Raw genomic sequence first — 107,122 nt, forward strand, 5'->3', positions numbered from 1 at the left:
CCCTGGAGGAATTCTTGGGCAAATTCCTGCAGGAATTGCTGTAGGAATTTCCGACGAAATCCTGAAAGAATTCCTGGAGGCATTTCTAAAGGAATTTCTGGGCTAATTCTGAAAAAAAACCTCTTGAGGAATTCCTGGAGGAAATCTTAGAGAAATTTCTTGAGAAACTCTTGGAAAATCCCTGGAGGAATCCCTGGAGCAATTTCTAGAGAACCCTCAGGAGGAATGCCTGGAGGAACTTCTGGACAAAATCCTGTCGGAAACCTAGAAAGAATTCCTGGAGAAATCCCTAGAGGAATCATTGGATGAACATCTGTGTAATAATTTCTAGAGGAATCCCTTTGGTAGAAATCCTTAGATTAATTCCTGGACGAAACCATGGAAGAATTTCCGCAGAAATCCCTGGAAAAAATCCTGAAGAAATTCCCGCAGAAATTCCTGAAACAAATTCTGAAGGAATCCTTGAAAGATTTCCTGCAGAAATTCGTGGATGAATTGCTGTTGGAATTTCTGAAAAAAAATCGCAGAGGAGTTTCTGGACCAATTCCTGAAGAAATTCCTGGATGAATTCCTCAAGAAATACCTGGGATAATTCCTGATGGAGTTCTTGGTGGAATTTCTGGAGAAGTTCCTCGAGAAATGCCTGGAGGAATATCTGAAATAATTCCAGGATAAATTCCAGGAGAAATTTCTGGGGTTATTCCAGACGGAATCCCTGGAGGATTTCCTGGAGGATTCCTGAAGAAATTCTTGAAGGAATTCCTAGAGGAATCTCAGGAGGAGTTCATGCAGGAATCCCTGGAGGATTTCTTGGAGTGATTCCTGGAATCCGGGAAGAATTACTGGGGGAATTTCTGAAGGAAATTGTGGTAGTAATTTCTGTAGAAATTTCAGAAGGAACTCCAGGATCAATGTCTGGAGGATTTTTTAAAGGAATTCCTGGGGTACTGATGAAGAAACCTCTTGATGAGTTCTGGAGGAATCTTCAGAGAAATTTCTAGAGAAATTCTTGAAGAATCCCCGTGAGAATTCTTGAAAAAAAAACCTGGAGGAATCCCTTAACCCTTTGGAGCCGGACTGTTTCGCCACTGCTGCCGCAACCTCGCTGGCCTCGAACACGTTTGTTAGGGTCGGTTTTATCACCGGGGTCATATATGACCCCTCCGGCTCCAAAGGGTTAAGCAATTTTTGGAGAAACCTCAGGAGGAATGCCTGGAGGAACTTCTGGACAAATTCCTGTCGAAAACCTAGGAAGATTTCCTGGAGAAATCCCTAGAGGAATCATTGGAGAAACATCTGTGTAATAATTTCTGGAGGAATCCCTTTGGTAGAAATCCTTGGATTAATTCCTGGAGGAAACCATGGAAGAATTTCCGGAGGAATCCCTGGAAAAAATCCTGGAGGAATTCCCGCAGAATTTTCTGACACAATTTCTGAAGGAATCCTTGGAGGATTTCCTGCAGAAATTTGTGGATGAATTGCTGTACTAATTTCTGAAACAAATCGCAGAAGAATTCCTGGACCAATTTCTGAAGAAATTCCTGGATGAATTCCTGAAGAAATACCTGGGGTAATTCCTGATGCAATTCTTGGTGGAATTTCTGGAGAAGTTCCTCGAGAAATGCCTGTAGGAATATCTGAAATAATTCCAGGATAAATTCCAGGAGAAATTTCTGGGGTAATTCCAGAAGGAATCCCTGGAGGATTTCCTGGAGGGTTCCTGAAGAAATTCCTAAAGGAATTCCTAGAGGAATCTCAGGAGGAGTTCATGCAGGGATCCATGGAGGAATTCTTGGAGTAATTCCTGGAATCCGGAAGGAATTTCTGGGGGAATTTCTGAAGGAAATTGTGGTAGTAATTTCTGTAGAAATTCCAGGAGGAGCTCCAGGATCAATGTCTGGAGGAATTTTTAAAAGAATTCCTGGGGTAATGCTGGAGAAACCACTTGATGAATCTTCAGAGAAATTTCTAGAGAAATTCTTGAAGTATCCCTGTGGGAATTCTTGAGAAAAAAAACCTGGAGGAATCCCTTAAGCATTTTTTGGAGAAACCTCAGGAGGAATGCCTGGACCAACTTCTGGACAGATTCCTGTCGGAAACCCAGGAGGAATTCCTGAAGGAACTTATGGACAAAATCATGGCGGAATCTTAGGAGGAATTTTGAATAAATTCCTGGAGGAATCTCTAAAGGAGTTTGGAAGGAATCCCTGGAGAAATTTCTGAAAAAAATCTTAGAGGAATTTCTAGATGAATATCTGGAGAAATTCCAGGAGGAATTGCTAGAGCAATTTCTGGAGGAAATACTAGAGGAATAATCGGAGGAATTCCTTGAGGAATCTCTGGAAGAATCCTCAGAGGAATCCCTGAAGAATTCCTGGTGTATTCCAGGGACAATTTTTGGAGGATTCCCTGCATAAATTCCACTGGCAATCCTTGCTGGAATTCCTGGAGAATTTCCTTAAAGACTCACTGGAACAATTGCAGGAGGAATACCTGGTGGAATTCCTGGAGGAATCCCTAGAGGAATCTCTAGAGGAATTCCTGGACGAATCCCTGCAGAAATTTTGAAAAATTTTTAGAGGAATATTAGGAGAAATGCCTTGAGCAGGTCCCGGAGGAATCCCAGGAAGAATTCCAGAAGAAATACAAAGTTCAATTTCTGAGGGAATTCCAGAAGGAGTTTCTGAGGAAATCTCAGTACTGAACAAATTGCTGAAATTCCTGAGGAAATCCTGAAATTCTGGATTAATTCCTGGAGGAGTTTCTGTAGAAATCCCAAGAAGAGTTCTTGCAGGCATTTTTAAAATAATTCCAGAAGTTGTTCGTGAAAGAATTTTAGAAGGAATTCGCGGGTGATTCCCTGCAGGAATTCTTGGAGAAATTTCTGATTAAACGCCATGAGGAATTCCTTAGGGAATCTCAGGAAAGGTTTCTTAGCGAATTCCTGGAAGAATTTTTGTAGGAATCTCTGAAAAAAATCTGAAGAAAACCGTGTCTGTAGTAATTTCTGGACGAATTATTGAAGGAATACTTGTATGGACCCTTAGAGAATTTTTTGTACAAAGGTTTTGAGCAACTCCTGGACTATTTTTAAATAATCGCTGGTATAATTTCTTGGCAGAATTTTTTAAATAAATTCCTGCAAAAATACTTCGAATCATTCCAGATGGAATTATAGGAGCAATCTCTAGCGGAATTCTGGAAGGAATAAATGGAGAAATCCCTGTAGATATCTCTGAAGAAATACCTTGAAGGATCTCTGGAGAAATTCCTGAAGGAAACCTCAAAGAGGAGGAACCACTAAAGATATCCCAGGACAAATCCTCGAAGATATGTCTGGGTGAATTCTTGAAGGAATCCATGATGGAATCGCTGCAACAAGCTATGGAAAAAAATCCTGGAGGAATTATTGACACTCATATAGTTTACGAAACTATGAACAAATCTAATTTTGATTCCTCTAAACTGCAATGTCGATTTGCATAATCACATATCGAGCGCCAATCCCGCTTAAAAGTCACTACAAGTCAGGCCCCCCCTGGGCCCCCTCCAGAAAAAAATCCTAGCTACGCCAATGCCTAGGCTAGTTCATCTCGGGACCCACGCTTTACTTCCCTTCCGAAGGAAGAACTTACATTTTGCGAGTTTGTCGGGAGTGTCAAATTTTTAAGCTCACAAGTAATTGGAAGACAAGAAGGCATTGTGACATATTCAACCCAGACCCAATTCAGTGATTTTTGTGAGTTCTAGTAGGAGCGTTTTAGTCCCATAAATAATCTCGATACTGAGAACTGAAGTCTGCACCGAAGACAATTGAACTTTCGTCGAAATCCATAGCGTTAGGTGCACGTGTACTGCAGCACTGCCAGCACAACTGCAGAGAGCTAATTGCATGTTGTTGATTACAACTCGTAGTTCGAACTGGATTCCACGTAGAGATACCGAAGAAATCTCACCTAACGAGTATCCACTGCACTGCCGACGGTGGAAGACTGACCTTACAGCAGGCATCATAACCGCAGTCATTCAGCTGACCAGCACCTTATGACTGGTATCTCGCTCTCTGTATCCACTATTTACCTACACCGTGTCGTCGATATTTAGTTATGGCGCGTCAAGCAATTTTGCTTGCGTAATTTCCATCCGCGCGCGAGAGTGTAGTTATCGTTGGACAAGTGTCTCAGCAGTTTTGAAGATTGGGAATTGATAGGAACTGGAAACTTATTTGGCTTTATCATAAATGATCAGAAGCTATTCGTCATTTTGTCAGATGAAATTAAACGATGATGATCCACGGGGAATTTCACCGACGTCAGAACGTGGTGGTGAAAACACACTCGTCACACAGCCCTGTCTTTCCACACCCAACGGTCCACGAAGTAGTGGCACTCGATGCAAAACAAAGAACGGAGATTACATCTTGATCGAAGTACCGTAAAACGGGGTAACTTTGATTGTGGAAAAGACTGCATATTTCGATTTGACTAAAGTTTAGTCTAAAGTAATTTGCCAATTGTTGCACACTTCATGTTTTTCTAATGGGGTGTGCAACAATTGGCGAATTTTTAGCCGTGCACCAATTGGCGATTTACCCTAAATGGTTTATGGGCCGTTCATATTCAATTCAAATATTCAATTTCTTATCATACGTTTCGCCGTCAATGATTTAATACATTAATAACAGTCAAAGCTCCCCCCTTTTACAATACTTGTAAAGTCAACGCAAACTGGGTTCGTCGTCTATGCTAGAGTGTAACTTTTCCGGTTACTGATTGCAGACAGGCAGTCAAGCAGCCGCGCTACAAGCAGGCGAGCGAGCGTCACTCTCAGAAACAGCAGGCGACAGCAGCAGGGTAGTTTAATGGACAATTGCATTGCAGCAGCAGAGCAGCGTGTTAAAACACACACGGATTAATATCATTTAAATTTTCCACTACGCGCCAGAATCCAGAGTGACGAACACTAGACGAACGACGCCCAACCCTGTAGGTTGGCTTATCGGACGACAGTGGCATTCAGTGAGGAATGTATTCTAACTTACGATTAATTAACCAACGATCGTTATTCCAAGTTGTCGTCTCGATGCGTTGGTGGAGCAATACGTATCGCGATGAGTAATGATGTGATAGGCAAAAATAATGCAATTATAATAGAACATGCCATCAGAGGGCGACATCCCGTGCATCTTAATTGGAGAAGTTTAGATCTATTTCACTTCGATAATGTTTGTTTGCGTGCAATTCCTCCCTCATATAGGGTAGATTCACAAGAGAGGGGTGAGGGGTCCATAAACCACGTGGCAATTGAGGGGGGTGGATTTTGAGCAAAAGCTTCTGCAAACCTAAGCGTCTGAGAGTGGCTCACAACAGCGTCTGATCCCCATGTTAGGGGCGGCTCATCAACGTCCGAGTGCCAAGTTTGCCTAGTGGTTAAGGCTATGGATCGCCAATCCTGGTTCCCGTTCCGGTCGAGAAAATTTTCTCGACTCCCTGGACATAGTGTATCATTGTCCTTGCCTCACAATGTACCGTAAACCGGGGTCAAATGGATCTCCGGGTCGAAATTGATCAGACGATTTTCTGTTAGATATAACATTCTTCAAATAGTTTCCAAGCAAATATCGTTTAGTATCGGTTCCCACCTGTACGATAGTTGAAAGGAAATTACTTAAAATATGCTAAACCTAACCGAAAAACGTGTGATCAATTTCGACCCGAAGATCAATTTGACCCCGGTTTACGGTACAAATTAATGCAATGGCAGGCAAAGAAAGCCCTTCGATTAATAACTGTGGAAGTGTTCAAATAACACTAAATTGAAACGAGGCAGGCCAAGTCCTATTGGGGACGTAGTGCCATAAAGGAGAAGAAGAAGAGGGATTGGCTTTTCGTGCCCGTATGAAGTTGATCATCAATATTAACTTCTTTCTCGATCTGCCCAGATAGCTGTGTAGTGTCGGTAGCGGTTGTCTCAATTGGTTAAGAATAACACTATGGACCACCTGTTTCGGTAGTAAGAGTTCAGTAATAAATGACCCTTAATTCATGGTGTGATGCGGCTATATGCTTACCGTGCCTAGGAATGATTGGTTAGGGGGGTTTAATAAAACCCTAACTGCTAACGGAGCCTGTGGAGTACCAGGGCGCCCTCCACAGTATTTTTCCCTTACTGCGCTAGTAAAGTATCCATGAAATTTGGCTGCAACCAAATTGGTAATGAGATCCCAGTTGGTTGACCGGGGGTTCCTGAAACGCAAAGTTTGCGATGTAACATACACATGTTCAAACAAGATGTAGCGATGGTCAGATAAAGATTCTTCATCTGACACATGCCAATTAATCAGCTCGTGACTAATTCTGCTAGAGTAAAGCGTTATGTCTAATACTTCCTTTCTAGTAGATACCATGAAGGTTGGGCGGTTGCCTATGTTAAGTAATCCAAGATCTGTACTACTTAAGTATTCCATCAAATTGGAGCCTCTCAAATTGATGTCTGAGCTGCCCCAGATTATATGGTGAGCATTAGCATCACTACCAACAATTAGCGGAAGGCCTTTTGAAGTGCAGTAGGCAATGACTTGCTTGAAAGCATCCGTAGGGGATGGTTCAGCATGCGGTAAATAAACCGAACAATAAACGTATTTCCTGTTGAGATTTCCAACAGATACATCGATTGTGATAGCACATACATCTCTGGTAGTTAGTTCAGAGATGAGTGTAGCAACGATTGCGTTGTTGACAAGCACACATGCTCGAGGCATGACACGTGAGTTTGCCATTTCATTTTTACTGGAAGTAGCAAACACCGGATTCACAAGGTTTCCTAGATAGAAACTCCCCTTACGAAAGTAAGGTTCTTGGACTAACGCCCCTTGGGCTGTACCATTTTGCATAAGTCTACAAAGATTGATCGTTGCTGTTCTTTTGTGCTGGAGATTGATCTGAGCTATCCTAACCGTAGCCACTACCCAAACTAGGCAAGATTAAACTCTTAACAATCACATCACAAAAAAGAACAGCAACAATAAAGCCAGATCGGTATCGATTTGAGTGCGCCAAAGGCGAGGATGCACAGAATACACTGTGTAAAACGCATAATGCGAAACCATATAGGTGAAAATTTAAACTAATTAACAACATCTTCATAATCCCGCCCTTATTCAGCCTCAAGTATGAGATTGAAGAAGGGCAGCTGATTGTCTCGGAGAAACACAAGGTCCACCGCACTATTGCTCCGGTTAGCGCAGTAAGGGCAAATACTGTGGAGGGTGCCCTGGTTCTCCACAGGCTCCGTTTGCGATTATGTTTTTTATAAGACCCCCCTAACCATTCATTCCTAGGCACGGTAAGCGTAAAGCCGCATAACACCTTGAATTAGGGGTCACCTGATTAGTGGACTCCTACCACTGGAACAGGCGGTCCGTAGTGCTATTCTTAGCCAGTTGCAAAAACGCGACCTAACGACCGGTATAATATGGATTCGGACGTTGTGAGCCGGCCCCAATAAGGCCGATGGTCCTCTAGGAACACGAGACATGGGCCATGCACGATGAGGACCTGCAAGCACTAGGAGTTTTCAAGCGACGCGTGCTAAAGATGATCTTTGGCGGTGTGCAGAATAATAGCGTGTTGCGGAGAAGGATGAACCACGAGCTCGCTGCACTTTACAGTGAACCCAGCATCCAGAAGGTGGCCAAAGCCGGAAGGATACGGTGGGCAGGCCATTTTGCAAGAATGCCGAAAAACGACACCGAAAAGTTGGACAGAGCAGAGAGCATGATGGGCGAACCAGGAGAAGCGTGACTTGGCGAGCATTGGTTGTGACCGAGGATGGAGAGCGGCAGCCACAAACCGAGTATTGTTGGTGGCTGTACGGGCTCGTTTGGAAGTTGATCATCAATCTTTTTCTGATCGGCCAAGATAGCTGTGTAGTGTCGGTTGTCCTAATTGGCTAAGAATAACACTACGGATCGCCTATTACTGTGGTAAGATTCCACAAACAGGTGCCCCCTAATTCATGGTGTAATGCGGCTTAATGCTTACCGTGCCATAGAAAGAACGGTTTGGGGGTCTAATGAAACCTTTACCTTAGCTTAGCTTAGACTGGCTGTACATGTCAACTGGATAAGGTTCTGGGACTCTTCCCGTTATTCTCAAAGTGCAATTTAAGCATCTCATAGATTTTTTTGATCAATAGGCCAAGTCTTTAGAGTCAGTTGGGAATGGAAAGGAATGTAAGAGTATGGTGGTTGTTGCTACTAGAGACCGCGAGCACTCTGCTTCCCCACAAGCAGCACGGATGGGGTATTTGTTTGTAGGGTAGGATCTTGGAGTCAACTTTGGTATGAGATGCGATCCATGAATAGAAGCGGAAGGAGAAGCGGAACAGTTCTAGCGATGGCTAAGAATTTATGAATATAAATGAGTTATATAATAGAAAAGAAAGAGATGTTATTATTGTTTTAATCGCCGCGATTTGATGTGCTGGTAGTTCATCGATTGGTTTTCGCCGAAAACCAATCGATGAACTACCAGCACACAATAGAAAAGAAAGTATATTCGAAGTAGGAGGAAAGGGACGGGCCGAGGATTGAACCCTGGACCTTCTGCATAGGCATCAGAAGCGGTAGTCACTAGACCACCAAGCAACTAGAGGTTGACAGATTCTAACATTTACAATGATGTATGCTGATGCTGGTTGTATTAGCATTAGCATTAAGCAAGTCGCACAAATTCGTAGGTGGTACAGCCCTGGATCGCTGTTATGAGGGTTGCATCCTTCCTGTCCGTTACCAAAGCACAAAGAATTGGGACTAATCTCTGACTCTTAGACAAGATTGACGCAATCCTCCAACGGTCGAGTGCTGTCCTGGCCACGTCCTGGCGACAGCTGAGGGATGAGAAAGGATGTTTAGTTGAACACCTATGAAAGTACATAGAGACCTCTACATTCTTTCAGGCCTAGGCGTCACGGGAATTTGGGTGTTAGTGGAAGGGTAAAGTTCAAAGGAAACGTTTGGTTCAGGTGCAGAACTATTTTTGGTTGATGGATCCTTTCCCAACACGATCCTTGTTGGGTGTTCGATTGCAAATCTGAAATAGAAAAGGAAAATTATAGAATTACCTGAATCCTCCTATATGGAATGGTATATTTACCTTAATCTTCCTGAAGTAAAACGTTTCTAAGTAGTAAACAAAAACAAAAAAAAAACAGAAAGCAAAAATAGAGCAAATTATATCAAACATTGATCCTGCTATAATCGAATATTTCTTTCTGGAAACATCTAGATCAAAAATTATTTTTGAAATGTATTTTTGTTGACGGTGACACTAATAAATCAAAGCATCCGCGGAACCACATGCATCACTCTTCAATCAACCATTCCTCACCCTACCCTCCATCTTTCAATGCTATGCTGCGTCCCAATAGAAATGGAAAATGCTTCCAGTATACTGGGTCAAATATTTGACAAAACTGACCAAAGACAAAGCATCTGTTTGACACTAATGAACTTTTGATCGAGTCAAACCAGATGTTTGAGCAATGGTTAACAAAAATTACATAAGGGATGATACGGCACACATCTAAACCTGCCGGTTTCCTTGAAATGTGTTTGTTCCGCACAGTTCCACACGATGGACCCCTCCATTGACGAACAGCACTCACCTGACCCGAGAACTCCGACACCAGATCGGAACCACCTCGATTCAGTATTGGAAGATTCTGATTGAAAACGGCCCCGCTCCGGTGTCAGAGCTCCGGGTCGGGTGAATGCTAGTGAATGCTGTTCGTCGATGCACAAGTCAGGACAAGTTCATACCGTCTGCACGTAAAGAAAGAAAAAAAGGGACGCCAGAACGCACTCCAATCGAAAGTAGTTCCCCCGAACTGCTGTTATCAATTCCATCAACCCACGCACCAACCCCAAATAAAAAAGAAAAACAGCACATCTTTAACACAAAATATTTAAGCCTTTAAATGGAATTCGCTCACCCGGGAAATGTATCAATGGAATCGTCTGCCTTCTCAATGTCAGTCATCCAATTCGACTACATGTCGAAGCGGTCGGCGCTGCTGCTTGCTCCATCGAAGCTTTCCCCATCTTCACCAACTGTCACTCATGCAGCACTGTCATCTCCCCACTTCATGATGGGGAACAACTTTTTTGGTAACACATTTTCCAATAACAACGCTAGACACAATTCAAGAACTCATTTTCTATTCACATGTATGCTGATGTTGGTTGTATGTACATATATACAAAAATTGGGTCCTTTAGGTGGGGTTCACGTCCGTGGAAAAACGTGCTGATTCATGCCTGGATGGTGACATGGTGGTACCCTTTTCAGGAGCCGAGCCAACACGAAATCGTACATCATGTAGAATAGGATGCTAAAGAGGAGGCCATATATGCGTACATTCTTCTATTTAACCGCGTGTACGCATATATCCTCCACTTTAGCATCCTATTCGACAACATATGTAATCGTATGTTGACTGGGAGGTCCTTAGGGATTTCACAGGAATTCCATCTGAGATTTCTCCAAGAAACCCTTCTCTATTTCCCTACAAATTTATTTCACGGGTCCACCAGGAGTTTCTTATGGGATACCCAGGGAATTCTTTCAGGAATTTCTTTTGAGGTCCTATTTTTCTGGAAATTGTTAAAAAAAATACCTTCTGAGACTACCTCGGGATTTCCTAAATTCTTTATCCGAGATACCTGCAGCAATTCCTTCTAGGATTAGCAATATTTCCTGAGATTACTCCGGAAATTTCTTCCATGGTTCCTCCATTTATTCTAAGACTCTTAAAGGATTTCCTTCAGTGATTCCTCAAGGAGCTCCATCTGTGATCGTTTTTGGGGTTACTTCAGAAGTAACCTAAAAGGTTCTTCCAGGAACTACGTTCAGAATTCCTTCAGATGTTCCTTCTGGGACTTCAAGGGATTTCTTCAATTTAGAATCTCGATCAGTGCGCAAAATTTTCGAGCAGACGCGCTGAAGTTTTGCACCCTGCTCAGAATTTTTTTTATGACTTCCAGAAAGTATTCATGGAAAATATACCTGTGATTTCCAGCAATTTCACCCGGGATTTCTTCCGGGATTCCTCCAGGATATCTTTCGGGGGTTGCTTCTGGAATTCATACAGAAACCCCTGTCAGGGATTCCCTCCAGAAATTTCATGCGAGATTCCTTCCGGAGTTCCATTTGGGATTTCATTTTTTTTTGTGAGATCTTTCAGGAATGTTACAAGAACTTTCTCCAGTATTCCGGAGTTCTTCCAGGAGCTCCTTTCGGGATTCTATCAGTACCTGCTTCTATAAATGTTTCAAGAATTCCGGGAATTTCTTCTGGGATGTTGTTAGTAATTGCTTCTGGATTCCTTCAGGAACTCCTTCGTAGATTCCTTCTAAAACTCTTGCCGGGATTTTTTCGAGTAATCCCTTTTTTAATTTTTTTTTTTACCAAATTTAAAGCCCTATCAAGAAGAGCTTACTTATTTTCGGCAGTTTTGTTCTCTTCGTCATGAGTGGCATTTAGAAACATGTAGAAGTCAAAGTTGGCGTCCAATTTTTTCCAACAAGCTGAATTATACGACCAAGTTTTAGGCAATTAGGCCCACAAAAACTTTCTATGACGAAGAGAACACACCTGCCGATAATACCCAAAGATACCCTTTGAAATAAGCATGTGGTTTTCTGCATATTTTGACTTTGGTAAATTACATCTTTTCAAACCCATTGTAACGAATATGGTTGCATAACACTATCAATAATTTTTATTTGCTTATATTTCTTCTCGGGCTAACTCGGGGTATGAGGAAACGTCTTTAGATAGTAGAGTAAACATAGATACGCGGACATCACTGAGCGAAATGTTTCAAGCGTGCGATAGTATTTTTCAAGAGCGAGACTTTTGAATATGACGTCATGCGGTCCATTGTTGTTGTTGTAATCGAGACGTCATGCTCGCAGATTCATCTTCACGGATCTATGTTTACTCTACTATCTACTATCTACGCATGTATGCGAGTGTCTTCCCGAATAAAAAGAATAAAAAATACAATAGAAAAACCGAACATTGTATTGTAACAGTACTATTTAGAACGATATTTTTACTATAGACACCATTGGCAAAATAAAAATACAAAAACAATAAGATGTAATGTGGTCAACCATACAGTGAATTGTAAATAAGGTTATTAAGTATCGTAACAATTCAAATATAAACAAAATCTACATTTACAAACATACATTTTAACTGGCAGAGGGGGTGTTTTCGGCCTTGGCAGTCTTTTAACGGCAGCAAAAATGGCTATTGCATTGTAACCCGACGGTTTCGGTTATGTTGTGGTCAAAGGCAATTTCAAAAGAGGGAAGGGGAGAAAACTCCCCTAAATGCAAAAGCAAAAAGGTTCGTGTTGAACCTTATCCATTGATTCACGGTAAGCACACTCTATGTACCTTTCCCGCCTTATCTGTTGGAGCTGTTGTTTCCTTAGAACACCTGATTTGTTAATTATTAATTCATTTTATTAAATTTATTACAAATACAAATTTATTAACTTCAAAAAGTCACGAACATCAACAAAACAAAGCATGGAAAAAACTTCAATTGAAAAAATAACCAAATGCACGGATAAATAATATTTTAGAAAGGTGAATGATTCAAACGTAAGACAAACAGTATAATATATTGTTACATAAAATCTGATGGAAATGCATAATGTGAAAAGCTTTTAGTGAACCATTTCAAGGCAATATTTTTTTTTTTGCAGCTAGTTCTCTGTATGGTGCAGAAATGATTTTCACCAAACACCCTATGGTAAGCTTTTGTGCGTCGCGCTGGTCTCTTATTATTTATTCTATTTCTGAAGACTGGTCTTGATGGATAGAAGATCCTAAATGGGGGACAACGTGCCTCTGGAGCTGGCCTTCTGGGACCTGATAATGAAGAAGAATTCAGTATCCAGAAGAAGGCCAAAGCCGGAATGATACGGTGGGCAGGGCTTGAACTTGAATTTATTACTTAGGTTCTGTACTATTATACACTGGAACCTCTTTTTATGCACATGGCTGGGACTACATAAATAAAAAATGTGCATAAATAAAAAGAGGCATAAAAAGATGGAAAATTTATGCGTAAATTAAGTTTGGGCTTAAATTAGGTAATCTAGTTCGCGAGAACAGCTCTTGCTCCTGGGCAGTTGAGGTGGGGCTAAGGGGGTTTCCGTAAAGTTCCCACAGAACCCGAAAAGGGGGTTCCAAGGGGCATCAGGGGCGTTTTAAGGGGTTATTTCGGGGATTTGAAGAGACTTTCAAGGGCGTTCTGTCAAGATTTTTTGATGTTCCCATGGGATTACGGGGAATTTAGCGGTATTTCAATAGTATGAAGTGGGTTTCAGGGGCGTTCCAAGGGGCTTTAGGGGTAATTCAAGGGATCTCAAGAACCTTTGAAAGACGTTGCAAGAGGTTTGAGGGGCGTTTAGGTATTTCAGAGTCATTTCAGAGAGTTTCAGGGTGTTTCAGGAACATTTTAAGGGCATTTTAAGGGCGTTTTAATGGTGTTTTAAGGGTGTTTTAAGGGCGTTTGATGGCATTTCAGGGGCGTTTCAAGGGGTTTTCAGGTTCGTTTCAAGGAGTTTTTGGCCCCTATTAAAGGCGTCCAAAGGGGTTTCTGAACGCGCGCGGACGGTTAAAAATTTTCGGCTGTCATTTTTTGTTCCTTTATTTTAGTTCATTTTTGTTCGGTCGATGCTTTGCAAACATTTATTCCAAGTAATTGAATAGTGATTGAATGATTAGTTAGTGAAACATCAGGTGAAATATACAACCTTCGCATGTAAGGTTCCCGCAAAGCTCGGTCTCGCTAGGTTGAGAAAAAGTGTTCAAATTTTGTGCGGAATCAGTTCCGGCGAGTGCCAATATTTGTTATTAACAATTCCCCCGGAGTCAGGATAATAATTCGGAAGATTTAAAGCTCCATTTGGGTGAAAGATAGGAAGAAGAAGTAATGAAGTGACGCAATAGTGTAACCGTAAAGAGATTAATTCCGCCGAAGGTGTTATTTTTTCGTATCAGTTTCATCAGCTACGGCCTTCGGATTACTCTTTTGTTGACGCGGGTAACCAACCTTGTAGGCTAGCAGTGTGTTTTGTCGATCTGATTGCGTGTAATTGACAGGTAAAACTTATGGAAGAATTTGCCAGCGATGTGCTGTATATCGGGAAAATTATGTCTTGTGTTGCAAAAATGCAATGTTTTGGTTCAAGCATTAAATAATCGATCGCGTCCGTCAATGTAAAGACGAAAACAATTGATGCGCGGGTGCTTAGTATTTAGTTTTGTGTTGATTCTTGCTGTAATCAACAGACGAAGGTATTGCGTGAAGATTTTAAAAAAGTTTGGCTGATCAAAAGAAAAAGGCATCCGTTTCAATTTCGAATTGATGAATTTGGTGAGTTCGTTCTGATTTATATTGTGTAGTTGTCTATATCACAATCATGATTGTTATGTCAAGCTGTTTTGGTAGATTTTATACACTTTTATCATATGTATGTACTTGGGGAAGGGATCACACTACTTTTTGTCTCGTTTCAGAGAGCGAGTAATGGCGCTTAAGCCTAGGCTTTCGAGCCTGGACATTAGGGTGAAATTCCTTTGTCCCATCCCAGGAAGAAGAGCCTCGACGGAGTGACATTAACTTTCTTAGCAAAATCACTCCCAACGTATTTACTGTACATTTTATACATACTGTACTGAGCGGTTGGTACGAGATGTCCCCGTCCTTTAGCTTTATTGTACTAATGACGCTGCACAGTAGGCCTGGCCGCTTCAATCCTTGTATTACATCTCCGATGTGCTGCAAGCATTGATAATGACAAGAAAAATGGTAGAAGTAGTCGATTCTATCATTTTCCAGGATTCTTTCAATGAATGGCTGTGTATGTGTAGACTAGACTAGACTAGACTAAAAGCGTCCAAAGGGGTTTCAGAGGCGTTTCATGGCATTTTAGGTCAGGGTCGTACCAGGGGGTTTCAAGACAATCTTGAAATTAAAGGGTTCTTCAGGGGTGTTTTAAAATATATTGTGTCTTTAAAAATCCTTTGAAACTTCCTGAAATGCCTACACGATCTCCCTGAAACTCCCACGACCCTATGTAACGCACCTAAGTCGGTCCGAAACCCGCGAAAACTCATCGTAACGCTTCCGTAACGCCTCTGAATCCCACCGAAAATCGTCCGAAACATCCTGAAATGCCTCGAAAATCCCCCTTAGGCCCCCTCGAACCCCATGTAACGCACCTGAGAAGCTCCGAACCCCCCGAAAACTCACCCGTAACGCCTCTGAATCTCGCCAAAATTGTCTGAAACGTCCGGAAATGCCTCCAAAATCCCCCATAGACCCCCTCGGACCCCATGTAACGCACCTGAGAGGCTCCGAACACCCCGAAAACTCATCGTAACGCTTAAGTAACGCCTCTGAATTCCGTCGAAAATGCTCTGAACGTTCGGAAATGCCTCAAAAATCCCCTTTACAGCTCCAAACCCCCCGAAAATTCCTCCGTAACGCTTCCGTAACGCATCTGAATCCTGCCGAAAATGGTTTGAAACATCCTGAATTGCCTCCAAAATCCCCCTTAGACCCCCTCGGACCCTATGTAACACACCTGAGAAGCTCCGAACCCCCCGAAAACTCCTTCGTAACGCTTCCGTAACGCCTCTGAATCCCGTCGAAAATGGTCTGAAACGTCCGGAAAAGCCTCCAAAATCCCCCTTAGATCCCCTCTTACCCCATGTAACGCACCTGAGAGGTTCCTAACCCACCGAAAACTCATAGTAACGCTTAAGAAACGTCTCTGAATTCCGTCGAAAATGCTCTGAAACGTCCGGAAATGCCTCAAAAATTCCCCTTAAACCCCTTCGGACCCCATGTAACTCACCTGATAAGCTCCGAACCCCCCGAAAACTCCTCCGTAACGCTTCCGTAACGCCTCTGAATCCCGTCGAAAATGGTTTGAAACATCCTGAATTGACTCCAAAAATCTCCCTAAATCAAACCCCTACAAACGCCTCCGCAACGCTTCTGATAAAATGCTCTGTGGCCTCCTGGAATGACTCCGAAAGTCCCTTAAGACCCACTAGGACCCCATGTAACGCACATGAAGATGAGACTTTCGAAAAAACCCAAAAACATACCTGTAACCTTTCTTTGCTCTCCCCTGTAAGCACTCCTTGGTCAACGTTGCAATAGTTCCCGTCACTGTTAATTATTCTTAGGCACAATATTGGTTCTGTGTAGCTTTCCCTCATTTTATGCAGGGCATAAAAAAAGGTGCATAAATTAAAAATGCATAAAAATAACATGCATAAAAAGAGGTTTTAATGTACCTTACTAGTTAAGCTATACATCAAGCTAGGAAAGGACAACATTTTATTATTGATGCATTTCGATCGTCAAATCATATTTCCTAAGCAGTACTGAAAATTAAACTGCATTAGTAGAGTTCAACAATTGTCATCACCCCGGTCCTAACCCTAGCATGAGGGCATGCTGCTACTATCTTCCTACAGCATGACATATGATTTTCGCAGGCACATACACGCTAACGTCGCTCAGCACTAAAGTGCATAATTTCCAGACTACACCAAAAATGTGTAACCCTTGCACATTTACAAAATCAGCTCCAGTGTCCGCAAAATCGTTAAATTCGCAAAAATTTTTGTACGCCAATCTAGCTAGGTTTACTAGTGACCTTGGAAAACAAAAAAAAATCAACATTTCGCATCTAGACGAGTGTACGAGCTGTTTTTTGAGAATGTGTAACTGCCACACATTTTTGTGTAGTCTGGAAATTATGCACTTATGAGTAGGTCTTACACATTTTAGTGCTGAGCAGTTTTAGCGTGTAGTTCGGCAGACGACGACGACGGTTACCATTCGAAGCTTGCCCATCGCTAGCACCAACGCAGAAAAAAGAGCTATTACCTATTCACTACCAACTACCTCGCGCATACATTGCTGCAAACAGCTTGGCTACCACCGATCGCAGAGTTCGTCCAGGTCCGGTCCGGTCTAATGTAAGGCATACCTACGCCTGCGGTACGCGCAAGTATCAAGCAATATTGGTTCACTAGGTAATAAGCGGATCGATGGCTATTGGCTTGCTGGTGGTAATGGACCGGGGGGAGGTCGCGGGCGGCGGGCGGTGGTCGCATGTGTGAGTTACTTACTGGCGGTGCGGCGGTCGGTCGGACGACTGTCGGTGAGTGACGACGCGGGTTTGCGGCTTGCGCGCCAGCCGCAAGTGCTTGACAATGAAAATAGAATTACTCGCGTTGCTTAGTTTCGTCAATCAGCTCGAACAGTTCGCACGCACATCGGAGTTACGGTCCTGTTTCCGTCCCTCTTAGTTGACTAGGTAATTCGCGAGATTCGAGAGATCATCTGTATCGGAAGAGACGTGCTGCTAGGACGTGAAGGTGCGCGAGTTGTGAATCTTCAAGGCGTGGAAGAGTTGGTTTCCTGTGGGATGGAATTTATGGAAGGATCCTAGAAGTGACTTACCGGAGGATGTTTTGGGGGTGGTTTTGGTGTGAGCTATAAAATTCTGGAGGAAAATTGCGGATCGAAAAGTGATTGAGTTCGAGAGTTACGTGAAGTATCGGATATTTGCAGAAGTGAGACTTCCTGTAGGGAGAGTGAAACCGTGTTTGAAGAATGAAGCGATTTTCCTCTTTGGAAGCTTGGGCTTTCAAATGTTCCCGCTTGGTGTGGCACTAGAGTGGTTCAAAAAAGGTCACAATTTAGATTTCATGCCATACACTCTGAAATGAGAGCTCTAGTGGGGATTATTATCTTCTACAAATTTTAGATTATTTGGTGTACGGGAAGTTGAATTGCCAGCATCGACCGAATACATGGAGAAAAATGGAAGCTTAACATTTTTGGTCTTCAGTAGGGCAGCAGTTGGTATATTTTCCTCAATCGTACTATGAAAAACTTTCAAGTAATTTAGAAGCAACCTAGGAAAACTTATAAGTCATAAATGGTTAAAATTTCAATGCATTCGGTTTATTGAGTCCGGAGATATAACATTATTATTATTAGCTTTATTAGGGAGATTATCATCCCGAGGCTAGTTTATCTCCAGGAGATAAAACAGCTCAAAGTTGGCTATCGGATAATTATACCTTTTTCAAGAATCTTCATAACTTCATAGAATAGCTCGATATTTTCCAAATTTGGGCCACTGATACACAACTAGTTGATGAACTTACAGTGATAATTTGAGAATATTTGACGCACTTTTCGAAAAGTTATAGCTAGTTGAACATTTCTGGAAATGTGAAATCTTTACCTGTCCCGATCATTTTTTTAATATCCCTTGTAAGCTTGTTTCATCATATGCAGTGTAAGTAAATTTCACATATTTTCGTACACCGATCGAGATGAAATTTTAAGAATTTCCTTAATTGAAAATAATCACTGCATAGACCTTCTATTTCGGAGAGTAAGTATTCTATTTCCATATTTTTCCTCATGACCATAAGCCACTCTAGTGCAGACACACAAGGCTCTGAAGATCCAACCCGAAGGCGAAAGCAAATAGTTTTTAATTGTTGAAAGTGTTTGATTTAAATAAACAAATCGCGCCGCCGCGACCAACACGGAGGGGACCGACCAAGTGGGTAACATAACGTTTCATGCGCGCGACAATCGCTGGATCGACCGACCCCGTCGAGTAACAACAGTCAGTCCGAGTGTGAGGCAACATTAGGTGACTCTATTTACCGAGCAAATCATCAGCGGTGTGGTTTCTTCAGTTGTCGTCGACCAGTGCATGCATTTCTTCTTCGGTTGTGGCCGGGCCAGGCTAGGGCAGGGATGCCAGGTAGTGTGATGGCAAAATGAAGAGTTGTTTTCAAAGAGTGACTATCGTTTACGACTGAAACTTTCGATGAGCTAGATAATTTTTCGGCAATAGCAGTTTCGGTTTCTTTATTCGGTTCTTTATTGAGCCTTCTTCAAACTCCTATCCCCTGAAGAAGGTTCAATAAAGAACCGAAACGTCGGACGTAGGAGCAAAAACTGTGTTTGCTAGCCACTCAGACTGTTATTGCCGAAACGTTTTTAAAGAGTTTTCTTAGACTTTAATTCAGATGCATTGAATTCCAATGAAGGAAGGACTAAATTGATAAGACTGTAACAATACTATGCACATAAGATTTTAAAAAGACGACAGAATTTTTGAGTTAATGTCATGACACAACATAGCAAAGGGACAAATGACCATCAGGTTAAAGTCCCTTTTCATAAACAAATACACAGACGATATTAAATGAAAATTTATAGTTATGTCCCTGGAAAATGATTGCTCAAATTTAAAGATAAGATTAGAAATACAACCTGCGTAAAGTGGAGAACAAAACCCGAGTAGGTGTAAAAATCTATAGAATAGCATTCCCAGTTATTACTGATTGAATTACTGAAACGACCAAAAACTGATATTGATTTGATTGATAAAAAACCCAGATTAATCCACCTAGTGGTGATAGTGCCTTTCTCGTCGAACATGTAAGCATAATCTTTCCTTAGTTGGGATACGACTGGGATGATTTTGCTTCAGAATGTTGGCTTTGCAGTCTTTTGGGGGAATCGAAAACACTAGTTTATGTTTTTTTCCAACGTTTCGAACCGTATGGGGCATTTTCAAGGGTTCAATCGGTCAAAATTTCTTAGTCAAGATGGCTTTGCTAAACTCAAAAATGTCATACGGAAGTTTTAGTGCATATTGAGTCCGTTCGTCGTGATGCAGACAATATCCTTCCTATCGGGCGGTCTAGAATTCGGTCCCTGTTTTTGGAATCTTCCATTATTGCTTTGTTTAGCAAGTTTCTGTCTATGGGCCATCATTCCGAAGCATGGTCTTTCCGTCGACGTAATTCGCACTGTTCCTGAATCCTGAGAATACTTCATTTAGAAAAGCAATAATTTTAATAAAATTGGGAAACTTATTAATCGAACATATTCCATAACGTCGGAAACAGAGCTGAAAAATATCAGAATTTTCAGTTGACTGTTTGAGCACCTTAAGCATCACTGAAGGCCGATCATCATCAAGACGATAATTACAAGCTAGGATGTAACTTCTTTCACAATCACAGATGATTTTACGGTCTTCGGCTATATTTTATTATCATAGGTTACAAGATTCATGTAAAATTTGACAAAAATTGCAAGCATGTGAAATTGCCCATAACAAATTTTCGCAGTAGTTTTAGACGCAAAAGAGGATTGAAAAAACTTTGTCCGGGGTTGATGCGATAATTTTCATTTTCCCATATAACGTTAACCCATACTACTGAATATTTTTACACCTCAGAAATCTGATATGATACAGACAAACAGACAGATCATTTGGAACATATTGCTATTATATTCATCGTCACGAAAAAAATATCGCCAAATGCTTATCAGGTTGCGTTTCACAAGTCGCTGCTGGCTTGATGGTGGTAGTGAGTAAACATCAAACGAGCAAAAATGATTAATATTTGATTCAACCGCTGAAAACAAGCACGATGGGTAGTGAGTAGCGTGAGACGTCCGTATGTATGTGGCCTTAGTTCAGTCAAGATTTTCCTTTGTTCTTACACAAATTTATCGTTTGTATTGACTTTGTCCACTTTTGTAGTTCCTGCGAAGCACCCAATGTTGGTTTTGCATCACTATCGGTAACATCATATGTGGTCTTAGCCTATTTTCTTGCTAATCGTTCCTCAGGTCATTAAAAAAGCCGCGGTTTGATGTGTCGCATGCATGGGTTTCTTTCATTTTTTCATTAGGCCACATTCGGTAGGATACCCGAGAAACCGAATCCGGAACACTACCGCATTTAAGTCTGAGCCAATTTTCTTGCTAACCGTTTTTCGCATTATCAAAACAGTCAAGATAAAGCATGCATGGGTTAGGATCACATTTACATTTGGCCACTTCCGGCGGGACACCCGGAACAAATTCCGGAACAGTACCGATTATCCCTTATATGGTTTGATACTAGTTTCTTGCTAACTGTTCATCAGATTTCTTAAAAAGCCATGAACTCATGCGTCTAATGGATGGGTTTGGTTCATTTTTGCATTCGACCACTTCCGACGTAACAACCGAAACGGTTCTGGAATACTATCGATATTGTCTACTCTTGCTAGCCGTTCATCAAGCTATCGGAAAAGCCGCTATCTGATATGTCGCATGCATGGGTTTGGTTCCTTTTGGCATTTGACCACTTTCAGCGGGACACCTTAGATCGGGTCCAGAACACTATCGGTAGTCTTTAAAAAGATCTTAGATGTGGTCTGAGCCAATTTTATTGCTAATCGTTCATCACGTTAATTATAAAGCCGCTGTTCAATGTGCCGCAGGCATTGGTTTGGTTCTCTGCTGCATTTGACCACTTCCTCCAGGACTCCCGGTACCAGTTCCGGAACACTATCTGTTGTTCCAAATATGGTCTGAAACTATTTTCTTGCTAACCGTTGATCAGGTTGACTAAAGACCCGCGATTTGATGCATCACATGTAAGGGGTTGATAAATTTTTATACCTGGCTACTTTCGGCGGGTCACCTGGAACCGGTTCCGGAACACTACCGGTTCAGATATGATCTGAGAATGTTTTCCTGCCCACTGTTCATCAAGTTATCGGAAAAGCCGCTATTTGATGTGTCGCATGCATGGGTTAGGTTCATTTTCATTTTTGGTCACTTCCGGCGGAACACCCGGAACCGGTTCCGGAACACTACCGGTTAAGGCATGGACTGAGAATGTTTTCCTGCCTACTGTTCATCAGGTTATCTAAAAAGCCGCTGTTTGATGTGCCGCATGCATGGGTTTGGTTCACTTTCATATTTGGCCACTTCCGATGGGACACCCGGAACCGATTCCGGAACACTACCGGTTCAGATTTGGTCTTAGACTATTTTCCTGGTTACCATTCATCAGGGTATCAAAAATGCCGTGGTTTGATGTGTCGCATGCATGGGTTTGTAGCGTTTTCATATCAGGCCCGTTCCTGGGGTACCGATCCGGAACACCTAAATGGCCATAACTCCGGAACAGCTGGACCGATCCGAACCGTTTTCAATAGGAAACAATGGGACAAAATGCTCCGTCGAATGAACCATCCGTCGTTGAAATCGGTTGATATTTACTATCAAAAAGTGAGGTGACCTTTTTGTACACATACACACACACACACACACACGCACATACGCACACACATACATACACACACACACACATACACACACAGACATAATCTCAACTCGTCGAGCTGAGTCGATTGGTATATAAGACTTGACCCTCCGAGGGCTCCATCAAATTTTCGTCTTTGGAGTGAACATATAGCCTTTCGGTACACCTTGGTGTACGAGAAAGGCAAAAAGATAAAAGAGCACGAATAATATCAAAATCTAGTATGAAGAATTGCTCAATAAAAGCTCGTTACGATATTACAAGACCAAAACAATAACAGACAAGATCCGCGACCTTATTCTTGGAAATTTAACAAAAAAATACCAACATCAATGAACTTACGACCTTAAGATTCACAAGCGGCGATGCTTACCCAAATGTGGCTCACTGTTGTGAATATCATGGGAATAAGAGCATAAGGTTCTTTGTTTCCACAGCTCAGAAAGCGGCACATGGCATTTCACTAACAGCCATCCCCGGGCACACGATGTGTTATGTGATACTGAAGAGTTATTAAAAAATAATTGCATATCATAATCATAACTGGATGTGATATGATATCAATTTTAGCTCTCAGTATGGTATTGGGATGGAATAACGAGTAGCACTTTAAAACTAACGTATATGATTGCAAATTAATATGCAAAGTGCATGTTATGCGGCCATGGATAATGCTTCAAAAATGTTTGAAATGTTAATAATAAAAACTATCAGTAACTAGGTCAATTCTTGCGATTTCTAGAACAGTTTAGAATGCTTCCGTACGGGGACAAACAACCCAAAAAAGGAATTTAGTGACATAATTACATTGTAAAAAGTACATACTTTTTTTTTTCAAATAAATTCATCACCAATACACCATTCGATCAAGGCTAGTCCTGCTGTTGAAACTCCGTTGACAGCGCATATTAGGCAGCATCCATTTATTACTTAACGCCAAAATCGGAATTTTTCGACCCCACCAATACTGGTTAATGTTACTTCTTTCTTATTGTCTTTTTTATGCCTGTCAGATCACATTTTGATATTGATTTGGTGTTCGGTCGGCAACTTTTGGCTACCCAAGCAGAAGAAAATAACAACTCCATAATAAAATGCGTTATTTTGGCAAAATAACTGAGCAATGGAATCAGTTTTTTTTTCATGTTATTAACATAATATATTACGTTATAAACTTGTCTGTCATAAGCGGCAAAATAACAAAAATCATAACAAAAAAATGTCCCTCGAAGATCAATTTGATAACATGTTTTGTTGGTTTCAATAACAACTTAATAATAATTAATATAAAAATATTTCAATAACAAATTTTGAACTTTCGAAGTTATTGATAATAATTTAAAAACAAAATTAGTTATGATTACAATTATGATAATCATGTATTCATTATTAATCATTAATTAAATAAAATTTCTTTAATATGCCTGAAAAATAATAATGTACCTTATGTTTAATATTAGGTATGACAAATGCCAAGAGGGAGATAGAGTAATCGACCCAATTTTTTGAATTTCCCCACAAGACTTGTCTGATGTTTATGGTACCTTTCTAAGAAACCTTTTAATAAGTTCCTCTTGGAATTTTACTACTGATCGAAAACATCTTGTAACATGGCTCGTTGGCGTTGTTGCAATCGTGAAATCATGTTCTTTTGGATACAGGTCGCTCATCTCCGCTGATCAATGTTGACTCTAGTATCTATAACTCTAAAACATGAGGCTGAGAAGCTGGCATGCTACCAGTTAGGTTGTAAGGCCAAAGAGAAGACGATGGTGAACAGATGAGAGATTATGCATAAGCTCTCTATCACGGAATGCTGAAAACAACGTAAATCTAATGATGTAGTTTTGATTTCAAAACTTATTATCATTGTGGTATTGATGATTGATTCAATATTTATGCACACTCTATAGTTCAATAACTAAATTTGTTTTACAACAAAACATTTTATTTAAATGTTATTTAATGAATGTATACCAATACTGTGCGCATAACAAAATAAGATTCCCCTACAAAAGATGTTATAAAGAAGTAATGCCTTGATAAGATAATGATAACAAACCAAGATATAAAAACAGGTTATGTTATTTCGTAGTTATTAATTTGATATTCTCCTCTGCTCGGGTGATTTTATTTTAATCAGTAATTCAATTTTAAATAGCTAAAACTGATATTCGTCAGATGTTGCGATTTACTCGGGTCTCTATGGGTGCATGTGTTCCATTTCGTGCAGAAGAGCTACATTTATTCTGATGTAGAAATTCTAAGAAATTTCGACAAGAACAAAAATTTATATCATATCACTTTGAGATATTCGTGCGAGATTCATTAAATGTTTGAATAACACACCAAAATCACATCGAGCTATGGCATCAAAAAAATAAGTTGTTCGATTTGAGATATGATTTAGATATTTTCGTATACCTTGGAATAACATGCCCTGTTACCTGTTTATCATTCACTTGACAATTGAGTTTGTTATCATATAGGTTGAATTAAGAGCCAACATAACAAAAATGATAACTCAAATTCATTCCTCGAATACTAAAATGATAAGATGTTAATTTATCATTGCACAATGGTCGACGAACCAGATTTACGAGGAAAGATGCATTCAGCGCCTTCAAATGATTTTTTAGACAAATATGGTCTTCTTTAAAATTGTCCCTAATAATATAGTCCTCTTTTCAATGTGTATGAAAATAATTGTGGTCCATATTTTCAAAGAAATTGGAAACCAAACTTTTTTATTTGCAAGAATAACTATATACATTCTTTGGGAAAGTTGTAGATCTATCAATTTTGAGCATGATGGCTAAAGACAGTTTTTATGTAGCTTTAAAATTTACCGATCTAGAGATATTTTTCTGAATTAGCTTAGGGTGGTTCAAGAAAAACCGGTTTTCTGGCATCAACTTTTTCAGTTTCGATTTTTCATCAAAGTCGTCCAAGAAACACTTGTGGATTATTTAAAAACGCGTCGTTTCGTGCGCTGAGATGGTGAATACCTTTTTTAGTTCAATATTTACCGATTTTTTTCTTAAAAAAAATCAGTTTTTTGAAAAGGTTTTATGACGGGTTGTGGCAAACATAAAAAATATCTTTTGTCCGCATTCAAAAGAAGAAATGTTGGTACAAAACATATAAAAAAGAAGGGTGTTATTTCTGTAACTCAAGTAAAAAAAACTTGAAAAGTACGTATATTTTCAAAAACAGTTATTTAGAAAAAAAACTATTACCATCATCGACTAAAAGTTATGTAAACCCAATGTGTTCATATTTTGAAAAACCTAGAATAGTAATTTATTTATTTATTTAAAACTGAACATATGTCAAACTAGCTTTGCTAGCATACGTTTGATGGAAACCTGTTGAATTTTTATTTTCTTTCACGTTATAATGAACGATTAAGGGTCTCACTTTGGAAATTGCTGTCATCCTTGTTGCTGCCGCTTTAATATGCTCTTTTTATCTCTAAGTTTATCAAGTATGATAAGCTTGACAAGTCGAACGCAATGTTTGAATGGTTCCCATAACTTTAATAGGTTTAATAACCTTTTATTTTTGATTTTTAAGAAATACTATGTCTGGTATAAGGGAAGTCTAAGTATATCCATTTACTTTTTGGAACAGTGATGATAAAAAAAGGAAAAAAAATAGGAACAGTGTTGGACCGAACACATAGAAATCCTGATCCATGGTTGAGTCACGAATTAGAGTTTGCCAATCTATACAGCATACAGTTCAGTACAGTCACGACACGTTGCAGCGCGCTGGTTAGTGGTTTAACCCTCTAATACCAAACCCCGCCTTTAGACGGGATAGAGTTTGAGCATTTTGTTTTTTTTTCTTTCCTGAGCAATTAAATTTTTTATATTTTTGGCTGACATTAAGAACTGTTCTATACTGTTACTGTTACTGAAGACAACGACACCAGCAGAGAAATTCAGAGACGCATTGTGGCAGGAAATCGAGCTTACTTTGGACTCCGCAGAACTCTACGATCGAACTGTTACTGTTCTGTATTGTCACTTTTGTATTGAATCACAACAATTCAAAATATTCCCTTAACTATTCTATTATGGCAAAAGAGTTTATGAGATTGAGGTAATGTCAAATTTGAAATATTATTCTTAACATATTGGATAAGAAACAGCATCTTTAAGTTTACTAAAATGTCCCATAGTACTTTACTTAGAGTCTTGAAAATTTTTGTTTTGTATATCTATTTTTCCTCAACCGAAACTTCCGAAGTATTGCAACATGTTGTTTCGGGCTTTTGAAAGATTATAAGATATTAACAGACGGGCTTGGTGGTCTAGTGGCTACCGCTTCTGATTCAAATCCAGAAGGTCCAGGGTTCCTGGGTCGTCCCTTTCCTTCTACTTTGTATCTTTCTATATATATTGTTTCCCTCCACTAACCCCCACACCAAAAAGCTCACATGAAGCTTCCTTGGACTCAACTAACGAAGTACAAAAACGCGGAGGCTAAGAAACTAAGAATTATAAACTAATGTGAAATCCCAGTGGAGCTTCACGAATAAAAAAATAACAACTCTAGAATTTAATTGTATTGTGATACCGATTGTGGCTTAAGAATGAAGTAAAGCTCAAAATTTACTAAAATGCAGGCGAAAAAACTGACAGAAGCCAGATAAAAACCTACATTTACAAAATGTTGACACGCTTAAAGAATGTTTTGATTTACATTCCTCCGTATGTGATGCTTCAGCTTGCTTTTGGATATGATCAAATATGATATTTCTTTCAATTCATTGGGAAGTGCATTAAACTTTAATGGTCTGTAATTGATGAAAATAGGCCTAAATTTGTACTTGCACTAATTTCATACGTTCATTAGCATGCCTAGTGTTATGAAAAGTTGCTCTTGCAGAAAAAAAAAACAAGATGATGATGGAATTTTTCATTATTCAATGTATTATGCACAAAAGTAATTGCTTGAATGTCACGCAACCTTGTGGTTTAAAAACTAAGCAATAGATGTGAATAAATGTGTCAAATTGAAGGTTACTTTTAAACATTTTTTTTGCAATGATTGAAGTTTTTTTTTGGTTTGGATTTAGCAGCATGACTCCATACTGGTATTAGATATTGGAGCACGGAATACATTCAGGTAAAGTAAAAACGCAGCAATGCTTCATTTGGTACAATAGAGTGATACCTCTTTATTAGTCCACACAAGGTTGACACTTTATTCGATACTTGATGTATATCATTATTCCAAGATAGGCAAGAGTCTAAGTGAAGACCCTGGTATTTAAAAAAAGGAAACTTTTTCAATACGCAGATTTCCGACACAAAGATCGGGATAACTCAAGCTTCTTTTCGTGATGAATGGAAGACCATGAATTTTGTTTTATACAAGTTCAAGGAGAGAAAATTGCCGTTGAAACAATTCGTCAGACTCGCAAGGTCTGACATAATTTGTTGGTTTTAATTGGTTTTTCTCGGTGAAGTAGGTTGAAACGTTAAACGGTTTTTTAAAAGACATTCAACATCACCGAGAAAAACCAATTAAAACCAACAAATAAAGTAAACGGTGATCAAAACCAATGAAAGGTCTGACATAATGTCTTGTTCAATACTAGATATTCAGATGTGGATAAAACGAAGCCGTATCATCAGCAAATAGCCTTGGCACCCCGTGCAACTTTAGGTTCCTTGAAACGTTAATAAATATTAAGACCAATAAAGGACCGATGTTACTTTCTCCTCCTTACTACATATTCAACTCATTTATATTCATATGTTCATAGCCAACGCTAGAACAGAAACGGGTTAAAACAGCCGTTTCCCTTCCTTCCAACTTTCACTGTACAGTGTCAATCTATCGTATAACACCTATCGTATAACGAGCTATGCAATCAAGCGAACTGTGCTGCATTATCTTCAGAGTAATAAACACAAACACACTAATCTTTCATCTTACGTCTGGCATCCACGCACCAATGTGTGAACCCATTGCCAACCAAAATTTCATCATCCGCATGAATTTGTGCAGACGCAGAGATATGTTCGCTGTGTATATAAACGGTTGCAATCATCGCTTCCTTCCCCATACCCAACATTTACCTGCAACCTGATGTGGCAGGGGCGATTGTTGCCTAAAAATAGATGATCACCAACACTCACACACTGAAGATACCTGCTAGTCTCCGGCAGATATCTTATTGATTCCTTGTGTGAGTGTAGCTGCTCTGACGATACTGGAGTAGCATCCGGGCGGTCAATCAAGCTACCCAAGTAACCACGGTGCTGAAGCCTTATTGCATGCAGATATACGGTGTACTTAGAGCAATCATTACTTTACATGCAAACTTAAAGTTGATTTAAAGTGGAAATGGGCAATTATGCGACTGCTTCAAGATTATACCAGTATAATCTTAATTTGATTCTATAATTGCCCACTTCCACTTTAAATCAACCTTAAGTTTGCATGTAAAGTAATGATTGCACTAAATACACCGTATATCTGCATGCAATAAGGCTTCAGCACCGTGGTTACTTGGGTAATGCTCAAGCCCAAGCACTGAATCAGCAATTATGAACACTGATGATGAAGAAATAACAGTAATGCCATCAAACTTGAAACTTTTCGTACGCAAATTGTTTCGTCAAAACTTCAAAACTTTGCCCAATCTTAATGTCGTTGCTGCAAAAACCATTTCCCCAAATTTATATGAACATATAGAGATTTTTTTTATCTTATCTCTTTTTTGTCGCGTTTTGATTTGGCACTGCACATTTTGACTAGCAGTAAATGAGATTTGTGCAGTGCAAAATCAAAAAGCGACAATCAGCCGAAAGATGTACACAGGATCATTTCGAGCCCTGAACAATATCCCAACATCTGGATAAGAAAATCAACAATTTTCTTCGATTGAAATCCGAGATCCCACGAGAAACATATATTAATATTTGTCTGTTGTTTATTCAGTTTAGACATGATTGAATTCTTTATACGTGCTGGCTCAACATTACCACATCGGCTATATGGGATTAAAGACTATTCTTCTTAATTTCCCCTGGAACAGACCAAACAAACTTCTTTTTTCCGGCATCTCTGGTATTCCTTTAGGTGTACTTGTTGGGGGGTTACTCAAGAAATTTATGATGAGTTATGTGCTGTAAATTTGCTTGAATTTCTTCAGAAACTACTTTCGAGATTCGTCCATGGATTTATCCAATAGAACTACTTATTGAATTTTTGATGGGATTCCTCCAGAAATTCTTGCTGGTATTCCTGCAGGATTTTTTCCAACAATTTCTACATAAACAGCGATGTATCCAAGGGATTCTCTAAGGATTTCTCCAATAATTCCTCCTAGAATTACTCCTTGATTTTCCTAGAGATTATTTGAAGAAAACCTTGTGGGATTTCTCCATATATATTTGCTTTGATTATTCCAGGAGTTTCTGCTGGAGTTCCTCCAAGAATTTTTCTGGAAATTTAGGTATTGAAGGAGCCAACTTACTGAAGGAATTCATCAACCCAGTTTTGCTGTAATTCCTCCTGGAATTGCTCCCGATATTTCCCCAGTACTTTTTCAGGAATCCCTCTATGGATTTCTCAAGGAATTTCGTCTGATATCCTTACAGAAATTTTCTCTGAGGTTGCAATAAATAGGAATTCCTTCAATGATTTGTCAGGAATTGCTGCAGGAAATCCTCCAGGGATGCCTCTAGTGATTTCAACGGATGTCGCGGTAAGGATTCCTTTACAAATTACTTAAGGGATTTATCCGGAACTCCTGAGAGGGTTTTTGTAGAAACTGCTTACGGGATACCTTCAGGAATGCTTTGAAAGTTACGGGTAATTTCTGCAGAGATTAAGCTCTGGAAATTGAAGTGGAAAGGCAGCGGAAACGTAGCCAATTCAGGCAGTATGAGTTAAGACAGATGCTGGTTCATTTTCATTCGTTGACCTCTAAAGCTAACCAGTCCCACTTCCGCTGTCGTCAGCTGTCTTCTGCAGACTAAAATTACTATAAGGTGGGCGAAGACTGTGTTCCAGTAGGGATGTTATGATGATGATTTACCTGGGCTTGTTAGGGGAATATCTGTAAGTAAAAAGAAAATCGCGTTAAGTACTGTTCCTTTGAATTCCACTAAGAACTTGCATCCTTTGACAGATACGTATTTCGACCTCAACTGTAATGTCGTCTTCAGTGTCTTGTACTTGACTCGACTCGAGTATCAGGGTTGATGATGATGATATGATAGTATCAGGGTTTAACTCTTGAATACAGATAACTATACCATGAAAGGAAGGGATATCGAGATTTAGTTCGTCAAGGTATGCAGAGCTGACTGCACACAATAAAATTAATAGAATCTATCGAAAAGAGGTGCATAACTTGATTGAAAATTTACTACTGCTGATGATACGCTAACTGCACAATTCTTAAGATAGATTTTAAGAAACTGCTGTTACGAAATAAGGTTTACTGGCAAACCGACCACAATTACCAAAATCACACCATGAACTGGAAAGGTGCCCTTTACACTTAACCATTCTTAAAAATAACAGTTTTATTGTTACTTTGTTAAAAAAAAAACTATCATACTTTTCTCTTAATCCAATTGTTGAGCACTGGCAATGCCTAAACAGTTAGCATGACTGCCTGATTTTTTTTTCATTTTACCTAATCGTGCATTTCAAGGAGTTTCAGAGGCGTTCCAGAGGGCTTCATGAAACTTTCCAACGGGGTTTCAATGGCGTTCCGGGATTGTTCCAGAGGGTTATGGGGTATTTCAGAGCGTTTCATGATTTTCAAGGGAATTTAGAAGAGTTACAGGGGTGTTCTAGGAGATTAAGGGAGTCGTAAGTGTTTTCCAGGGGTTTCGATGAGTGTTTCAGTGGCTTTCTAAAGCAATCCAGAATATTTCATGGAGTTTCAGGAGTATTCTAGATGGTTACAAGGGGTTTCAGGGGCTTTCAGGATGTCCCAGGGGCATTTCATTATGTTTCAGAGGCACTCCAAAATAATACTAATGAATTTCAGGGGTGTTTCTGGAGTGTCTCAGGAAAATTTAGGTTGTTTCAGGGGAGTTCCAGAGTATTTATCCCCGATATCACATACAACCCTGAAACAGTTTGAAGCCTTTTTGAGTATTCTCCTGAAACATACTTCAAAGCCCCCTGAATCCCCCTGAAACTCTTTGAACAATGTTGCAAAAATTCATCTCCTTTATGTGAACATTATCTAACAAATCATTATTGCTTCTAGTCATATTTAGAAGGATTTCAGTTAACCAGAGCTCTCTTCAAAAGAGAAGTGATTCCTGGTCATTTGAATGAATTTTCACTCAAATGACTAACTGGGCATAAAACACGAAAAACCCCGAAAAAAAAATCCACCGAACTGAAACATTGTAGGATGTTGGGTCAATGGCGGGTCAAATTTTATCGAATGTTGAACCACTGTTGGACCCACTTTGGATTACTTTTGAGCTTATGTGTAATTTGAAATGCAAAATAAAAACAGGCCAATGATACGCTTATGTCAGGTTATTTGTCATCAATCATGAACAAAGCTTGAACAGTTCAACAATTAACCAGAATCGTCCAACATTAGAATGAGCTAGCATAAGAAAGCGTTCAACATTTGTGTTTTAGATTTCCGATACAAATGTTCTATTTTCTCTAAGAAAATAGAGTTTAAGCGAATTCAAATTCAATGGCGAGTACAATGATTGAGTGGCTCTAGACGTTATATGCATATTTTTCAACTACATTGGGTTATGCACGGAAGAACAAATTATAACAAAATTGTCAGTACTAGTCGTTCAACAATTGGCGAATTACTCTAGATGACTTAATCTTGAAATTCAAGTATTCTCAATCGAAAAAAAATGACTTAAAAGTTACTGAATAGGTAAAGACGCATATTGGCCACGTCGTTTTTGTTATGGATAATCAGTGCTGCATAAATCTAGTTCTTGCTCATTTCTCTCAAAGGCTATGTATTGTAAAATGGTTAAGACATTTAAAACGCCAAAACCACCTGGCATCCCTGCCCGCCACACCGAGCACCGGTGGCCGTTAGATTTACGATTCCGTCGTGCGCGCGCGCGTCCGTGTTTACCCCATGTGTGTGTTACGTTGGAGTGCCTTTTACAGAATTGGTGCTATTAACCGTGCAAGGAAACGCCAAGCAGCTCTCGGTCGCGGACGCGATCGCGTAACGCAATACTAAACGGTTCCAAATTCATTTAGTTCAAGCTTCGAACCCAATTACCATCCACCCACAAACACACCCCCACCCGCCCAGTCCAGTGCGCGCCGCTCTTTCGGTTACAGGCCCTACCTCTCTTCTGCTGGCCGGCGGTCCCACCCAGTGCCAACAGCCCAAAACAAACAATTTCTATACTTCTACAGCAAACGAACCCCCCCGTTTATCTTTCGGCACAGATTAACCGCGGAAGGAAACGCGAAAGACTTTAGCCTTCCCAGCTCCGTGAGAAACAGAAAAAAAGGCGCAGAGAAACTGTCAAGATGAGCACGGACGTGGCGCTCAACAATGACCTCGCTCTAACGGAGGAAAAGAAGATCACCACTACGCCGGTGATGGAGTTCTACCGAGGCAAGAACGTCCTGGTCACCGGTGGAACCGGCTTCATCGGTCGGCTGCTCATCGAGAAGCTACTCAGGTAAGTTTCTTAGTGGGTACAAATAAGACATTTCAAATCTCGATTACTATTTCAAATGGTTTCATGTTTTGAAGACTTTTGCGGGTTAAAATCAGCATTTCTCAGAATCACATTATTGTAGTAACATCGTCCATTCGAACAACTACTCAAGATATGTGTGTTTGTTTTCGCGCGCAAATCGGCGCACTACAAAATTTATTCCATCCAGCACCGCAATCCATCGGCAGATTTTATGAACCGTCTAAACCACGTATTATGGCCTAATGGCGCGCCTCCTCTACTGATCAGCCTTGATGGCGAGAGCAACTTGCTACTTACCCATATAAAAGTATAGCTACTACTACGCCCGGCAGGAGGCTTGTGCCTGGTGATAATTTACAATCCAGTCGCATCAGCAGCACCGAATCGTATAGTTGTCCGTGTGCCTCTTTCATCGGTTATTACTTTCGGATGAGGGCAATTAAAAAGCAGTGTTTTATGTTCGATCGCTTTTACAATCTGGGACTGGGTTCGAGATGATCCAATCTGTTTGGATTGTTGAATTTCATTATCTGCTGGACTGATCCATGAAGTGCGGATCAAGCTTCTAATATAGCGTACCGTAAACCGGGATCAACGTTTTTTCATTAGATTGAACATATTTTAAATAATTTCCTAATAATTGTCGTATTGTAAACGTCTGGTAACTGAATTTGTTTTCGCTTCCAATTAAGCTTGAAGATCAATGTCATCCTCCTCTCCTCTTCCTCTTCTTGGCGTAACGTCCTCACTGGGACAAAGCCTGCTTCTCAGCTTAGTGTTCTATGAGCACTTCCACAGTTAAATATTAACTGAGAGCTTCCTCTGCCAATGACCATTTTGCATGTGTATATCGTGTGGCAGGCACGAAGATACTCTATGCCCAAGGAAGTCAAGGAAATTTCCTTTACGAAAAGATCCTGGACCGACCGGGAATCGAACCCGTCACCCTCAGCATGGTCATGCTGAATACCCGTGCGTTTACCGCCTCGGCTATATGGGCCCTTTGAATGTCATATGATTTTTATATTTTCAAAACTATTATTGTACAATTATGCAGGTGGTCAGATCATCAATCTTCTTCTTCTTCTTCTTCTTCTTCTTCTTCTTCTTCTTCTTCTTCTTCTTCTTCTTCTTCTTCTTCTTCTTCTTCTTCTTCTTCTTCTTCTTCTTCTTCTTCTTCTTATTCTTCTTCTTCTTCTTCTTCTTCATATTCTTCATGGTTCTACGGCCTCACTGGGACTTCGCCTGCCTCGTTTCAACTTAGTGTTCTTCGAGCACTTCCACAATTATTAATTGAAGGGCTTTCTTTGCCTGACATCACATGAATTTGTACATTGTGTGGCAAGCACAATGATACACTATGCCCAGGGAGTCGAGAATATTTTTCCAACTGGAACGGGAATCGAACCCGCCGTATCTGGATTGGCGATCCATAGCCTTAACCACTAGGCTAGGCCAACTGGAGACCCATGGAGCAATCATCAATATTATAATGTAATATCACGGAGAACACTTGAGAAATAACCGTCCTGTGGACCTTTACCCGACCCTCGACAACTCATTTTCAAAATGCTGGCATTTCGTAAATTTTCATCCGATTTTTTTTTGAAGTCGACCACAATCGATCATATAAACTGGTGCTAGTTTATTATACTCAAGTGACCATGAAATATCCGGAACCATTCCAAGGATATTCCGGATTGTTCTGGGGTCAGGGGGTGAAGAAGGATTATGTTTTTCCACATGGTTAAAAGTGATTAATTCGTGTGTTATTGTGTTTAAGAGGCCCCCGCGGAACCTGTTCCTGGTGTTTCGGAGCATAAATATCAGTTATTACATTAAAGTCATTTTTTGTCTGCCCATTCTCTCGAAATCATGAAGATTGATACGTTGCACGGCATTTTATTATAATTTGATTTTTCATGGAGCATTTGTATTTTATTATGGAGCATTTTAGTATTATTTATTGGTACAAAAGTGTTCTTTTAATATGACAAATTTATGTTTTACCGATACATGTTCTTTAAAAAATGAAACGTTTTCAATTATTTATGGGTATCATTGTATATTTTCATGTAACACATGTTCATTCTTTAGGGAGCGTTTTTTGATTTCCTATGGAGCATTGGCAATGTGATATGGTCGCAATAACCTTTTGCCAGAAAAAATATTTTGCCTTTTTCTGGACAAATCAAGCCAGAAATGTTCTTTCCCCGTTTGCCAGGAAAGTGACGTAGATAATTTCTGTAGTGTTTTCACTTTCTGGCAGCAAAATGGCAAGTTGGAAAAGTCGGAAAAATTAATTAGGAAGTCCTTCAAAATTCTCAATAAAATGTTTCTGAAAGGGAATTACGTAAATTATATTCAGTGAAATTTTCTAGATGTAGTTTTTCTCCGTTCCTGAGTTATGTCCAATTTTGTGGAAATTTCCCAGATGTACTACATGAGCCGTTTTCTTTGAAAAATCACAACTTGAGAACAAACATCGTAGACACTATGTTTTATAAAATTCTGAGAACCTTCGTACCAATTGGTACGATAATAAAAAATTTCCATTTCTGTCCTGCGGAAACGTGGGGTGAGGCTTAAGATAGAAGAATTCGTCATTGATATCATCATCATCATCATTGAAATTTCGAAAGCAGATTTCTCGTTCAAAACACAAAAGTTCGTTATGAAAATGTATTCACTGTTTTCCAGATGAATAATGAAATGCAGTGAATACATTTTCCTTATACATATTTATTTTTTGAAAAAGAAAACTACTTCAAAATTTCAATGATGACGATGATGACAATGGCGAATCCTTCAACCTTAAATATAAACGACTCATAAAAATGATTATTGTAATAGCAACAATAGGCAACAAAACTTCTAGAAACAAAACAAAAAAGTGTATGAATAAACCAAATTGTTTCAATGTGGTTAAATTATTAACCCAAAGACACACAAAACAATGTATAACTTCTGATTGTAGTTAATTCCCTAAAAATTTAATCAAAATCGGTTTAGTATTGGCGCAGATATTATCGATACAATAAAAATGTAATTTTGGAAACATTGGGCATCCATATTAAAGACAATTCCACCTTTTTCGACCAGAGGCCGCTCAGACTGAACATTACTAACATTGGACAACGGACAACACATATAACACCCAGTGGCCCAGTGGAGAATTTTCCGTTTGACGAAAAGTTTCCCCCGACTGGAGCGGGAATCGAACCCACACTCCGAGGCTTACCTTACCTTGTACCTTGTTGGCTACAAAGTAACTTTACTCCAACGCCGAGCGTCGGTCTTGGGCGATGTTCCTCCAGTTTCCCCGAACGTGTAGGGATCGTAAATAGATCTTCTTCAACCGCGTGCAACCAGCGAGTTTGAGGCCGCCCACGAAGTCGCCTACCTCTACCGGGTTTTCAGCTGAATATTGTTATCGCTATTCTTTCTTCCGACATTCGCACTACGTGTCCAGCCCACTGAGGTCTGCCGTATTTTATACGTTTCACAATATTCGCATCTTCGTACACTTGGTACAACTCGTGATTCATGCGTCTGCGCCACACTCCATTTTCTTGTTTCCCACCAAGAATTATCCGCAGCACTTTGCGCTCAAAAACTTCAAAAGCTTTTCGGTCTACTTCCTTTAACGTCCACGCTTCGTGACCGTAGAGGGCAACCGGGAGAATCAGCGTCTTATACAGAGCGAATTTTGTTTGCGTTTGCAAGTTACGGGAGCAAAGCTGGCTACGCAATCCGTAAAAGGCCCTATTCGCAACTGCAATACGCCTTTTCACTTCATGAGAAACGGCATTGTCACATGTCACAAGTGTTCCAAGATAAACAAATTCTTCAACAATTTCAAACACTTCCCCATCACTTACATAGCGCTACGTGTTTTTGTCTCAAGAGCAAACTTATGTGTCTCTGACAGATTTTGGGCCGCTGAATCCGAATCCGGGCTAAGATTTGCTCTAGCACGTCACAATTTAGAGCTATACCTGAATTTATAGGGCAAAATATGCGATTTCGGGCTTTCTTGACTGCAAGCCATTAAGCATGGAAATATATTTTTTACGCATTCAAAGTGTAAATTGGTCAATTAACATCTAAATTAATGACTCATGCAAAATATTTCGATTTGCAAAATCAAATTTGATAGGTTTAAGCATTTTATATCAGTATGTAAACTTGCATGCAACTTTTGGAGGGTGACTTGTATGGGGAATATCGTACCTAACATAAATCACTTAAAACTATCAAATTCGATTAGGTAAAACGAAATATTTTGCATGAGTCGTTAGTTTAGATGTTAATTGACTAACTTATCCTTTGATTGCCTAAAAAAAATATTCCCATGCTTAATGGCTTGCAGTCAAAAATACCCGAAATCGCATATTTTGCCCTAAAAATTGATGTATAGCTCAAAATTGTGACGTGCTAGAGCAAATCTGAGCCCGGATTCGGATTCAGCGGCCCAAAATTTGTCAGAGACACTTAAGTTTGCTCTTGAGACAGACCAAAAGTAATTTTTTGTTACGCTGTGTTATTACCTCAGCACTAACACCACTAGGCCTGCTTCTGTCTCTACCCACTATCATGTACTTCGTCTCTTTCTTCAGAGTACTCGCTGTCTCTTTCTTCAGAGGAGCAAAAGGTTCTTCCACTGCCCTACGATCGATGCCGATGAGGTCAATATCGTCCGCAAACCCGAGGAACATGTGCGACCGTGTGGTGAGAGAGTCATTCCTCTGCACGCCTGACCTCCTAATCGCTCCTTCGAGTACAATGTTGAACAATGAATTTTCAAAGAGCATCCCCCTGCTTCAATCCATCCAAGGTCACAAACGACGGAGACACTTCGTCCTTGATCCGAATACTTGATTTTGACCCATCCAGCGTTGCGCGTATCAGCCTGATTAGTTTCGCCGGAAAACCGTGTTCTGACATTATCTGTCAAAGCTCATTTTTTTTCTCTGAATCGAACGCTGCTTAAAAATCAATGAACAGATGGTGAGTCTGCAACTTATATTCCCGAAATTTATCTAGGATCATCCGCAGGATAAACATTTGATTCATTGTTGATCGGTCCTCACGAAAACCACCCTGGTATTCGCCGAAGAAGGACTCCTCAAGAGGTCGCAGTCTGTTGAACAGGATACGCGACAATATCTTATACGCCGAATTTAAAAGGGTAATCCCTCTGTAATTGGCACACTCCAGTCTGTGCCCTTTCTTGTAGATTGGCCATATGAGGCCATCCAACCAGCTGGTGGGCAATTTTTAATCCTCCCAAATCTTTATAATTATCTGGTCGATTGATTGATGTAACTGCTCGCTTCCGTGCTTAAGAAGTTCGACCGGGATCTCGTCCTTCCCAGCAGCATTGCTGTTTTCAGCTCCTTAAGGGCCTTTTTAACCTCATCCAGTGTTGGTGGTTCCACTGCATGACCGTCATCCATTATGTTAATCCTGTACTTGGGTGCTCCTTCGCTGCTACCATTCAACAAATCTTCGAAGTGCTCCTTCCACCTGGCTGCCACCATTGTTTTGTTTGTTAGCAAATTCCCTTCCCGGTCATTGCACATGGCGGGCACTGGATTCTTTTCTCTTCTGCTCTTGCCACCCTGGTACCGCTCTCTGTTCTTCCGGGTACCGGCCACTAGCATTCGACTTCTGGCGGCATTATTTTCGTTCGTCACTCGTTGGCAGTCTTCGTCAAACCAACCATTACGTTGGCGTCGCTTAGCGGTACCCATCACCTCTTGCGCTGTTGTTGTCACATCTTCGTGGATAACTCCCCATAAACTGTTGACATCTCCAGATCCGTTGGTCTCTCCTATCCTCTCGTCTAGCCTCTGATGGTACTGTGCAGCAACCCCTTCGGCTGACAATCGCTGGATATTGAAACGCATCGTCCTGTTGTTTCTTGAACTCGTGACGCTAGATAATCGCGCCCGAATTTTAGCGGCTATAAGATAATGATCCGAGTCGATGTTCGCCCAGTAAACCACACATCGCATAAGAATGTGTATACGAAATCGTACTTTTTTTCAGCATAAATCATATTCGTAAACAATACTAAATTCTGCCGCAAACACGACAATTCAAATTGTATTTAAGTCATGACTGCGATCCATTTACGACGATTTATTTTGAAAACAAACCTGATCGTAACTAATGCGATTCAAAATTGCTCAAGTGATATAGATCTGATTGATCGTATATTCGGATACGATTGGACCGAACAGAATCACAGCCACTTAGTAAAAATAATCACACAAACTTCATTCCGTGGTGGAAAGCTAATGCTGGTTTAAATGTGGCTTCTGCTGCAAGATGTAATTTGTAGATGTTGAACACGGAGTAGTCATTCTCGAAGCAACTATTCGTCAGAAGTTAACCACTGTCTTACTTAGTACGAATAAAAAACGTCAATCCCGCGGTCATCCTAAATTTATGATAGAAATCTCGCATTTTGTAGGTTGGCATAGAATCGGTTAGCCTCTTTCATGCCGTTAAGAGCCGGCTCTTCTGCGGAAAATGCCACGGGAATGCCACTAAAACTGCTGTTCCACTAGGTTCCACTAACAAAATCGGTGAGACGGTAAGCGCCCTCCGCAATCCTCAATTATCACTTTGCGGAACTGTGCGGGCTGTGACTTACCTTTTCTTTCTAAAAGAGCTTCTGTGGGGCAGGTCGGAAACGGTTCTAGAATGCAGATGGCAACATCCGTTGGTTTTCCCCGTGCTGAACTAAACGCTGGGATTATAGCAGCAATCTAAATTCTGGATTACGATTTTAAAGGTATTAATTGGTAATGTTTACAGCGACGACGACGACGACGACGACGATTGCGGATGTAAACAAGACACGTTGTATTGAGCGTTATTCATACTCGCTATATTATCGTCGCACCACCAAATCGAAGTCGTCGCATGAAGCACATGCGAAGATGCAGCTGCGAAGTAAATTTGAATCTAGTTTTTCTGTTGCGCATCATTAAGCTAATTAAGAGCTACAATATGCACTAATCCAAATTGAGTTGCGACATTTCTAAGTAGGTAAAAAATCAATTTTCGCACGTTCGGTCACTTCGGATTTCGACCAAAAGCATAATACATCGTATAAACTGCCAAACCATTATGTGATAAACTATGTCAGAGAAGTAACGAACGGAATCACAGTGACTTAGACAGAATTGTCTAGGAGTCATCACGCTAGTGGTCTAGCTAGGTTGAGTTTATATTATCCAAGTTTTTCTCTTTTTCCATGTAGTAATGATTAGTACAGTGGTATAGCATCAGACTCTGGATCTCAAGGTTCTATGTTCGAGGCCAGGTGATAGCCTTGTTACTTTTTTTTTGTAGACAATTTGGTACATCGTAAATCTAGCCATAGAAAATCATATTCATTGATAATTTAGGGCATCGTATTACTGTTTCGGTGAGTTCGTGATTAATCGTCAGAAGTATGTATATGGCCTCCACTTTGGTACGTATATAGCAGTTTTGTGCATTTTAAACTATACAGACCAAAATGTTTACTGGGTACTGCGTCCACAAATAAACTAGTTGTAAATAGTAGCTCTATCTATCCTCTTTTCAACAACATTTTGTTTTGAGGTGGTTTTTGGAGAAACTTTCGAGTTATAATGGTTGAAATGAGTCACCATTTGACCAAAATCGAGGGGTCTGCAGAAATTGTTGTGGCTCTAACTAACAGGGGGTCCATCAATTTGAGTAACCAAATGCATTTTCCTTACTTTTTTAGTGAGGACTTTCAGAAAATCGGAACCTTATAAAGTTCTACTGAAGGTTTCTTTAGATTCCTTTAAGTTTTTTTTTATTGTTTGCTGGGATTCCTTCTGAAGTTTCTTTGAGAGAAATCAGGGATTGTTTTAGAAATTTCAGAGAGGAATTTCTAAAAAAGTTCTTCCATGGATTTTTCTTTCAGAAATTCTTCTAAAAGATTCTTTACAAATCCTACATTGTAAATTCTTCTGTAATATGAAGGTTCCCCAAGAATACTTTGTGAAATTATTTAAGTGATTTTTGGAGAAGTTCTTTGTTCAAATTGCTCTTGCCGTTCGATCAGAAGTAGGGCATTGGTTCCCTTCTTAAGCATGTGGCTCCCATTTTCATCCTACGAAAAACAACGGATTGAAGCGCTGTTTGTTTTGTTTCTTATTTTTGTATTTTTTGTTAGAAGTGAGCACCCATGAAAACAAAAAGAACGGAATCAATCGGTGCCGTAATCGCTTGTTTTCGAATACGATGAATATGGGAGTGTGAGATTAATGATGGAACACATACCCTATATCCTGGAACGTCTTTAGAGAACCTTGCAGTATTTGTTAAGATGCTCATGCGGGGATATTTCAGAATTTTCACCAGAAATTGCACAAAAATCACTGAATAATCCCCTCAAACCCTGCCGGAATGTTTAGGAAGTCCTTGGAGGACTGTTTAAAGAAATCCATTATAAAAATTCCTGCTTAAGATACCTTTGGAAACTCCTAGAAAAAAATCTAGATTTTTTTTTTTTTGAGAAATTGCCTGACAAACATACCTGAAGAAATATCTGAAGTTATCTTCTGAGCAATTCCCGGCTGAATGTCTACGATAATACCAAGGAGAATATTTGAAGGAACAGTTTTGTATACCCTCTTGAGGCTGACAAAAATTTTGATTTTCTTTTACAGGTGGTGGCCAAAATGTTTGGGATAGGCAATTTTTTTCTCTCATGAAAAATTTCAGCATCCTGTCACTTTTCATAAAGTGCATCAAAAATTCTCAAATTTTGACTGTTTGTCAACCTATTTGGTCATCTCCTGTATTTCCAAACGATATTCATCTGCAATTTTGAATTATTTTGTACGTGTACTAAGATTTTGCTTCTAGTGTCTACCTGAAACATGGTGCAAACTACTTGATCATTGTGCACCCCACGCCCTTGCCCTCTTATATAAATGGTACCGCATCTAATGCACCCTTTAATCCTTCCCGTAATCATTCGCACAATCTCCCTATCCCCGGCTCAGATCGGTCAGCTAAGGGTAGGATACTCTCCACCGAGAGAATTCATCACGCCAACGCCAACCCAGAAGTCATTAGCATCGACGAGTGACTGCCGTAGTGTGTACGTTACGTACACTGACCGTGTGCATTCTTGAACTTGAACCACACGCTAAGCTCTGTTGTACTGGCCTGCTGCTGGTGCCAATCGCGTACAGCTGCAAAAAATAGGAGGAAAAATGAAACATACGCGAACACAAATCCTCAACTAATAAACGATCAAATATTGAAGATAGCTGCTGCGGCCACCGGGGCATGGCGTAGTGGCTGCCGCCGGTCGGTGGTGATGCTGCGCGGCGCACCTCGCACGTCGCAATTATCGGTAATTGTCTGTTGTTGTACACTTGTTCGGGGATATTTCACGGTTCTTCGTTCGGAAAGTGGTCGAGGACCGGGTCGGGTTGACCGGTCGGTGGTGTGGAGTGCCACTTTTGGTTCAATGTGTGTAGAACGAAGATCTGAGTTGAGTTGAGTGCTGAAGACATGCGGGGACGTGGGTACGTGATCTTCCTTATAGCCGCAACGACGACGACGGATAAAGCGGGGTAGGGGGGCACAGACAACAAATTTTGGCTGTTCTTCGACTCCTCGCTCGCAGACAAACAAGTTCCCCACGCACGGATGCGGTGGGCTTAATCTGCCGAAGGTCAGCTGAAGATCGTTGAACGATCACCGCGAAGGCTTCTTCTGTATCTCTCCTCAGTAACTACATGGGTACCTGTTTCTTGCAGGTGGACGGCCAGTACTTTGGCCGTCTAATGATTTTTGGACGCGCAATGGATTTCGTGTTGGGGAGCCTATGTCAAGATGACGACAAGTGTGACAAACACGGCTGCTGACAAAGAACTTGGGGAGTGACGGTTTATTTGAACAACAATTGCGGAAGGGCACATAGTATTCGGTAATTTATTATTTTGTTAGATTCACGTTTTGAAGAAAACCTCTTTTCAATCGACGAGCTCGACGTGCTGAGAACTAAAAATGTATGAAACCTGTAGTGAGCTCGACTTTTTGCTTGTCTTTATACACTCAGCCATATAAACCTAAGATTATCATAAGGTCTAACTTATAAAATGGCCTTTAAACAATTTATAAAGATTAGAATGAATTTTATAAGATCGCTTCGAGACGCAGAATCGGCGATTTGAAGGGATATACCGTGAAGTCATCTAGCAATAATGCATAATTCTCTTCAGAATTTCCATGGAAATTTTAAAGGGGTTTTTCCGAAAATTTCTAAACAAGTTCCTCAGATATATTTCCACGAGTTCCACAAAAAAAAAAACGGGAATTTCTCCAAGAACTCCTTCGCGAACTCCTCGGAAATTCTCCCAGGAAGTCCTTGCGAATACCTTCAAAATTTCCCTAGGAATTCATCATGGAATTTCTCGGGAATTCCTCCAGATTATCTTCGGAAATTCCCCCAAGTGGTCCTCGAAAATTCCCCCAGGAGTTCCTCGGGAATTCCTGCAGAAGATCTTCAGCAAATCCTCCTGGAGATCCTCGGGAGTTCCTCGAAAAGACCCTCAGGAATTCCTCCAGGCGATCCTCAGGAATTCCTACAGAAGTTCTAGGAGTTCCTCTGGAATTCTATCATAAGTTTCCCGAGAATTTCTTGAGGAATTGAGTTTCCCAAGAATTCCCATGAATTTCTCTACAAGTTCCTCCATGAGTTCCTAGAAAAATTCTACAGGAGTTTCGCGACAATTCCTCCAGGACTTCCTCGGGAATTCCTCAAGGAGCTCTTAGGAAATTCCTCCAAAAGTTCTTCGGGATCTTCTCTGGGAGTTCATCGGGGATTCCTCTAGGAGTTCTTAAGATATTCCACCTGGAGATCTTCGGGAGCTCCTCCAGAAGATCCTCGAAAAATCATTCAGAAGATTGTCGAGAATTCATCCGGAAGATCCTTGGAGATCCTCCAGGAAGTACTCGGCAATTTTTACAGAAGTTCCTTGGGAATTACTGTCGGAGTTCCTCGGGATTTTTTTCCGGAAGTTTATCGGGAATTCCTCCAGAGTCTCGTCGGGAATCCCTTCATGCATTCTTTTAAAAGTTTGTCGGGAAATCCTCCTGTAGATCCTCGGGAATTATACCAGGAATTCATCGGAAATTCCCCCAGGCAATCTTCGGGAATTCCTACAGAATTCCTCCTGAAAATCCTTGGGAATTCCTCCAAAAGTTCCTCGGGATTTTCTCTATAGGTTTGGCGAGAATTCCTTTGGAAGTTTCCCGAGATTTTTTTCAGAAGCTCCTCGGCTTTTTTCCAGAAGTTCTCTGGAAATTCCTCCAGAAACTCGTACAGGAGTTTCTGGGGAATTCCTCTAGGATTTTATCGGGAATCCCTCTAGGAGATCGTCCAGAATTCCCGCAGGAGCCCTTAGGGAGTTCCTCCAGGAGATTCTCGTACATTCCTCCAGGAGTTGCTCGGGAATTACTCCAGGAGTTTTTCGGAAATTCCTCGCGGAGCTCCTCGGTAATTCTTCCAGGAGTTCCACGAGAATTTCTCCAGGAGATCCCCTAGATCTCCTTCAGATGATCATCGAAAAATACTCCATGAGCTTCTCGGAAATTCACCCAAGAGATCCATGGAGATCCTTCAGAAAACCGACGAGAATTTCTCCAAAAGATCCTCAACAATTCTTCCAGGAGTTCCTTTAGAATTCATCCAAGGATCCTCAGGAATTCCTTCAAGAGATCCTCCGGAATTTCTTAGGGAATTCTTGCAGGAGTTTCTCGGGAATTCTGGAAGTTCATCGAGAATTCCTTCAGGAATTCTCTAAAAAGTTTCTCGGGAAAACCTCCAGGAGTTCCTTGGGAATTCCTCTTGGGATTCCTCAGGAATTTCCTGAGGATTTACATGTTTCTCGGGAATCCCTACAAGAATTCCACGAGCGAATCTTCATAGTTTCTCGAGGTTCTTTTCCGGAAGTTCCACGGTAATTCCTCTTGATCCTCAGAAAACCTACTCAAGAAGTTTCCTGGGATATATCTAGATGAATTTCTGGTAAACTCCAAAAAAAATTCCGAGAATCTTTGGGAAGAATTCCAGAGAAAATGCTAGAGGGATTCTAGATGAACTTCTGGAAGAATTTCCAAGGAGTTCCTAGAAAAAACCTCCTTTGAGAATTATAATTATCAAAAAACTCCTGGAAGAATTTCCGAAACTCCTAGAGGCATACCCGAGAATATCTTGAAGAATTTCCGAGGAACTCAAGAAGAATTCCCGAGTAACTCCTAGAGGATTCCCAAAACACTGCTGGAAAAAATCTGATGAGCACCAGGAGGAATTCCCAAGGAACTCCTAGAAGAATTCCGAGGAATACATGGAGTAATTTTGCAAGGGATTTTCTAGGAACTCCTATGGAAATTCTAGAGGATCTCATAGAGTAATTCTCAAGGAATTCCTGAGGAACTCCTAAAACAGTAGTTGGCAAACTCCTGGAGGAATTCCCGAGGAACTTCTGGAGAAAATCCGACGAAATTCTGACGAATTCATGTGGAATTTCCCGAGGAACTCCTGGAAGAATTTTCGTGGAACTCCAGGAGGAATTTCCGAGGAACTCTTAAAAGAATTCTCTAGGAACACGTAAAGGAATTCTCGAGGAACTTCTGAAGTAATTTCCGAGGAACTGCCGGAGAAATTCCCTTTGAACTCCAGAATGAATTCCCGAGGAACTCCTAGATGAATTCTCTTAGTAGTATTCCTGAATTCTATAGTGAAATTCCAGAAAAACTTCTGGGAGAATTTCCAGGGAAGTTGGAGAAAAGGAATTCCCGAGGAACTTCTTGAAGGAATCCTCGAGGAACTTCTGGAGGAATTCCCAATGAACTCGTGAAGAAATTATCGATGAACTTTGAAAGAATTCCCGAGAAACTCCTGGAGGAATCCTAAAAACTCCAGGAGAAATTGCCGAGGCATACATGAAGGAATTTTCTGGGAACTGCTGGAGAGATTCTCGAGGAACTGCTGGAGAAACTTTCGAGAAATTTACGTAGGACTTCTTGAGAAACCCCTGGAATTTTTTTTTAGGAATTCCTGAGGAACCCGTAAAAGAATTCTCGAGGAACTTCAGTAGAAATTCCCGAGAAACTCCCGGAGAAATACCCTTGGAACTCCAGAATGAATTCCCGAGGAACTCCTGGATGAATTCTCTTAGTAGAATTCCTGAGGAACTTCTTAGTGGAATTCCAGAAGAACTTCTGGGAGAATTTCCGAGGAACTTGGAGAAAAGGAATTCCCGAGGAATTTCTAGAGGAATTCCCAAGGAGCTCCAGAGGAATTCCCGAGGAACTTCTTGAAAGAATTCTCGAGGAACTTCTGGAGGAATTCTCAATGAACTCGTGAAGAAATTATCGATGAACTGTGAAAGAATTCCGGAGTAACTCTCGGAGGAATCCTAAAAAACTCCAGGAGAAATTCCCGAGGCATACATGAAGGAATTTTCTGGAAACTGCTGGAGAAACTTTTGAGGAATTCATGTAGGACTTCTTGAGGAACTCCTGGAAATTTTTTTTGAGGAATTCCTGAGGAATCCATAAAAGAATTCTCGAGGAACTTCAGTAGAAATTCCCGAAGAACTCTCGGAGAAATTCCCTTGGAACTCCAGAATAAACTCCCGAGGAACTCCTGGAGGAATTCCCGAGGAACTTATGGGAGAATTTCCGAGGATCTCTTGCAGGATTAACTGGGGATCCCTTAAAGGAATTCCCAAGGAGCTCCAGAGGAATTCCCGTAGAACTCCTTGAAGAAATTCTCGATGAATTCTTAAAGGTGTTCTGTAGGAGCTTCTGGAGGAATTCCCGTGGAACTCCTGGAGAATATTCGAGGAACTGCTGGAGTAATTACTGAGGAACTCCTGGAGGAATTCCCGAGGAACTCTTAAAATAATTCTAATTTCCAAAGAGCTGCAGGATGAATTCCCGAGGAACTCTTACAGGAATTTCCGAGGCTGTCCTGAAAAAAAAAATCGACAAACTCCTAGAGGAATTCCCGAGGAACTGAAAGAATTCCTGAGGTACTCTAGGTGAAATATCCGAGGAACACCTAGAAGAATTCCTGAGAAGCTTTTGAAGGTATTTTTGATGAAATCCTGAAGAAATACCCGTGGAGATTCTGGAGAGACAACTGTGGAGATCTTAACAGGCTTGGCCAAATCTTTAGAAAAGTCTGCGGAAAATTATGGATGAAGCACTGTTTACAGTTCAAAAGAATTTCTGAAAAGAATTTCAGACAAAAAACCTATGTAATACTCTAGAAGCAGTCTGTTTTTGATTTTTTTTTTTTTGAAAAATTAGAGATTACCCAGCTGAATTCCCAGAGGAATTTCCTTGATGAAAATATTATTCTTTATAAATAATTGTTGATGAAAAAATAATTCAATAGTTCAGCATACTTCTTAAAAATTACATGAAATAGTGGTCGTCTGATTTGATTCGTAGTTTAACTAAAAACTGCTTCAAAATTTCTGCCAATTGACCAAAAAATTTTACATTTGTAAGTTTAAGTTTTTAAAAGTTTAAAATTTTATGTACAAAAATTGAAACGCATTTCATCTGAAATTGCTCCAAGATTTGATTTATTGGATTAGATTAACGACATAAATAAATATTATTTTTCAGCTTTCAAAAGTCTTCACGAAAATAAATATCTCTAGTTTCTGGAACTACTTACCAAATGTATGGGAATCAACTGTGATTGATAATGCTAACGGGGATTCTTGGCTATAAGTCTTTGTGAAACTATAATCGAATTTTGGTTTCATGGCTGACTATCAAATCTCACAAAATATTTTGAAACGAAGTAGTCACACAATTTAATTTTTTTTTGTCAATATTTGAATTTCAATCATCAACAATATGACACATAGGACTAGGGATGCCAGACGATTTTTTTAAACATCTGTACTTCATTTTGAAAAAAAAAAATGAATCCCATGCAAAATCCATATGGAAATGTGTAATCTCATCTTCTTCTGCTTCTTCTTTATGGCTCGACGTCCCAACTGGGACTTGGCCTGCCTCACTTCAACTTAGTGTTCCTTGAGCACTTCCACAGTTATTAATTGAAGGGCTTTCTATGCCTGCCATTGCATGAATTCGTATATTGTGAGGCAAGAACAATGATACACTATGCCCCAGGGAGTCGAGAAAATTTTCCCGACTGGAACGGGAATCGAACCTGCCGTCTCCGGATATGCGTTCCATAGCCTTAACCACTAGGCTAAATGGAGACCTCATACAAATACAAATTATCCATAAGCCCAGTAAACTATATCCTACATAATACGCAATATATACAAATGCTCTAAAATCTATATAATTGGATAAATTTGTATATATGGCTCTTCTTCTAAGGACAGAGAAAATTTCGGTTCATGAAACAAATCCATTTCATCTAACATGCAAGCATTTACCGGATGTACTATTCCAGTTCAGCAGATTAGTCATTGCAAAACATCTGGTACCCATCTGCCACGTGAAATTACAATCACCAATGGGATGTGAAAATTCGCACTTCAGTGCTATCCCAGCTCAGTCTCAAACGACCAGGAAATATCCCATAATCATAACCACTTGCCTGGCAATCACTGATTGCAAGTTTAATTTATTCCCACAAAAGTGCTCCAATAATCCACACGCTCTCCAGAACGCAAATGATCTCATCATCCGGTGATACTAAAAGCCGCAAATATTTACTCCTATCCACAGTTGATAATTGATTTTCCGTTTAATTGACAAATGAACGACGTCTCTCTGCTGGACTCCCCCTGCCTGCCAATACGGTATCTAGGGGAAGGTATAGGGAAATAACAACCCAGTACAAACCACGATCCAAGTTCATGATCACGATCAATTTCTATTGCGGTCGTCGGTCGTCATCGTCGTCACCGTCTGATGAAGAGGTAAAGTACACCGCCAAAGGATAACCAGTCCGCTTGGATGATCGCGCGCCTTATTGCTTCCGGCTAATTCTGGATAGAAACACCGAAAAGTTAAGAGATGTGCAACAACAATGAAGTCAAACTTTTTTGTCTGGGTTAGGTTCATACCACAGGATCATTAAATTAGTCGCGGTGGTCAAAAACCGGCACTTTGTTCGCATTTTTTTGTGCGAATATGATTGTCTTATTGCTGGATGGTGCACAATGAGAGAAAACCAGTTCGCCGCCGCAGTGAATGGGCTTTTGTTCATTGAACTTGTGACGACGATGGTGGTGCGGGGGTGTGGGAGATTCTGAGGTTACTTTTTTGAAGTGAGAACATGCAGATTTGTCAGCTTAATTTATTGATAATTAGGATTTCTTGAAAGGTTTTCGATTTTTATGACAGTCCGTTTTTTTTTACATTGTCAGATCATGTCAAACCTTGTATTTTGATAATCTTAGTGAAGAAAAAAAAATACAAAAACTATCTAGAGAAAACGAGCATTCTGACACTCTCGATCGGATTCTCGGATAAACTAATATGATTGTTCAAGACGACGATGGATCGAGTGATGTGCGTAGTTCGAGTATTAAGGGCATTCTCAAATCCCTTCGAATCTCCCAGAGGGTTACGGCAGGGTTATGGTCTTTCGTAGTTGCTGTTGGATGACTAAAGTATGAAGCCAGGCGAATCGGATTAGTAAATAATGTCGAAGACAAAGTACATGATGGCAAAGGGCTCTAGGGAGGAATAACCGCATCCGCCACTCCGAATTTCTATAGACGGTGATGAAATCGTGTACTTGGGCTCACTGGTGACCGCCAAAAATGACACCAGCAGAGAAATTCAGAAGCGAATTGTGGAAAGAAATCGAGGTTACTTTGGACTCCGCAGTACTCTACGATCGAACAAAGTTCGCCGTTACACGAAGATTAGACTGGTAGTCCTCTATGGGCATGAAGCATGGACCCTACGTGCAGAGGACCTTGGAGTTTTCGAACGGAAGGTGTTGCGTACCATCTACGGCGGAGTGCAGATGGAAGACGGGACTTGGAAAAGGCGAATGAACCACGACCCAAGAATATTCAAGCAAGTTTTGTTCATATATTCTTCCTAGGATTCCTCTGGCGATTATTCAGGGAATTCCGTCAAGAATTGCTACGTAATTGTGTGCCTGTATTCTTTCATGTAGTTCTTCAAACATTTCTGTAAGAATTTCCCAACAAATCTCGAGAATTCTAGAAAATTCTCCAACTTTTCTCAAGGAGTTCTGCCAAAGATTACTTCAAACGATGCCATTCCAGGAAAAAATCAGAGAATCGTATACTATTGAAGAGTCATTTTTTTTTTGCTTTAGAAATGCAGATTTTCTCCTGGATCTCTTTCAGGAATTATTGTTAAAATATCTCCAGAGTTTCCTTATGCATTTATTCAAAATTTTCACTAGAACAACACTGATTCTGAAAGTTCCTCCAGAGGCTTCTCCAGGTATTCCTCCAGGAATTGCTTAAGGTTTATTCAGACCTTACTTCAGGTATTTTTTTCATTTATCCGCTGGTGCTTTAGAAATTTCTCCAAAGATTGTCTCAACAATTTCTACAGAAATTATCAAAGAAATTGACATCCTTCTATGAATACCTGTAGAGGGTTCTCCTGTTCTTTCTGATATTTTTTCAAAGATTCTTTCAAGAAGTTCATTTCATAAAGAAGTTCTCTAAAACTTTTTTCCAGGATGTTTATTGTTTCTGCAGGATTTCCTTCAGGAAAAATTCTTTTATGTAATTATCTGTAAGAACTCCTTCAGAAATCCCTCAGAAATACCAGAGATCCCTCGGAAATTTATTGATGGGATTATAGGGTGATTCGCCAATTGTTGAACAATTAGTACTGGTATTTTTGTTTTCGTTTGTTTTTCCACTTTAGTTGAAAAATATCCATAACGCGTAGATCCACTTACTCCTTCAACTTCCCATTTAATTTGTATTCCCCTAAATTCCGTTTTCTAAGAGAAAATAGAACATTTCGACACTGATCACATCACATCTCGACCCTTGCTTTGTGTTATTACGAAAAGTGTATTAAATTTTCAAAAGATTTTTGGTTGAAATGCGAAGACGACGACTACATCTTGCTCTAGAAACAAAAAGAATAATGATTTTGTTTGTTTTGATCAAGTTATTAGCGAAAGAGAGAGTCGACGAAGAGAAATCGATCAAGTCAGTTAGGCCCTTAAGAAAAATCATTGTCGATTTATATGGGGAGTCTTACCCAAATGTTAAACGCTACCTTTAGCTAGCTCATCCTAATGTTGGACGATTCTCGCCAATTGTTGATTGATCCCAGTTTTGTTCGCAATTGATGACGTATAATCCGACATAAACTTATCATTGACCTATTTTTATTTTTGCCATCAAACCCAACATAGACCACGGTGTGCCAAAAAACGTTATTAACAAATAAAAATGTCCACCCAAATGGCACCCGGCATTCGAAAGATATACTATTCTAGTATCTCCTCTGAAAATTTGAAAATTTTTCATCGAGGGAAACTAAAGTTTTTGTGATTTGAAGATTTTGAGCCATTTCTATAGGATTTTCTTATATGAGTAAATTTAACACGCTTCGTGTGCCTGATATCACTATTAACAAATAAAAATGTACTCCAAACTAACACCCGGCATTCGAAAGATATACTATTCTAGTATCTCCTCCAAAAATTTGAAAATGTTTTATCGAGGGAATCCAAAGATTTTACTGTTTGAAGATTTTCTACTATTTTCATAGAATTAGCTCATATATGGCAATATTGCCATAAAATCTTTCATTGGCTCTCCAAACCATAAACAAATATTAATAAGTTGCACAAACACCATTCCAAAGATACAACATTCAAACAACTTCTCTGAAAATTTGACAACATTTCATTGAAACAATCGCAAATTACAGTGGTTTGAAAATATAAGATATGATAAAGTATATTGAAAATGTAGCAACTTCATAGAATATTATTCCAATTTCTCATGTTTATCATTCCTTGCAATGAATATATATTTTTTAACTTATCTAAAACTGTGATTATATACAGTGGTCGTTTGCTCTTTGCAAAATGTTTACTTTGCAACGAGCGAATGTCATTCGCTAATTGCAACGTCACTTTGACACTAAAGCACAGTCAAACAGACATATTACTTAGACGAAAATTGCTTCAAAAACATCGGTTGGCATCTCACTAGCACCCTCTATAATGCTGAATCCGAAACATTCATTTGCAGGTGTTGTTTCCCTCGGCTCGATGTAACAATTTTGCAGCTGACGACTCCCCCGTGGCTTCATCCATTCATAAAACATGAATGAAGGTTCATGATGGAGTCATTTTTTGTAAACATTGATCGGCGTCGCGTTCATTTCTCTCCAAAATTGAGAGGTGATGTAGGCACAGCAGCGCCACCATGACACATGCGAGCACAGTCCGAACCTCACGTTATTTTCAAAATGACCGTTAAATCATGCGATGATTTAGATTTGAGTAGTATGTATGTTTGTCTGTGACTAAAATACATAAAATACAAATGTCTGTGAATTTGACACTTGATTGCTTTTTGATTGCAAAAACTTGTCAAATTTTGCAATTAGCGGATTTGCAACTAAAAAGCGTTGCAACGAGTGAACGGCACATTTTTTGCGATACTGCTACAAAGCTCAGTAGGTGTTTTAACGTGTTTATAGATAAAGTGATAGTATTGATATCTCCAATGAAATTGAAATCAAAACTTAAAATTGTTGTTACTGATGATCATTCAAATGTAAAATTTCTAAATTCACGGAAAACACGTTAGTAACATGGCGTATAAAAGCTGGCAAGTAAAATGATTAGCATTTAGATTTACTTTCAAAGGTTCAATACCTTGAACATTATACCAACGATTTACAAAGTTTCCTAGGAATACTATAACCTTGGGCTGTTAATTCACTTTAACTCTCGTTTCACCATGAAACATTTTCAAATTCACCGACAAGATACCAACATATTTATAACGTGCTTGAAAACAAAATAAAAACCGGATGTCAAACTCTTAGAAAGTTTATGTAATCAACGCTCACGGCATGCCACATTTTTTATTTGTATTCGAGTAGCAGGTAGAACTATGAAACATTAATAGATTCTCAAACTACGATAATTGAAATTTTCAGAGAAGTTGCTTGAATATTTATTGTACTTTTAGAATATGTGAAACTCATGACACCGTTCAAAACTAGTTAACGTTTTGGGTTAAGAAAAAATAATAGGGGTTTGGGATCCTAGAAACTCTAATGCGTATATCAATTGAACACCCCAAGTTCTCAATTCAAACTCCGGTCTTGAACTGTTAAGTCCCATTCCAATATTTTTCGGAAATTCTTCCACTATGACACTTATAGGGTTACAAAACTCTGTTCTTCTTTTCTCATCTCATATTACGATGTTTTTTTTTAATATTGTTGAGCAGTGTTATTATTTGTGTATGATATGAAGAGCAATATTTCCATATATGAGCTAATTCTATGAAAATAGAGGAAAATCTTCAAACAGTAAAAACTTTGGTTTTCCTCGATAAAACATTTTCAAATTTTTGGAGGAGATACTAGAATAGTATATCTTTCGAATGCCGGGTGTTAGTTTGTAGTACATTTTCATTAGTAAATAGTGGTATCAGGCACACCGTGCGAGCATATTTACTCATATAAGAAAATCCTTTAGAAATAGCTCAAAATCTTCAAATCACAAAAACTTTAGTTTCCCTCGATGAAACATTTTCAAATTTTCAGAGGAGATACTAGAATAGTATATCTTTCGAATGCCGGGTGCCATTTGGGTGGACATTTTTATTTGTTAATAACGGTTTTTGGCACACCGTGAGACCCTACTGTTATCCGATTTGGGTCCAAAAGTGGTCCAACATTTGATAAAATTTGACCCGCCATCCGATTATTTTTTACGCGGGATTTTTCCAGGCTATTCGTGTTTTGTCGCCAGTTTGTCATTTGAATGACAATTCATTCAAATGACAAGGAATCGATTCTCATTTGAAGAGAGCTCTAGTGGATTGAAATCGTTTTAAACATGACTAGATGCAAAATAAATGATTGAAAACATTTGACTAGAAGACTAGAAAACATTTGTGGGCTTCGTGGTCGTGCGGTTAGTGGCGGCAGTCGTCTAGGCGTATAGTAAGCCTTGGAGTGTGGGTTCGATTCCCGCTCCAGTCGGTGGAAACTTTTCGTCAAACGAAAAATTCATCGCTGGGCCACTGGGTGTTCTGTGTGTTGTCCGTTGTGTAGTGTAAGTATAATAAAATTTTAAACATCGTCAGCTGCATAAGCAGATTTTTCATATTTTTTGTAGTGAATATTAAACCTCAAACTTAGCTGCATATGAAAGCCTTAGGTTTAAGATGTAACACATAAAAAATTGAAAAAAATCTTCGAGTACATATTGAGATATAAAGTTTAAAAAATGTGTTCAAAAATCTTATAAGTTTTACTAAAAGTTTTATAACTTTCAGAAAACTTATTCGATCTCGCTCAAAATTTTACCAATGGAGCTTTAATATTTCGGTCATGATTGGTCAAAATTTCAGCGTTTTTGGTTGACGCATAAAAAAGTTATAAATATTTGAATGAAAAATTATTTTGACAAAAAAATTTATGTACGGACAATTGTTTGATACACTGTACATTTCGCCACCATGCTCTTTTAACCCACGAGCGATCGCGCTGTTGTATTTTGTACAACACGTTGAAAAAATCTCGCTCTTTGTACTCAGCATTAGCGTGGTGCTGACGCAGGTAGTCAACCGCGCGAGTTACGGAAGGTTAAGGACAAACGTCTTGAAATCTCGCTTCAACCAGTGCTGGAAACGTCATTTCGTCATATCTAAATCCAACCACATCCAGCTCATTTTAGAAGTTCAACCTGAGAATGTCACGGAAAAGCCTATCTTTTTCGAATATTTAAGATAAATGTCATGGACTACCTTCGAAAAATGCCAATGATATTCATGATGCATATCAATTGGCATTTTCCGAAGGTAGTCCGTGACATTTACCTTAAACATTGAAAAGCGCTTTTACCGTGACTTTCTTGTAGAACTCGTATAGCCACACAAGTTTTTCATATACCATATTATCAGGTTGTGCTTCTAAACTGAGCTGGATGTGGTTGAATTAAGGTAAGTCAAAATGACATTTTCATCACTGGCTTCAATAGTGCAGGAGTACTTCAGGCGCACAAAGCTCAAGAAACGAACGCCAAACAACAATACATATTTTATTTAATTCTTGTTTACTAGTAATAAACTTAAAATAAGAAGATCAGGTGTGCTGGTTTTGTTAACGATGAAATCGTGCTTGTGTGCTAAAATCGACCAATGTGCCGGACATTTTGGGATTACAACAAGTCTGTACATTGGCACAGTTTCTTCGGAGAAAGGAATTTCTTGCTAGATGGCAATGGAAGAATTGGCCCATTGATATTATTCAAAGCAGTATTGAAAAGTTGCAAAACGAAACAAAAATCAACTTTCAACAAATAGCATCGAATTAGGATAGCAATCATAATTATAACCCACGCGTTTTGCACCACTTCCTTGCCAAAACGGAGAACTTACCATCTCCTCATTGCTTGTCTTTCTTTCTATAGGAAGAACTCACATTTTGTGAGTATGCCGGGAGTGGAATTCGATGCCATGTTCGCATATCTATCTGTATTCATATCATACGATGCAATTCCCACGCAATGCGCGTTCCAGAAGCTACTTACATCGTGTTCGCTGACATGCAAATTTTCCATGCAAAAAAAAATTATACAAATCACTCAATTCATAACAAACGATTATTCATCAACCCAAATGGTCGTCCCGGACAGCAGTAGCGGGGACGCCTCCAGAACCAGTTGAACCAGTTGGGACCCTTGTCACTTTTCGTTAAGTCATGATATGGTAAATAGCTATTGCGTTCCCGCAGGTTTCAACGTCAATGACGCCGGTCGGTAGTGCTACGTTATTTGTTTACCACTGGTTTTCCTCTCGAGACACTTTGCTTAGCAATTATTCTTGCTTACATTGCGTCACTTCTTACCGTCCAGTGTCCAACTGTCCTGGATCTATATTTTCTGCGTGGTTTACTGGTAGAATAAATCCCGCCGTTTGCGCATAATGCGAAATGCGTGATTCCTTATTTGAATTTCCAATAAATTAACACGACTTGACACGGATGTCTATCAGCTATGATCGCTTGATTTGTCACGATTGCAATCGGAGACATTTATTTACTGCCAGCGAACTTCTGTGACAAGAATTTATCGTCTGACGGAAAACAGAATTCGTTCAATATGACTAACACGCCCCGTTACTTTCCTCCTTTCCATTTGCAGAATCGACGTCCGTCAGATTATACTGCTGTCACGGCCCAAGAAGGGCAAAACCCTGGAGCAGCGATGCGACGAACTGTTTGGCAGTGTGGTGTTCATGAACCTGAAGAAAAACTACCCGACCTTCATGGATCGGGTCAAGATACTGGATGCGGACCTTCAGCATCCGGGTGTGGGGCTGTCGGAGGAATCTATCGACTACATCGTCAAAAACGCACAGATTGTGTTCCACGCGGCGTCTGACGTCCGCTTCGATCAGGCCCTGAAGAAGGCTATCGAGGTCAACGTACGGGGCACCCGGGATCTGCTGCGGATCTGCGAGAAAATCATCAATCTAGAGGTAAAACTAGCTTTTGAATCAAACCTCAACGGATTTGATTTATGCAACGATTATCTATATCTTCCGAATCAGCTCTTCATCTACATCTCGACGGCGTACTCCAACTGTCCGGAAGAAACCATCAAGGAGGAGTTCTACCCACCTCCGTCGGACCCGGAGAAGATGATCCAGCTGGTGGAGGCTATGGATGAGCACTTTGAGGATCACATCAACAAGACGATCAACGAGTTCATTCACCCGTGGCCGAACACCTACGTGTACACCAAAGCCCTCACGGAGGACATCGTGCGTCAGTTTGGCGAGTTGCTTCCGATTGCCGTCGTTCGACCATCCATTAGTAAGTAAATGATTTTATTTTGAAGGTCACTTCTATTGGAACGAACACAGTCGGTTTGATTTATTGGCATAACTTTTTGTTAAGCAACATGCACATAGTTTATGCAAAATATCTTGAAAGCCAAAAACTTTAAGTTAAGGATTTTTTTTATTATTGTACAAATTGGTACCAAGGTTCTCAGAATCCAATGATTTTTTTTTCACAGGTAGGGTTCACACAGTGGGTGGTCAAAATGTTTGGGATAAGCAACTTTTTTTCTCTCACAAAAATGTTCAACATGCTGTAACTTTTCATAGAGTGCATCAAAAACTCAAATTTTGAGTTTGACAACCTATTAAATGTGCATCATTGGTACAAATTTGAGCTCTATTGGTAAATCTTTCACGAAGCTAGAACTGTTCTCGTAAAACATTATTTTTATAACAACATATTATTGAACTGTAATAGGAGGAATTGCCTATTCTCAGTCGTTTTGTTCTCTTCGTCTGTGGTTTTTTTTTTAAATCTATTGAAATCAGAGTTGGTTCTCAAATCCTTCCTAACTAAGCTGAATTATATGGCCAAGTTTGAAGGAATTTGGCTGACAAAAACCCCCCATGACGAAGAGAACAAACCTACCGATAATACCCATTGTCACCCAATCTCGGAAACCAGTGAACCGAAATGAATGAAATTTTGAACGTTTACTAGCAAAATATTAATGCTTCACAAGATATTAAAACATAGATTCGTATTGAACGTTGAAAAAAGTTATTATGGAGTGACACTTTTTGGATCTTTCTCAAAAAAATGTATTTTTTTTACGTCGATGTTATTAAATTTTAGTTTTGATATTCAAATATTTTAAACTTCTGTTCTCGAGATATCTCTGATAAGATATATTAGAGTCTATTTGGATTAAAGGACATTTAGTAATTTTTGTATACTATTGTAAATTGGACTTATTTTCCTTTGCATGGGTAAAAATGTCAAACCGGTGTAACTTTATACGTCATGAGGAAATATTACATTTTATAATGTCGTATCAAGTATCAATGGGTCTGGGACCATTTGGGCAGGAGCACCTATTTTGGGCACTTGCTGCTATAACTCAGTCAATTTCGACCCGATTGACTTGAATTCCTGTACATGGCTAGATACTGTGCGTATCTGATCGTGTCTCAAAAATCTAGTCAATCGGTTAAAAATTGACTGAGTTATAGCAGCAAGTGCCCAAAATAGGTGCTCCTGCCCAAATGGTTGATGAACATTAAAAATTTCATTTCATTCGGTTCACTGGTTTCCGAAAAATGACAGCTCAAAAATAAGATGTCTTAAAAATAGTGTTTTACGAGAACGGTTCTCCCTTCCTGACAGATTATCCAATCGAGTTTAAATGTGCAAATTCATAAATCAGCAGACGATGAGTAGGTCTTAAAATTCACGAAGAAAATGCATTGTTTTATGAAGAGCCAAAGTTGAACAATTGGTATGGAGATATATTCACTATTGTTTAGACGGTCTCGAAAGTTATACACACTTCGAAGCTGATAGGTACTCATTATTTTCAAATTTCCCTGTTAATTATCTTCAGAATAATGTCAGCTGAAAACCTCAACAATATTTATCTAAATCTCAGGCCTCTAGTAGACGGCATTGTTGGAAGATACCTATTTCTGTGAAATTTCTGAGAAAATAATTTCTTTCTCGTGAATTTTAGAATTTGATTTCTACACAAAAAAAACATGTTCCAAATATGTAGGTAAGATTGATTTAGAGAGTATCCAGATACTCTTGGAAACAACTAGTCATATGCTAAGATTATTTTCATTAATTTTCGAATAAATTTGTTGAACAGATCTAGCTATTGTTGATGACAAAGTGTGTAGATCATATGCAGCCTGCTGGTCTGAAAAGGTGATTTCTATGGGATCAGAAATAACAGGTAAAACTTACACCACAGTTTCTTATTACATTCACGGAGAACTGTCTAAAACTGTTGGAGTAGAGGCATTATCCGTGATTAAACAGGCCATTTGTTGGATGTCATGACATTGCGACATTTAATAAAATGCGTCATTTCACTATCGTTACTCAACCTACTGGAAGGACTTTCAATGAACCACTAAAATCACCAAAACGGTCGCTATGGAATAAACAGATAGCGCCACCGTAGCCTTGTGGGTTTGACATAACTCCACTGCTGTCACAATGTTGATGTCCATATACATTGGCGCCTCTGTTTACATGCTACGAATGCTAGAAAAGTTTGCTTCATTGGTCCATCCCGAAACGCGACATCATAGCCAGAAGATTTTCAAACAGTTCTGTTTTAAACGTAGATTTTCTGAGGCATCAGTACAGCTCTTTTCATGATGGTGAATCTCGATTGAGGCATAGAAGCTGGAAGTGGAACAGGATCAGAATCAAGCGTAGTGGTTTTGGATCGCCGAGTCACGTGGATCGCCGGAAGCAGTGTTGCATTGACGTTGAAGAATTTGAGAAGTTTAAAGGGCTTTCTCGATGAAGATGACCCGTAACCAGATAGGCACTTGGAGCTCGGTGAAGTTGTGCCAAGGCAAATTCGTGGATAGGTGGAAGGCGTTGTCCACCATATCTGCCTTATTGTGGAAAAGACCAACTATAGCTTGGTCATGGACGCAACGGACGCAAAATAGACTAGGAGCAAACTTAAAGAGGTTTTTCAAGATGACGGAATCTTTCGGCGGATCAGTTTGCTGTACCAGTTTATTTCGATTCGGTTAGAACATTTTCAAACAACCGAAGCGTACATGGATGCCCATGATTACTAAACGTCACAAACTGGACGTGAAGCTTCTAAGAATCAGCAAAGATGAAGGTGTGTTAGACAGCAGCGAGCCGGCGTAGGAATTCGAGCAAGCGTAAGGATGACTGCTGTACCAGCTTTAACAAGTAAACCTGGCCTTTACGCTGCGAATTATCCGGACAAACCTAGATCGACGAAACGCAACATGGGGTGCGCAACGTGTGTAATATTTGCCATTGGTGATGTACAGCAGGTATTGTAGCGACCGGACCGGGACCTTTGGATAGAAGCTGTACGGTTGTTGATCGAAACCCACGAGACCAATGGAATATGGGAGCGTCAAGAAATTTCGAAGGAGCGAAAGGTCATTCGGAATAAGTGAGCGTTTACCACCAAACGAGTCGTTGATGGTCAGATCGAGCAGTACAAGGCTTGCTTGATTGTCTAGGGATGTTCGCAGAGCCCAGGAATCGATTTCGAGAACGTTTACGTTCCAGTAATGAGATACTCAACAATTCGATAACTGATGACGAAAGCGGCAAAGCACGATTTGGAGAAAGACCGGATGGATGCTGTAACTGCCTTCCTACAAGGCACACTGGATGAAGAAGCTATATACGTGAAGCAGTGCAAAGAATTCACCGTGGAGCCGATGAAAGTCTGTAGACTGAAGAAAGCCATGCAGGGGTTGAAACAATCCAGCCTGGTATGGAACCAACAGCTGGACGCTGCCCTACGCGAATTTGAACTTCTAACGTTACTTCAAGATTTTAGGCGACAAAATGCTGTTCGTAACTCCGTACAGCCGTGTTCATACAACTTGCAGTGAAAGCGAATTTTCGTACAAAATAGTCAAATTAGGCATTCTGTATCTTTGTTCTCCTATGACAGATTGATCCAAAAAATTGACAGCGAACTACAAATATAGCCTACTTTATTATCGCAAAATTTAGATTTTTCGAAGGATAGGATGTGATAATAGAAATTCGCCTGCCTTGTTATTTTTTTCGTTCGATTTCGTTGACGATGGCAATCCAGAGCTGCTACTTTTCTTTATTCAAAATCTATCATTTGATTTAAAGTTAACGATTAAAATTTGTATGCATATTTCGCATCGTAAATCATTATTAGCAATTGGAATAGCATAACGTGCACGTAAAATTGATTTCAAATGAAAAGTTCTTTCATTAACCCTAAAAGGGATACCTGGGGTCCATTGGACCCCAGGCGCCTTTCAGAGCTCGTCTTTGATGGAACACACTCAGCGAGGTGACGAAACTGAGGCCATGAAGGTATCCCTTTTAGGGTTAATAGTGGAACAAATTAAAAAAAATGCACCAAATCAATGGTATTAATCAATATCCAGACATTGGAGCCACTTAAGGTTGATTAACATTTGAATGCTATCATTTTTAAGTTCATTAAACTTGAATAGAAAAATACAATGATTTTAAATATAGGTATCACGTGTCAATCCAACAAACTAGCAACACGGCCAAACCAATAACAAAGCAATCTGATCGCAGCAAATGGATATCAAATTCGACCAATCAGCGACTGGTCTCCGTTTGACAGCAAAATGGTATGTATAAAATCGGCTGACTAAAGCCTGTATCCGCAATAATCGGGACACAAAAGTACGGCAGTAACTCTGTACTGAATGAATAAAAATTGGCCAAAAATTAACTGAGAACTCTTTGGTGTATGTTAATCACTTGTGCATAATTTCATAAAAATCGATGCATTACTTTTAATTGTGGATGAGAAACAAACAGACGACGTTTTTAAGATTTTGTACAATCATCACCAATTTTCATTCGCATACTAGATGGTTCTTTTCCGCTACAATTCAAAGTTCTGTGAGGATAATTATGAAATTTCATGAGCAGTTATGATACTTATAGATACATTTTCTTGCAAAATTTCATCAACTTTTATCAATTGGATTGAAAGTTCCTGGTGTTGATAGGGGATAGTGTTAGTGAACATGTTACATGTTTTTTAGGTGCGATGTTTGCCAATTCATAACTTTTAAATATCTCTGTCAATTTTCATGAAATTTTCACAGAAAGTAGTTGATTATGTGTTTATTATGCCTGCAAAATTTGATGATTACACTAGTTTACAGCATTTTTGAACTCGGTAAGCTGATGATCGTTTTTGGTGTAGAATCAAGCCCTGAGTTCGAAAACGCGAAGGAAAAAAATTACAGTAGAGCGGAAAATTTGATGATTTGAAATCGACTTTTGTTCTATTTTTAAGCAAAGTCGCTCACTTTATACATCTTATTCTCCGAAATCAATGCTCCGATTGAGCTGATTTTTTTACTGTAACTCGCCTACATATGAAATACAGAAAAAAAAACAATGAGAAAGAATTGTTTTTTCTTATTGAAAAAAAAGAATACATTTCTTCATATATTTTTGGAAAATTTGCTAAAATTTAAGGAGATCGTCCCTAAAACTCGCTAATATCTTGAATTTCATCAATCTGACGCAAAACCAGCATTCAGATGATCGAATGGTATTATATTCAGCTTTTAATTTATGGAAAAAGATTTAAAATTGGTTGATCAAAACGCAAGATATTTGAATTTTATTAAATTCCATATTTTAAAAGGTTATAAAACTCGATATTGAGCTAAAACTTAAAAACTGTTCTACTTAAAATTTTTTGAAGCACGGTTTCGAAATCAGCGCTAAATTATGCTTCAAAAATTTTGGTCGTTGACCGAAGTTCACGACTTTTGTTTTATTTTGTAAACTGGTGTTATTGGTGTAGTACTTTCAACAATACAATCGAAACAATAAGGGGTGCTCACTAATTGTTGTCTGAAGGGCTAAAATCACGGTCAGCCCCAATATATGTTTCGACTATAAAATTGTTGATAGTGCATCGATTTATTTGATTTATTTTGCCTATGTAAGTAAAGAAGATTGAGAGCTTTGTGTTCAAAATTTCAGTCATTTTCTTTATCAAATTCAAAAGTTACAGCGCTGACAAGCTAAACCAGAGGCTGTACAAAATTCAATTGCTGGCGTTCCACTGTTTCATTGCTACAACAAAAGGTACTTCACCGATTCACATGAAATTTTGCAGGTGAAATGAACAATCTGAAGATATTATCAGGCAAAATTTGAGCAATTTTAATGTATGTATCTATTGCAGTGTTACAGCCATATTTCTGTGTCTCGATTATTGCGGATACAGGCTTTACGTGACGCATCCTATCCTAGGCAGAACAGTTAAATACTACGTGAAAATGTTCAACATAATAGTACCCGCATAAATCAAAACCGTAATAGAACCACATGGATAACAGTTTATATTCCACGCAAAACAGTAATGGTTATGGTTTGAGAAACCATAGACGGACCATACTGGGATAAAGTTTCGACCTCAAGAGCTACAGTTTTTAGAGACCCGACCATATGAGAAACGGGTTGTTAAGTATGTTTACCGTTTCAAAATCGCAATTTTCCCATAGGAATTTCGTTTGCCAACTGTAATGAAACCATAACCAGTTTGGTTCATGTTTCGGCCACACGATAGTTCGAGCTGTGGTTCCAATATGTTTCAACCATTACGAATAGAGCGTGCTTTCGGGCACTCGGTATTAATTTGTAAATTATTGAAAATTGAAGAGAAAATAAAAACACATAATTACCTGAATAATATTCAATAAGGATTTATTTTCTGCATGCCAAATTAGTTCAAAACTCAATATGAAATTTAGAAAATCATGTAAATGATTAAACATGAAAGACACTACCTTGGTTCAGAACTTGGTTCGGAATCACTTTTAGGGTGCCGTCGTGGTCATCGTTTGAATACGTTGCTTTTGAAATGGATCCAGAAATCGTCGCAGTTGTAGTTTTGCTAACTGATCCTCGTCTGGAGTGTGCATCCTTCTGCAAATTCTCCTGCTTCGAATCTTCCATGAGATCGTGCCTGTGAAAAAAGCATCAGTGCGCGTAAGTTATCCGCCCATGTTGAATCGCAATAAAATGATAAAACCCCTGGATAAAACACTCACCTTCATATAAGATTATTAAAAATCGCATCTCCTTCTCGATGTCGTTTGTTCTTTTTAACTTTAAACTGGCAAATTAATTAGAAATCAGGAGCAAAAGTACAATCGAAGAATCCTGAGGAACCGATGAAAACAAACACGGCTGATTTTTCGCCTCCGAATGCCGAACTGCCAGACTGGGGAAAATTGGATGGACATCAATATCTATGGTACTTCTAATGTTCGATAAAGTGCCTCCACAGCGGGATCATTTCCAACAGTAAGTGGACAATAGCTGATGATGTAACAATATTATTAAATTCCTGCGATATCGTTGTACCATAACGAACCGAACATACGTGGAGAGTATGATGAATAGGTGACAACAAAAATAATGGTAACGTTAATTTTCGAACCGTTTTAGGTACAGTAAATTTCTATGCGGGTAGCATTTGTTTTTTTTTTTTTTTGTTTGGCAATTACTATTATATTTTTTTCCTTGTTTTATAATTTTGACGTAGTTGTCCGAATAGCGTGCTAATTTTGTTCCTTATTTATGATAAAGCAGAAATTCAATTTGTTCACACTGTTATTATTTTGAACAATTTCACATAGTTTTCAATTTTTTCAGAAGTTTCGAAAAACTCTAAATTTTGATATAACGAAATTGATCATATTTGTAGTTCATTGTCAAATTATCAAATCAATCGGTCAAAGGAGAACAAAGTTACAGCATGTCAAAGTTGGGTTTAATGAATAAAAAATCCCAGATTAATTGTTGAAAATTTAATGAAAAACCTATAGTAATGTCACTTAAAAATAACAGTACAAATCCTGAAGGAATGTTTACTAAAGTCCATAATAAAATTTCTTTAAATCTCGATTTTGCTAGATTTTCTAATAATGTTTCTCTAAATGTTCAAGGAATATCTTAAATTGAAATTATTAAATAATGCTTGGAGAGGCTTCTTACTGAAATAATAAGGGAATTTTACATTTAAGATTTCCTCATTATAAAAAAAAACGAGAAAGATCTCATGTCTTTAGAATGTTTTCTGTGTTTCAAAGTTTATACAAAGTTTGATAGTTGGAAAAAAATACGAAAATAGTACATAGTAAGAAAATTATGCGACCTATCGACATTAAGCTGGGGAACTAGTACAGCTAGACTACATGCACAAAACACTTGAGGCCTTGGCTGCCGTAATTCTGCAAAGTAACGAAAGTGCCATTCTAAGATTCGACGTATTTTTGAATATATCTGGAGAAATAATAACACTACGGTATGCTTGCTATATTAAGATGCAATATCTAGTCGTAATTTGGCATTAAAGAAAAAATACTTGGATAACTACCGTAAACCGGGGTCAAATTGATCAGCGGGGTTAAATTGATCATTTGGATACTACATTGTAAATCCATACTCTTAACTCCTAAGCGTCGTAATGATCTCAATTTTTTTACGTCATTTGGTTCGTAGATGTCTAGAGATGAGTGTAGACTTTTATACTTTTAGAAAAAAGTTAGTTTTGTCTTATATTTTATTAACTTGCAATGTATTTTTCATTTAGCTGAAATTATTGCTACTAAACAATCGATTGCAAATAGGACTTCCCGTAAATTTTCTATCTTAACATTTTTGTGGAGCCTTGGTTGGGAAGTTATGTAGCTAATAAGAACATGAAATAGTTAAAAAAAAGTTCATTTTATTGAAAAAAGTCATTGTTTCGTCCAGTGGTTGATTTAGGCTCCTACGTTGTGTTATCTTTCTCCCGGGGGACTCGAAGAAAAACGTGATTAGTAAAAGTAGTCCGTTCTTCTTCGAGTCCCCCGGGAGAAAGATAACACAACGTAGGAGCCTAAATCAAACACAACGTAGGGGCCTATCAACCGCTGGACGAAACAGTCATTTATAGTGATAGAAATCATTTATTTTAAATTAAATTGCCTACCTTCAGGGGTTTGAGGGGAAGTTGCACAATTTAATTTTGCATTTAAAGTATTAAATTCACTAGTTGTAAGATTTTAAACGCGTTACAGGTATGTTCCGTTTTTGTCACTATCCGATTTCGTCAACATTTCATTCCGTTTTTGTCAACACTAAAGTTTTTGTCAAATTTGTTGCTTCAAATACGAGTTTTTTATAGTTTAACATTAATCTTGAGGCAATGCATTCATGAGTGAATTTGAAGCAACCACCAATGATGGCATAGAAGACGCATACGCTACAATAGCTTTGAACACCAAATTCAGCTGTAGATAATGTTAATTTATGCTTTCTCTCACGCATAATTTTACTGCTTATTTGAACATGAGAAAAATTAAACTAATAGTCCGATAGAAAAATTACTCTAGCTCTACGTACCAACTGGAACTTGGCCTGTCTCTTCAAGTGTTCTTCGAGAACTTAAATAGTTCGGGGTTTTACCCGTCATTGCCTGATTTTTTGCACTAAAATCTTTTTTACAAGACTTTTTTTAAGTGCAATAAATTCCACGCGGTTTTCTACACGATTTTCTTGAAAGTACGTGACGTGCTGAATTCTTTTCTTCTGGTCGCTATTTCTTTTCGACGGGGTTCAAATTTCAACCAGAGATCACTCTTGTCATTCTTGATACCCTGTCCAAATTTTCCCGTCTGAAACTGCTATATTCACTAGGTAAACTGGAGATTCATATAGAATTTTGTCTAGGATTTCCTCTTCCGATTGCTCTAAAAATGCAATCTTGGTTTTCTTCAGTAATTTCTACTAGCGATTCTACCTTGTATTCCTCCAGATTATTTAATGGATTTGTCGGCGCAGGAGTCGGCAAGCTGGCAACCCTGTCAGCCACCGTTCCCAAAGCGACGCGTCATCTGTCACAGCGTCGAGGCATAACGAGTGACAGACATCATCGTGAGATGGACGACCCGTCATTAACAGTTTCCGGTGGTCAGAGCTCGTCAGAGTAATAGAAAATTCTACCGAGAACACAAGTGAAGATAGAGAGTTTAGTTAAGACTAGAGGTGAAGAATCGTTTGTGAATTAAAATAAATTTGTGAAATCTGAATTGTGGATGATACGAAATTGTCAAGATAGATTAATTTCAGTCGTGTCTAATTGAGAATAGTTTGCGATCAACTCGTTGAGGTTAGTTTTATATAAAAGTTTGCTAGAAACATAAATTAACTAATGAAATTTGCAGTCTGGTCCGTAGTGTCGTGTCCTGGTGTCCGATCAGTCCGTCAGTGAAATACCTGAAAAGAAAGAAAAGTAAGAATATATGAAATAGTGCTAATATCAAAGTATCTAATAAAATAATCAGTTAAGTTAAGTCAAGTCTTCCAGAAATAAGTTTCTCTAGAGGAGTCTAGGAACTTGACAAACAATCTGGGGATTTCTCCAGCAACTACTGAAGGGTTCCCAGAAGAATCTAAGGATTCCCAAAAAATCCTAAAAAAATCCCATCAATTCTAAACTTATACAGGATCCTAGAAGGAATTTCTTAAGGATTCCCACTAGGAAATTCTGGAGGATTCTCAGGAATAACTCCCCGGAGATTTCTACACAGAACATCAGGAGGATTCCCTGAAGAAATTTCTGGAAGGTTTGAGAAAAGAATTCCTGGAAGATTGCTAGACTAAACCATTGGGATATTCCCAGGAAACGCAGTAAGAAGTCGGGGAGAACTATTATTATATTATCTTTTTTAACGAGATTGTCAGCCCAATGCTGGTTCATCTACTAATCATGGGGAAATAACAAAGATGAAAGATAGAATCCTCTTGGAAGTATTCATAATGAAAGATCCAGTAGATGTAGGTGTTTCTACTGCGCATAAATACCAAAACAAAGTCCTGTAGGAATCCTTGTAAGAAATTTTTGAATGAAGGACATTTTAGGGAAAAATATCGTCGGAAACTCTTTAAAGAATCCAAGAAAGAACTTCTGATGAAATTCTAGAAAAAATGTTGAAGAAATCCCAGATATTTTTTTGGAGGAACCCCAGAATGAACCCCTGGAGAAATATCAGAAAAATGTTCTGGAAGGATTTCAAAAAGTAATCTTGGAAGAATTCCCGCAGGAAATTCTGAAGAAACAGAGATACTCCTATATTTCAAAAGTAAAATCTTCGTGAATCTCCAAAGCAACTCGAGTTGGATTAATTTCAACAGGATGTCTAGGTTGAATCCCAAAATAGTTTTTTTGGCCCACCTTGTGCATTAGGGCCATTTCAGACCCAAACTGTACACTACGTCAGCGAGCTGTTCCCATCATAATGCATAAGGAAGGTTAATAAATTCCATTTCCTAGTGGAATATTTGAAGAGATTCCCAAAGAACCTTCAGGAGAAATTAAAAAAAAGACATCTAGGTTGATCCGACATGGAATTTCTGAAGAAAACATAAGGGACAAAACTTCTTTTCTCTAAAAATTCTTATCGAATTCCAAAAGATAAACAAGCGGCATGGTATAAGGTAACCTAGAAGAATTCTGGAGGATCTTCTTGGGGAATCCAATATTCTGGAGAAGTTACAAGTGCTTGCTTAGAAAAATTCCTGGAGATTCCTAAAAGTATCCTAGACGAAACTTTTATAGGAATCTGTGAAGATGATACTCGTGGAGAAATGCCTTCCGGAAGGAAGTAAGCATATCCTTATTTGAAAGGATATCGAAATTATGTTCCTGGAGATTAATAATTCCTGGAAGTATGCCATATTTTTAAACGTCGATCCGGGTACTGGAACTGTAATATGTGTCTTTCTTGCGTTCACCGAAAATAAATTTCACAAAATGTGGTCACAAATGTGGTGAAAACTTCTTGTCGGCGTCACAGTCAGAAAACTGTAATTTGAACTGGTTGCAGATGTGCTAAAATTAATGTCTTTAACAATTAAATTTCATAGAACAGCATATTTTGACTTTTAGAATGTGTTCTACAGTAAAACTTCCAATTCATATTAAAATGTTGCAAAATATTTTGTCAAAGAAAATTATTCCGTTTTTATCACTATTCCGTTTTTGTCAACTGAAAATCGCCACATACCTGTATTCGGTTTTAGAAGAGCAAAATTAAGCGGAGAAGCAAATTTTCCTTTCCAGCCGATGCTTAATTGTATACTGATCCATTTCGCCCCAAAGTGGCATTTCAATTTTTTGATTTTTGGAGTTGTATAACTTAAAGTTTAAATTTGTTGAAGAAAATTCTGTCACATCGACATCGTTCCATGCCATTATTTTGGCAATATTTGAATTGACACTAATGTTATCCGCAAAAGTTGTTTTAAAGTGATCAATTTGACCCCGGATTTCGGTACCAACAGTTCGATGCACATACATACATTTATTTGTTCAACATCACATTTAAGACAAGACATAATCAACAATAGTACGCCACAATACTCGGTTAGTGGCTGCCGCTCTCCATCCTCGGTTGCGCCCAATGCTCGCCAGGTCACGCTCCACCTGGTCCGCCCATCGTGCTCTCTGCGCTCCACGCTTTTTGTGCCAAACGGGATCAGTTGCAAACACCAGCTTTGCAGGGTTGTTGTCCGGCATTCTTGCAACATGCCCTGCCCACCGTATCCTACCGGCTTTGGTTAATTTGATGCGCAATAACCAGATGTGCCAAAATCATCAATGTCGCTAACGTCACTTTGCAGAGACACGGCAGTTTGGCTTGACAGAGGCGTATTAGAGTTTTAATTGTCTCTCTTTGTCCTTAACTAAGTATTTCTTCGCCCTTTACCGAGAAAGCGCAAAACATCTTCTTTTTCGTCTTCTCTGTGTGAGGGCCTAACTAGACGATTTCCCCGTGAAGAGCAGCATTGCTTCTTAGTGAGGCTTGCTGGAAATAAAAGACAGAAACGCTGCCTGGAACACTGCAGTGTCCAGAATACATGTATTCTCAATAGTTTAATTTGATGCCTCTTTAAAATAAAATTTAAATCGGTGAAGATCGTTTACTCGATTGCTTTATTCGGAACGACCCTAGTGCCAATGAATGAAACTTAAATGCGCACATGAATATTTAAAAACTTATACATGCGTTACAGTTTTTTAAATTGTTCATTTGCCCCTGAGGAATGCGGACTGAAATTTGACAGCAGCCAGGCTGCTGCCAAACCTCCAAAATGGTCAGAGTGTGCCTGGATACAAGTTTGGTTTGCTTAGTCACGCTAAAACAAGTGAAACATTCAATGACACACAAACTTTGCCGTCAGATACGAAAACGTTTAAACGTTTTTTGTGAAACTTGCCTATAATTTGTAAATTATTCTTCCAAGCCCATAATGACAAAGTCAGCTGTATATACGTTTTATTGTAGCTTTTGCTGTAATCGATATCTTTGAGCCTTGGTTTAAACGTTGTGTGAAGTAGTTTATGCGTGCACTTCGAAATTGATCTCCATAGAGATAAGAAACTTTACAACGGGGAGCACTGGAAGAAAGAGTACGTGCTCAAATTGAATGACCAAAAAAGTTGAGTCCGCATTCCACAGATTTGCCCTAATTTCTATCCTCATTCCTCAGTCATCGCCACCAACGAAGAACCCATCGAAGGTTGGACCGACAACATCTACGGCCTGAACGGGGTCATCGCCGGGATCGCCCTGGGGATCATCCGTGTCATGCTGGTCAACGACGACAACGATGCGGACATCATTCCGGCCGATATCGTCGTGAATGGAGTGCTGGCCGCCGGCTGGCAGACCTACATTGAACGGTAATCACTGGAAACGGAGACGGATGTGGGTGGGTGTCAGCAAACGAACTCAGGTTAATATGAAGTTTTATCTTTCACCACTTTAGGAAACACGACCGAGCCATTGAGGCTAAGAACACCAGTACCGATAACAAAGCTGTGGTACGACCGAAAACCAAAATTTATAACTGTGTGACCGGAAATGATAACCCCATTACGTATCGTAAGTAGTGTTGCGAGAATATTCAAGATCAAATGTATTTACACTGATTTTGTTTTTTTTTTGCAGAGAAAATCTACGACTATTCCATCCAGGTGGGTAAGCACTGTCCCCCGAAGCGATCCCTGTGGGTAGTTTGTCACAATACCACCACCAACAAGTACGTGTACGAGTACTACAAATTCCTGTACCATCTGGTGCCAGCGTTCCTGATTGACACATATCTGCGAGCGATCCGGAGGACACCACGGTGAGTTGAAATCAAATTATTCCCTGTATTAGGCTGAAACTTTTCATTGAGTTAACAATTTATACCGAAACGTCCAAATGGGCACTTCAAATTCCATTTGACTTCAACATCAACTGATTTGTTTTGGGCTAGCAGTTAATTCTGTAATCACATTTTTCTCGCAATTCAAAGACCTACCTAACCCAGTTGAGCCGGTATATACAACTTTCAAGCGTCATTCAGAGATTGTAGAACCAGCAGCTGTTTGCTGCGCGTTTCTGGATGATTCCGTGACTAAATGCACTCGCTCATTTGCTATCTAGTATGAACCTAACCTCCCCCACCCAGAAAGAGCCTTGTGAATGAGTCGAGTTCCATACGCTCGAAATCAGTCCAAATACGGCTGCGGCGGTGGCGTCTCAACCGGTTTCAAGAAACTGGCTACATCAAGTAACCAGTGTGGATGCACCATTATCACCATTTTAACACAAATTGTTTCGATATTTCTTGAAGTGGTGCGTAGGCGCACCTGTCCCAAAACCGGAAGCTTGTTTGTTGACATTTCGGTATCATCGGTAACAGAACCACCGCGCCACAAGCTCATCTACCTAAAGGTGATTGTCCACGGAAGTAAGCGGAAGGCAACAATTCGAATTCCAACAAGTTGAACAATTTTTCGTTTGTTGACCCAGGTCTACAGTTCTTTTAAATAACTTTATATTCTTTATCGTTCTATATTTCAGTATCATGGACCTGTACCGGAAAGTGCACAAATTCGCCACTGTCATCTCGTACTTTGCCAACGGTCGGTGGCACTTCGAGAAGGAGAACATGAAGGCCCTCGTTCAGAAGTAAGTAGTTGGTTGGATTTGCTACCGGATGGAATAAAGATATGATAAGAATCGTGACTACCAGTTCAAAACCAAAGCACGGAACGGTTATGTACAAAAAGGATGTATAGGATGGCACGCATTAAAATAACATAACTTCCATGTATTTAGGACAAACTATGGACAACGTTGGAAAATTCGTTACCAAATTAATAATACGCTTATAATGTAACTGTACTTCGTGTTTCTGGTGGCAAAACCTTAACGAAACTAGTAACTTTCGTAACTTTCGAACTAGTTGATGAATTTTGAACTTCTTTTTTTTTTGTTTGAAAGCTGTTGAATTTAGGAAAAATATGTATTATTTTTTTTCACGTTTTTATGGTTTTGGGATCAAATGGGTATTTTTATCAAAAAAAAAAAAAAAAGAAAAATCGGTCAACTAATTCACTAATTTAAAAGTATTGTTTTTTTTTTTTAATTTTTATAGTTTTGAAAAATTTTGGTCCACCCTACCTGAAAATTGGTCAGGCTAATGACAAAATAAAAATATACGGTTCCAATTATTTTCGATGAACTACAAACCCACCAAGTTGAACGACCATCGGAGTTACACTACATAGATTTTCTATGGAATGGTTGTTTGCACCAAGCTTAGAATCAGATCCCTATTAAAATACAAGTTAATAAAAACCAAAAAAAATTGTTGCACTATTCGATACGTTTTTTTTTTTCAAAAATAAGTAGAATGCGATGCTAGATGGTTATCATTACAATTAAGCTGCTTTAAACATGTTTAGTAAACGGATCAAATGTGTCAGGTCAAAACCTGAGGTTAGCTTCCAAATTTTAAACTCTATTTATCGTTATTAACCGTCTTAGTAAACCTGATTACTTTTTTCCCCAAGCCGTTTTTTGTTGTTTTGTAAGTTTTGTACAAGAATAGTACTAATCGTGCCTACACGTTTTCATGAGAATCGGTTCAAAGTTAACTGAGTTGCAGCAAAAACCCGACTCGTGCAAAAAGGAATCGAGTGTAAATGATTGCTTAACCAAGGTACGGAGTACCACGCGTGGGATGAGGTCTGTATCGAAAAGTAATTAGCAACATTCATAACAGCCTTGATAACAGCATTAAATGCAGTACAATTGATACTTGTATTTTTATTCTGGAATACTGTAAAAATTCTACAAAAAAAAGAACGGCAATACAGGTTTTCTTATAATATTTTTTTTTATCTGGACTTTTATATCGATGAATGGAAGCGTGTTCCTAAAAATCTGCACACGACAGTTTTCAAAGACATTGTTTACTTACTTCCTAGCGCTAAACCTTTATTTATCCATTGGATAAGGCTGACACAAATTACGATTTTCTCTTACGTCAACCCTCCCCATCCCTCACGGAAAATTTCAGTTAAATTCCGAACATTTTGAGAAATTTTTTGCACATAAAAGTTTTTTAAGAAATTATAAAATTTTGAGGTGAAATTAATGTCGCCCTAAAAATTTCTCAAATCCGAAGAGTTTTTTTTGTGCTTCAAGCGGCTCTGCCCAATTGTTTGGGTCATCAAATGAATTTATTATATAATTAACCAAAGAATTATTTTGATGTTTTTGAAACAGTGTGACGTTTTTATTAAGCTATGTATCTTAGATTAAGTTTTTTGAAATATTACAATTTTTGTTTTTAATTCCTAACCATCTGATATTGTTTTCGAACAGTTTTCCGAATGTGGGCGTACATATTTCAGCATGATTTCCATGTGTTTAAAAGCCTTCACCCTAATTTGTTTAGCTTCAAAAATTTGAGGAGAAGTTGTTTTTCTTTTATTAGTTGGCAACTTTTAGGCATCCCATATATTCTGTGTTGCATAATTGATCGGACAAAGCGTAACAAGGTCATAGCTCTAGGGGGGGACCAAGGCCATGTCGATATAGATTTTTTATACTAAAAAGATACTTTAGGCCTGAATTGCGTGATTTTTTCCAAAACGAATTATTTTGAATGGAGCCAGGCCCCCCTGGCCACTCCGTATTTACGAAAATGGACAAAGGCCGATTTTCATACAAAAAAATGGACTTAAAGATTCTTTAACTATGGTTTGAGCTCAATCCTTGACACTGCACAGTGGTCCACGAACCAGATATACGAGGAAAGATGCATTCAGCGCCTTCAAATAATTTTCTAGATTAATATGGTCTTCTACAAAGTTGTTCCTAAAAATAAGGCCCTCTTTTCAATATACATGAAAATTAGGGTGATCCATATTCTCAAAGAAATTGGGAACCAAACTTTTTTATTTGCAAGCATAACTGTATACATTCTTAGGAAAAGTTGTACATAGATCTATCAATTTTGAGCAAGTTTGCTGAAGACACTTTTTATGTAGCTTTAAAATTGACCGATTTAGAGGTATTTTTCTGAACAACCTTAAGGTGGTTCAAGAAAACCGGTTTTCTGGCGATAACTTTTTCAGTTTCGATTTTTCATCAAAGTCGCTCAAGAAACACTTGTAGAGCATTTGAAGACGCGTCGTGCGCTGAGGTGGTTGTTATCTCTTTTGGTTCAAAAGTTACAGGCATTTTTCTTTAAAAAACATAGTTTTTTAATAAGGTGTTATGACGAGTTGGGGCAAACATAAAAAATATCTTTTGCCCGCAATCACAAGAAGAAATGTTGTTATTGCTGTGTGCGTTAAAGATGCAAACGGTGCCCAAATGCGCTTCAAACGCGGTAACACATGTTACCAAAGGCAACGTAGCAACCATAGCCAAAATCACCGCCAACCTAGGATTCGAAAGCTCCCACTGATATCGGGTTACTTGTTAGAAAATCTTACCGCATTTGGTGCTCCCGCATTTGATATTTTGAATGCACACAGCAATATAAAACATATCAAAAAAAAATAGATGGGTGTTATTTTTGTAACTCAAATGAAAAATACTTGAAAAGTGCCTATTTTTTCTAGAAAATCATCAATATCTTTTGAACGGAATGACGTAGCAACATTCGCAGCGCATGAAAATGCGCGTTTTTGGAAGCTCTAAAAGTTGTTCTTAGGCGACTTTAACGAGAAATTTGAAACAAAAAGATAAAGCAATAAAACGATTTGTTCTAGCGTCACCCTATGAAAACTATGGGAAAATCCTCCAAATTTGGTCAAAACAGTTTAAACGCTTTATCTCTTTTGTTTCAAATTTCTCATCAAAGTTGTCTAAGAACCATTTTTAGAGCTTTCAAAAGCGCACATTTTCGTGCGCTGAAAATGTTGCTAAGTCATTCCGTTCAAAAGATATTGATGGTTTTCTAGAAAAAATAGCCACTTTTCAAGTATTTTTCACTTGAGTTACAAAAATAACACAACTCTTATTTTTTGATATGTTTTATAACAACATTTCTTCTTTTGAATGCGGGCAAAAGATATTTTTTATGCTTGCCTCAACCCGTCATAACACCTTTAAAAAAAACTATGATTTTTTAAGAAAAATGCCTGTAACTTTTGAACCAAAAGAGATAACGACCACCTCCGCACACGAAACGACGCGTCTTCAAATGTTCTACAATTGTTTCTTGGGCGCCTTTGATGAAAAATCGAAACTGAAAAAGTTAACGCCAAAAAAACCGATTTTCTTGAACCACCCTAAGGTTGTTCAGAAAAATACCTCTAGATCGGTTAATTTTAAAGCTACATAAAAAGTGTCTTCAGCAAACTTGCTCAAAATTGATAGATCTATGTACAACTTTTCCTAAGAATGTATACAGTTATTCTTGCAAATAAAAAAGTTTGGTTCCCAATTTCTTTGAAAATATGGACCACCCTAATTTTCACGTATATTGAAAAAGGGGCCTTATTTTAGTAACAACTTTGTAGAAGACCATATTAATCTATAAAATCATTTGAAGGCGCTGAATGCATCTTTCCTCGTAAATCTGTTTCGTGGACTACTGTGCACTGAACAACAAATATTCTAAATCTGACGAAGTACAAAATGTTGCATTTAAATTGTTCTAACTTCATTCGACAACAGCACCCCTTTGATTTACACTCATTTTATGATGTTACATTGATCATCAAAATGTTAAAATTTCAACTTAATCGGTTCACTGAACATTTAGCACCATATCGTTAAACTTAACCATTTTGTATGAAAATTGTCTACTGACCTTTGCTTCGGCCGACACTATATATTATTCTTATAACCTAGACAAGATATCATAAAGATTATTGGAATATTCTTAAAAAAGTATTTCCAATTATTTCAAAATGAATTTCTAGACACATTCGTTGAATATAAACTTTTGAAAATCTTCCGAGAAGAATAGTTATCGAAACTATTACTACTGTCGTTGAAATAAATTAAAAATATTTTCCGTAAAAAAGTGCTATAGAGTAAGGTGGGGCAAAAGTTCGATCTTAGTTGAAAACTCAACCTATTTAAAAAAAATCGAAGCAGATAAAAATAAATAAATACCGTGTGGTGATTCTATCATCCATGAGCTAAAATTTTGCTGAACAAAGTTACGCCAATTGTCTTTTCAATTTTGAGTTACAACTAAGGTTGTTAATCGATAAATTATCGTTATCGCCGATAAAGTTAACGTCTGTTATCGTTTATCGTCGATTACGATAACGTCTTCAGGCGGAAGCTTCATCGGCGATACAGTTAACTGTGGCAATTATCGACTCGATAACGTCTTCGAAAAAATTTCTTCGCGATCTGACCCGTTGTTGATGCCATCACTAAGGTAACTAGATTTATCGCAAAATTATCGAAGCTATGTTGATCTTCGCGTTGATTCATCGTTTGATTATCGTTATCGAGAGATTATCGAGTAACCTTTATCGTTATCGAGTTTGCGTTGAGTTAACTGTCGATAATTTATCGGTTAACAACCTTGGTTACAACACTTTTTGTATGTGTGTGTTTTATTCGAACTCTTGCCCCACCACTGGGGCAAAAGTTCGAATCTTGTGTTTGTGGAATTTCGCTACCCGTAGCACACTATTTTGACACTTTGGTAATAGGAATACCTGAAACCACTTAATTTTTTCTTGTCAGAACTGGAATACTCTTTAAAATTCGATCTGGATTTTACCCAAATCAGGGTTAAATTTACTACACCATAAATTAGTAGTTTTCCGCCAAATTCAGATAAGACAACATTTTTTTCAATTTTAATCGAATTTTCTTACTAACTCCATCACTCTTAGAGATAATATGTACATTTTGCAGAATTTTAGGTTTATACCTAAAGTTGAAACATGACTCGAACTTTTGCCCCATTATGTGTAAAATACAATTTCCAAATCTTTTTTGCAAAAAGTTATACATGCTAGAACATCTTCAAAATATACCTAGTTACGCCTCAAAATAAAATATCGAATTCGATTTCATTAAAATTCCATTCCATGCGTTGAAAGGACCATCGCATGTTACAATTTTTTGATCAAAAACCAACATTTTGTCATTACTTCTCGAAATATTGATGAATTTTCATAATTTTTGAAGTGAAAGACTCTTTTTCAAAAAGGGTTCGAACAACCTTGACACCCGAAAGAAATAATTTGAATTAAGCTCAAAAACTTCGAAAGAAACTCTTGCCCCACTCGAACTTTTGCCCCACTTTACTCTATCCATGAAGAAATCTAGGAAAAAATAGTGTAGAAATTCAGACCAGCTGAAACAAATTCATGAATTTTATAAATTTTCAAATATAAAATGTTGTGGATACATTCCTATAATTAATTGAAAACAAAGTTTTTTATTTCAATTCTGCTTAAAATGATTCAGGAACACAATAAGTTATCAGTTTCGATGCATTTAGTAGTTTTTAATATATTTTGAGAACTATTGTTAAGTAGGTGTTCTTTAAGAATATAGGATATCTCCATAACATTTCATACTATTCCGTTTGGTAAGCTTTAAGAATTCCAAGAGAAGTTTTTGTTTGGGTTTAAAGAGTAAAGTAGTTGCCGACCTCTGAGATTTGTTCAGGACTTCCTTCTGGAAAATAACCAGACGTCATGCTTTAAATTTATTCCTAGAGTTTCTACGAGGATTCCTTTTGAAGATCCATCAAGAATTGAAATACGTTAGGGATTTTTTTCTGGGTTTTACTCTAGGTTACCTTCAGAAATTCTTCCAGGAGTTCCTTCTGAGACAAACCAAGAAGGTTCCTCTGAAACTTCTCCAGAAGTTATTCCAGTGTTTGATTTAGAAGTTCGTGTAAAGTTTTCCATGATTTTGTTTTTTGTAACTCTTCTAAAAATTTCTTTTGAGATTTCTATTGAAATTCCTTCTGGGGTTTATAAGGTTTTCTGGGGTTCTACAAGGAATTATTATTTAAGTTCATTAAAGGGCTCCTTCTGGAATTCTTTCAAGATATCTTTCTGCATTTTTTTGTTCATTTTATTATCGACACTTTACACATGAATTTTCTGCAATTGTGCATAGATGAATACAAGGGCTGCAAAAACCCTCGAATACTTTTGTAGATTCTTCTTTCTTTGGTATTCCTGCATGCAAAATTATCTACAAATTCGTTTTTGACTAATTAGCTTCTGCCGAATTTCGTACAAAACTCTATTTAAAAATTTTCCAGTATTTCTTACTGGGTATTTTCTTATAATTTTCCAAGAGACCAATAATTTTCTTTCAGGGAATCCTCTCTAGGAATTATTTTTAGTCCTAAAATTCATTTAACCTTCTTTGTTCATTAGCTTGCTCACCTCGCTGACCTAGTGTACGTTTAGGAGTCATAATGACCCAAATGCACGACTAGGGTTAAGGACAGACTTGTTAGAATCCCAATATGGCCGCCACAATGGCCGACTTTGGCACCTACTCACGATTTTGAGGGCTCAAATTTCTTCGTAAACAAAACCGGCGCACCTGAGCTTCTTATTTTAAGCTTATTACGAGTGAGCAAGAACAGAATAATAAAATGCATTGTTGTTTGAAGCTTGCTTTTTGAGATTTGTGCGTCTGAAGTTTTGATGCACTGTTGAACCGGGATTTCAAGACGTTTGTCCTTAAGATAGTTACTTCTAATGCATTATTTGGTATGTTAGGGCCTTTTTCATAAGAATGACTAATGTGATTAATTCAGTTCGCAGTTCGCAGTTTGATTTTATCATAAGTAAAGATTATGACCACGTCTTTGCGAAGTTCTAGGAAATGTTATTATAAAAAAACTGATCAAACAAGCTTTTGTTTCATCTGCTCAATTATTTCAGATACGGGTCTTTTTTTTGTTTTGAAAGGCCGCTGAAAATCAGTATTGTTCTAACTTTTTCTAGATCATTCTAAAAATGTTCTAAGGTTCTTCAAAATTATTCACTATGCCAAAAAAAATCGTTCTGCCGAAGGCGCGCAAAGTTTTTAAAATCTTTAGGAATTTAAGTAAAAAAATAAACATTATTTCACTTTGCTTTGTGTAGAGAAAATTGACATTTTGTCAGGTTCATTCACTTTGTAGATTATTCTGAGAACTCTTGAAAAATTCTAAAACAAAAATCTTGCTGCAAGCATGCCAGATCAGCATCATCTTCTTATTTTTTTTTGTTGAGTCATCTTCTTAAAGCAAAACTGAAGGAATTCCTTGTTTTTTTCATTAAATAACGGTGCAATACTTTTAAAATATTTGCATTTTTGTTTGTATTTTTTCTGCTTCTAGAAATTCTTCCAAATAAAAAATAAAAGAAAGGCAGCCAATTTATTGTCCCCATAAACAAATAGCAACGCTCCATATCAAAACGCTCTCCATAAAGAACGAACATATGTTTTCCATAAATATTAAAAACGTTCCATACTTTAAAAAAAAGGAGTACCGGTAAAACAAAAATTTTGCACCAATAAATAATACTGAAATGCTCCATAATGAGCATGAGCATGAGCATGAGCATAGATGACCGCACAATTCGTAGTTGCTACTCCGTGATTGACCAGAGCAATCGAAATTGCACAAGGAACCAATGAATAGGGCTCTCAACTTTAATAAGGTCAATAACGGCGCCGGCCACGTCCTTACGGTCATCGAGGATGGAAGGGAATGTTAGTAAGACAAACGTTGTTATAAAGACCGCGAATCGCTGCATCTCCACGTTTGTCTCAGAAAGGATTTTTTGTTAGTAGGGTAAGGTACATTGTCAGTCCGGGAGTCACCTATGGTTGGTGATATGATTTGACAATGGATCAATATACACAAACCGCCGTTAACAACCGACCACTTTTCGACGCAGAAACTAACCAAAAAGAAAATTCTATCGCGCGTCTCCACTCCACTAGGGAGCAGAAACCTTTAGTATATTCCACACAGAAATACACTGAACGCGACTCACTTGTCGGCGCCCGGATTTTTTCTCGACCGGCGAACCCGAAGTAACATTCTTCACTCTTTTGTGTAAATGCAAAAATGAAAGAAAATATTTATTATCAACTAAAAGTGTATTGGAAACTAGCGCCGATGGGAAGCAAAAAATTCGGAACCGACTCGAACCACGGCGCGCGCACACTCGTCCCGTCGTCGGAGCCCCGCAGAGAAAAGAGAAAAAAAAATCGCAAAAATTTAGCAAAGCCAGCGCGCGATGCTTTGCTGCTGCCGAACTACCGCACACTCAATACTGAAATGCTCCATAATAAAATACAAATGCTCCATAGAAAAATTAAATTGCACCATGAAAATTGCACTATTGAAATGCACCATAGTAAATGAACAAATGCTCCATAATCATTATCCAACTTCATCACATAACTTATAAATTACTCCTTGAAAAATTGAAAATTCTCCATAGATAGCATATTGTCAATAATTCAATTCAACAGGGCTAAACTGCCCACACTCGCAAAACAGTCCCATATGAATAGGAAACCCAGCAAAGATGGGACTGTTATGCGAGTGGCGGCAGTAAACTGCTTTACATTGCATTACTTTAGTGGTGCAGATGTTTCAAGTTATGGAGAATTATCATATTTTTATTGAGAAAATTATATTTTATGTAGTGCAGTTTGATAATACTTATGGAGCATTTGTCTAATTTCTATGGTGTAATCTATTTTTTCTATGGGTATTATATTCAATTTTCTTTGGGTACATTTTTTTTGAGCATTTGCATTTTATTATAGACCATTCGTATTTTATTATGGAACATTTTATTTATGGGTACAAAATTTCACTTTAACCCTTATGTGGCCGACAGGGTACCCGGGTACCCAGCGCCCTTTTAAAAAGCACGGTGTAGAAAAAAGCAAAGTTTGTCGGACACATAACGGTTAAATCTAATCTAATCTAATCTAATCTAATCTAATACAAACGCAGCCAGTACTAGAAAGCATCCTGGAAAGCAATCAGGTTAGATTAGGCCCAATTACTTTTCTTGTCTATATTGAGGTTTGTAGCATATCAGAGATATGATGCAAGCGTCAAAGCGGCCAGGCCTACTGCTTTGTATTTGACGCAAAGATGGTTCTTGGAATTGTCTCGAGTTTAAAACGATAGTTTCCGTCGAAGCAATTCCAGAATCTGCAGGGAAGGAAGGATGCGTGGACATACCGTACCAAACGCTCCAGCGGGTTAAATCGGCACCAACATTTCAAAAGGGCGTAACTGCATTTTGAAACGAACCACTCTTTCACATCTGTGGGTCATATTTCAAGTTTCCCACGAAATTCACAAACATTACTAGACAGAGAAATTACTCTTGTTTCCTATACTGGCGGTGATTTGCATGGCGACATTGAAATACGATCCACAGATGTGAAAGAGGGGTTTGTTTCAAAATGCAGTTACGCCCTTTTGAAATGTTGGTGCCGAAATATGGTTAAATGAATAGATAAATGTGTGAATAATGTAACAGATATGTTTATATGATGAATATTGGAAAGCTCTCACCCATCTGGTTTGTGCGGTCCGAAAGTAATAATCCATTCTTGAAACCATGCTCCTCGCGAGACCGGGAGACAGAACACTGAATTTCGTTAAAGTATGCTCGCTCTGTCAGCGTTTTTTTCTAAAACGCGAGACAACGACGAGCTCCGGTACCTCCAACTTCCATTAATCTAACGCGAACCACTTTTCAAAAAACGCGTATTCTCTCGGCTCCGACTAATTTTATGACGCGAAAACTGTCGCACTTTCTGGATGGCGTAGTACTGGTTAGAAACTGGTAGAAAGCACAAAAAATTGCTGAATCCTCCACAGTGCACTGAGAAATGGTGCAACATCTTTTTTCAATTAATTCTTCTTCTTCTCTTCTTCTTGGCGTAACGTCCTCACTGGGACAAAGCCTGCTTCTCAGCTTAGTGTTCTTTGAGCACTTCCACAGTTATTAACTGAGAGCTTCCTCTGCCAATGACCATTTTGCATGTGTATATCGTGTGGCAGGCACGAAGATACTCTATGCCCAAGGAAGTCGAAGAAATTTCCTTTACGAAAAGATCCTGGACCGACCGGGAATCGAACCCGTCACCCTCAGCATGGTCATGCTGAATACCCGTGCGTTTACCGCCTCGGCTATATGGGTATATTTAATTGCCACTTTTCACTTTAAAACATTCACTCAAAGTCTAAATTTTGGGAACGGAAGTATCGGAACGTAAAAAACGTGACAAGCAGAGAAAAAACGTCCGTTCGCGGCCTCGGACACATAACGGTTAAATGAGAAAATTTTATGTTTTGGTACATTTTCTAAAAAATATGCAATATTTTCGATTATTTATGGATAACATTACATATTTTCATGGAACATACGTTTATTCTTAATTCATTTGACACTTAAAGAGTTGGCTCGCGCACTTTTGCGAATAAGTTAAGTTCATCGCAATAACACATCAGAATATCGTTAACTCCGATGTAGTCATACCTTATAAAAGTTGATTTGTATTGTTATACAACTTTTTGAGATACATCGCATAAATCTTAACAATATCATCAAATGGCGAGAAAATTATAACTCCTCCACACATTTATGCGATAGCGACTTAAAACAGTATTTTATACAATGTAATGCGTTGCGTACATTCCACTAAGGGCCAGAATCGCAATCTAGCGGAACAAAATTAATTACTCCAAAACGAAGCATTTCCGACACATGGTATCTTCGACAAAGTTACTTGACATCAGCAGGGGCATCTATTGATAAGAACGTAGTAATTTGCAACTCGTCCGCATAGGTGGCGCCACCATCTAACTTCTTTGTTTTACGTTCTAGAGACTTGGCGACATTTTCATGACCTACTATGTATCGTAAAAATTAAAACAATAAAAAATAGTTCATACTATTGCATCAAAATGTGTTTTATTGACAAATTTTATCAATAAAATCTAGTTTATATACAATTATTCGAAAACAGTAGGCCGTGGAATTTTGACGTCTAGGAAACAGTTGTTTAGTTAGTCAAAATAAACAACTTTCTCGAAAAGACATAAACTCTCTAATGTGCAACAGTAAAAAGTTACACGCTGGCACTACTTATATTTATGGTGTTACTAAAAATCTATTATCTCAAAAACACCAAAAAATACCTCTCCAAATTTTTGACAGTATGTTCACCTAGTATTGATTCGTATTTGCTGAAAATTTGAAGTTGCGATTTTTTGCGCTTTGTGAGATATTAAGGCTTGAAATTCACACTATTTTTTCAAATTTGTATTTTAATTTCAAATTTTTAATGATTAATATTGAATATATTTCCATAGAATGTATTTGGTTTGACATATTTGCATTGGGAAAAAAATTAAAATCACATGGTTTCTAGTAAAAATGTCAAAATAAGCTTAAAAAACTGGTTTTTCATTGAATGTATTTTATTTTTAAAATAACTCGAAAACAGTAGGCTGTGGAGTTTTGACGTCTGAGAGAGTGTTGTTTATTTTGCCAAAATGAGCAACTTTGCCAAAGATGCCAAGTCTCTAGGACGTAAAACAAAGAAGTTAGATGGTGACGCCACCTATGCGGACGATTTTCGAACTACTACGTTCTTAGCAATAGATGCCCCTGCTGATGTCAAGCAACTTTGGCGGAGATACCATGTGCCGGAAATGCTTCGTTTTGGAGTAATTAATTTTGTTCCGCTAGATTGCGATTCTGGCCCATAGTGCATTCTTATGAGACTCCTGGTTGTCAGGGCAAGTAATGACGTAATAGTTTCAAAATAATTTTCTTACACAGTTAGAGCAGGAAGAATCAAGGTTTGGGTGGCTCAAACTTGGACGAAAAAAGCACATGCCAAATATGACGCCACGACGTGCCACTGATCAAATTTTCGGCTGAATCCGTAAAAAATTGAACCCTTTCAAATTTCTTGAATTTTTAAACTATTGGTAAATTTCTGTCTTTTGACAGCTCGATAAACATTTCGTCTTCCTTACCTAAAATGAATATAAAACAAAACTGCTTCTTAAATTTTCAAAACCACTATCGTGACTCAAAAATGCTGTAAACTAGTGAAATTTAATGGTGGTTACATTACATCAGCAGTTCAATGGATTAAAACTTGTTCAACTTTATTTATACCGGAAGGAGAATCCTTACCCACATCCCAGGTAGAGAAAAAGAGCTCAATAAAAGCATATTTTCATATTGAAATCAAAAAGTAATATCTTGATTTATATAAGAGATAAAAGATCAAAAAATAATATCAAAATTTTCACCTGGAACATCATAATCATATCATATTTAGATCTTGTTAGATGTAACCAATGGCAGCGAGCTATTCGTTTGATCTTAAAATATCAAATTTTGATATTGTCCACATATTTCAGGAATATATTTTAGATATTATTTTCAGATATTTTATCTCTTATATCAATCAAACCAATAACATGTTTTGATCGTCAATATTTCACCTCTACTCGGGACAGAATTTGCGCGAAAGTCTTTGAGTTTTAAGACTTTTCATTTGCCAACTAATATAACAATCTCTACTACTTCTCCATCTCCCTTTCCCGCAGACTCTCCCCCGACGACCAGGCCATGTTCCCGTGCGACATCGCCAAGATCAACTGGCCCGACTACTTCTGGACGTACATCCACGGCCTGCGACGACACATCGCCAACGAACCCATGGACAACCTGGAGGAGGCCAAAAAGCGACACCGACAGATGCGGTTCGTCCACTGGTTCATCCTGGCGGCGTACTACTTCTTCTGGATAGTGCTATTGTTCTACGTCTTCAAGTGGATGATGTTCTGAGGATTGAATGAAGGTCCTCAATCAATGAGATCGAACGATTCCAACCAAGTACCAGGCAGAGTGTGATAGAGTGCAGTTGTTGGTGAATGTGTTAGAATGCAAGTGGAGAATTGTGCGAAACTGTGTGCGCGAGAAATTGTAAGAGGAGTGTGTGTCGCGTCCAGTATCATCATTGACTTAGGGTGAGCTTTGCTCGCAGAAATCCCTCCACCACCACTACACAGTGGGGAAAATACACGAAGAATGCAAATAAATTCAAGGTATGGTTTTCAGCGATGTAAAACATGAAAAAAAATGGATTTCACTGTTTTTTTTTTGCTTCAACAAAACATGTATCCAAACATTTGATCGTTACTTCATCATTAAATGAAGATCTTATTCAGAGTCTTATTTATTGCTAGGAACTTATCCACAGAAATTTCCAGTTTTCTATGGAAAACTCAAATCCAATTCAATTTTTATACTTATGTTGCTTAGCAACTAGTAATTGCAATATCGATAAAGTAAAATCACACATGTAATGCACTTGTTTCAATTGAACTTTATGTTTGTCCCAATCATAATTTACGTATAGTTGCATCTTCGTAGCTGTCAAAATAATTGTAAATTTACATTATTTATTACTTGAAGCATCCAGCCAGCTATTTATTTATAGTTTTAATCCAAAAATTATTCAGTTGAATTGACTGGTAATATGGTTGATCAAATAAGACATAAAATTGAAAAGATGGATCGAGAAATTCTAACGTGTAGTTCATTATCGTACCCACTGTGTATTGCTTTTGCTCAAAAACCACCCCACAGAGGGATTTCCCTGAATGAAACCCCCTTGCAGACGGCGGCGACCAAAACGACCAGTGGAGTCCCTCTGGCGGGGAACCATTTGTACATTTTATGAATCTTGATAACAATCATTACGTTCTTCTGTTTTGACTAGCTTTAAGTCACCAAGGTGTATCTAGTATGTATCTTCTAATATGTATAATATGTAGGTAGCTCTGTAGTACGTATCAAGTCTAGGAAGTCTTCCAGTAAAACCGGACGCGCATCCTACAGACGGGTGTTGATAGTCGAACGAATAAATGTTAAATTATTGACTTTATGCTTTTAGAAAAATATGTGGCTCCCTCTTAGAGTAAGTCTTAATCTTATTTCGATTGACAAACGTCCCTCTCTATCTTGATATTCAAAGCAAGGCCCCAGTTACGAACAAGTGACACAGATAGTCAGTCATTTGCCTATATTACATCATGAAAGTTGTCGCTGGCGCACGGTGCGCCGGCGTGTGCCTCCAGGGTAATGATGATGCATGTTTGCAAAGTGCGATAAACCGGATTACATGCTGTTATTTTGCGGAAGGTATTAGTATATTGTGCATTTGACACCTGTAGGCACCTGTATTCCGGTTTCTGCGGCGGCCGGCAAGGTTAATTTTTCTGGTGAGGGCGGTTTAATTAGGGGGCAACGGCACTGTTTGACCTGACGCAATGACTGAGAGTTCCCGAGGAATTCTAGTTATAACATGTGCGGAATGTAAGGTCAAGTACGCGATGTATAAGGTGTGACCGTATGGCCGGTTTCTCATTATCGGTGATAATGAGCACCAAGCGAGAGAATCCCTAGCTGGAGGGGATTTTTTTTTTATTACCGTACGGGTTTGGGCCGCAGGGTCGTAGATTTTCATGAAACTTTTTCCACAGGCAGGGCTCATGGATATATGAACAAAAAAAATGAGGAAAATTCAGGGTCGCCTATTTTCCCGGAAAACTCAGGTGGAAATTTTTCGTTTTCTCCTGACACTACTTACTATGAAAAATCATAGCTCAAGAATGAAGCATCGTAGAAACAAAGTTTTTTAATGAAATTTTCTCAGGAATCCAAAAAAAATATGAAATGGAAAAAGTTTACCACAAAATTTTACACCGTTGAGAAAATTCATAAAGAAAAGCCGGAAAAACTATATCCGAAATCGCGGAAAATTTAAAAAAAAATATTTTTGAGAAGGTAATTTCAAAAGTTGATCGCTGAAATTTTTGGAATGCACTTAATTTTCTTTCCTGAGTTATAGCAAATTTTGTGAAAAATGACCAATGCTTACCAATGCTTACATGGTCATTTTCACATAATAATTATTGGAGCCTCGTAGCCGTGCGGTTAGAGTCACCAAGCTTATAATCGCACCATGCTATGGGGTGAGGGTTCGATTCCCGCTTCGGGCGTTGAAACTTTTCGTGCTCCGTTGTCCGTTGTCTAATGTTAAGTTTAAAACAGTCTATACAGCCGAAAGCTGAAGACGTTGTCCGTGTCTTTTATAACTCAGTTACCAGAAAAAAAAAACATGCCAAAAATTTTAGCGATCAAAGCTTATAAAATTACATTCCCAAAAATATTTTTTTGAAAATTTTCCATGAGTTCGGACATAGTTTTCCGGCCTTTTTTTATGAATTTTCTCAACGGTGGAAAATTTTGTGGAAAACTTTTTCCACCCCATATTTTTTTTCTGATTCCTGAGAAAATTTACTTTCATTTACAGTAAAAAACTTTGTTTCTACGATGCTTCGTTCTTGAGGTGTGATTTTTCATAGAAAAGGCTTTCATGGTACATTTGAACATTTTTCAACAAAGTTGGCCATAACTCAAAAACGAAAAAAAAGTACATTAAAAAAATCAGCGAATAAAGCCTATGAAATAACCTGCTCAAAAATATTTTTTCGAAAATTTTCCACGAGTTCGGACATAGTTTTCCGGCATTTCTTTACAAATTTTCTCAACTGTGAAAAATTTTATGGGAAACTTTTTCCAGTTCATATTTTTTTGGATTTCTGAGAAAATTTGCTTTCATTTTCTAAAAAAAACTTTGTTTCTACGATGCACAATGGGGAAAACCCCATGAAAACCAGGAAAAAAATCAATATCTTTTGTCGCAGTGAAGTGAAAATTACAAACAAAATCATTTCCGCATGGAAAATGTCTGATAAATCGAATGGAACTAGTGTCGTTCACCGCACGAAACTGTATGTCGACCTACAGAGTCGATTTATCATCGGATTCTTGATATTTCATACTAAAAGATGGTTTCTAACAGTATATCTCATGCAATATATTGAAATTATGAGTTAACTCTGTCATACAAATGCTTTAGAATGTACACAAGTAGTATTCGACTTAAAAAATTTCTTATGTCGACTCAAGTTGGTTAGTTTGGCAAAAATGATCGATTTTCAAACAAAAATTCATAACTCTGTCGTAGTTAACTAGGAAAACTAAATTATTTCCGCAAAGAAAATGTCTGGTAAATCGACAGAAACTAGTGTCGTTCACCGGATGAAACTGTATGTCGACCCACAGAGACGATTTATGACCGGATTTTTTATTTTTTGTACTAAAAGATGCGTTTTGTCAGTATTTCTCATACTATTTATGAATTAACTCTAGCATACAAATCCTTTAGAATGTACACAAGTAGTATTCGATATAAATATTTATTTATGTCGACTCAAGTATTATTTTGGCGAAAATATCGATTTTAATACAAAAACTCATAATTCTGTCGTTGTTAACTAGGATATTATGAATTTACTCTGACATACAATTCCTTTAGAATGTACACAGATTGTATTCGATATAAATATTTTTTTTATGTCGACTCAAACTGGTTATTTTGGCGAAAATGATCGGTTTTCATATAAAAATTCATAATTCTGTCGTTTTTAACTAGGAACACTAAATCGTTTCCGCTAAGAAAACTTCTGGTAAATCGACTGGAAGTAGTGTCGTTCACCGGACGAAACTGTATGTCGACCAAAAGAGTCGATTTATCATCAGAATCTTGATTTTTCGTACTAAAAGATGCGTTTTGTATTAAAATTATGTTATTAGTTATTTCACTAACAAATTTTGTTTCCACGATGCTTCGTTCTTGAGTTATGATTTTTCAAAGTAAGTAGTGTCAGTGTAAGTAGTGAGTTTTCCGGAAAAACAGGCGACCCTGAATTTTCCTCAATTTTTTTTTTGTTCATATATCCATGAGCCCTGTCTATGGAAAAAGTTTCATGAAAATCTGAGACCCTTCGGCCCAATTTGTACGATAATAAAAAAATGCCCTGGAGTTTGAACGACTCATGATACCTAAGTTTCTTGAAAAGCCATTTCGTCCATTACACAGCGAAACAAAAAATAACTATTGGTCTGTCTCTAGAGCAAACTCAAGTGTTTTTTTTTTTTTTCAAATTTTGGGCTACTGAATCCGAATCTTAGCTCAGGTCTGTGGAACAATTTTAAGCTATACCTCAATTTATAGGGCAAAATATGCATTTTGGGCTTTTTTTATTGCAAGCCATTAAACATGCAAATATTTTTTTAAGCAATCAAAGGGTAAATTAGCCAATTCACATCTAAATTAACGACTCATGCAAAATATTTCGTACTACGAAATCGAATTTGCTAGTTTTAAGCGATTTATATTAGGTACGATATTTCCCATACAAGTCACCCTCCAAAAGTTACATGCATGTTTACTTACTAACATAAAATGCTTAAATTTTTCAAATTTCAATTTTTATCTTTGATTGCTTGAAGGAATGTCTATGCTTAATGGCTTGCAATCAAAAACGCTCGAAATCATATATTTTGCTCTATAAATTGAGGTATATCTCAAAATGGTGAGGTGCTTGAGCAAATCTTTGTAGCCCGGATTCAGATTCAGCGGCCCAAAATCCGTCAGAGACACATAGGTTTGAGACAAAAAAAAATGTTACGCTGTGTTATAACACATTCCACGTACTTCTGCACAGCAGTTCTTGAACTTCATTGAACGATATTTACGTGCGCCTGGTGTCTATTTTGATTCTTTATGCATACAAATGAAGATTACTACTTTAATTCTTCTAATAGTGCTTATTTAAAATGTGGATAGTTGGAACCGTAGCAAACTTCTTGGCGTTTGATGCAAATTAGTCTTTTTTTATGTGCCGTTACGTTCTGTTTCCTGATTTTCTCTAATGTCGTTTTCGTTTTTGCGGTGCAGCTACACCGGTGCCGCACTTTTGCACCGAAAACGTTCGTTTTTGATTTTCGTGCTACACCGGTGTAGCACTTTTTCTGCACCGCTCATGATAGTGCAGCACTCAGAAAATCGGGAGTGTAGCAGGTGTACACCGCATCCACCAATCAGCGTTTGCAAAGTTGTCAATATTTTGGTTTGTATACACGCACACCAATGCAACTACACCAAAAACGTTCGTTTTTTCACCGAAAAGTGTAGCACGAAACGGTGTAGGACTGTCGCAAAAACGAAAACGACATAAGTAAAAAGCTTCAACATACAATAAGAAATAAGGGGAACCTGGGGTAATACGCACCCCTGGGGCAAAAAGGAATTCATGCTGGTTAATTATATAATTTGAATTTGCTTCGAAAAGCAGTTCAAACGTAAAATTAAGACGATAAAGCCGAAGAATGACTAGAATATTCAAATGAAAGGTGTGGAAAATGATGATTTTCCACATTTGGAAAGACTGTCCAATTTGAAGCGCACGGAACTTAAGCAATTGCGAGCTTATTATATGGAATCAATTCATTAACTACTGTTCAGTCCGCAAAGCGAACTGAAGACTGAAAACGCACCATCAACATCACCTTGCACCCGTCGAGTCCCACCTCCCATCAACCAGCAGAATGTAGCAGTCGGTCGGCGCATATTGAGAGCGAGCGCACAGTCGGAACATAGCAAACCCACGAGTACCGAACAGTTGCTCTCCGACACAACGCGCACACCCGTGCAACGAGTGTATACGAACGTCCGAGACGACGACGAGAAACGTGTGACGAGCGAGGCGAGAACCCACGAGAGATGAGTAACCCGACGAAGCCAATACAGAGAGAGAGAGAGAGAGAGAGAGAGAGAGAGAGAGAGAGAGAGAGAGAGAGAGAGAGAGAGAGAGAGAGAGAGAACTTCCACGCACGGTGTACGTGTTCACTGCCGAGTGCCGATCATCATCATCAGCGTTAACCATCATCACGCGTGCATCTAGAACGTTCCATCAGTTTCTGGTGCACATTGGGGACGGTATAAATATGCGCGCGCTGCGCGAAATTTGAATCAGTTTTAATCGATCCGGCTAACGATCGTAATAAATAGAGTTATTTAGAGAATTATTCCTCTGGTGTTTCCATCCACCCTATCCGAACCTAGCCTGGTTCTGGTGCCAGATATCCGACTAGGGTTCTGTCCACCAGTTGTCGTGAACTATCAGCCGAGCGAGGCTGATACAGTCCACTTGGGAGTTTGGATACCATTCGCCTGCGGGCACCCCCGGGAAGGAGCTCCAAACCGCTCCTGCTCCCATCGGCTCGGTCTCTGCGGGGACGAGCGCATCCGGTGAGGCCAACCGGCCAATAGCCAGCCCCATTCCATCCACCTTATACAGTCCACTGTGCGTGTGTTCACGCACAACTACCATCCGCTCCTACACCTCTCATTTGCTGCCGTGTGAACAGTTCGATGGAGCCCCATGGTGTTTCATTAGGATTAAAAGCGAAAATTCCAGAGGTCACATTTTGCCCCCAACAGTTTTTTAGCATGTAAAACGTAACACTGATTGAATTGTTTATTTGTTTCCGTAGTTTTGCTATAACGCGGACCAAAACTTAGCGTCCCTCAGACAAAGTATGGTTGTCGCAGTTGTTTCTCGTGTCGCACTGACTCGTCCGGCGGTGGATTGGCTGTATATGTGAATTGAACCATCACCTACAGTGTCGAGATCATTGAAGATGATAATGGTCTGCACCACATTCACCTGAAGCTTCGTACAGGTGTTACGCCATTACATATGCATGCGGTTTACCGTTCCCCATCTTACGATTTCCCCAGATTTTTGTCAATGATGGATGCCATAATCACTGCTCAAGGAATTGGTGCTTCCTGTGTTATTGTGGGTGATCTAAATGTTCCCGTAAACCAACATGGCAGTACAGTTGTCCGCGAACACTGCAACCTTCTGAATTGCTATAACTTTGCAGTTACAAATTCCCACATAACGCGACCAGCAAACAAAATATTCTGGACCATGTTGTTTGCTCTGAATCAGTTTTGCCTAACGTTGTTAACGAAACGATACTAACTGATATAAGTAATCACTATCCAATCATATCAACTTTTAAGCTGAGTCGGACAATACAAAAGCGGGAACTACAGAAGACTATAGTATACAATCAAAAACTTAATGAAGCCTTTGATATCGCAGTTAGAAACCTTTTCTATGAATCTGCTGATGATCTACTGGTTAGAGTTATAGATATACCTACAACAATTTGAAAGCCAAACTTTCGGAAAAGGTGATTGTGCAAACAAAAGGTAAGGGTCACTGCCCCTGGATGAGTTTCGATCACTGGAAACTACTTCGGAATAAAGAAAACGTTTTAGCAAGATATAAACGACGTCCATTTGATAGTCACGAGACAAAGAGACAAAGGGAGCTTCCAAAACACGTTTCAAATATGGTACAAAAGACTAAGGACAAATGTAAGAAAGAGTACTATAGGAACTTATTCCGTTCCACTAACCAGAGACAAAATTGGTCCAACCTAAATAAAATTTTGGGAAGATCGACAGATAGTCAAGCAGAAGTTGAGCTATTGGTAGATGGACAACAGGCTGGTGGAAAAACAGCTGCGTATGTTTTCAATCAGTTCTTCAGCACCATTGGACCCCAGCCTCAACGATTAACAGTGACAGACAAATCAATAAGTACGATACGCTTACGCAGCTGAATGCCTCAATTTTCTTACGAACTGCTACTGAGCAAGAAACAAGGCAAGAAATCATCCTTGAGATACGGAAACTAGATGCGAACAAATGTAGCGGTCCAGACGGTATATCGGTCAAGGTGCTCGAAAAGATCATCCTCAATAGAATGTTGAAGTTCACTGAGGGCGTAAATGGTCTCTCGAGCAACCAGTATGGCTTCCGGAAGGGGAGGTCCACCGTAGACGCTATCTTGTCGGTTACAAAAACCGCCGAGAAAGCACTCGAGCCTAAGAGGAGGGGAATTCGCTTTTGCGGGGTAGTGACTCTGGATGTAAGGAATGCATTTAATAGCGCCAGTTGGGCTGCTATTGCTGATGCGCTCTTGCGTCTGGGGATACCGGAGTACTTGTACAAGATTCTCGGAAGCTACTTCCAGAATCGCGTACTAGTATACGACACGGACGTGGGTCGGAAGTGCTTTCACATAACCTCAGGAGTCCCGCAAGGTTCCATCCTGGGTCCGGTGTTATGGAATGTCATGTACGACGAGGTGTTGAGGTTAGAGTACCCAGTGGGAGTCGTGATTGTCGGATTTGCCGACGATATTACGCTCGAAGTCTACGGTGAAACGATCGAGGAGGTGAAGTTGACTACCGACCACTCGATCAAGGTTGTGGAGGCGTGGATGCGGTCCAGAAAACTGGAGCTGGCTCACCACAAGACAGAGGTGACGGTTGTTAACAACATGCAGTCGGCGCAGCAGACGGAGATCAGTGTAGGAGAGTGCACTATCCTGTCGAAGCGCTCTGTCAAGCACTTGGGCGTGATGATCGACGATAAGCTTACCTTCGGTAGCCACGTCGATTATGCCTGTAAAAGAGCCTCCACAGCTATTGCGGCACTGTCCCGGATGATGTCCAATAGCTCAGCGGTGTACGCCAGTAAGCGCAAACTTCTGGCTAGTGTTGCTACGTCCATACTTAGGTATGGCGGCCCGGCGTGGGGTACCGCGCTAAGTACTGAATGCTACCGACGGAAGCTGGAAAGTACTTACAGGCTTATGTGTCTGAGGGTTGCAAGCGCGTACCGTACCGTGTCACACGACGCTCTCTGTGTCATTACTGGTATGGTGCCCATCAGCATTCTTATCAGTGAGGATATGGAGTGCTTCGAAATGCGCGGCACAAGAGGCATACGCAAGACTGTCAGGATGGCCTCTATGGTCAAATGGCAGCGCGCGTGGGACAGCTCCACCAAAGGAAGGTGGACCCATAGGTTGATACCGAGGGTAGATAGTTGGATTAATAGGCGCCATGGGGAAGTTTCATTCCACCTGACACAGGTCCTTACAGGTCATGGTTGCTTCCGACAGTATCTACACCGTTTCGGGCATGCGGATTCTCCCGAATGCCCAGTGTGCAATGGTTTAGAGGAAACGGCGGAACACGTTTTGTTCGTGTGCCCGCGTTTTCGCACAATGCGTGACCGCATGCTTGCCACATGCGGGGAGGACACAACTCCGGACAACTTGGTCCAGAGAATGTGTAGGGATGAGATTAGCTGGAATGCCGTTTCAACGGCTATCACCCATATCGTCTGGGAGCTACAAAGGAGGTGGCGCGTGGACTCGGAGAATGGCTAGTCCAGATGCAGTACAAGAGGTGGTCCAGGGGTTCGAAGTCGGCTTCGTAGGTCATACCGGTGCCCTGCGGTCGAGATCGACCCTTACAGCGATTAAGTGGCCGCGGAGAGGAAGTCCCGGTAGCGGTGCTGTCGTGGCGTCAGTCTACTGGGTTGGATCTGAGCCCGCGGTTGGAAAGGGGTCCCCGACAAGGGTCGGGGTAGGTGAGACCCTGCTGTCTGCAACCTACGGATGCAGCTGATAAGGCCTGAAGGGTAGTGATACCCTTGCCTTCAGCAGGTCAGATCGGGTTGCATGTGGGCATCAGTTCTTGATGTCCGCTCAGCAGTAGGGCGCGGGCGGGGTTGACCCTGCCCGCCTTCCGAGGACAAAGGGAGTGGCGAGGACCACTCGGGAAACTGGCTAAGCGCCAGCATGCTATCGTGATGGACTCTCCAGTGCGAGTCATCGATGTTCGTTGCTGCTAGGCTACGGCAGCTAACCTTGAGGGTGCGATATGCACTAGCCCCTCTCTGAAGCAATACCTTCTTGGTGGTTCCGGAGAGACGTAGGGTTTGGCGACCATAGGAATGTGTTTTAGTGGGTCGAGGAGAGAGTAGTCCTGGCTTCTACCGGCATTGTAGAAGACGGCCTCATCCCCACACTACCCTAACCTTCCTGTTAGGGTGTCTGATGAGCAGATTTATCCCGCTATGGTTTAGAAGGAAAAAAAAAAAAGACGGTATATCGGGGAGGTTCGTCAAAGATCGTCATCAAATCTTCCCGCCTCTCTTGCGAGACGTCTTCAACCAATCGATTTCTACGGGAAATTGTCCTGGTTTCCTGAAAATTGCACGCGTGACACCAATTCACAAAGCTGAGTCTAAGAACGACGTCAATAACTACAGACCAATATCAATATTATCCGTGCTGAGCAAGATATTGGAAAAATTGCTAGCAACCAGGCTTTTGAGTTTCTTGCATAAGCATAAAGTACTCTATAGTCATCAATATGGATTCAGGAAAGGCTCCAGTACTCTTACAGCCACCAGTGAGTTATTAGATGACCTTTATACTGCTATTGATTCCCGTAATCTCGTTAGAGTACTCTACCTAAAGAAGGCTTTTGACACCATCGACCATGAACTATTGTTGCAGAAATTAGAGTATTATGGGATTAGAGGAATTGCCAATAATCTGATACGTAGCTAAATGTCTAGCAGAAGCCAGTTTGTACACGTGAATAATACAAACAGCAGACCGTTAACGGTGGATGTTCCACAGGGTAGCAACCTCGGGCCATTATTGTTCCTCCTATATGCCAACGATCTTCCGAAGCTAAACTTGCATGGTCGGCCAAAACTGGTTTTGTCAGGGAAGACTTGTATATGTCTGGCCGAAGCCAGTGATACTACACGCATTGGAAGTCGTGCCACCTACTACACGTGCACACCGATAACTAAATCTGCAAACTCCGTTGATGTTACGCCACCGTCAACAGTAATGACATCGTAGCCATCCTATTTGCTACCTTCCATCTGTACTGCTCTGTAGACTTCGTCGATCCTGGATTAACTGCTTGGCTTCTCGGCCCTGCTGAATAACTGGTTTTGTCAGTTACTAACTGCTTCCAGAACTGCGCTGCTGTTACGTCAACAGCGAGGCCATCGTCGCCATCCTGGCTGCTCTTCATCACCTAGATTGCCATGTATACTCTTGTTGCCGTAACACCGCTGCGATCCTGAGGAAACACCTACTGCCCTTTGGTTTCTTCATTATGCTTTGTAGTTTTGTTTGTTTTTGTATTTATATTGTTATAATTTAATTTTGGAGTTACTTTTTTTTGTACTTTATCTCAATGAATTATTACGGATTAATTAGTGCACTTCCTTTAAATAGATCTTTTTCACACTGGAAGTGTAAAGTTTTTTTTGTAAATGTTTTTGAAAAGAAGGGTAGGTTTTATGCCTTTGGGAGAAGCGATTCGAAAGGTATACCGCTCCCATTGGCTTTTCCCTGGTCCAAATAAATAAATAAATAAATAAATAAATAAAATGGTATTTTGACCAATAGTAGATTCCTTAGTAGCTGAAAATAGCTCAAATCGCGAAAACAACATGATATCCGGATTAGATTTTTTTTTTCTTTCTTTTTTTTATTCAGGGATTTTCTGCCGTAGGCAGATTCATCCCGGAACCGGATAGGATTGTCTTAACCCTTTGGAGCCGGAGGGGTCATATATGACCCCAACATAGAAACAGCAGTATAAATTCACTCATTCGATAAAACAAAATACTGTCTTCGGCAAAGTTGTCGCAAATTGAGTCTTTTATTAGGGAAATATGAGAATATTTGTATTTTGAACTTCTTTGATATCCTAGAGCATCGTGAACACCATGAAATTTGGAAAAAACGAAATAATTGGCATACCAATTGTTCTGAAAGCTAAACTTGGATGTGCGTTACGTTTATATGTATTCATTCAGCCTTCGTCAGGAATATCAAAAGGTGTTTTATGTTCTGGGATGTTCTAGGTGTTCCAAACTGTCCTATAGTGAAGTCCTTCAAATCTACAAGAATAGTTTTATGTTTTTCGCCACAAATAATAGCATTGCATAATCTACTGGGGTCCGTGAAGCTCTACAATGTCGTTTATAGACACTATAGGGATATTCCAGGTCAGCCAAACTATCCTTGAGTTCATAACTTCAGGTCCACATTCGTAACAGTAGCCGTATCCGTTATACTGAATAACGTTGCATAATCAACCGCAATTACTGGAGCAATCTGAAATCCACTTGCTTATTATAAACCTTTGGGACATTCAGGGTCGTTCAAACTGTTATATAATGAAGTCCTTTAAATCTACAAGAATAACTTTATGAGTTTTCACCATAAATAATAGTATTGCATAACCTGCTGAGATCCGCGAAACTCTTGAAATCTCAAATGTCATTTAGATACACTACAGGAATATTCTAGGTCAACTAAACTACCTTCGAGCTCAGGACTTTAGGTCTAAACTCGTAACAGTATCTATATCTGTTATACTGAGTAACGCTGCATAATCAACCGCAGCAATCTGAAGTCTATTAATTTATTCTAAACCATTGGGACATTCAGGATCGGCCAAACTGCTCTATAATGAAGTCCTTCAAATCTACAAGAATATTTTTTTGTGTTTTCGCCAAAAATAATAGTATTGCATAATCTGCTGGGATCTGCGAAGCTCTTGAAATCTAAAATGTCATTTAGAGACACTATGGGAACATTCCAGGTCAGCCAAACTATCTTTGAGTTCAGAACTTCAGATCTACACTAGTAACATTAGTTATATCTGACATACTGAGTAACGTTTCATAATCAATCGCGGTAACTGGATCAACCTGAAGTCTACTATATGTTATTATGAACCTTTGGGACATTAAGGGTCGTCCAAACTATCCTGAAGTTTAGCTCATGATAGTAACAGTAGTTATTCACACAATGAACTTTAGACTGTAATCTGTAATCCTCCTGGCATAGCATGAGTCATTTCAAGATAGTTTTGAGATACTCCAGATCAACAACACTACTCCTGAGACCATAGCTTTAGGTCTACACTTGTGATAATAGCTTTTGCCACTACGTTAAGTAGTGTTACACAATTCACTGTACTTACCAAAGCAGTTACAGGAACAATAAGCATTGTTATATATTTTTGGGATATTATGGGCTGCCTTGCTGTTGTCAAGCTTAGTTGATAAATACAACTACGATAACTTTCAGAAGACATACTGGACATGATAGATTACAAATCGTAGCTTTGTATAATGACAAAAGTTATCATTACACCCATAGACGTAAGCATAAGCATAAGCATAGATGACCGTACTATTCGTAGTTGCTACTCCGTGATTGACCAGAACAATCGAAGTTGCACAAGGAACCAACAGACGGAGCTTGGGAGTAGCTTACCGTCCTCAATGTGCATCTTCGAGAATTCCAAACTTTATTAGGTCAATAACGGCGCCGGCCACGTCCTTACGGTCATCGAGGAAGGAAAGGAATGTTATTATGACGTGCGTTGCTTACTAAAGACCGAGATCACCTCTGCGTCTCCACGTCTGTCATGGGAAGGACTTTTTGTTAGTGGGAAGGGGAAAGGGCGCATGATATGAGTTCACTTTGGTAAGTGGAGTGATTCATGCAACCCTATTAATATCAAACCACTTATTTTCATTTGGACTAAAACAAAACACATGCCGACATCGAAGATGACGAACCATTCAGATAGTTTTCGAAGTGCGAAAATTAACGAAAGAGAAAATAAAGTGATTTGAACCAACGTGGCTTTGGAACTTGGGCCGACACTTGACGTGACGAACATTTCAATGTCTGTTGACTAAAATCGCAAAAAATGTTGTTTGTTGCATTTATCGTATCATAAATCGCCCCGTACGAAGATGAGCAGTCAAATAGACGACGACGACGACGACGACGACGTGCACGCGGACGATCCGAATGAAAACGCGGCCTGTACACTTTGCCATAAAAAACTCACTAGATCACCCCGTACGAAGATGAGCAGTCAAATAGACGACGACGACGACGACCGAATGAAAACGCGGCCTGTACACTTTGAGCATGAGCATGAGCATGAGCATGAGCATAGATGACCGCACAATTCGTAGTTGCTACTCCGTGATTGACCAGAGCAATCGAAATTGCACAAGGAACCAATGAATAGGGCTTGGGACTAGCTTACTATTCTCAATGTACACAGGTCGAGAGCTCTCAACTTTAATAAGGTCAATAACGGCGCCGGCCACGTCCTTACGGTCATCGAGGATGGAAGGGAATGTTAGTAAGACGAACGTTGTTAAAAAGACCGCGAATCGCTGCATCTCCACGTTTGTCTCAGGAAGGAATTTTTTGTTAGTAGGGTAAGGTACATTGTCAGTCCGGGAGTCACCTATGGTTGGTGATATGATTTGACAATGGATCAATATACACAAACCGCCGTTAACAACCGACCATTTTTCGACGCAAGAACTAGCCAAAAAGAAAATTCTATCGCGCGTCTCCACTCCACTAGGGAGCAGAAACCTTTAGTATATTCCACACAGAAATACACTGAACGCGACTCACTTGTCGGCGCCCGGATTTTTTCTCGACCGGCGAACCCGAAGTAACATTTTTCACTCTTTTGTGTACATGCAAAAATGAAAGAAAATATTTATTATCAACTTAAAGTGTATTGGAAACTAGCGCCGAAGGGAAGCGAAAAATTCGGAACCGACTCGAACCACGGCGCGGGCACACTCGTCCCGTCGTCGGAGCCCCGCAGAGAGAAGAGAAAAAAAAAATCGCAAAAATCTAGCAAAGCCAGCGCGCGAAGCTTTGCTGCTGCCGAACTACCGCACACTACTGATTATCATTACACCCATAGACGTAAGGATCTAAACTCACCCGGGTGATTGCACCTACATTTTGTGTTCAGTTTTTTTTTTCTGAGAGAAAATTCTTTTCTGCAATGATCTGGAATACTTTTTCACCTCTGTTTGAAATTCTCTCAGCTCAGATATTACGCCAGGAATTCAACAGGAATGTTTTTATAAATCTTCCTTAAATATTTATCTCGCGGCTACAAATGCTCATAAATCATCCTGTAAATTATTGCTAATTTGTTCTTGAATCGCAAGCCACTTCATAAAATTCAATTTTGACCCGCAAAAACAGGCAGGCTGAAGATCACTGGTACAAGCTAAGCCAGTGCAACTGAATGTAGAGTAAACACCGTGGCGTGCAACATATCTTAATATTTAGATATTTAGATACGTTGCGCGGCGTGTGCCCGATTGGTGTTGCGCGACACATTTGTTACGTACGAATCCGCCTGCTGCTATACATCCCTCGACGTAATGCATAGATACCCGATCAAAAAAGTGACTTGTCTGGGTCTTTTGTGGTATGGTAAATCATAAAGTAATCGAAACTGCACCGCGCTCGCGCTGTATACGACGAGCGAGGTTTTTTGGTAGTGTTGTACTTTTTACAACAGTGCGTGTCCTGATCGTTTAACTTCCTTAGAAATCAATTAAATGTTACTAATACGCTTATACTATTATTGTACGAATTTCTTCAAGGGAACTAGGAGGTGGGGGGAGGTTTACTTGTACAATAGTGTTTTTTTTAACTATTTTTAATGTTTTTTTCTTACAATTAGTGGAACCGTTCTTTGTTTAGTGGCTTCATCTATGGTGATTTGGTAGCAGTACATGTGAAAACGAAAAAAATATTAACAAGTAAGTGAACTGAAATCAATGGTTTTGATAATAAACTTGATGGAGAGCTTCCTTCGCCGAGAAACATTGTTTTTTATTACTACAAAAAAGTCATGATCTGCTTTTTTATTTTGAATGAAATGATAAAGAAGGCGTTTAGTTAATAACTGAAGAAGTGCTTTTAGAACACTAAGCGTAGAAGCAGGCTGCCCCACTTAGGATGTAACGCCAAAATGATGATGTTAGATATGATGACTAATAATTGTCATCATTCATTGGCAGAAAATGTATTTGTAAAGTGAATTAAAGAGGAGTGCAATCCTTCAATCAAACGTATTCGTCCCCGTCCTTTATTTCGCTAACACGTGCATCAAAAAATCATAGTACAGGAGTCTATGCTATCCGTCTAGTAATGATTTGAACTCATTTTTGAAGATTAAAAAATAACCAAAATTTGATGTACGTACTAGCGAGATACGCCTGTATTGGAATTGTGAAGCCTATGAAACAGTTTTCGGAGCTGTTTAGTCAACGTATCTAAATACCAAGGTAGGATACTCCCGCTAATATTCACGTATTAGTGAGAAAAAGAAAAAAGGAAAAAATAGTTATGAAGTTTGCGCTGATTTGTAAGAGCACATCTATTTAGCAAACTTTTTCTCGAGAAATACAGCTCTCACATCTTAGAAGCAATTATGTAATTGCACCTTACTTGATTAAAAGTGACCTCCATGCAATAAAATAGGAAATATCACCGTTTGAAAATCGATGACAAAAATTTTTAATTGGTTCTAAACTTAGTTTTACAGCATTAAGAAACATCCAAACTAATAAAACTTCACAATCTTTGCAGAAATAATGATATTTCAGAGTAAACCACCAACTTTTCATAATTAACGCAGATGTGTTAGTAGTCCCGTGGTATTTAGATACATTGCTGTTTAGTGATTAATTGCGTTCAAAACATTGATAAACAGTGTATGTTTGTTTCCGTCAACATTGTGTTTGTGACAGGGAAGGCTTGTATGCGGTAGGGGGAAGGGGCGTTGCTCAAATTGTGAGACCAGCAGTTGAACCGAGAAATATGACAACGATGTATTTTCTCATCTGTATGCTAAGGCAAGTATGCAAGGCCAGCGCTTATGCAAATTTAAGAACAGCTTGATCTCAGATAGGATTTTTTTTATCAAATTTTCAAATAACTAAGCACCGACCAATAATGATATCCCAAGAAACAATTTCTAAGCTTTCTGCTCTTAGACATTATTTATTGAGGTTTTGTTATGGATTTGGCAGGCCTTTTTAGGTTTAATGAACCAGTAAATATTGTCAAGCAGCTTTAACGATACAAGCAACTTTAAAACAGTTTGTAGATATCTGGAAGTCCAATGAATAAAACTCGTCTTCTTGTCTTTTCACCAAGCAAAAATTTCATTTTAAGCGAGCTGTTTAGTACGTATTAAAACTTGGTACTGAAACCTTTTTCTAAGTTGCAGGCATGTCCTGTTTTAACTGTTTTAAAACCACATAAATTACATAAAGTTGTAATAAAGCCGTCTTACAGCTTTTTGGAGTAACCGCCGGATGCACTAAAGCTTATTAAAGATAGTTGCTGCAAAGAGATTTTATTCTGATCAATAGATTTGATCTGATTTGATATGCCACACTAACAAATGGTAATCAACCAATGATAATGACGTAATAATTTTCTATTCAATTTGAAGTAAATGCAATTGGAAAAACTTCTGACGGGCTTCATTTTAGCTAGGCATCCAAACTGAGCTTTTTCCGCTAGATTCCGATTTCGACTGGGATTTCAGAAGCAGACGATGGGTGTTAGGGATGACATCGTTTGCTCTATTTCCGACATCACAGTAGTTTCATAGAATCACTTTGACTCGCACAAAGTGTGCCGCTGCCGGTGTATGAAGCTCCTTATTGATTTGCACTGTATACTTACCATACACTCGACCAGATAAAACAGCCTAGCAAAGCGAAACACCACTTAAAAACTGATAAAAATTCTAAACTTTCAGTTTGTTTACATTTCTGAAAGCTATCGTCAAAGCGTTAAGATCTTTCAGTCTGAACCGCCAGTTCTATAGAACCTATTAGTGTTTGAGTAGCGCACCCATGCATGTGTCAAGAATAAGTAGGTGCATGCTAGTCTCTGCACTGTATTCATAAAGAACAGCAAGTCTAGAACATGTTGCTTTTACACAAACTGATCTTAAACAATCTCAAACAAAGCCAGTAGGATTTATCTTGACGGCATCCATATTTTTCATCACAATGATCAATTTCCGCTTGAAGCTATGTACGCCATGTTGGTGTTTTTATTATGATTTGAATGCATAACATTGCAAATTTGAGCGATTCCAAGCAACAGCATCAAAATTAAGGAAATTTTTTAATTCATGATTTTCTATTGAACTGAAACTTTGCACAGTTTTTCAGTTCCATTTAAATCGCCATTTTTCGATATCAAATTTTTATTTTGAATCACGACTAAGTTTTTAAAAGGGTGTATGTGAAAATGGTTCAAAAATATTCAAAAATCTGCACAGCCAAAATGGTTCGTTCGATTGCTATGAATTTTTCAGCAAAGTTAGATAACTAAATGGTGATTCCTAAGAAAATATACACTGTGAAAAAACATCTTTTTTAATATTAAAAAATATCATTTTTGTCACAAAAACTCAAATATCTCAAAACCCTATCTTTTTACCATCGTAATTTTTTTGGGAAAGACGGTCCATTGTATTAACAATCTACCATAAAAGTTTGGTGATGGTAAACTAATAAACAAAAAAGTTATAACATTTCAAACATTTCACTATTTTCACATTTGGTAAATATTTTTTTCTGTGTAAATTATTTCGGTCAGAAATCGCAGTTTGATGCTGATTTTATTGTTCAGCAAAGTTAGATAACTAAATGGTGATTTCTAAGAAAATATACACTGTGAAAAAAAATATTTTTTTAACATTAAAATATACACTGTGAAAAAAAAATATTTTTTTAACATTAAAAAATATCATTTTTGTCACAAAAACTCAAATATCTCAAAACCCTATCTTTTTACCAACGTAATTTTTTAAGGAAACCGGTCCATTGTATTACTGCAGTAATTCTGAAAAGTGACGTAAGCGCCATTCAAAATTTCGATATTTTTTGGTATATTATTTATAATATCTGGGGTGAGAATAACACTGTGGTATTCCTGCTGTATTAGAATGCAAGATCTAATCGTAATCTATCATCTTTGGAAAGAAACTTAAAGAATGAGCAAGAGTTTTATGCATAATAACCAAAAAATGGGCCAAAACTATCAATGTCGCTTACGTCACTTTGCAGAATTACGGCAGATTAGCAATCTACCATAAAAATTTGGTGATAATAAACTAATAAACAAAAAAGTTTTGACAATTCAAACATTTCACAATTTTCACATTTAGTAATAATTTTTTTTAGTGTAAATTATTTCGGCCGGAAATCGCAGTTTGATGCTGATTTTATTGTTAATGGCCTTGCGTGAGTAAAACAAGCTGTTTTTATTATGTATTATGTATATTATATGTACAGTAATGTTCCGATTTTATCACGCCCTCCGCGCATTAGTCGTTTATTCATTAATTTGCTGTTACATTTGAGGACAAGTGTTTTCCCTCTTCTTCAAGATGAATGTTGAAAGCGTGTTTTGCAACGTTAAAAATATTGAAATGGGTATAGATGTTGAAGTATATTTCAAAGCATTTTTGAAAAGGGGCGTGATTATATTGTTTAAATAAATGTCGCTGATGGTATGGTGGCATGACTCTCTGCACTTAGCACTTCTGGCAATTTCTCAGTTGTTGTCGTTTTCGAACTTCCTGCGCCCTGCTTTACCGATGATATACAGATGGCTCGTCTGTCAAAGTCTAGACGGCAGGACGTGCAAATGCGTAAATTTGTATTCAATTTGGGCATAACCAGTTTATCTATGGTGCTTTCGGTGAGATTTCGTAACTCTTTTGAACATTTTTTTTTCATCAAACGGTCTACAAGAGAGCGTTGAGTTGAAGACCTTTGAGAAAGCGATTGTTCATGTTGTTCGTTAGATTATAATAAACAAAATCACTTATTAGTTTTAACTGACTAGTTTGGTGTTGTTTACTTGGCTGAAGAAAAAATTTACTATAAAATTTTTAATATCCATAGCGGTAGTATTTTTTTTTTGCTCTTTCGTGAGCATTGTCATGGTATGTATACAGACAAACAAACGTAACACTGACGAAATTTTCATTGACCACGCCTTTAACGATCATTTTGAATCATGGTTGTGGCTTTCATAACCAGAAGAGTGCCCATCGTTTTTCTTTGCGTTTGACGTTTCACACTAGCGCCTTCTGATGACGATATTGCACAACGCAGTGTTTCGTGAAACATTTCCACCAGGTGGTGGTAGTGGGAACTGGGCGATGGATTTTCACGAATATTATTCTAGGCGTTTCGTCTGTTTGTCTGTGGTATGTACCTCTCATGCATTTGTTGTTATTGAAGTTACTCGCATTCTTCCGATCATAAAGTCTGTTCTCTAAGATTTATTTTTTTGGCAGATCAACTAGACGTATACGCGAATATATAAAACTTTTATTATGCAGCTTTCGTCTTAAAAATAAGTTTAATTCCATTTTTCTTATGATCAACAGCTTTTCAACGCTATCAAGGGAACTTTTCACCAGTCACGTACAATAAAAAGTATGACACTCTCAATATTTTTGATCACAACACTGGATCGCGTCTAAGTTTCAAATAGATACTATAGTAATTATGAATAATCAAACAAAAATATCATGAAAACAACTTGTTTAATTCAGGCGGTAGCCTTTACAATAAAATCAGCATCAACATATAATTCTCGAAATAATTTACACAGAAAAAAAAATTTTTTTTTGTTACTAAATGTAAAAACTGTGAAATGATTGAAATGTCATAACTTTTTTGTTTATCAGTTTACCATCACCAAAATTTTATGGTAGATAGCTGATATAATGGGCCATTTTCCCTAAAAAATTGACGTTGGTAAAAAGATAGGGTTTTGAGATATTTGAGTTTTTGTGACAAAGATCATATTTTTTTAAAGTAAAAAAAGAAATTTTTCACAGTGTATATTTTGTTAGGAATCATCATTTAGTTATCTAACTTTGCTGAAAAATTCATAACAATCGAACAATCCGTTTTTGCTGTGCAGCTTTTAGAATATTTTTGAACTATTTTCGCATACACCCTTTTGAAAAGTTAGTCGTGATTCAAAATAAAAATTTGATATCGAAAAATGGCGATTTAGATGAAATTGAAAAACTGTGCAAAGTTTCAGATATTTTTGAAATGATCGCTCAGGATCGACTGACATGACTCCGTGGAACGCCTCATTTGAATAAAATTGTTATTTTTCAAATGCCCAAAACCTCAAAATGACGTGGCGCTTCGCCTCATTCAAAAGTATTTTATTGCATTATTCCGGTAAACTTTTTTGGCATGGATTTTTCGGTCATTACAAAAGAGTTTTCCTCCGTGAAAAATGGAAATTATATATTTTTTAACGTCGGTGATCGATATTCATTTTCATTCTTTTTAATTTGCAATTAACTGCCAATAAATGTGATGATTGATAGTTTCAGATTCATTTTAACTCTTTGGTTTTCATCGTGCTTTTAGGGTGTTTTCCGAGCCCTAAAACGGCTGGTTGGTTTTCTTGCAACCTACACAACAGACCTTCTCCACGCTGTGTAGTATACTGCAAAAATATGCCGTAAAACTAAGTAGTACACATAGCGTTTTAAGGATTGGTTTTAACAACCTCCTGTAGGGCCTTTCTGACTTAAAAGAGTTTTATCACGGGTTTATTAGAGCTGTTAAGATAACTAAGCTTTAAAATAAGTTTTAACGGTTTGATTGTAAAAACAGCTTGTAGGCTATGAGAAAACTAAAAATGTTACTTGGGGATCGAGTTTATTCTTACACCTCGCCTAATGTCTCATAACCAATTTTGTATCAATTACACAGCGCAAGATTTTTTTGTCTTAAGAGCAAACTTATGTGTCTCTGACAGATTTTGGGCCGCTGAATCCGAATCCGGGCTCAGATTTGCTCCAGCACGTCACAATTTTGAGCTACACCATTAAGCAAGGAAATATTTTTTTCAACCATTCAAAGCATAAATTGGTCAATTAACATCTAAATTAACGACTCATGCATAATACTTCGTTTTACCAAATCGAATTTGATAGTTTTAAGCGATTTATGTAAGGTACGATATTTCCTATACAAGTCACCCTCCAAAAGTTGCATGCAAGTTTATATACTAACATAAAATGCTTAAATCTATCAAATTTGATTTGGTAAAACGAAATATTTTGCATGAGTCGTTAATTTAGATGTTAATTGACCAATTTATGCTTTGAATGGTTGAAAAAAATATTTCCTTGCTTAATGGCTTGCAGTCAAAAAAGCCCAAAATCACATATTTTG

General features: G+C 38.8%; 1 protein-coding gene across 1 annotated transcript; it reads left to right on the plus strand.

The window, feature by feature from the left end:
* Positions 1–17,343: 17,343 nt before the first annotated feature.
* LOC109406410 (fatty acyl-CoA reductase wat-like) lies at positions 17,344–86,106 on the plus strand. Its single transcript, XM_062853663.1, is given in 10 exon segments — positions 17,344–17,485; positions 32,659–32,930; positions 56,362–56,698; positions 56,771–57,035; positions 70,329–70,521; positions 70,608–70,723; positions 70,790–70,970; positions 71,693–71,800; positions 84,735–84,790; positions 84,793–86,106. Coding segments are annotated over 9 exon segments (1,605 nt in total). The 5' UTR covers positions 17,344–17,485; positions 32,659–32,775; the 3' UTR covers positions 84,987–86,106.
* Positions 86,107–107,122: the final 21,016 nt, after the last annotated feature.

Source organism: Aedes albopictus, chromosome 2 (genome assembly GCF_035046485.1).
Source record: "Aedes albopictus strain Foshan chromosome 2, AalbF5, whole genome shotgun sequence".
NCBI lineage: Eukaryota > Metazoa > Arthropoda > Insecta > Diptera > Culicidae > Aedes > Aedes albopictus.